We start from the raw sequence: 119,357 nt of genomic DNA on the forward strand, positions 1-119,357 counted from the left end.
TAATTGAAAAAGTTGTTTGGAGTAACTTTTTGAATTTTAGCCTTTTGGAGTTGCAAAAAAGCTAATTAACCAAACATTTATATTGATATTTTAACTAAATCAAACAATTAATAGTGGTTAAATAAGTCAAAATTGGCCTGGAGTATACTATCAAATAATATACAATCAGCACAAATAATATATTTTAATATATTAAAAATATACATTGTATTCAAGGAAGGTACTTTATTTTGTATGATGTACGAATAATGTATTTTTAGTTTATTAAAAATGTACTATTTTTATAGTTCACGCAACACTTTGTAGACCATAGTCCACACAATAATTTGCCCACATGATTAATTCCGGCCTCTTATACCACACAAATTATCATATATTCAATATATTATTTTATTAATAAAAATATCATTTAAATTAACAAATTTAAATGATAAAATATTTATTACTGGTGCATTTAACACCAACAAAAAAAAAAATGTCCACAATGTTTTGCACCAAATCTAAACCAAATGATGAATCTTCACATTTATTAATTACTTTGAAAATTGTCCTATACCAACAAGTTAAAGATTATCTTATTCAGTAAATTATTTTAGTATTCAAAATATTCTTTAAACAAAACTACAAATAAATATATGTAATTTAAAGAAAGATGTAACAAAATTGTTGCTGGAAAATGAATTGGATTCAAAGTTGTTCCTAACTCACGTGTTTAACTAACACTTTATTACATGATAAGAGCATCCACAATGGTTGGGAAGAATAGGGGGATAATGTAAGAGTGATTAAGAGAGAGAATGTGGGAAGGGGAGGAAAAAAAACAAAAAAATCAAAATCAAAAATTAAAAAACAAAAAAAAATTAAAAAAAAAAAGAGTCAGGCGCGCCTGACGCGCCCGTGTAGGCGGGCTGCTGTGCGCGAAACGCGCACAGCAGCCTCCTTTTTCTTCTCTTTCTTTTTCTTCTTTTTCTGCATTCTCCTTGAATTTGCAGGAGAAATATTTCAACCAATAACTCCACTCCACACTTGTTATTATCCCCACCCGCGATAATTCATCTGACATTATCTCCATAATATCCACTGATGTGAATGCTCTAAAGGCACGAGCATGGGATGAAGTCTCCTGGCTGGATGTTAGGTTACCCCTAAAATTTAAGATATTAATTTGGATGAAGTCTACTATCTACTCCTACAAATCCAATCCAATTCATCAATATATTCTCCAACCAAATATATAGTCATTATTGCATTCAAATTGTTTTTTTTTTTTTTAAATGAAAATCAAGTTTACCACACACCCAAAAAAAAAAAAAAAAAACTAGAATATTTGAGGATAAAATTGACAAAAACACGATTAAGTACTCCGTATTTAATAGGGTCAAAACTCCAAAGTATCCAATAAATAATATTAAGAAACAGGGGAGAGACTATTACAATACCGAGACTACTTAAACAAGCTGCTAGAAATAATTAAAGAGAATATAGTGAAATCAAGTGGAGTCTATTGTCCGTAATGATGCGTGAAAGGGACTTGGGACCAGAGTTCTATTATACATATTCTCAAATTCTACACATTTATTTCTACTGTTTAATGTGGTAAACAATGATTGGTTATTTTCATCATATGGATTTACAGAAAAGTTTTTGCATCAATAACTTGTGAGAAAGAGAAAATTAAGATTATAAAATATGAATCTACAGAATATTTGTCATCTATAGTTATGCAGCTCGACTACAAAGTGGTTGACTTATATTTTTATTTAATATTTGTAAACTTATATAAAATTTACCTTCATTAATTTTATTTACTTTAAAATTGATTATACAAGATTATGTCCATAATAATTAAGCAATGAGTTGCAACTCAATTCTCCATAATTGATTGCAGCAATCAATCTGAAATCTGAATCTATCTCCACAAGTTCCCCGTCGTTGTCGCCTTTGATTGATGTTTAATAGCCCTTCCGGATTCGGATTTGTACTGTCATCTCTTTTACTCACCCATTCCATTATTGTACTGTCTTCTGATATCACACTTTTTCACGCAATTAGTCGTTACGGTTTGCCGACACGGACATCATACTCTCTGTCTCTGTCACTCCTCCCAAAGGGAGAGGTAACAAAACACAGATTTTCTCATTTTCCAGTTTGGGTTTGACAGGTTCTCCTATTGGCTATGATCTTGATTGGGTTTTGACTCTGGGAAGTGAAGAAAAGGGTAAAGTTTTTTCAGGTTTTAGAGCAGGGAGAGATGAGGTTTAGAAGGAAGTCAGTGTTGTTCTTGTTGTTGGTGACGGTTCTTGCCCCCATTGTGCTCTACACTGACACTCGATTCAATTCCTCTCCTTGTAATTCCTACTCCCCTCTTTACATTTTTTTTGTTTTTGGGATTCGTATTTGATTTGATGTGGTTTCCGTTTGCAGCTAGAGACGAATTCATTGAAGAAGTATCCGCTTTTGTGAGTCTTGGCTTACTTTATGGCTTTCTTGATTTACAAAGATTCGATTTTTGTTCTGATTTATTCCGATTTTTCTTGGATTGCAGACATTGGGTGGCGAAATCCGGCCATTAAATGTGCTACCGCAGGTGTTTTGTTGGTTTAGTTATTATCTTTTTGTTCATTAATGAAAGATCTGTAGCTTCTTTGGGGATTTCAAGATTACTAGCGTTTTTTCGATTTGTGAATCTAACAGGAGCCAAATACAATCACGAAAGAACCATTGGGCGTAGTGTATTCTGAGAATTCAATATTATCCCATTCCGAAGCCTCGGATGGTCAGAGGAATGAAAGTGCCAGAAAAACCAGACAACTTGCAGAAGGTTCTTGTTTACTGAGTTTCTGTATTTTGATTTCCTTATTTAGAGCTTAGATGTTTCCATATACTATTTGCATTGAATATTAACTATTTGGGTTTATTTACCATAATTAATAGAAAATGAAATGGGCAATGTATCCACTAAGGGCAGGGATCAGGAAACTGGGAGAGCTGTTGATGATGATCCCTTAAGACAGGTGACTGAAGAAGGGAACAATTCAGTGAAATCTGACCACATTTCTGATGATTCCTCTTCAACTGCGGTAAATTTATGTTGTTCTTCACCCTTTTGGTTTTTTGAATGTATCGAAATGGGGACCTTGGGATTTATTCTTTTGTGTTTCGTAATTTCACTGTCATCGTCTTCACAGACTGCATGATATTTTTCTGTGTGAAATGGCCTATAAATTTTCTTCGCAGCCTTTTAGTGTCCTCCTGGAAGTTTCGTGTCCAATAATAGTAGGATTCTGGGAAGTTGCATGTAGATGTGGTGCTTGTTATTCCTTGGTGTTATTGCAATTCTTAGATCAGATGTACTAAAGTTCGAATTTTGTTTCTTTTTATGCGTGCTACTAGGAAAGAATACGTGATCGGAAAAATCTTCAGAACTTTGGTGGCAATGATTCTGGTGAGCGTGTTTTTACAGATGTTCGTGTCCGCCAGCTTAGGGATCAACTCATCAGGGCAAGGGTCTATCTTTCGCTCTCCGCAACAAGAAGTAACCCTCAGTTCATAAGAGAACTCCGCCTTCGGATTAAGGAAGTTGATAAAGCACTCGGAGAATCTACAAAGGATTCTGATCTACCAAGAACGTAAGTTTTCTCATTTCTTGTATTTTAGATTATATTACCATCCAATCATATTTATCCACAATTCGAACTCATGTTTGTTTATTGCCAGTGCAAATGACAAGATGAAAGCAATGGAGCAAACATTGGTTAAAGGGAAACAAATTCAAGATGATTGTGCTGCTTTTGTTAAGAAGTTGCGTGCTATGCTTCACTCAACGGAAGAGCAGCTTCGAGTCCACAAGAAGCAAGCGTTATTTTTAACCCATCTAACGGCCAAAACACTTCCGAAGGGTCTTCATTGTCTCCCTTTACGCCTTTCAACCGAATATTTCAAGTTAAATTCCTCGCAACGGCATTTCCCAAATCAAGAGAAATTGGAAAATCCCGAGCTCTACCACTATGCTATCTTCTCAGATAACATATTAGCAACGGCTGTTGTTGTAAACTCAACTGTGTTCCATGCCAAGGTAAATGGTTCGGTTGCCCTGAAGTCTATGTTCATATTGTGTTAGTAGGAAAGGTGCTCAAAATTAAGTCATTGTTAAGAGTCCCATATTGAAAATATAAGAGAGAATATATGGTTTTATAAGGCCATGTATTAGACTAGCTAATTAGATTGATTCAGTCTTTTAGTGTGGTTTGGCCCATGTGCATTATAGCCCAGATGGTGGCAAATTATGGTCCACACAGTGTTATGTGGACCATAACAAAAAGTACATTTTTAATATACTAAATGTACATTATTTTTGTACTGTATGTACATTATACTGTATATAATGTACATCCCTTGAATACAATGTACATTATTTTTGTACTGAATGTACATTATTTTACAGTATACAAAATATGGTCCACACAATAATAATTGCCAGATGGTATGGTATTAGAGCCTGTTTGGTCCACTTTGTGTCTACCCATGGTATTGGTGGCGAGTGACCTTGGCCCAACCATAGATTATAACAGTCATGAATGATTATTTTTCTTTTCTTCTCTCTTCTTCTGCCATTCTTATTTACTTTGTATCATCCTGGTTATAATGTCTCTAACTTTATATTTTACCGACTCCTATAATTTCCATGCAGGATCCTTCGAAACACGTTTTCCACATAGTCACTGATAGGCTCAACTTTGCTGCAATGAGGATGTGGTTTTTGACAAACCAACCACCGAATGCTACAATAGAAGTTCAGAACGTTGATGATTTCACATGGCTAAATTCCAGTTACAGTCCCGTTCTCAAGCAAATGGGCACTCCTTCCATGATTAGTTATTACTTCAAGGCACGCCATGCGGATACTGATTCAAACATGAAGTTCAGGAATCCAAAGTACCTCTCGATCATGAATCATCTTCGTTTTTACATGCCAGAGATTTTTCCTAAACTGAACAAAGTTCTGTTCTTGGACGATGATATAGTGGTCCAAAAGGATCTTACTGCCCTTTGGTCTCTTAATCTGAAAGGTAAAGTTATTGGTGTGGTCGAGACTTGTGGAGAAAGTTTCCATCGTTTCGATCGGTATCTCAACTTCTCGAATCCTCTTATTTCCAAAAGCTTTGACCCTCGTGCTTGTGGGTGGGCATTTGGAATGAATATCTTAGATTTAAGTGAATGGCGGAGGAGAAATATCACCGAGGTGTATCATTCATGGCAGACCCTGGTAAGAAAATTATTCTTTTAATAGAATTTATTAGACATAATACTGGGATTTTACGTTTTTTGAGTACTACTGACTCTGTTACAATGTAGTATCTGTTCAATTCTCTCGAAGATTCTTTTGTGCCGGTTTTGATACAAATACTAATTGTATGTGCAGAATAACGATAGACAGTTGTGGAAGTTGGGAACCCTCCCACCCGGTTTGATTACCTTTTGGAATCATACATACGCTCTTGATCGATCCTGGCACGTCTTGGGCCTTGGCTACAATCCGAATGTAAGGCAGAAGGATATTGAAAGAGCGGCGGTGATACACTATAATGGTAACTTGAAGCCTTGGCTCGAGATTAGCATCCCAAAGTTCCGAAACTACTGGTCAAGATTTATTGAATATGATCAAGTATTTTTGCGAGAGTGCAACCTTAATTCTTTAAGCGGCAGTTGAAGTTTCTCATTCGTCGTTTCATTCTTAACTGCTGTCACCGTTTACTTTCCAGGTCCATTCTCCTCTCTTCTCTTCTTTCACCTTAGTGCACTACTCCCGGATTTTCCTCTTTTTTGTAAGTCGATTTTTTAGGTATATATTTGGTAAGTGGAGGATTAGAGTTAGCGGGATAATTTGTACTTGCAATATGTTTGTTATGGTCATTGTTTGGCTAGTGCTTAGGTGCCAATGTATTTGTAAATGATTAAGCAGTCCATTCTTTTTCTACTTTTCTTGTTTTATACTGAAAATACATTCATTTGTGCAAATGTGAACTATAGAAGCGATGATTTATACTCGATTTATCAGTACACTTGTGGGCTTCTGAAGTCCGACATCGTCTTCGAGGATTGAAATGTCTTTTTCATTTTCTCTTCTGCTTATGATTGGTAAGTTAGATAAGAACTTGCATTGCTAGTTATTCCAGAAGTTATTTTCCTGGTTTCCAAACACACCCTTAGGTGCGCTGAATTTTGAGCAATCAAACAATATGTTGACCAAGTATTCTTGCTTGCATTTGTTAATCAAACAATAGTTGTAAGTTGTGGAGTTAATCTGTGTAATTTTGCTTTGCTGCATTCTGTCTTATATCTTTTCTTTGTTGCCTTGTTGGAAAATTAGCAAGAAAATGACATGTGAATGGTCAACGCTGAGTGGTTCACTTTCGATTTGGGTCAAGTCAAAGTTGATCTGCATTCTTCTAGTTGATTTGCATCCGTATATTTATACACTCAAAACGAATAATGTATGCATGAGAAATTAATTCTTAAAGTAGTATACTCGTGAAATTGGAAAAATAAAGTTTGTAAGTTTTTAATGAAATTGGAAATAAGGTTTGTAAGTTTTTGTCCACATTTGATTATGTGGGTTTGGATTAATATAGATACATTTTAAGGAAAAAGTATCAATTAGTTACTAAATTTATTGCTTTTGTGCAATTGGGTCACTGTAAACTTAAAATGTGTGTAATTAAATCATTAAACATGTAAAATATATGTAATTGAGACATTTTTTCTAATCATTCTCAGTAGAATTCAATCATATAATTTACATAGTATGTACTAAAAATTGTCCTTTTCTCTGTCATACTAGTTGAAAGATTAAAATGTTTTCAATTTAAATTACATTAAAAATAAATCATAAAATGTCTAATTGTACATATTTTGTTTGTTTTATGATTTAAGGGGGCGTTTGGTTCAGGTTATATTACATAACCAAGGGAATATAATATTCCAGAGCTTACATTCCTATGTTTGGTTTATATTATCTGAGGGAATATAACATTCTCAGGGAATGAAACATTCCCTCCACATAGGATTTTGAAGGGAATGTGATTCCCTTCATTTTCTTAGGTAATGTAAGATAACCTTGGATATTTATAAATTTTGCCATTTTAATTTTAATTATTTAAAAATATATATTGTAATTATATATTTTTTATTTTTATTACGTTATGTTAGCATATAAAATAATTTTGTTGATTATATTACATACTTCAATTTTAACCAAACACAGGAATCTAACATTCCCTAAGGTAATCTAACATTCCCAGCAATCTAACATTCCCTAAGGTAATCTAACATTCCGTGAACCAAACGGCCCCTAATTGTACACTTTTTAAGTTCAATGACGCAATTGCACAAATAATTTCACTGACACTGCCCGCATGGGTAGCTCAATTGGTCATAGAGGTGAAACTTTGGAAGAATGATCAGGGATCGAGTCTTACCAGCGGCAGTGTGGGAGCAACCTCTCAAAGTGAGGGGGGTTCCTTGTGCGCAGTGAGTACCGGTCTAGCCTCTATGGTTCATGTTTGGGCCGGGGTGTGGGGGGGGTCCTTAGGGTTGGGGTTCAGCCTTGGTTCATGTTCAGTTGAGTCACCATGATTTACATCCTCCCAAATGCTCTGTCGGGCCGTGGTGTGGGGGGGTCCTTAGGGTTGGGGTTCAGCCTTGGTTCATGTTCAGTTGAGTCACCATGATTTACATCCTCCCAAATGCTCTGTCAGGCCGGGGTGTGGGGGGGTCCTTAGGGTTGGGGTTCAGCCTTGGTTCATGTTCAGTTGAGTCACCATGATTTACATCCTCCCAAATGCTCTGTCAGGCCGGGGTGTGGGGGGGTCCTTAGGGTTGGGGTTCAGCTTTGGTTCATGTTCAGTTGAGTCACCATGATTTACATCCTCCCAAATGCTCTGTCAGGCCGGGGTATGGGGGGCCCTTAGGGTTGGTGTTCAGCCTTGGTTCATGTGGGTTGGGGTTCAGCCTTGGTTCATGTTCAATTGAGTCACCATGATTTACATCCTCCCAAATGCTCTGTCGGGCCGGGGTGTGGGGGGTCCTTAGGGTTGGGGTTCAGCCTTGGTTCATGTGGGTTGGGGTTCAGCCTTGGTTCATGTTCAGTTGAGTCACCATGATTTACATCCTCCCAAATGCTCTGTTAGGCCGGGGTGTGGGGGGCCCTTAGAGTTGGGGTTCAGCCTTTTGGAAGAATAATAGCCTCTATGGTTCATGTTCAATTGAGTCACCATGATTTACATCCTCCCAAATGCTCTGTCAGGCCGGGGTGTGGGGGGCCCTTACGGTTGGGGTTCAGCCTTTTGGAAGAATAATTTCAGGCCGGGGTAGAAAAGAAAAAAATAAAAACAAAGCTGAAAAAACTCTACCCACAAACTTCATTCTCTCTCTTGGTGGGACCCACATTTATGACAAAATCTACATTCAAGGAGGAGGGACTCACCCCTCTATCTCCCCTCTCCTCTCTCCTCTCTCCTCCACATACCCATTTTTTGCAAAATTCCCTTGTTGGGATGCTCTTACTAGAATGTTCTCTTTGGTGGGAAATGTTTGTCATAGCTTAATATTTTAGTTCTGTCTAGATTCAATTCTAAAAATAGGAAGTTGTATAGTTGGTTGTATTATGTATTATTAGCACCAATTTCGATAATATTGAATGTAACAAAAAATGTATACTTACCCCGCCCATCAAATGTTTGTGACCACTTGCCAAATTTCGTCTCATTAATTTCCAATCTATCATCAATACTTATCTATTCTGTCTATCTCTAACACCATCTATTGATCAAATGTGTAAACGGTGACTTAAAAGCATGTTTAATTGGATGGAAAATATTTTTCAAAAAAATCAATTTCTTAAATTTTGAGAAGAATGCTAATTTTCTTTGTTTGATTTATGAAATTCATTTTCCAAAGAAGGTCAATTTCCTTTGTTTGAAGAAAAAATTTTCTTTGCTAAAGTATTTTGTTTTTGATGAAAAAGTTTCATTATTATCAAATAAAATTATCTTACATTGTCAAACTTCCATCAGTATATTATACATATTAAATGTTAGAATGTACAATATTTTTAGTACAATGTACAACTCAATAAGAATAGAAACACATAAATCATGGCCAATAATATTGGTTCACTCTTGTTAGAAATTATTGTTAAGATAGAATTTAGTATGTTGAGATTTTTATGAGATAGAATTTAGTATGTTGAGATTTTTACTATATTTTTGATTGTTATCCTAATAAGCTTATAAATATAGGTTTTTCATTGTAATGATATAAATTTTTTAGTTTTATATAATTCTACTTGTATGCTATTTTATTATCTATTTTTGCCTTTTCGACGGGTGGTATCATTAGCCACCAGTTGGACCCTATTTAAATTTGTGTCAAGTGTTTTACAAGGGTCAAGTCCGATCGAGAACAAAAAGTGAGACTTGGATTGAAAAAGAGTCTATGGGACACTTGTTCAGGTCGAGAAACGTGCGTGGTCGAGGGGGGAGGTCGATATCGGTCGGACATGATCGGTTTAGACTGGTTCCTCCAGGATACATTTGGTCATATCCGTATATTCCCTATCATTGGTCATTTATATATAATTTTCTAGATATTGGATGAGGAATGACTTCTTAGATTGAAAAACCACAACGCGGACTTAACTATTCCCTTTCACTGTCAAATTATTATAGCTTAGGGAAGATGGTTGAGATGATAGATATATTAGACCTAGCTAGCCTAAGTTTTTAAGCCCAAGAGGCGTGTTGCGAATCCAATTCTAGGCGAAGCATGTGAGCCGAGGGTCAACCTTCTTGTTGGTTGGGAGGTTGGGCCGGCCACGATAAAGGAAGTGGAAGCCATGAAGATGCTCGGTGGGTGAGGTTGGCTCCCATGGTCGACTTTCGAGGTCGGTCGGTGAAGACCGAGTCTTGCGGAGCACCCTATTTGCAGAGAAGTAGTTAGAGAAGCTAGTTTAAATAGTAAAATCATTGTCTTGTTGATGAGACTTTTTGTCATATTCTAACATCACTTCTGGTAATACACAAGCATTTTAACAAGCAATTATACAAACATTCTTGTCATTTCTTTACACTATTTCATTCCTTTATATCACCCTTATTCTTTACCTGAAACTGATTAATTTAAATTTCGTTTTAATTTGTTCCATCATGAGTAATTAATGGATGAATGTGCAAGTAATAAAGTGATGAAAATAATTACATATTAGGTTTTACATTATAAATTTTAATGTGGAAAATATATATATATATATATATATATATATATATATATATATATATATATATATATATATATATATATATATCACTAGTCTATTGATTGAATTAGATTCATAAAGAGTAAAGACCCAATTTATCTCTACTGCTACATTGCCTTAACAAATACATTTGACTAGTCTCGCTTTAGCTTTAATTTGCTCTATTTACCTCTTTTTTTTTTTACCTTTCTCCCTTGCTCACGTTCTTCTATAATTTCTTCTTTATATGAGAGATCAGAGCTAGACTAGATTTTGAACAAAATTTAGCAAATATAGTACTTATTGGTACATCATTTGACTGCTCTCATAATATTACTTCCATTGTAAGGAATTACACCATTAAAACTAACTATTTTGAGATTTAATTTGCATATACTATACATATCGTCCACGTTCTATTTTAATAGGAACAAGTTATTGGTCCATACGTGCTTAACTTAATAGTTCAGTAGGCAATATATAAGAAAAGAGATCAAAATTCGAACTTTAGTGTGACAGTGTAGAGATTATGTCTAAAATATACAGATTCTTTGTGCGCACCGATATTTGACCCTATTATGATGATTTGCATCTTTTCAAATATTTTATTGAGTTAGGGTGCGGATTACCTTTGGAGTTGGGAGATGAGGAAGTTATTGTTTGGACAAAATTTTTAATCAAATATTTTATTAATTGATGTGGTATATGTTATTGCTATCACCCTTTTTTATATTCATTGACTGTTCGTTTATTACCTGACAACATCACACACTAACCAAAAAAGAACTGCGACATGTGATAAATATTTTAATAAAAAATTAATGCATGTAATATTTTTTTTTAATACTATTGAGTCTATTACAAGGTAGTATATGTTCTATACTTAGCTTCTGTTAGAGTTCAAAGAGTCAAGACCCCACCACCGAAATTCGATCATGTGACCTTCCCTCAAAGAAAGTCACAAAGATACCATCTGAGCATAAGGTGCTTGACATTAATGCGCTTAATATTATTATTGGAAATCACAAATTACAGCATTAAGTGCCAAATTTACTTGTCCGCAAAATGCAAAATTCCTTCGCAATCTCTGGAAGAATTTACCATGATGAATGTAACTCTTTCAATGTGGCTGTCATGACTTGATTTTTTATTTGTTTATAATTTACTACTCAAGAACTAATTGAGATGTTGTGCGTGTAACGTCTAAAATTTAGTGTTGAATGGTGGATGAGAAAATAATTTTGTTTAAATGCCCCTTTAGATTTTAGAAGCTGCATTTGTCCTGTAGCGCTAAATAATTTTCCTGCATTCTCAGTTGGCGTAGGTTTTAATTTAACTTCAACAACTTTTGGGGCATTTAGTCAAACGAGTTCTACTATATGAACTCTCAAATCTTACTCTATAAATTTTATTTCAGAACTTAATATTTGAATTTCAGTTTATTAAAATTATGAATAAAAGAAACTGAATCCTGAATCGGCGATTCTGGATCCAGTTTGTGATTTTGAACTGTCTTTATTTTAAAATTTTATTTTTTTATTTTTTAAATAGTTTAAATTCAACAATAAATGTATTTTATTTGTTTCAGTTCGGAACATGAACAAGCCGTCCCAGTTCGCGATTTTAATGAAGTCTAACTATCAGGTTTTGATTCTAAATTGTAATTGGAGTATTTCAGTGTGGTTGTTATAGTGTAAATAAAATATTTATTTTAAGAGTAAATATGTCCATTTAACATTTTAAGAGAAAAACAACCACTTGAATAATTCAAGGGTAAAAAGTGCTATAAGTATATAACTCAGAGGAAAAAGTGTTAGTTATCCTTTACTTTTACTAGTTTTGTTCTAGCTAGAGTCATCTCTTACCTCCCTATAAATACGTACGTCTCTTCATGTACTTTTGTAAACACGATTGATCAATAATAAAAACTAATACCCGTTTAATTAGTTAATACTTAATAGTAAAAAATTTAATCATTTCCGGTTAGAAATTTAAAAGCGATTTTCTACTTTTAACTTACTCCAAAATGGATATTGGTTAAATTTTAGTATAAATACAACATTATTGGTTTTATTTGAAATTAAATAAAAATAGTTATTTATTTAACAATTGATTTTGAATAAATACAATTTATTATCTATATGTCAATATACAATTGATGTGTATTATCACAAATTTAAAGTTGACATTCTCTTTAAATTTAAATAGAACGCCTATATCATATAATAAAATATTTAAAAATTTTAGTATGAGCAATATAAATTCATGCTTCATATCGTCATCAATAATAGTTTAAAAATAATTTTAAAAAATTTCAATGAAATCTAAAGTAATTAAAAACATAATTAAAGACATAGTTTAATTAATTTGGCAAGAAGACAATTTTTTTTAAAAAATAAAAAGAATGTTAGAAAAAAAATCAAAACATTACTCCGTATTTATATAGTACTTGGGCAGTGAGACGATTAAAAATTGTTGCAGTAAGCTGAGAGCAGTAGTTGGGGCAGTTAGTAGTTGTTTTCTGCATTCTTAGTTGGCATGAGTCTTAATTGTAACAACCTTCATCAATCATGACTGATTGTTGTTCTCAAAAGGTTGAAACCTGACGGAACATTTAGGATGATATCAATCATGATAATTCAGTTGAATAGAGATTAAACCTTTGTTTATTGTGTACAAGGAGCTCCTCACTTCGAGAAGTTATTCCCATATTATCGTTGATGAGACTCGATCCTACATTATTGTTCCCAAACTTCATCCCTATGACCAACTGAGTTACCAATACGAGTATCAATCATGAGTCATGACCACATTTGGTACGCAACGTCAGTATAATTGTTTTAGATGGACTCTTCTGTGAGATTGTTTCACGGATTATTATCAAGTGAGACCGATCAGGTCAATATGAAGTTGTAATACTTATACTGACAAATATAATATGAATAAATAATAAAGTGTTGAGATAAATATTTTATTCCTGATTAATTAGTATTATATTTTTAAATTTAAATATTACATCTTTATATTAACCCGATCCATTTTACAAACAAAGATTCGTGGGACGATATTAGACGAATTTTTACCAATTGTTTATGTCGTAATCTCTCCTCAACTTTATTAAATCGCTCACTTCAACCATCTAAAAATTACTTATTCTAAACCCAATGACTTGAGGCAGAGTGTCTTGGACTTACTCACATAGGGACTAAAAAAAGCCACTCCTGAATGACTGAAACATCGTATGACGAAATCTACATTTAAAAATTACTAAAAGACTAAATTTATACTGAAGTTAGAGTTAATTATCAAAATGGTCCTTTGACTATAGCAAAATTATCAATTTGGTCTTTGATTATTTTTTTTGACTAATTAAGTCCCTCAATTTTAAAAATCTTAACCAATTTGGTCCTCCGTTTGTTTGACCGTTAGTCAACCGTTAACTTGGGACCAAATTGGTAATTCGCTATAATCAAGGGACCATTTTGGTAATTAACTTTAAGGGTGGGCAATTCGGTTAATTTTTCTCGAACCGAACTGTACCAAACTAGTTAGATTCGGTAATATACCGAAAAACCGAACGGTAATAGATTCTTGTATACCGAACGGTTCGGTAAAAACTCGAACCGAACGGTAGAGCAAGTAGCAAGGGACTTGGATTTACTTTTTATTTATTTATTTATTTATTTATTTATTATTTATTTTTTTTAAAAAAAATCAAACGGTATTCGGTTCAGTTCAATTTGTTACTGAACAATTCGGATGGGCTCGGATAAGTTTTTTATCGAACCGTTCGATATACAAGAATCCAATACCGTTCGATTGTTCGGTATATTACCGAACCAAACTAGTTCAGTTCGGTTCGGTACGGTTCAATTCGAGAAAACTAAACCGAGTTGCCCACCTCTAAAGTTAATTACCAAAATGGTCTCTTGACTATAGCGAAATTACCAATTTGGTCCCAAGTTAACGGTTGACTAACGATCAAACAAACGGATCGGAGGACCAAATTGGTTAAAGTTTTTAAAGTTGAGGGACTTAATTGGTTAAAAAAAATAGTCAAGGATCAAATTGGTAATTTCGCTATAGTCAAGGGATCATTTTGATAATTAACTCCTAAAATTATAACTTAATAATTTAAAAATGTCAATAATAATAATAATAATAATAATAATAATAATAATAATAATATTAATATCATTATTATTATTTGATACATTATGTATCCCAGTTTATGTTACATTAATCTAAAATCCCCAAAATCCCTACTTAAAAGTCACTGAATAAGGTAAATCGCAAATCGTCAAAACAACCTCTGAAGTAATCCGTGTCGTTGACTTTGCATACAAGTTGTTGGTGGGAGTGAAACCCCACCTTGCCGGTTTGGAACCGCCGGTTCTGGTTCTGTAGATAGCGAAACCGGAACCGAAACCTTATAGTAAGGTTCCGGTTGGAACCGCCGGTTCTAACCGGAATTATTAAAAAAAAAAAAACAATATAATATTTAATTTTTTTCGGTTTGGAACCGGAACCGCCGGTTCCGGTTCCAAGATTTTACAAACCTTAACCGGAATCGGAACCGGAACCGTACGGACTGTTCCGGTTCGGTTCCGGTTTGCACAGTCACGGTTTCGGTTCGAACCTACGATTCGAACCGGAACCGTGGTCATCTCTAGATTCATTAGGATTTTCAGCTTAGACTAGACTAATCCTAAGCCCCTACCCAACAACATTGGAGAAAGTAAACCGTGAGCCCATCAGCCCTCAATTTCAATCCCTGCATGCACACTATCTGTCGTTGAAGTAAAACTTCTAAAGTGACTTTTAAACTACTGAATTAAAATCTGCGGGGCATGACTTTATTATTATTATTATTCCCTCAAAAGGTTAATCTCCAACTCCAAGGGCCACATTACACGCCCAACAAAATATTTGAGAAGATATAAATCACGATGACTCAATGGCTCAGCAGACAGGGCCAAATGATGATGCGCATAGGGGATCTGCCTGGCCACTTTAGACATAATCCTCATACTGTCACTTTCGAAATGCGAACCTTAATTTCTTTTTTCAAATACTGCCTACTAAATCATTTAGTTAAATTCGTGCGGACAACTTTATTATTATTATTATTATTGTTTGGTGGGAGCGGAGAGTGAATAGAGAGAGACATGAGGAGGGAGCAACTTTTTGGAAGTATATGTTGAGAGGGGGCCTACCTGCCAGTCCATAGTAGACCCATTCAACTTTGTAACGGTTAATTATAAATAAAACCATTTGGCGCCTTCCCCTCTGGCCTCTACTAATGCTTTTGTGCTTCAATGCTCTTCTGTTTTTTCTATCTTTTTTGACTCAAAACTCAAAAGCATGAAATCACTATTCAATTATACGCATAAGAGTGCCCACAAATCCACACAACCACCAACTTCATAATTCATGTCAACTTTAAATTTCAAAGCTCCCAAATCTCTCTCTCTCTCTCTCTTCTTTTTCTTTTTCTTTTGTTATTTTTCGATTTGAATATTATGGTAGTCTTTGTACTAATATAAAATGTTGAAATTAATCCCTACACTACTAAATTGATTAGTTGAACACTTACAAAACAAAAATGATTAAGCTGGTCTAAATGATTAGATGTTGTGAATACTAAAATGATTATGTTATTGTTACATTTATTACTGATAAAATGTATTAGTAATATGTGTATTGGAGGTTTCAAATCAAATGATCAATGTACATTAATTAATCTATTCCAATAAGCCAACTAGCAAATTTAAATTTATATGCAAACATAAAATAGTAAATAGTAGAAAAAAAAAAAGCCGAATTAGACAGTTCTGTACAATGAATAGTGCAATTAAGGTCCCTAAGGTCTTGTTTGGTCTGCGGAAAATATTTGAGAAGAAATGAAATTGAAATTTCATGAAAAAAAATTAATAGGAAGATTGATTCCATTATTTGGTTGGTGGAAAAGAAATTATTAGGAATAGTAATTCGGTTGTTTGTTGTGGTTGGATTAGTAAGGAATAATTAATATAACGATTAAAATGTCCCTACATAATGATAATGATAATAAAAGTAATAAGGGCAAAATTGTCCAACTGTGTGAGACTTTCTTCCCAACTTTCTTGGAAAATAACCCCTCCCCTTGGAAAACTTTTTCCTCAAAAATAAGGAAAATATATTCTTGTAAAATTTTTTTTCAGGAACCAAACGGAGGAAAATCCTCAAATTTAGAGAAAACTTTTTCATCCAATCAAACAAGCTCTAAGTGAAAAGTACTCCAATGAATGCTCCCTAAACTAGTAAAATAGTGCAGTTAGACTCTATTATGACCTATTGATTATTGCTAATTTAGCGTTGATTAGATTTAACACATAACATTTTAAACTTAGGTGGATAGATGTTGAGTATATTATTTATTATTTAATTTTTAATAATATAAAAATATTTATTTTTATTTTTATAATAATTTAATAAATATTTATTTTATTTTTATTTTTTTAAAAGAAACAACTACGACGACTATCTTTTTTGATGATCAATAGCCATTTCCTCTTCATAGATAACAATCATGGTTGTCTATCGAGACCTCTTTGAGGTCCTCAACGAAGGCAGCTTGGCCACCTTCGCCCCCTCATCGAAGGAGGGATTCGAAGGCGGCTAGACAACCTATGTTGAGAGGATAGACAATAGTGATTGTTTGTTTGTTTATTTTATTTTATTTTTTATTTTTAAAGTTCAAAACAAATAATATTTTATTAAAAATATTGTTGCAAAATAAAATAACAAATATTTTTAGTTTATTCACAAATTAAAATATTAAAATTCAAGTGTAATAGTTGGGTTATTGGAATAAATGATGTACGTCTGCTTTACATTTTGATATACTTATTTAAATAATATATACATGACTACACTAAATATTTTAAATTACTAAAAAAAGGTAATGTGATTATAAGTCATGATCCACATAAAAATACATAAATTATACTATTAGACTAGTTTTTCAATTTTGAAAAATGTAATTTATGCCCTGAACAAATTAAATATGCCAATTACTAATGTCACTTATGAGTTATTAGTGATGTAAATGTTGCTCCTCAATTTTCAAAACATGACATATATTGCCCATCCTCTAATAGGAAGTATAAACATTGTTGTCGGCGGAAGGAGAACAAACGAAGAAAGAAAAATGGAGGAAAAAACATGGTCTTCGAATAGGAAAAACGACGGGTAACCACAACTACACCACTAATAATTCAGGAGATGGACAATATATGTCACGTTTTGAAAATTGAGGGACAACATTTACACCACTAATAATTCAGGAGTGACATTGATAATTAGCATATTTGTGAAGAGCATAAATTACAATTTTCTCTATCAATTTTTTTTTTTTTTTTTTGAATGCCACTAGCTCTATTACATTGTAGTATCTGTTCATATACTTTCTCAACCTACTGAAACACAAAGAGCTAATAACGACAACCTTCCAAATGGAAGTCCAACCCGGGTACCATTAGACCACGTAGTCCTGGTAATTTTCTCTATCATTTATGTATTAATGTAATGATTATTTTGTGGTGTGAAAATATAGATTGAAAATTTTTATTTATAAATTTATAAATTTTAAAATTTTACTAAAATATTTCAATTAATGAATTAATTTACCAATACACTGAATTTTTTTTCCAGTTATGTTAATTATGAAGTAGGAAGTTTGATTCAACTAATGGTTAAAGCATTTTATAAATTTGTTTCAATTATTAACTGGATAAATACCCATTACCCATATTACAATATGTTCATACAAAAATTTTCCATTTTAAATATAGTAACACTATATCTATAAATACCTATGATTTTTTTATAAATTTTTATAGACTTTTCAAGGGAATATATTTAAATTTTTAAAGAGTCTTTAAAAGTTTAATTGTATTCGATTCATAAGGTAAAAAGTCTTTAAAAATTTAGCAGTATTTGATTCATATTTATACTATTAAATAAATATTTAAAAGTTCATTAGTATTTAATTAAAAGGTCATGAACATTTTTTTGAATGCAAGGTCATGAACATTTATACACTCTTTTATACGTAGTAAGACTTCCTTTTTTTTTTTTTTTTTTTTTTTTTTTTTTTTTTTTTTTTTTTTGTCACAAATATAAATAACTAAATCCATCCATGAATCCAGACTTCTCATATTTCTTTGGACTTAACTCTACAAACATTTTTTTTTCCTAGGTAAACCTCATCATTTTTAATTTGCAAAATGTACTAACTTTTTCTCCTTTGATAAACTCTACTATACAATGCACTCTATAAAACTTTTCTCCTTAAAACTCTACAAATATTCCTTAAATAGTGAGATTGATTTTAAACTTACAATATACCGTATAGTATAATAGATAGTAGATATATGACTGGTTGATCAAACTTATTTTTTCTTTCATTGTCAATTCTTTATATTTCCGTGTGCGTGTGATACTTTATTGGCTCTTATTAGTTATTAGTATAATATAATATAATAGATAAATAGTTGATATATGATTGGTTGATCAAATAATTCTTTTTGATCTCCTTTGGCTGTTTTATACTTTTATTAGTACTACTAGTTGCTTTGGAGTTTTGTCTTCTCTCCCTGCCGTTCTCTAGTAGCTTCGTGTTCCCTTTCTTGTCTACTTCTTTCGTCTTTATCATTTGTACACTTTCCTGCTTTTGCTGTCCAAGCTTGAATAAGGATGGTAATATGCCCCGTCCCCGATGGGGATCCCCAATCCCCGATGGGGATGTAGAAAATTTTCGGGGAACGGGGACGGGGACGGGAAATGTTTGTAATTCCCCGTCGGGGACGGGGACGGGGACGGGGATACCCCTCCCCGCCCCGCCCCGTCCCCGAATAATTATTATTATTAAAAATAAATAAATAAATATAAATAATATAAAGTAATGAAATGCTAAGGCAGTACGTACTATTACATTATATATATATATATATATATATATATATATATATATATATATATAAATAAAATTAAGATTTAACTTTTTAGTTTTTAAAATTAAAAATTACACTAATTTAAAATTTTGATTAAGAATTAATCGGGGACGGGGAATCCCTGTCCCCGCCTAATTCCCCGCGGGGACGGGGATGGGGGTTGTTTTCAATTCCCCGCCGGGGATGGGGACGGGGACGGGGATGGGGTCGGGGTTTCGGGGACGGGGACGGGGAGTATACTCCCCGCCCCCGCCCCGCCCCGTTGCCATCCCTAAGCTTGAATGTGTTTCATTTTAGCTTTTGTGTTTTGAAACTACACATACTTCAATACTAAATTCTTATTATATCTGTCCACATCCATCCAAGTCGAGTTATATTATTGCATATACGCCGTACGAATTTAGCTCACTGGTTCAGTAGGCAATATTTAAGAGAATTAAAGAGATCAAGGTTTGAACTTCAGCAGCGATATATGAGAATTATGTTCAAAGTGGACAGATCATTTGTACGCACCAGCATTTGGCCTTGTTTGCTGAATCATTGAGTCATCGTGATTTACATCCTTCCAAATGTTCTGTCAGGCCAGAGTGTGAGGAGCCGTTGAGTTGGGATTCAACTTTTTGCGCAAATTATGCTGTGCAACCGTGTGCACCATGTATGGTGCACACGGTTGCAAAAACGACGTCGTTTTGACTAAAAACGCGCGTCCCACTTTAAAAAAAATTTTAGGTTCGATTCCCAGCAATAACATTTTTTTTTTGTGCATGATTTGAATTATATATCCACAAATTCATAACTATATATCCACAATGAATGAATAACACAAAATTCAAAATGAATGAACTAAATATCCACAATGAATGAACTAAACATCCACAATGAATGAACTAAATATCCATAAATTCATAACTATATATCCACAAATTCATAACTATATATCCACAAATTCATAACTATATATCCACAATAATTCATAACTATATATCCACAATAATGCTGTTGAGGGGAATCCAAACTGAATGTATTTTTTTTTTTAAAATGGGACGCGCGTTTTTAGTCAAAACGACGTCGTTTTGCAACCGTTGCACAACATAACTATTGCTTTCGGGAGAAGAGTTCTATTACATATTTCTACTCCCTTACTTTTACTTTCTGAAGTAGTAATTGATGATTAATATCTTCATCATGTGAGTCCCAATGAAAATGTCAATATTAAAATTTTATAAGGATAGTATTCTGAATATTTTCCTAATGTTTAACACCCTCTAAAATATTGCATAAACAGTGATAGATCAGATCCCAACATTCCATTTAATTAACTTTCATATAATATATACAAACACATGTGTAATTAAAGCCCCGGGACATACTTCAATGATCGAAATGTTAAGTCTGAATGTAGTGTCCCTGTAAATATTAATCAGATTCAAATTCTTAATGAGAGAATATTTCAGTCTTAATTAAAAAAATGATTAAAAGAAAAAGCACTCAGACCCTACCTAAGAATATATATAATATTAACTTTTATAATCATAATTGCACTCATCTCAGCATCTGTATGTTTTATATAACCTATCATTGTAATTTTAATATAACTAGTATTTCTCCCATGCAATGCATGAACAAAATTTATAAGTATTGTTGTAATGTTATGATACTAATTAAGAAGAATTAGTTTTATTAATAATATAAATATAACTATACAATGTAATATTTAATATTTTTTTGAAGATTAATATTTAATATTTTTAAAAGTTTAATTATGTTATTGTTATGTTGATTTTAAAGTTTATTGTTACTTGTATTATTATTTGAATTGAATTCAAAAAAAAAAGTATTATTATTTGAATTTGAATTTGAAATAACTAATTTAATTACATAGCTAACGTATTTAAATAAAATTTATAAATAAAATAATAAGCAATATTTGTCGAAAATCTCCACAAAAAACTTATTCATTTGAAAATGATTATTTATGTAAGACTCCTTTTTATATATGTGGGATCAAATTAATTATAATTGAGGTTTAAATGAATATACACACAAATTATATATATTAAATATTTAAATATAAAAATTTACTAATAAATGTAAAGACAATAAATGCATTCATATTGCTAATCTCATTTGACGGGAAAATTTTAATATTGCTGAATAGGAATATGAATTTTAATATTGTTGTATTGCATTACGAATATGAATTTTAATGTAGAATTGTAATACAAATATAAAAGTAGGATAAACAATATATTCTATAAGGAATTGTATCACAATATTTTACAATATTAGAATATGAATTTTAATGTAGAATTGTAATACAAATATAAAAGTAGGAAATAATATATTCTATAAGGAATTGTATTACATTATTTTACAATATTAGAATATGAATTTTAATGTAGAATTGTACGAATAAAAAAGTAAGAAACAATATATTCTATTAAAAATTTTATTATACTATTTTAATATTTTTACAATATTAGAATAAGAATTTTAATGTAGAATTGTAGTACAAATAGAAAAGTAGGAAACAACATATTAGAAATTGTATTACACTGTTTTACAATATTACGCAAACATATGACTATTTTTGGCGGAAAGTTAAAATGTAAAATTTTATTTTTATTATTAGTATAGATAGATTTATACGTAATTTTACAACAATATTTCTATGTAAGGAATAATATTAGTAAATTTAAATCAAATCAACTTTTAATAAAATGGAATCATATTTTTATCAACTTTTTTTTTAAAATGTAATTAAAATTATACAAACACATTAAAATTTAATATTGAACTATTTTGAAAGATTTGACTAAAAACTACTCCGTACAAAAATTTTAATTTTTTTTAATTAATGTCAAGATAATAAAATCTTATGAAAATGATCTTCGACCGCACCATTATTGGACAAAGCTATGAAAATAGTGACATGACATTTTTAACATATGTATTTAATTCAGGTAACAAATGTTATTATAGCCACCGGCATATTTGTTTTCTGATGTGACCATTTATTTGTATTTGTTCACAATCTTCAACGTATACATCTTTTGAAAATACTACATTTTACATAAAAATTGAATATATATATATATATATATATATATATATATATATATATATATATATATATATTAGTTTCAATTCATTCTCAAAATATAATACTCCGTATAATAATAATATGATACTAAAAATAATTTTTAATTTTATTTTAAAAAGGGCCATGCAATGTTGACGGTGTCAAATTTATAACGATTTTTCAATTCTTGAAATACGATTAGATTAAAAACGAAAAATTTAAAAATGATGTGAATATGAACTTGTAAGTTTGCAATTCATACACATTGTCTGCGTGTACAGATAGCTTAATAAGTAAGACATGTTTAAATAAATAAAGAAATTGTAACATTTTTATTATTAGACTTAACTTCTATCCTGTGTATTGGTATATACCATGTAACCTACTCGATCGGAATAACTGAATATGATTGAAAATCTTGAACTAACCTGGTATCAGCATTTAGGAATCAGATTCTTCATAGTCGAAGGTAACGACTTCTGATCTACCATTAAAATGCTGTTATTTAAGATTCTCCATTAAAATGCTGTTATTTAAGGTTCTCAGTTCCATTAAAATGCTGTTATTTAAGGTTCCCAGTTCTTTCACTGGCACATTAATTTTTCTTGATCATACATCATCTAGAGAGAGTTGATCAGAAGTGAGAGAAAAACGTCGGAGATACTCACGCTAGAGGTTAGTACATGTACTACAATCATTTAATTATGTTTCTACATGACATATATTAGTTAGAGAAAATGAAATTAAGGTGGCAAAGGAACAAACGCATGCTTTTGAAAAAGAAAAAGGAAAAGGGCAAGTCTTTAATCACAGCCCCCAAAGTTAGATTGTGTAAAACCTGCAAATGTAAAACCCAAACTGACATACTTTCAATAATTGAAGCCAAGGTGAAATAATAAGTGGCAACACCACTTGTACCGTATTCCACTACCGCACTTTATAATTCCCAATTGGTAAAGAAAACCGCCGGAGCAAAACAGTCCCGCCGGCGCCTGGAATGGCTACCGGAGGAGGAGGAGGAGGAGCGTCGTCAAAGCTCAAGAAAGCTGCCAAAAAGATCCTAGTTCAAACCTGTGGCTCCTTCTCCCGGAGACACCGCACCCCTGTTCTTGACTCCGCCGCCGCCGCCGCCGATACTGTAAGCCCTCTTTCCCTCTCCGGCGGAATTTATTCCCCGCCGGTGACTCTGTACATTGACGTTTGCAGTTTTTGTAGATACCCGATTGCGGAATTAAGTTAAAGTTTGAATCTTTGGTGGGTTTGGTGGTGTGGGTCTCCGTTTGGAACTAATGATTTTCGTTTTTCTGAATTCAGGCGTTTCCTGATTCTCCGATCATCGCAGAACTCACAAGCAATTCTTGCCAAATTAAACCGTCGTACCAATTAGATTCCACCGCTAAATCCGCTTCTAATAAGGTAAAATCACCACTGAAATATAATCTGCCTAAAATTCATTATTGTTTATCTTCAATCTTCATATGTGTGTATTCTCTTCCTGCATTCCCATCTTCCCCTATTTTTTTCCAAAGAAATATTTAAATATAAGAAAGGCTGAGATGTGTTTTATATTCCCACTAAAATGCTTCAGAGTTTCTTCCACTCCTACTGCAATCTAGTCCTTGATCTCACTGAGAAAATGTTCTTGAATTCATCAACTTTTGGTATTCTAAAATTCAAAATTTATGGGTCTTTGGGGCTTGGGCAGTTCCACCTTTCAAAGCACACATCCCATTTGGAAAGGGAAATTGCAGACTATATTTCTTTGAGCTGCATTCCTCCATTTATCAATGAAGAACACAGATTACATTACACTTACTAATAGTTTTCCTCGTCTCCTCGAAGCGAGATTTTCCTTCTTCCTCTTGTTTTGTGTCTGGAATCAAGATTCTTTGACTGCTAAGAAATGTATGGAGAGTTCCGTGAATCTGTGGTTAGCGTGGCCTTAGACATTATAATGGTAGAACAAGATGTGTTTAATTTCCTTATAATCTGACTTTACTAGTATGTTACTAATATTTCTTAATTGGTCTTAAGATTCATGATTCATAAGTCACTTATTGCATAGTGTTTTGTTGGTCTTATGCTTGTGTTTTGAATGTATTACAGAATCTTTGCGCTATATGCCTTGATCCATTGAATTACGGCTCGAGCAGCAGCCCGGCCCAGGCTATCTTCACCGCACAGTGTTCTCACGCTTTCCATTTCGATTGCATATCTTCGAACATCCGACATGGCAGTGTTACCTGTCCCATATGCCGTTCGCTTTGGACCCAACTACCTCGCAACCTACACACCCATTGTTCTTTGCATCGGAATCAGGCTGATCCTATACTACAGATCTTGGATGACTCGATTGCCACTTTTAGGGTGCATAGGCGCTCGTTTCTACGCTCTGCTCGCTATGATGATGATGATCCAATTGAACCTGACCGCTCGACAGATCTTCCCAGACTCCATTTCTCTTTAATGCCTGTTCCTTTGGTTCACTCTAGCTATAATCTGTGCTCGAATCAGAAACCGGGGGCTAGGTTGTGCCATGAATCGCAACATTATTCTAGTCCGTCGTTATTGCTAGAATCTCCTGTGGCTGGGCGGAACCTTATGCTGTACAATTCAATCTCCGCTAATCGGGCATATCTTTCCATAACATTAGCTCATCACCCCGCTACGGATTTGGTCTTAGTTGCTAGCCCAAATGGCCCGCACCTAAGGCTTATGAAGCAAGCAATGGCGTTAGTGGTATTTGCTCTACGACCGATGGACCGGTTGGCTATCGTCACGTATTCTTCTGCTGCAGCTCGCATCTTCCCTCTCAAACGCATGACATCTTATGGGAAACGGACAGCATTACAAGTCATTGATCGGCTTTTCTATATGGGGCAAGCGGATCCGGTTGAAGGGCTCAGGAAAGGGGTGAAAATACTTCAAGACCGTACATACCAAAACCCGCACTCTTTTATGCTACATTTGTCCGACAGCCCGACAAGATCTTACCATCCATTTGACGCTGAGCTGCCAATTACAACCCACAAATTTCACGTCGGGTTAGGGTTTGGAACCTCGAACGGGTTCGTCATGCGTGAATTCGAAGGGTTTCTTGCGAGAATCCTTGGTGGTACAGTCAGGGAAGTCCAGCTGAGGATCGGGGAGGACTCGAGGACTGTGAGGCTTGGGGAGCTGAGAGCCGGGGAGGAGAGGAGAGTTCCGTTGATTCTCGGGGAGTCTGGGCAGGTTCATGTAGAGTACAGCTACGAGGATGCCATGTTCGACGATTCTGTTAAAACGGGAGAGGTAGCAGTGGGGATTGACGATAAAAGAGATAGCAGCGAAAGCAGCATTGACAGTGTCCCTGTCCCGAGCATCCTGGGAAGACCTAGCAGCGTCGAAACATGGGAATATCATGACCCTTTCATGGCAAGACGATGGGCAAAACATTTACATGGCTATCGGGGATGAAGCACATGTTGTCTTGTAGTACATAGGCGCATCTTGCTGACCAATTCCTCGATCGGTTTATTCTGAAACGCTATCCTAGGAGATTGTTACAAATTGTAGTGGTTTTTTTTGGCCTAAGGCCATCTGAGTGATCTTGTATAGGACATCTTCATCTGCATGCAATGCCCTTAGTTTCATTCAGATTTTCTTGGAATTTATTTACAGAAGGATCAGATGCTAAAAGTTATTGGCATGATTGTTTTCAGAATAGGAAAAGACCACAAATGTAATTGGAGGTAGCTAGGCTAAATGAGTAATGTGTTGGATCAAATTAATATTGATTGAGTTGTATTAGTTTGTTTTTTTTTCATTCCTTTCTAATGTTTATTTTGTTTGCATTTGTTTACAATTCTATAGTACTACACAGAGTCTAAGTTTGCATTCTGCAGCTGCCTTAACAGTGATGCATTTGCAGTCCTGAAAATGAATTGCAGAATTTTAGTAATGGGTTATTACTTGGGGAGTATTTAAATGCCAACCATGGAATTTGATTTTTGCTGGTTGAAATTTGAATAGTTGCTTTAATTTTCATAGTAAGATGAAGCTAACCAAACAGTGGCACCAACCTAGCTTATCATGGGAACAAGAAAGCGGATGGATTAGGTTGGGCTCTTTGTGTGCAAAATTGTACAGTTTGGTGTTGAGTTTTGAAGTTATATTGGGTTGATTTAAGTTTTCATGGATCTGGTGCGATTTCATTGGATCAGGATATAATCCGACAATTGGGAACTCTCTCTCTTCACTTTCGTAATATGGTATCTGAGCCTTTATGATAAAGCGATTTTTTTTCACTCCACTGCTGTCACCACCTATCTATGAAGCTTCGCCGGCAACCGACGACCTTACCTGTGAAGTTCGACACCGTTCTGGACTGTGCGTGAAGCTCACGCGCCGCCGCAAACTGCCGCCACTCGCCCCATGCACCGGCGCGTGCAGCTTCTCCGATGACCGGAAAATTTTTCCGTCGCCTGTTCCTGGGTCGCCTAAGTCCTCTCTCATCGGTTCTGGACTTAGTTTGGACCATTTGGCTTCCGTGATTTTTTGTTCTACGGTCAGGTTGTTTCATACCCATTTAGGTTCCCTTTTCTGTGTGTTTTCTAATCTGTTTGTGCTTAGTTTTTGGTGGATATGGCTGAAAATAAGTCGGTTGTTGTAACTGATATTGTTCATGTGACTTCTAAAATCACAGACTGTAAGCTTAATGATTTTAATTACTTGGAGTGGATTCAAGTCATTAAGCTTTATCTCACTAGTTTGGGTAAAGGGGAATATCTAACTAAACCTTTGGCTGACCAAGATTAGTCTTGGGTGCGGGATGATGCACGTTTGTTTCTGCAAATCCGGAATTCTATTGATGATAGTATTGTTGGGTTCATTAGTCATTGTGCTTCCGTTAAGGAGTTATGGAGTATTTGGAGTACTTGTACTCTGGGAAGGGGAATATTACTCGTATTTATGATGTGTGTAAGGCTTTTTACCGGGCCGAAAAATAGAATTTGTTATTTTATGGACTTTAAGAGAACAAATGAGTCCCGTAATAAGCTTATGCCATTCAGTGATGATATCAAGGCACAACAAAAGCAACGTGAACAAATGACTGTTATGAGTTTCTTGGCAGGTCTCCCTCCTGAGTTTGACATGGTGAGGTCAACAATTCTTAGTGGCTTTGAGATCCCTACTTTGACTAATATACTTCCACGACTGCTTCGATCAGCGCAATCACAACCAAGTATGCATGAGGTGATGGTCCCACTGACCAGTGCTCTCGTTGGTCAACATCTGCACAATGGAACCAGTCGCAACTCTAGGCATTTAAGCGGTGTTGTGTGTAATTATTGCCATAAGCCTCGACACATGAAGAATGATTGTAGGAAGCTTTTGAATAAGAACGGGGGGAACAATTCTACACATGTTGCATCTGCACTTTATACGTCTGCCAAGACGGTTGGTCCTGATCCATATGACAAGATGGTCTCTATCTGTGCTGATGAGTTTGCTAAGTTTTCTCAATACCAAGAGTCTCTAAAACATTCGTCTGCTCCGGTCACTACGATTGTTGTTGCTGCCTTGGAATCTTGTGACGAAGAGGGTTATTGGTGAGGGGCTTGCGTCTAGGGGTCTTTATGTTCATGACCTCTAGAAGGATGGAGTCCGTTGTGTATTTTAGTGCTGTCTCATTTTGTATTTTGGTGCTGTCTCGTTTTGTGTGTTAGTTTTGTCTCGTTTAGGTCCTATCTCGTTTTGGTGCCTTCTCTCCTTTGTTTAGGTGATGTCTCTCCTTTTTTTATGCTCGTTGTTTGAGCATGCTCCCCTTTTGTTACAAGATACTTCCCTTTTGCTAGTAAAGAATTTGTGTCCTCCAGTTTGGAATTTGTCTTCTTTACTTTGTGTGTCCAAGCTTGTTCAGTCCACTTTAAGTTCACCCGGAGTTGTGGTATTGGTGGTGTTCAAAGCTTTCGTTGGAGGGGGAGTATGAGTATCCAATCTCATGCTTGTTCGGTCACTTTGTGTTCACCCGTTGTTCGCGGGATTCGTGGCGTTCGAGGCTTTCGTTGCAAGGGGAGTATGCGTATCCAATCTCAAGCTTGTTCGGTCACTTTGTGTTCACCCGTTGTTTGTGGGATTGGTGGCGTTCAAGGCTTTCGTTTCAAATGAGTGTCCTAAATAGACTTGAGTTATTTGTTATTTAGTTATTTTGGGTTATCACTCATTTGTGTAACAAGTTGGGCATTATTAAAAAATATGCTCCAACTTGAGGGGAGTGGTAGAATATATATTTGATATATAGAATATCTATATATTAGGCAGTTTAGAGATTTAGGTAGGTAGGACATATGGAAACTTGTTTTCTATTCGTAGTCTTAGCACCTATTTATAGGGCTTTGTATTCTCTTTTCTAAATGACAGTTTGAGACAATATACGACAGCACATTAAAAACTCTCACTCTTCATTTTCATAACAGAGTAAGAAATGGGTAGGGTGGTTGGGATGGGGATAGCCATATTCAATCCTCTCCTCACTTATTTTCGTTTTATTTTAATATTATAACATACTTGAAAATCAAAATGACAATAACAGGAGAGAAGATAGAGGAGGTAAATGTCAAGAGAATAGTATAATAATACATCATTGGCGTAATACATTAGAATTGCGATTGCATATCATGGTACACATTGCAGTGTGTTGTGGCTAATACTATTTGTAGACATATATGCTATGTATATAGTAGTTTTTGTCATGTTTATAAGTATATATACATCTTTAAGTTATACATTCAACGAGGATTTAGTGATGTGATTGTAACCTCATTCTGGGAAGATTTGCAGGTGTACCTGAAGCATATTCCTTGCCAACAAAGAAGCCAAGCTCTTTAGCTTGAGGCAATGCAACATCATTTATCAACATATGAACTACAGAAGACATGTTTGGTCTATCCTCTGGGCGTTGTTGCACACATAGAAGGCCGACATGGATTGACCTTAGAACTTGAGCTACATCATATGAATCAACTATATGCTCGTCAGCTAGCACAATTGATTTTCCTTCTATATAAAGCTTCCATGTCTATGTAATATTTAAAATCATACAAAGAAAAATTATTATCAACATTAAAAAATGAATTAATGGCCTGCAGGAACATATATATATAAAATGGAATACTTACATGTCTGGGAAGAGTCTCATATTGATCTTCATTGATAAACTCACTATTTCTCCTACCGCTAATTATCTCAAGTATTGAAATGCCAAAGCTAAACACATCTGATTTAATTGAAAAGATCCCATGCCCTGCATATTCTGGAGACATATACCCACTACATAATATGGGTGATAACAAATGAGAAGATGACCTTATGAAATAATAAAATGTAATAGTAGTATATGATCTTATTAAGTTGGAAATTCAAATTCTTAATGTGTTCCAGCAACTCGTTTTGTGTTATCTTTGGTTGCAATTCCTCCCATGCTCCTAGCCAAACCAAAGTCTGATATCTTTGGGTTTAAATCAATATCAAGCAAAACATTGCTAGCTTTGAGATCTCTATGGATTAATCTTAATTGAGAATCTTGATGGAGATATAATAATCATCGAGCGATTCCATTAATTATGCTAAAGCGGATTGGCCAATCGAGTAACATTTTCTTTGTTTGATCTACAAAAGGTTTTAGTTAGTTTTGTTCCAAAAACTTTTATACACGATTAGATTATATATGAAAAGATAACCATACCAAATATGAAGAAGTCCTAACTTTTGTTAGGCATATATTCATGAGTAAATACCCAAAATGGTCCCTCGACTATAGCTAAATTTACAAATTGGTCCTCGACTTTCAATTTCAACCAATTAAGTCCTTAACTTTGTAATTTTAACACAATTTGGTCCTCTGTCTATTTGACCGTTTGTTGACTGTGATTTTTAGGATATATATGTAATTTCATGGTCCATCGTCGATTTTGTAAGCCTCTGGTTGCATTTCCAGACCACACTGTTACAATTGAATCCACTGCCGAAAGCAATCTACCAAATACGGTCGCCTTTCTTCATCCTCCCTTTGGATTCAATGTAGTTGAGTTCGTACCAGAGCGAAGAAGACGACGTGTTTCCGAATCAGTGCAACGTCATCTTGGAGGCCTCCACGTGCTCCGACGAGAGCTGAAAGTTCTTCTGGAGATCGTCGATCACGGTCAACAAACGGTCAAATAGATAGAGGACCAAATCGTGTTAAAATTACAAAGTTAAGGACTTAATTGGTTGAAATTGAAAGTCGAGGACCAATTTGTGAATTTAGTTATAGTCGAGGGACCATTTTGGGTATTTACTCTATATTCATAGATCAACATCTTTTCTTTCCCACTAATGCAGCACCCCAGAAGTTTCACAAGATTTCGATGTTGCAATTTGGCTATACTGATGACTTCATTCTTGAATTCCTGTAGTCCTTGTGTAGAATTCTTTGATAGCCTCTTCACAGCTATTTCTTCTCCCCCATCCAGAACACCCTAAGAATTTAAAATTAAGACAATAAAACATTGTACATGCCCATCCAAGAAAACTACAAATATTTTTACCTTGTACACAATTCCGAATTCACCCCAGCCTAACTTGTTCTTCTCTGAGAAGTTATTTGTGACTCTTGATATTGTTGACCAGTCGAATATTGGTAGGTCTAATTCTTCCTTCAACTTTTGTTCTGTGTTTTTTGTTTTGCAAAAATACCACTCCTGCAAGGACTATTACAACTAGCAGCGACAAACAAAGCAAAAGCACTTTTATTTTCCTCCCCTTTGAGCTTGAATGAATTGGTTCTGCTTTTAACCCTGTAGTTCCAAAACACTTTGTCATTTCAACTTTATTATGAGGCTGTCAAAGTGATTATAAACACATTAATATTAGTGAGAAAAAACTCAATTTTAGTTCCTAAATTTAGGCCTGAGCATCGGTTGGGTTCGGACGGATCGGATGGCCAATCCGTCCATCCGATCGGATTTCGGATTGGGGAAAACTACTCCAATCCGTTCGAATTAAGAGGGAAATCCTCTCGGATTTCACCTGTTCGGATACGGTCGGGTTGGGTTCGGATTTCGGTTTGTAGTCGGATTATAAAACATACCAAAATTAAAAAAAAAAAAAAAAAAACTTTAAAAATGTTGAAACTTAATAAGTAATATTGTAATAACCCTAAACTAAATTACCAAAGTTATGTAGGCATTTACATACATAATTACATAATTACATATTGCAGTTCAAAAAGCAAAAATGAAGTTCACAAAATGAGAAAATCAACAACACTAAACTAATAAGTACTAAATACTAATTACTAAAGTACTCAGCAGTCAGCATTCAGCATTCACCAATCAGCCTTTAGCAATCAGCATTCATCCATTCCTCATCTTCCTGCTCAATTATAAAACCATTAAACGATTTAAACTTTAAAGCCAATAAAGACAAAGAGAAGTAGAGAACTAATAATAATTAATAAGATAGGCTCAGATTGCTTTTTTTCATATCATTTTAGAGTTGGGGGGAAATTGCTTCATGAGTTTTGTCTCAGAGCAACATACCAAACACCCAAAGTCCTTTTAATTCAGACAAATGGTGGAAGCATCATCATAGTCATAATAACTAAACAGAAAGGAGAATATGAGAGGAAGGGAAGTGATATACCAGAATTCCAGAGATGTAACTGAGTAAGGGGCTAAGGCCTAAGGGCAGCAACATTTATAAAAAAGTTACCAAGCCACTTAGCAATTAGCAGTTCTGGAATCTTACCTGAGTTGCCTCAAAGAGTCCACACATTTATCAATCAAACTAAACAGAAAGTCAGAAAGCAATGTTATATAAAAGTATTGTTGGGAGTGTTCCAACAGCACTTGGTAAAGAACCAGCAGCTCCAGTGGACAATTCTGCACAAAAAGGATAAACAAAAAAATAGTTTAGAATAAAGGTAACAATTAACAATTTCTAAAGTTGAAACCTAAAAAGTTAGAAAAGGTACCCTTCTCTTGTCTTTCAACATCATCCAAGTTTTCCTCAACAGAGATTGGATGATTGGGTGCCCTCAACCAATCTTGTGCACATACTAGGGCTTCAACAATTTTAGGAGTTAAGGAACTCCTAAAGGGATCTAATACCCTACCACTAGTACTGAATGCACTCTCAGAGGCAACAGTTGAAATGGGAACAGCCAGCACATCCCTTGCCATTCTAGAGAGTATAGGAAATCTATCACTGTTAACCTTCCACCATCTTAGGACATCAAAGTCCACATTTTCTTCATCTTCCACTAATTTTTCACTTAGATAAATCTGGAGTTCAGTTTCTTTACTGCTTCCACCAGTCTCCATTCTCTGTTTTTTAAGCTGGCTTTTCATTCTAGCCTGAGGTTTTCCAACTGAAGTTTGAGAATGGACAGGTTCAGATTGGGTAGGTTGCACAGTAGGGGATGCATACTGCACATGGTAGGTGGCTGTATAATCATTAAACAGCAGAACCATAGAAGATTGAACCTTTTCAAAGCATGATTTTCTTTTTTCATCACCATACAACTGGGCAAATTGGGCAGGCATGTACTCAATCTTATCCCTAGGATCCAAAATATTGGCATAGAATATCAAGAAGTTCATTTTTTCAGGATCTCCCCAATATTTTTCAAATTTTTGTTTCATATGGGACCCCATTTCCTATAAAACAGACATAACACAGAAAAAATTAACAGATGCATACAAACACATTCAGAAAAATGTTAACAGTTTAGTGTTTACCTTTTCAGAGGTTGAAACAGAGTTAACCATGTCATCCAGCATGCAACCTAAGTCAGAAATCTCAGAAAAGAAAGTATTTGAAGTGACATAGAGAGAACTAGATATTCTCACAGTCATCTCATAGAAGCCTTTCAGGAAATGGACTAAGCTTTGCACAGAAAGCCAATCCATAAAATTTGGAATAGAATCAGATAAGTCAGCATTCAATGAGGCATCATTCTCATAAGCTTCAAAGGCCCTCTGGTATTGAAGGGCAGTGTTAAGCATCATGTATGTGCTGTTCCATCTTGTTGGAACATCAAGTTGTAATGCACATTTGGCTTCCACCCCATTAAGCACAGCAATCTCTCTAAACTTCTTAAGTCTGGCAGGAGAACTCCTCACCCATCTCACAACATCTCTAACTTTCTTAACAGAAGGACCTGCATATCTCAACCCATCCTGGACCACTAAGTTCAACACATGGGCTATGCACCTCATGTGCATATATTGAACCCTAACAGAAGACCCACCCCAAGACAGAAGTTTGTTCTTGAAAAACCTCAAAGCTGTGTCATTTGAAGAGGCATTATCAACAGTAACAGTGAAGACATTTTTAATCCCCCAATCAAGAAGACAACTCTCAAGGGCTTTGGCTATATACTCTCCCTTATGAGAAGAAATTGGGACAAAGGAAATGATCTTTTTGTTTAGCTTCCACTGATCATCAATGAAATGTGCAGTAATGCACATGTAATTGATCCTTTGGACAGAGGTCCATGTATCAGTGGTCAAGCTGACCCTTTGGGTGCTCACCTTAAACAACTTTTTTAGGGTTATTCTCTCATCTAGGTAAATCTGATAAATGTCTCTAGAAATGGTCCACCTAGAAGGGATTTGAAACCTAGGACAAGCAACTAAAATGAATTTCCTAAAGCCATTTCCCTCAACAATCCTAAAGGGAAGTTCATCAACAATGATCATCTCACACAATGCCCTCCTAATAGCCTCTTGGTTGAAAACCCAAGTCCCCAAAACCCCCCCAGAAGCTTCTGTTCCAGAGGCATTAAAGGTGAGAAGAGACTGCCTTGTGTCCTTACAATGATGATTTTTTAGGCAGGCCTTCATATGGTTTTTCAAAGAGGAAGTGCCATGCTTTTTACTTTCACATTTATAAATTTTGGCACAATAAAGGCATTTGCCCTCAACTACTGGTCCCTCAGTTTCACCTTCAGCAGGTGGAGCACGGATCTTTTCAAAATGATCCCATACTATAGATCTAGACTCCACCTCTTTCCTCTTCTTTGTAGGAACAACAGGAGGAGAAGGCATAGGATTTGTCTGAGGATTTCTCTCAGTACCTTGAGCTTCTACTCCATGCTCCTCATCAGTTGAGGTTGGAGGGTGTCCAGTTGCACTGATGCTTTCCATCTATAAAGATGGGCATCAGTATCCACATTTTAGGGAGATTACAAATCATACAATCATATTAAAGCTTCCACCATACAATCATACATAGAAGTATTACATATTACACTTCCACATATTGAACAAAATCAGATATTCAGATAGTCACAGAGAACTGAGAGAACTGAGACCACATAAATTACATAATAAACAATTAAACATACAAGGATATCCAGAATCAGACACATGGACATAGTAGTTTGTGTCATCATTTTTCCAGATTTAACAATTACCAATTAAGGGTCATACATCCATAAACTGATAGACATAATAACATATACAATTATACAAACAAATCCAGATTCAGGAACTCAGTCCAGATCATCATTATCTGGATTTGAGTTAAGGGCTTCCACCAATAAATGGAAATTCCCACACTGGAGATTTCACATTTTAGCCTTTAACTCGGATTGTTAGATTACAAATTTGCATGGCATAAAATCCAGATTTCACAAAATCAACACTTAGAAATCAGTTTGTAAAAGGCTTCCACCAACAAATAGCATAATATATGAATATATCACCAAATATTCATCACAGACTCATTGTAAATGAAGATATATAAATTATAAAACTAGGGTTTACGATTTACTTGATTTCTCCCAAATAATCCCGGGAGAACAAGGGCTTCTAATCACCAGTTCACCAGTAATCACCACGGCTTCCACCACTTAGACTCTCAGAGACAGAGAGTAAGAGATTAGAGATTAGAGATTGCAACGCTTCGATTCTGAGAACCCTGAGATTAGACAATAGAGATTAAGAGATTAGAGATTTAGAGATTACAGATTACAGAATAAGACTGTAAGAGATTAGAGCTTAGAGAAATAGAGATTAAGAGATTAGAGATTTACCTTACGGATTTACAGAATCAGAGATGACTGATGCGTGCCGAGTCTTGAGTTCTTGACTCTTGAGAGAACTGAGACTCTGAGAGACTGAGAGTCTGAGAGAGTTGAGAGTCTAAGAGAGTGACTGAGTGAGAGTCTGAGACTCTGAGAGAGTGAGAGACTGAGAGAGTGAGAGAGACAGAGAGTTGAGAGTCGAGAGAATGAGAGATGCGATCTCAGATCTCAAACCCTAGGTCAGCTGCGCGGATGAGAAAATGAAGACCAAGTGGTGGAAGGCATGTATATATACATTGATGGAACGACGCCATATTATACAAGGCCTTAGGGAACCCTAGGATAGTTCGGGTGGTCGGACGGGTCGGTTGGCAAAAATGTACACCCCACCCGAACCTTCTAAACCGACGCCGTATTGAATGGCGGATCGGGTAAGGAGAGTCGGGTACGGGTATCCACTCCGATAGCTAAGCAGTGGGGCGGGTCGGACGGGTTGTTCGGGTTGGACGGGTTTTGCACAGCCCTACCTAAATTGTTCATTGTTAGCGATTTTAGTCCCAAGCTTTTTAGCCTAGCAATATACACTCCCAACTCTTCAAAAAAGTTGCAGTTTTAATCCATAGAGCAACAAAATAAAACTATTAAATTCTATTAAAATTTTACTTAGTACATGTGTATTTTAATACTTTTTAATGTTTCGATCTTCTTTAATTATAATCTTGATTAGTTTCATATTTCATCCATAAAATAAAAAAAAAAAAACAAACATGATTTTAATAGTGCCATGTAGGGAAAATATATAGTGACGATGTGCCACAATTGGAAAGGGAAAATTTAGCAAAGAATGTTGTCAAATCTCTATTTTGCATATGAAATACCAAAATTGACAATGTTATAAAGAACAAAGATAATAAAATTTTAAACTATCCATGTACTAAGTAAAATTTTAATAGAGTTTAATAGTTTTGTTGTTCGGTCGGGGTTAAAAATGCAACTTTTTTGAAGAGTTAGGAGTAGGGGTGTAAATGAGCCAAGCAGCTCGCGAGCCGCTCGATCAAAGCTTGACTCATTTAGTAATCGAGTCGAGCTCCAGCTCAAATTTTTTAGGCTCGTGGCTCGTCGAACCGCTCATGAGCTATATATATATATATATATATATATATATATATATATATATATATATATATATATATATATATATATATATATATATATATATATATATATATATATATATATATATATATATATATATATATATATATATATATATATATATATCCGAGCAACTCGGTAAAAGCTCGGCTCGAGCTCGGTCAACTTCGAGGTCAAGCCGGCTCGTTTCATATATAACTGAATCGAGTTCGAGCTTCAATTTTTGAGCTTGAGCTCGAGCCTACATATTATTTATCGAGCTCGAGCTCGACTTGTTTGTACTACTAGTTAAGCATACATATTGCCATAGTAAAAAGTTAGATCGGGACTAAAATCGCTAACAATGTACAATTGAATGAGTAATACTATACCAGGTATTTCGGTAGAAGCGAGTCTGATGTATATGTCTTGTCCATTCTGTACTGTCATAATATCAACCAAATCTCCAAACCAAATCAAACACCTACTTCATAATATCAACCAAATCTCCAAACCAAATCAAACACCTACTTCCTCCATTGCTTATATTGAGAGTGGAATAAGCCATACAAGAGTAATTCCTCAAGCAAACTTGTTCAGACTCTTGAAGGCTCATAGATTCATCATACCAAGATTGCTTTGTATCTAGCAATTTGACATCTGAATATTTGAGGAATCCATCAGATGAAGACCCATTATTGTGACAATTCAAAGGTTTTCTCCTTTGGCATCCCCGCGACGAACTTTTTGTCGCATTATTAACTGGCGAAAATTTGTCCAAACATCCACAACTATGAAGTTCCATCGCCTGCATCTCTCACCACAAGGTTCTCTGAATCCAACAGCTCTGCAACCGGATTTTGCACCGATCCTGATGATGAATTTGCTGACCAAACAGCCAGACCATTATTGTCTTCCAGGATTGAGAGTTGGCCTCCCTGGGTGACCTTCAAGACTGCTGAAGATGTGTCAGCAAGTGGAGTATCTTTGTTTACAACCCAAACCACCGTCTGAACAGGAACTTGTCTGTACCATATACCTATGTAATGGTTTAAGGAATTGGTCAGGCTAAAAAATCCCATTACAAAGGTTCCACCCTCGGAAATGATGGTTTTCCCATCTTTAAGGAATTGGGTTTTGGTAATTAAATCCTTTCCCATGCATATATTTGATATTGGAAGTAAGAACCACAAAAGCAAAACAAGAAAAAGAGCTTCCATGGCTACTGATAGAATGCTAGATAGAATAGGCGAAAATGAAGATCGAACAACCAAGATGTACTGCGTGTAAATGCCGGACCTTTCCATCAAAACGTGTCTTGACTTCATGATATTCCTAACCAACACGCATTGGGCCATAGCAGCCATTCATCTCCTTGACTTGGAGCTGCCAATCTTGATGATGTCAACAAATACGTCCACCAGAAATCCTTACTGATAGCGTAAATACTATAAAGTGTACGTATATTAATTTGGGTAGTACAGTTGTTCTTACAAATGAGTATCGGTTTGTTGGTTTGTTAATATAAGGGATCAAGCTCAGGACTTAGGTGACAATGGGTGGAAGGTTCCGAGGCATAATTATTATGTAGAATCAGTCAAAAATGTCGCTTCCTCTCTCGCATTTAATGCGATATTTATATCAAGGGGATATAAATATTAAAGTCAAAATGTGGAATGGATCGAGCTTGGGATGAGGTTGGGAGGAGGTTTTTCTAAGGCAAAGCTTGGGAGGAGGTTTGCCTATGGGGAAAAGTTTGGGAGGAGGTTTGCCTATGGGGAAAAGTTTGGGAGGAGGTTTGCCTAAGGGGAAAAGCATGGGGCTAGGTTTGAATAAGACAAATGCCATGGGAGAAGGTTTCTCCTAAGAGAAAAGCATGGGAGGAGGTTTGGGCATAGGTTTTTGCTTGGGGAAAACTTGTAGGAGTAGTTTTCATGCCTTGCAAATCTCTAGGCATTTAATATGGCATTAAATGCTTTGCAAATTTCTAGGCTTTTTTGGTGCTATATAAGCAACATCCCTGCATTCATTTTTATGTAAATACAAAGAGTAAAAATAGAGAATTATATTTGTAATTCCTATTGTAATATCCTTTTGTCAATATAGAAAAAAATCTTCTTCAAATTGTCATATTATGTGTATGATTTATCTTAAATCTTACACTAAAATTTATTCTCAATATTTCCAGTTCAAGTTGTTATTGTAAATTTGGTGTTATGAACCCGTTTCGATCCTAACAGGGGACACATGCCGGAAGCTCCGTATGTGCAACACGTGTGGCTCATGCACTGGGGCAGGTTGGAGGCTTCACTAATTCCTCCAAGTGTACTAAGGTTCCTGACGCCCTCGTTCTTGCCGCAATTGGGTTTGACTAAGGGGAATGAGGATCCGTTTTCTAAGTGGAGAATGTCGGGTGTCTTGCCCCAACCTAAGATGATCGATTATACTCTAAAGGTAGAGAACTATTGTTGCTAATTAAGCCCCTGCTGGGCCCTTTATGATAGTTCGGGTCGGGTTGATCCAAGGTCGATAAATGCTCGAGAATAATGTTGGAAAAAATAACTTAAAATGGCATAAATGGCATGTTAAGTCGCTATTTTGTGGTACAATTATCAGTGGAGTCCACTTTCGAAATGAGTCGGGTCAAAGTGGATTCAAGTTATTCGTTGTGAGACGAAGAGATTGATATATTGTACGCTCAAAACGGATAATGGGTGAATGAGATATTAATTCTCAAAGTAGACCCCATTAAGTTGAAAAAATGAAGGGAAAAAGTGAAGCTTTTGTCTCACATTGGTTTGGGAAGAGGATTTGTCTCACTATTTATACAAGAGCTCTTTTAAGGCTTATTGAATTGTATAGCATAGAGGCTCTCTTTCGCGCGCAGGGGGTGCAATCAAGCTTGACTCAAGCCTAAGCTTGTGTTCGCTGGCACCGTACCGACCTCAGTACATTATACTACGGTAAACATCTACCGTTTCTGGAACAGTTGTTATGGATTTAATTTCATATTAATTCCAATTTTAAATTACAGAATTAATTCTCAGGGTAATGGTGCTGTTACAGGGGTGTTTAAATGTCATTTTTGATTGCTATTGAATTCTTTCAACCCTATATAAGAGAGGGTAGAGCAGCAAATTTTAACAACAACGAAAATAATATTTTCAGCCTCAAAACTCTCGCATTCTCTTAGCCTAACTGTGTTTATCCCGTTGCTCTAGTTCGGCGGATTCTTTGTTTGGGTGCTCAAACACTGAATCGTAGCACGTTTTATCCTGGGAAACCTAAGCTACAACGGTCCTAACACTTGTGAGAGGTAGCAAATAAGGTTTTAAGGAAAGAGTGATCATTTGACTCGTGCTAAAAACCCTACTCCAAACACGAGCCTATCTCTCCATCCTTTCCTTCCCCTTTTTCCTACAGAATATAATAATTCTTATTTTATAGGATTATTATTCGTTTTACCAACGGTTACCCAACAAATAATTCCTCTCAACAGCTCCCCAGATACCGAGCACGTACATACGTAATACTTATAGGTACGGCAAGGAAAAGAGTAGGCATTGGCCCACATTAGGGTCCCCTGGAAATGAAAGAGGAAACTCGAACCGAGGGGCAACAAAGAGGAAAATAGATAGTTATCAACTAATGCTCGGGTAGATTTAAGATAGTCAAAAAAGAAAAAAAAAATTGGAGGCATAAAGAAGAAATCTAGAATGTTCAACGTCCTAAAGGGATAGAAGTAGAAAATCCTTATTTGGTCCACATGTAGAGAATGAGACCTAATAAGCTCCCGCATGTAGAGAAAACGGTAAAAAAATGTCCTAGTTGGGCTTACACGTGGGGAAATTGGCTCAACACGCCCACGTGCAGGGAAGGCAATGCGTCGAAAAAAAAAAAAAGAAAAAAAAAAGGAAAAAAGGAGAATGAAAATGAGCTACTCGAGCCACATGGCCACGCACGCAGGGAAGGCAGTAGAAAATCTCGATTGAGCTCACATGTAGGGAAGGCGGCCCAATGGATTTGCACGTAGGGAAATCGGCTAAAAATCATAGTTGGAATTGAACCGCACATAGAAAGGCTGCAAAAGATCCTGCTTAGGCCAGCACGCAGGGAAAACAACCCAATGGGTCCGCATGTAGGGAAGACAGTAAAAAATTCCTGTTGGAGCTACACGCAACAAAGGTGGTAAAAATTTCTAGTTGGGCCTGCCGCCTGCGCGTAGGAAAAGCGGTGCAATAGGTCTGCATGTAAGGAAGGTGGTGAAAAATCCTAGTTGGCCTGCATGAATGGAAGGCAGTCCAATAGGTTTGCATGTAAGGAAGGTGGTAGAAAATCCTAGTTCGGCTCACACGTAGGGAAGGCAGAAGAAAATCCAAATTGAGTTTGCATGCAAGGAAGGCGGTTCAAGAAGTCCCCATACAAGGAATGCGGTAAAAAGTCCTTAATGGGCTTACATATAGGGGAGACGAAAAATAAATCCATGGTGGGCTCGCATGTAATGAATGCAGCAAATAAAAAAAATCTTTTGAACTACGTGCAAGGAAACTACTGGGACAAAGTCATGGTGAAGAGCCTATTGGCCCAGGGGCCTAGCAAGAGCCATGGTGGACTCCGAGGCTTCACAAGAAAGAGAATTCAAGACGCATGATTGTTATGACTATCTAAAAGAGAAATAGGTAGGCCCATGAAGCTCTAAGCCTCTAATAAGAGTTGGTTGGACTAAGATCTCGCATTGAGCAATTAGAGCATATGATGACTGCAGGGAAATGTGGTATAGAGGAAGGAAAAGGAGATAGAAGGAAGGCATTATTTTGAAGCATCCGACAAGGCGACAACCCAAACAACGGTTGGAAGGAAGATTTTATTTTGAAAAAGAATACATAAGGCTTTATTTTGGAGCATCCTACAACCCGAATAGCCCTGAATAGCGGTTGGAAGGAAGGCTTTATTTTGGAACATTTGACAACCCGAACAACGGTTAGAGCCTATGGAGTCAAAGTCAAGAGCAAAGATTGAGAATGACTGCGAGCAATAGAAAAGTTACAATTCAACTGGATGAGTGCAGAGACCGTGAAATGGAAGACTCGTAATCGAGCTATGGGGTCTAGGACAAATGATTGTGTGGACCATGAATATCAGGTACATTTTTATTAAAAGTACATTACTAAAGGTACATTATATAAAATAATGTACCCTTAGCATATTAAAGATGTACTTTCAAAAAACGTACCTTACATACATAAATAATGTACCTTTAGTATATTAAAAATATACTTTTTATTTATGTTTCATACAATTGTGTAGACCATGATCCATTCAATAATGATTGGGGATCTAGGTCCAAAGACAATTGGGCCAGAGGGTAGAATTTCAAGAGTTAATTGATGTTTGGGGCCTAAAAGGTAGCATGACTCAAGCGAGAGGAACAACAATCGTTATACCGTGCACCAGGGTGCACATAGCAATGTGCGCCCCGAGCCTCCCAAAACGACGTTGTTTTGTGTTCTGTTATAAAATTCTGTATTTTCAGGTATAAAATTCTATACATTCGGAACAAGGGATTTTTATCATTTTAAAAAAGATTATGTGTTTTCAGATATAAAATTATGTGTTTTCAGGTATAAAATTCTGTGTTTTCTAATATATAATTCTATACATTCGAAACATGAGAATTTTCAGTTATGAAATTATGTGTTTTCAGGTATAAAATTCTGTGTTTTTTATTATATAATTCTGTACATTCGAAACATGGAGATTTTCAGTTATAAAAATTCTGTGTTTTCGGGTATAAAATTCTGTATTTTCTATTATACAATTCTGTACATTCGAAACATGAATTTTTTTTTAAGAAGTTAACAGCAGACATTGGACAATGCATTGTGCGCCCTGGTGCACGGTATAATTTGCCAAGGAACAACTATTGGAACTCAAAATCTAGAGCTACAAGACTGGGGTTGTCTTGCTCATTTTTAAGTTTATTATTATGCTTTAGGTTTACTTCTTCAATGTTTACTCGTCTTTGATTTTAAATGTAAGCTCAGTTTTTTATTTATTTTTATCTTTTATTGAATAAAGTTCCTTGTTTTTGAAAGGTTAAAATAAAATATTGAAGGGAAAATTATAATTTATGCCCCTCCATAATATGTTAATTATCAATGTTACTCCTGAATCATTAGTGGTGTAAATGTTGTCCCTCAATTTTCAAAACGGTACATATATTACCCCTCTCATACTGTATGGAGGAAAATTGGGAGGCAGCATTTACGCTACGGAATGGGCAATATATATATCGTTTTGAAAATTGAGGGGCAACATTTACACCACTAATAATTTAGGAGTGATTTTGATAATTGGCATATTATAGAAGACATAAATTACAATTTTCCTAATATTGAAACTATCAGCATTTAAACAAAAAAAAAAAAAAAAAACAAAAAACAAAAAACAAAAAACAAGCAAACAAACAATGTCAAAAAAGACAAAACAAAAACAAAAACAAAAGTAAGATGTGACTTGAGCAGCAAGTCTAATTTGAATGCATATGTGCGGTTTAGGCATGTATAGACACATAAAATTTGAATGCAATAAAGGGCTGATAAAATTATTATTATTATTGGACTTAATTTTGAGATTGATTATTGGACTAATTTAATTAATTAAATTATGATAATTAAATTAATTTAATTAGTTCAGTAAATTTGATTTGGGTTATTGAATTAATTAATTAATTCAAGATAATTATAATTGAATTTAAATATAATTTTATTATATTTGAGTTGGATAATTATAATTATAATTTAATTTGAATTTGAATTAGATAATAGAATATTGAACCTAGACTTGATTTTGACAATGTTCGTTTTCTTGGTTAATTAATTAATTTAATTTAATAAATAATTAGGGAGTTTGTTGAGGGATAGTGATTACATTTTTCACTATAAATAGAGTCTTCAATAGACAGACAAAACACATTTTTGAAGACTTAAGATTTGAGAGCTCATTGAAGGCGTTGAAATCACAACTTGAAGACATTTGAAGACTTGAAGGCATTTTGAAGATCTTGAAGGCATTGGAGGTACTTTGAAGCTCTCTAGAGTTTAATGTCTTGAAGCTTGACGTCTCTGTTGAAGAGCATGCCACTTGAATCCCGGAGGCTATGCAATTTGAATCCTGGAGGCACACGCCATTTGAATCCCGGAGGTTACGCTACTTGAAACCCGGAGACACTTCAGTAGAACACGTTAGTGAAGAATCAGATGACTACATAGAGATTTTGTACCTACACCTTGAATCAAAGGGTACAGATTTTGGCACAGCTAGTGGGATTACTCTACCTCTCATCTCTTCACTGTTGATTCAAGAGCTCTACAAGGAATCCAAATGGCATCAAGCAATCTCGTCTCCAATATGGCATCATCCGTGACCGATTCTAGTGGCAATCGCGAAATGGAATGACCAATGGCTCGGAGCCGAGCGAGGAACCTGGGGGTGCAGCTGGACGAGACCCAGAATATCGTTCGAAGGATTGAAAGCAGCTCTACCACGTCATGGAAAGCTACATATGATAAGGGTTCATCCTCAACAACGGGAACTGTTGGCGATAACAGTCCTATTAGCCCTCTTCCCTCGAAAGGAACTACCAGCAATAAAGTCCTACTCCCTCAAGCGGAACCCCTAGCAATGGAAGCTCGTCTCCGATACCCCAGTCATCACCTATGCGGAAAATAGCACCGAAATGGACTCACATCTACACAGTCATGCCCGCTATGACAACGAATGCCGCTTTGGTGGAGGAACAACTAGCAAACATCACCAAACCTCTAGAGGGAATGACTGCGCTCCTTCACAACCAAGAAAGGAGGATCAATGACCTAAGTGAAAAAGTTGGAAGTGGAAGAAACGGCGAAACAAGTCGAGCTTCTGGGAAGCAACCTCAAACCCTAGAAGAAGAGACTGACGTTGAGTTACTACGTCATCCTAGTAGGCCCATGGCAGGAATGGAAGAAACAATCTCTCGTGCACCGCCCGCTAAAAAGAGTGTTCTAATTTCTAGAGGTATGATACCTGTCGAGCAGTTGAATTATTACATCATGAGAGCAATCAAAAGAATGCTCGAGGGAAGACACCTTCGTACACGTACACTAAGCCCTATACCTAGAGGTTTGAAGAAATGAAGATGCCGCTGGGCTACCAACCTCCCAAGTTCTAACAGTTTGATGGAAAAGGCAATCCAAGGCAACACATCACCCACTTCATGGAAACCTGCAACGATGCTGGAACATATGGAGATCTCCTCGTCAAGCAGTTCGTCCGCTCTTTGAAAGGCACTGCCTTTGATTGGTACACCGACTTGTGCCTGCATTGACAGTTGGAATGACATGGAGTGCGAGTTCTTGACCCGCTTCTACAACACAAGAAGGACCGTCAGCATCTTGGAGCTCACCACCACCCGCCAATGGAAGGGTGAGCGTGCGGGCGCTTACATCGAGAGATGGGGAGAGTTGTGGCTTAACTATAAAGAGAGGATATCCCAAAGCTCTGCAATCGAAATGTGTGTTCAAGGCATGCACTTCGAGCTCTTATACATCCTGTAAGGGATCAAGCCCAAAACATTTGAAGAACTATCCAATCGTGCTCACAACATGGAGTTGAGTATTGAAGCCAATGGGGGACTTAGCATTTCAAGTATGCCTATATCATCCAAGGCACCCACAAAGCAAGAAGTCAAGAAAGGGGGCAAACCATTCCCGAAGCAAGAAAAGAATGAGGCCATGAACGTGAAAGGAGGACCAGTGCGGGTTTTCACCAAAGTGATTGAAAATCCAAGGCCAAGGTCATTCCCCCGCCCATCAAGGGGAACTAGAATTATTGAAGAGTGGCAGTAGAAACAGTATCCGTTCTTGGATTCTGACATTTCTCCTATGTTTGTGAGTTGTTAAAACTCAAGTTAATTGAATTACCAGAGATAAAGCGACCCGAAGGAGCTTCCAGGGTGGACGGCCCCAACTATTGCAAAAATCATCGTCTCCTCGGACACCCGATAGAAAAATGCTTTGTTTTTAAGAATAAGGTGATGACGCTTCCTCATGATGGAAAGATTGAACTTGTTGATGCAACTGCAAGCACAAATCAAATTTCATGTGGAAGGTTTGCTCCATTACTTGTAGAGAGTGATTAAGATGATGGGGACAAGTAATGCAAACACCCGCTCCCATTTATTATGAAATATGTTGCTATGGCGGACTTTGGATGCCGCCTAGCAGCATGTTTCATAATAAATGGAAGCAGATGTTTACATTGCTTATCCCCATCCTCTTCATCACTCTCTACAAGTAATGAAGCAAACCTTCCACGTGAAATTTGATTCGTGCTTGCAGTTGCATCAACAAGTTCAATCTTTCCATCACGAGCCAGCGTCATCACCATATCCTTAAAAACAAAGTATTTTTCAATCGGGTGTCTGAGGAGACGGTCATATTTGCAATAGTTGGCACCCTGGAAGCTTGTTGGGGTCACTTCATCTCTGGTAATTCAATCAACTTGAGTTTTAACAACTTGTTAAACATCAGAGAAACGTCAGAATCCAAGAACAGATACTGCTTATGCTGCCACTCTTCAACAATTCTAATTCCCCTTGATGGGCGGGGGAGTGACCTTGGCCTTGGATTTTCAGTCACTTTGGTAAATACCCGCACTGGTCTTGCTTTCACGTTCATGGCATCCTTCTTTTCTTGCTTTGGGAAGGGTTTGCCCCCTTTCTTGACTTCTTGCTTTGTGGGTACTTTAGATGAACTAGGTATATTTGACATGCTAAGTCCCCCACTGGCTTCAATACTCAACTCCATGTCGTGAGCACGACTGGATAGTTTTTCAAATGTTTTGGGCTTGATCCCTTGCAGGATGTATGAGAGTTCGAAGTGCATGCCTTAAATACACATTTCGATTGCAAAACTTTGGGATATCCTCTCTTTACCGTTAAGACCAACTCCTTCCATCTCTCGATGTAAGTGCTCGCACGCTCACCCTTCCATTGGCGAGTAGTGGTGAGCTCCAAGAAGCTGGCGATCCTTCTTGTGCTGTAGAAGTGGGTCAAGAACTCGTGTTTCATGTCATTCCAATTGTCAATGCAGCCATGTTCCAAGTCGTTGTACCAATGAAAGGCAATGCTCTTCAAAGAGCGAAAGAACTGCTTGACGAGGAGATCTACATATGTTCCAGCATCGTTGCAGGTATTCACGAAGTGGGCGATGTGTTGTCTTGAATTGCCTTTTCTATCAAACTGTTGGAACTTGGGAGGTTAGTAGCCCAGCGGCATCTTCATTTCTTCAATCCTCTAGGTATAGGGCTTAGTGTAAGTATACGAAGTTGTCCTCTCTCGAGCTTTCCTTTGATTGCTCCCATGATGTAATCATTCAACTGCTCGATAGGTATCATGTCCCCAGAAATTGGAACACTCTTTTTAGCGGGCGATGGGCGAGAGATTGTTTCTTCGATCCCTGCCATAGGCCTACTGTGATGACGTGGTGACTCAACGTCAATCTCTTCTTCTTGGGTTTGAGGCTGCTTCCCAGAAACTCGACCTGTTTCTTCCACTTTCAACTTTTTCACTTAGGTCATTGATCTTCCTTTCTTGGTTGTGAAGGAGCGCAGTCATTCCCTCTAGAGGTTTGGTGATGTTTGCTAGTTGTTCCTCCACCAAAGCGGCATTCGTTGTCATAGAGGGCATGTCTGTGTAGACTGAGTCCATTCTGGTGCTGTTTTCCACAGAGGTGATGACTGGGGTATCGGAGACGAGCTTCCACTGCTAGGGGTTCCGCTTGAGGGAGTATGACTCGTAGGATTCTTATTGCTGGTAGTTCCTTTCGAGGGAGGAGGGCTAATAGGACTCTTATCGCCAACAGTTCCCGCTATTGAGGATGAACCCTTGTCATATGTAGCTTTCCGTGACGTGCTGGAGCTGCTTTCAATCCTTCGAACGATGTTCTGGGTCTCGTCCAGCTGCACCCCCAGGTTCCTCGCTCGGCTCCGAGTCATTGGTCATTTCATTTCGCGATTGTCACTGGAACCGGTCACCGATGATGCTTTGGAGCTGGCAGCCTGAGCATAGGTCATATTGGAGACAAGATTTCTTGATGCCATTTGGATTCCTTGTAGAGCTCTTGAATCAAGAGTGAAGAGATGAGAAGTAGAGTAATCCCACTAGATGTGCCAAAATCTGTAAACACAAAATATGAAGTTTGTATATATTCACAAAATCAGTTTACAGTGTGTGTGTAATTCAAGGTGCAGGTACAAAATCTCTGTGTAATCCTCTGATTCTTCACTAATGTGCTCTACTAAAGTGCCTCTGGGATTCAAGTAGCGTAGCCTCCAAGATTCAAATGGCGCGTGCCTCCAGAATTCAAGTGGCGTGATCTTCAATAGAGACGTTAAGCTTAAAGACAGTCAACTCTACAGAGCTTCATAGTACCTCCACTGCCTTCAATGCATTCAAGATCTTCAAAATGTCTTCAAATCTTCAAATGCCTTCAAGTATGCCTTCAACTCCTTCAATGAGCTCTCAAATCTTCAAGTCTTCAAAAATGTGTTGAGATGTCAAATGAGGGCTCTATTTATAGTGAAAAATGTAACCACTATCCCTCAACAAACTCCCTAATTATATTTATTTAATTAAATTAATTAATTAACCAAGAAAATGAACCTTATCAAAATTAAGTCTTGGTTCAATATTATATCATCTAATTCAAATTCAAATTAAATTATAATTATCCAACTCAAATATAATAAACTTATATTTAAATTCAATGATAATTATAATTATAATTCAAATATGAATTGAGCTTGGATCAATTAATTAATTAATTAATTCAATAACCCAAATCAATTTGGCAAATTATTGTGTGGACCATAACAAAAAGTACATTATTTGTGTATTAAATGTACATTATACAAAATAATGTACTTATAGTACTCAAATAATGTACTTTTTCTAAATACAATGTACATTATTAATATTATTAATTATTAATATACTAAAAGTACATTATTTTTGTACTAAATATACATTATTTTATAATGTACAAAATATGGTCCACACAACTTGTGTGAACCATGGTCTACACAATAATGATTGGATCAAATTTACTTAGACTAATTAAATTAATTTAATTATCATAACCAATTAATTAAATTGGCCTAATACCCAATCTTAAAATTAAGCCCAATAATAATTTTATCAACCCATTTATCAAATTCAAATTTTCTATGTCTACAGCATGAACAGAACTTGTGAGGATATTTATTTCTGAGTTTTCTTTTATCTTCATAATAATCTGGTGCTTTTCACTATAAAACCGATCACCTATTGGTAGTGAACTTTTACAAAGCGGTAAGGCACGAGTCAAAGCAGTAAGATTAAATAAATATCTGTTCCCTTGCTCCATTTATGTGTCTGCTTTTCAAGTGCACCAAACACAACCTAAGATTTGGGAATGACTGACTAATAGCCTAATGGGAGCAGCAGTTCAATCTGAACATCTCAAGTCATACAACACTTCTCATTAATTAGTAGGATTAAAAAAAAAAACAAAAAACAAAACAAAACAAAACAAAAAAAAAAAAAAAAACCTGTTATGCTTTTGTGATTTCTTCTAGTTGAAAGCTATTCAGATCCACACAGCTGAAGCAAAGAGTCCCAAAGAAAAGCCTTCTCCGGGCATGCGTTATTCAGCAACGTCTTCAGTCCACTTACTTGTAGCTTCCTTTGAAACTCAATCCCCAGTGACTCCACTTGAATTTGCTTAAGACAAGAAAAAAGAAATCTTTCTGATGAAAAACCCAAAAAAAAAAAAAAGAAAAAATTACAGCAAACTGTAATATAGAATGGAGGCAGTTACCTTCTTAAGCCACATAATATAAGTAGCAGCATAAGTTGCCTGAGCTTGATAGTCATCGAAGTGACTATCAAGTATTGTTGCACAGGAATTGAATAGCTGTAATTCATTATCTATGAACCGGTCAATGTCGCATGTGCTGCTACTTTTCTTACTAGAATGCTGGGGTTTACGGCAATTAGTACTAGCAAAATGTTTTATCCAACATGATGAAAGGAAGCGACGGTGAAGCCACAAAGCCTGGCAGATACAAGCATTACAGTTAATCATGATCATAGAGTGCAGCTAGCTTCTTTTTAAAAGAGTGTTTTTTTCGCTGTCCAGTTGCCATATATTAGCTTCAGTCTATACTTTCACAGTTTCGCGAGCAACTAGACAATATAGTCCTTTACATGACCTATTGCTATCTTACAACATCAAAGTAAATATCTCATAATGTTAAAAGACTGATCAAATCATACCTCTCTACCCACATAAAGCTTTATTAACTTCTCAATCCAGTTAAGCTCATCCTGATAATTTCAAAAGCCAAAGTTAGAATATACAATTTGAAGGTTAAAATGAATTAGCAAGATATTGATCAGAGAATGGTACGTTGCCCAAAAGTATAAAAGGGTCAATCTATGTATCGCACAATGGTTTTAGCATTTATCGAGTATTTGGTTCATTGGATTTTATGATTGGGTCCTAAAGTTAGCAACTAGTGCCTCAATAAGATTGGAAGTCAAAAAGACAAGTTTATTTTCTTTATCAGTCACATTGTGCTTTTAGTTAGTCTTCCTTTTCTTTTCTTTTTTTTTTTTTTTTGAGATAAAAAAGTAGTTAAGAACAAAATGGAGAAAAGACAAGAAAAAGTGAAAAAGGATGCATTTCTTCACAAAATTTTCATCAAAGTTGACAAAAGAGGCAATTTGTTTGAGCAATGCCATTTATATTCAATAGAAATTAGAAAAGATTCTTGTTACAACACTAACCCCTAAGAGAAAAAAGAATGTCCATGGAAGAAAAAGCGTATATAAGCTCTCATTTTCTAGGAAAGCAGTACATAAAACTTTATAGAGAAACTTAATGGTATAGGGTACCTTCCACATCTCATCAAGTTCTTCACCAGAAAATCCATTTTCATCTTTGTTGAGGAAAGCTTCTAAAATACTGAGCATTAACCTCTGCCATTCAGCAAAAACTCTATTACAAGCTTTCAGTACACACACAAACACACCCATACATTTATACAATAACTAAAAAGAGAGTTTTCAGTATATGTTTAACACACCTCAAACAAATTAACAGAAGGCAAATGACCAATAAGGGTTTATTTTATATTTCAGCTTGGCTTGAGGGACTTATGCTGGAGATTATGCTTGAGGAGTTGTTTTCTTTCAGTACATACATTTAACATCAATTGCGATGAGAGAACTGGTATACTGAAGTAGTTCTAGCACAGGAAACAGCTAACGGCGCAGTGGTGATGCAGGAATGAAGGATTTAAATCCTACTTAATTTACCAAAATGACAAAGCAAAAGATGATGAAAGAAGTCGAGGGGATTTCCTTTGATAAATTAAGTTGACACACTCACCTTTCAAGCTAAACACTAGCTCAACTTAATGGAGTCTTACTATTTGTTTGACTAGCAAGTCTATTTGAAGTTTCAAAGTAAAAATTCCCTCTTGGGGGTTGCGCATGCACCCTATGTCATATACCAATAGAATTGAAATAGTATGTGAATCCTTATTAAAAGAGAGATTACTACATGCATAGGATAGCTTAAAACTGCACCAATATCCCAAAATGCATTGCCAATATGCACTCCTATTCAAACTGGCAATATAAATATTAACAGTTCAAAGCAATAATAGATTTTATAATGCACCCCTATTCAAAATGGTATTATAAATTTTCTGTGAACAACATTTTAGAGGCATCTGAGCATATATAATATTTATGTGAAACAAAGGATTCAAAAAGCCACTAAATATATAGCTTATGCTAATATTCTGATGAATGATCAGGAAATACTCACAGCACGATAATGAAAGCAGGAATTATCAGCAACATTAAGTACAGCCCACTCTCGTGACTTGTTCAACTCATCGAACATCTGAGAAAATTATGGGCACTTAATACCTGAATGGTATTACGGAGTATTTGACAAGAAGTATAATTGCCAAATTTCATCTACTACTTTCCAAGAAGTAAAAGGTGAATGGACAAAGTAAAGTATGTCTTCAGGTATATCAACTTTTGACTTACTTGTCCTACTGGCATATAGGATACTAACCAGCAACGATGATTCCATGCACGGTAGTTCATTTTTGATCTCTGAAACAGAACATAGAACATGAGTCACATTCTTCCACAAAAGAACAGAAAGCCAACAAAACTACTAGTATTAGATCAAGGAAGACAAGCATCAAACAGTCCTGAACTAATATGCATTTAAATGCCCCCAGTTTATATGCAACATAAAACCTCAGCTAGTTTTTTCACAAACTCAGATTCTCTGTCCACTATCTCTTGGAGATTTGAACACTTTCCGGCAATCATCTTGATCACCCACCTCCTATCATTAGTTAGCATTTATAAGAATTATAAATTGAAATATTAGAACATAAATTACAGTTACAGATGGGATAGAAACAGAGGCCAGAAGTAAGATGTTTAATCTCAGTACAAAAGAGAAGCATATCAAGAATTAGCAGATCACCAATGTTTTTTTCTTTCTTGTCCTACCTTCTCTATGGAGCAATTTGCATCCTAATATTATCAACTTTCCTTACAAAGATTTAAAGCAATATGTTACCTGTGACTCCATGCTCGTTCACTTTTAGGTGAATATGAGAGAACCAGATCTGACAAAACTAGTTCTCCCATGAACATTGAGTACTCTTGCTGCTCTGAAACGAGTTTCTTCCTGCATGTTTGGAACTTTATAGAGTCGCATAAATGAGGAAAAGAAATGAAGAGAGATAATCTTCAGCATTCTAATTGTAGCAGCAAAGGCGACAAAAGACGGGGAATAAAGCATATCAGTACATCTACAGGATTTGTAAAAACAATATTAATTTTATAAGAGAAGAGGAATAAGAGAGATGCACAATGACAAAAACAGAAATGCCACTTAAACATACAAAGAAACTAACCTAAAATTCCATGCAGTACCAAAATCACAGCTTAGGAGCAAAATTGCTTTGCTATGTTTCATCACTTCTTTTTCAAGAACAGTAAGAGAAGATGAGGGGCATTTGGGCACATTGACCTCATCACATTCATCTCTAACTTCGGTCAGACCAGTATGCATCTTATACTGTCTCAGTGAATCCATGAATGCATGTTTAGCTGCTTTGTACAATGGAAGGAGAGCTGCAGTTGAGATGCCCAACTTATGGTCCCTGCTCCAAAAAACCTTACCATATATATTAGCTTTGTCTGCTGATTGAGATATGGATTCAGCAGACAAGGAAGTACTCCCAATTTCTTCATTCAGTACATCAAATTGAGATGGATGGATAAACCCAACTTCATCACTGGATGCAAGAGAAGAACAAACAAAAAAAAAAAAAAAAAAAAAAAAAAAAAGAAAGACAATTAAGTTAATAAGAAGAAATTTTAGCACTGAATCTGTCATGAAGATTAAGACAACCATGAAATTTACAGAGATGCAGCCGCGGATCACACATTGATACATAACTATAACTATAACTATCTTGCAAATCTTCACCATAGTGCCTCATATACAGCAAAAAAAAAAAAAACAACAAAGGAAAACTAATAACGCTGTCCTACTACCAATCCTTGTAAAAGCTTCAAACTTCACGCAAGAAAAATAAAATATAAGCAAAGATCATTTAAGCTGATAAACTCAGAGCTAAACAATTCATAAAACTCCGATATAAATTCTCTAAAGTAGGTCCTTAATTCTTTGTGAAAAAAGTTAATCTATCATTTTGCTTGAAATGCTTACTCCATCTGAGAGAGGGAAAGTTCTGAAAGCTTACATCAATGGATCGGATTCTAATATATACTCCAGCTGGTTCAATAGATTCCATTGAATGCTTTCGCTCATTGCCTTCAAACACAAACAGCGGAGTCTGGTGAAAGTGGCGCCGTACTGCGTTAAAACTTAAAAGGTGCGGTCACGGCAGAGAAGTGAGGAGAGCTGAAAATCGAGAAAGACGCTTCTATTTTCTAAAAAAAATACTCCGTATTATAGAAAAAGCACAGTTTAGATTTAAGAAGTCCATGGCCCAATTCAATGAGCTTGAACCATGTTATTGGGCCTAGGCGAAACATCTATGACATTTTGCATAGAGCTAGGGATGAAAATGGCAAATTATATCGCAAATTATGCTGTGCATGGTGCACACGGTTGCAAAAATGATGTCGTTTTGACTAAAATGTGTGTCTAATTTTTTTTAAAAAAATCAGGTTCAATTTCCGGCAATAGTATTTTTTTGTGCATAATTTGAATTATATATCCACAAATTCATAACTATATATCCACAGTGAATGAATAACACAAAATCCAGAATGAATAAACTAAATATCCACAATGAATGAACTAAAAATCCACAATGAATGAACAACATAATGTCGTTGAGGGGAATCGAAATTGATTTTTTTTTTTAAATGGGACGCGCGTTTTTAGTCAAAACGGCGTCGTTTTGCAACCGCATGGTGCACACGGTTGCACAGCATAACTATTGAAATTATATCGTGCATCATGGCTTACAATGCATTGTGCGTCCTAATCCAAAACGAAGTCGTTTTGTATCTGTATTTTTTATAGAAATTCTATTTCCTATTTTTCCATTAACTTCTAAAAAAAAATTCTTGTTTCGAATGTACAGAATTGTATAATAGAATACACATAAACTCCTAACATAATACACATAATATAACATAATACATAATACACAAACTCTTAATACACATAAGCTCTTAACATAGTACACATAAACTCCTCTTAACATAATGCACATAAATTCCTCTTAACATAATACACATAAATTCCTCTTAACATAATACACAAACTCTTAACATAATACACATAAACTCTTAATAGAATATACATAAACTCTTAAAAGAATACACATACCCACAAGTGCAAAAAAAAATAATAATAATAATAAATAAATAAATAAAATACTATAACGGAATCATTAAGTAAAACGACGTCGTTTTGGCCAGGGCGCACAATACATCGTGCACCTTGGATGAAAATAGGTGGGGCCGAACTGAGCTTTAAAAAAATAGGCATGGGCCTGCTATAGAAATCTTAGGCCTGGGTCTATAGGGAGGTTTTTTGTTAGGCTTAAAAGCATATTTAATATGGAAAATACTACATGTACTCCCATTTCTTACTCCCAATTTCTACGGCAAATTATATCGTGCACCGCGGTGCATAATGGATTATGCACCGAGCTTCTAAAATGACGTCATTTTGTATAATGAAAAGAAACGGCACCCGTTTCGCTCCGTTCCGCAAAAAGTAACTCTGTTATTCATTTTCATTTTGTATACAATGCAGTTTCATTTCAACACAACTACAGTTTCATTTCGATATAATTACAGTTTCATTCGATATTTATACACTCAAATATGTAAAAATGTTATTTTATTTTATTTTATATACACTATTGATAGGCATATTTTACACTCATATTTTAGGTACATCTTTATAATAATTTTGCATTGATTATTTAATATTATCTAATAATTAGCTCTTTTTATATATAACATATAATATATAATACATAATATATAATATATAATATATAATATATATAATATTTAATACATAAGAATTCATACTAATGTATTACGTATTAGTATATATGTTTATGCATTATATATATATATATATATATATATATATATATATATATATATATATATATATATATATATTATTTAAATAAATTTAAGTAGTCCAAATAAAACTTATCATACATGCAAACCAATTGAAATTGACTATTTCCCTTCATTATGCAGGTGAGGACAATATTGCGCGAGAGTATTGGGGAAGACTATTACATGAGGCACAAAAATAGGAGGATAAGTGGTAGAGGTTCATTAGGTTTAATTTAGAAAGTGTATAAATAGTATAAGTGTTTTATTGTAAAATGTTCATTCTTCCCTCCTCTATAGTATTCGTTGAAGTTGTTATCAATGTCCATTTGTGGCTAATTTCTAGTTGGTTTAGTAAATTGAAGCCCCGGAGTTCATAACGCTGTAAGGTTATTTATTTAACTTTATTATATATATGTTTTTATGCATTTTGAGTATTAAATATTCTTCTAAGTTATTTGAATAGTTGTATCATTTAATTGCTAGGAAGGCCTACTAGTTATTTATTTGATATAATTATTTGCTATATTAGATAATGTTGTGCTACAAATTATTCTAATATTCAGTAGCAACTGAGGTTAATTATTGACGGCTTAGTGATAATTGGTCTCGGGCAGAATATTTTCCTAAATTAAATGCAACCGCTTGTGCTTGTGTTATTTAGGGGGGTGTATTCAATCATGACTTTTGTAGAGTTTTAAAGACTTTTAAAATGATAGATTTTAATAAACTTTGATTGACTTTCGTAGAGTCGTTCAAAACTTTTTAAAACTTTATAAGACTCTCTAAAAGTCTATACAAAAAACATTCATAGACTTTTATCAACTTTTTATTTTAAAAAGTCTACAAAAGTCATTGAAATTCTAAATTGAATACATCCTTACAAACTTTCAATGATTTTTATTTTTATCATTTACAATTTTCTTACAAAACATTAATTCGCTATACGTAGTAACCTGTTGTTAAAAAGAAAAAAAGAAAAATATATATTACGAATATAAACATAAAAATAATAAAAATCAAAAAATATATAAGTATTTATATGAATATTATGAAACATATATTAAAATTTGACGATGAAAAATTTGCTTTGTTCATGTATTTAGGGAGAATTAGAGATAGTTAGGGATAAAAAATTCATAGAAAAAAATAAAAACCAATATAAACAAGCAATAATGAAGCAAAAATAATATTATTTCGAATTTTTAGATGAAGATTTTAAAGTTTAGGAGAGAAAAAAATTGGTAGATGATGCGTAGTATATTTGCAAACAAATAATACCCAGAGTATTCGGGTAGTCGAACCACAGGGAGATGGGGTACTAAATACTAATTACTCGCTTACTTACAAGAGCTAGTCTGATCGAAACTTGATGGTTGATTGGTTGCATAAGATAACGAGCAAGAAATTAAACAAATATTAAGGTTTCGTAAACAATAGAGCAAAATGGGATTCTTGGGATCACAATGTTTAATCACCTAGTGCCAATTAACATTTGTAATACTTGGTTCGGAATTAAGATCTGTGTGGGAATGCAAAGTGGAATCGAATTACTCCCGTAATCTCTATTCCTAGTGAATTTCCACTCCCGTGGCTTAAACACCCGATAAGATCGAAGATAAGCATTCGATTATTCCTAATTACTACCATCTCCCGATGAGTAACAACCTGGAATTAACTTCCCCTAATAAGTTCCCCTTTCCCAAGGTCTAACTATTAGGTGCAATCGTGTGTGCCCTAGTTTATGCCCCAATTCCCATTGGTGACACAAATATGACTATGAAGCCAGTAATTTAGGCCTTTAATTACCAACAACAACAGGTTAAGACAAGACTGCAGCACAAATCATAAATCCAAACATAAATATATTAAGAAACTAACGAGCAAGGCACATAGGTTCATAAACAAATTCACCCAAAAATCCCTAAAGAATCTAGCCACTCATGGCCATAATAACAGTAAATTCAATGCTCAAAGATAAACAAATACCAACGAGGATAAGAGTAAGAGTGAAAGAGTTCTCCCGAATCTTTCTAGCTAATTCTCTATTCCAAAGCTAGTTGTAAATCTTCAAGTTGGTCCCCTTTGTGCTTTGCTCTTGATTGCCTTCAAAACACCCAAATCGCAGAAGAAGAGAGAGCTAGGGTTGATAGAAGATGGTCTTTTTATAGTAGAACCCTGATGGCATCAATTTAGGAGTCCTTTAAGTCAACAACTGCCCGCGACCTCGACGCGTCGAAAGTCTGCTCGACGCGTCGAGCCTCCAGCCTGTGCAATGTTTGAGGCTACTGGAAATTTTCGACGCGTCGAGGCATGGGCTCGACGCGTCGAATTGCTGATGCCTCGGCTTCTTCCTCTTTTGATCATTTCGTGCTTGAAATTCTTCCCTTGCTTTCACGCTCACCCTGTAATGGTGAAGAAAAACACTACCGAACACCGTAAGACATTCAAAACAAGTGTAAAAACATAATCTAACGAGAAAGCAAGGAAAACAAGAAATAAATGGACATGATTCAATAACTTTGTTTCTAAAATGAATCAGAAAAGCTATAAAAACATGCACAGATGTGATAACATCAGTAGAGTTTAGGTATGACGAAAATATAGGATAATGAAGAAAAAATAATTTTATTGAATTTAGATAGGTTTATAGAGTTTAAATAGGGGAAAAATAGAGTTTAAATAGAGAGAGAAAACATTCAAAGTTGTTAGAAAGAAAATTTGAAATCTTGGGGTTGAGGGTTGGATTTCAACTATTTATATTTGACTAGGAAAAGTCTACAAAAGTCTACAAAAGTCTTAAAATTAAAAAGTCTACAAAAGTTCATAACTTTTTGAATACCACATGACTTTTAAAGACTCTTTAAAAGTCTTAATCGAATACCACATGACTTTTAAAGACTCTTTAAAAATCTTGATTGAATACCGCCTAACTTTTAAAGACTCTCTAAAAGTTTGAATTGAATACCTCCAAACTTTTAAAGTTCATAAAAGTCTTTAAAACTCTATGAAAGTTATGATTGAATACACCCCCCTTAGTTTGTCGGTTTTCCTAGTTCCTATTGCTGCTATTAAATTAAATCTATAGCGCTTGTCTTAGATTATTTAGTAGTTAGGGGTAATTAAACCGCTTGTGCTTTATTTACCTACAACTAAGGGAAAACAGAAATGAAATAATTTCACGACAAATATTCAATTGCATATTAATTACTTTATTAATCAATGATCAGTGTTGAATTCCGGTGGTGGATCTTTACTAACCAAGGTTTCTTATTATAAGTGTTTTCGATATATTATTTTCATTGCTTTATTCGTTCAGTTAAATTACTTGTTTGTTTAAATTCTCTTTTAATTTATCTTTATTCTCGATATATTCCAAACCCCCCATTATTTCCTTGAGCACAAAAGTTAAACTAGTTACTCCTCGTGGGATCGATCCTTACTCCCGCTACTACGTTTGTAAGGTTTTAATTTGGGAGCCTACGACAGCTCACCAAATTTTGGCGCCGTTGCCGGGGAGATTTTCTAGCTTATTTTGTGTTTGTTTATTTATTTAATTATTTATTTTGTTATTTGTTTATTTGTTTTTCAATTTGTCCCAAACGAAAATAAAAATAATAATTTTCTTTTCTTTCATTACTTTTACATAATTGCAAATCAAAATATATTTTCTTTTTGTTTATGCCTATAACTCGATCTGCTAATCAAGAACTCTTGCCGTACTATCCGGAAATTGAAAGAACTATACGCAGGTGGAAGAAACACGCTTTGAGAAAATTGGAGTTTAGTGATCTGGCTACCAATTCTACCGATTCTACCAATTCTGATTTAGAAGAGGAACCCATGGCTCAAAATCGGACTTTAAAAGAGCTTGGAGCTCCAAATTTGGATCAGCAACCTTTATGCATTACTTTTTCCGCTCTGGATGCTAATATACAATTTGAACTAAAATCTGGGTTAATTCATCTTTTGCCTTCTTTTCATGGACTTGCAGGTGAAGATCCGCACAAACACTTAAAGGAATTTCATGTGGTGTGTTCGAGTATGAAACCCACAGGGGTTACTGAAGAACAAATCAAGTTGAGAGTCTTTCCCTTTTCGTTGAAAGATTCAGCGAAGGATTGGCTATACTATCTACCTTCTGGGAGCATCACCACATGGAATAACTTAAAGACATCATTCCTTGAAAAATATTTCCCAGCTTCAAGGGCGGCCAACATTAGGAAAGAAATCTGTGGTATAAGGCAAAACAATGGAGAGTCCCTGTATGAATATTGGGAGCGTTTCAAGAAACTATGTGCAAGCTGCCCACACCATCAAATTAGTGATCAATTACTCATTCAATACTTTTATGAAGGACTTTTTCCAGTGGATAGAAGCATGATTGATGCCGCAAGCGGTGGTGCTTTAGTTGACAAGACACCGGACGCTGCAAGAACTCTAATTGCAAACATGGCTGCAAATTCTCAACAGTTTGGCAATAGACTTGTCCAACCGTCTAAGCAAGTGAATGAGGTAAATATTTCTGCTCTTGAACAACAAATTACTGGTTTAACTACTCTTGTTCGTCAATTAGCAGTAGGCGATATGCAAACTGTAAAAGCATGTGGAATTTGCTCGGTAGTTGGGCACCAAACTGATGCCTGCCCAACTCTTCAAGAAGAACCTATTGAACAAGTCAACATGGCTGGAGGTTTTCTTGGACAACCTCAAGGTAAGTATGATCCATTTTCTAATAAATATAATCCTGGATGGAGGGATCACCCGAACCTTAGCTATGGGAACTCACAAGGGAACCAGTTTGTTCAGAATCGTTCCAACTTTCAACAGTATAGACAACAATTTCCTTCCAGCCAACAACCAGCCCAAAGCTCTAGCTCTGGTATGAATCTAGAAGATATTGTTAAATCTCTTGCTACTAACACTTTGCAGTTTCAACAAGAAACACAACTATTCCAACAAGAGACAAGAGCTAGTATTCAAGAAACAAAGGTTAGTATTCAAAACTTAGAAAGGCAAGTGGGCCAACTAGCAACTACGGTAAGTCGGTTGGAAGCACAGAGCTCTTGCAAATTACCCTCTCAAACGATCGTTAATCCTAAAGAGAATGTAAGTGCAATTACTGTGGGAAGTATGTCGCTGGAAAAGAATGTTGATTTAGACAAGGGAATAAGTGCAGGGATCATTGTCAATAATAAAGAGACGTCCGAAGGTAAGCTTTCTTCTTTTTCTGATTATGAACCAGTACCCCCATTTCCTCAAGCTCTTTTAGAACCAATAAGAGGAAAATCGAATAATGATATGTATGAAACATTTCGTGAGTGTGAGGCTAATAAACCATTTTTAGATTCTATGAAAAAAATACCTCGCTATGCAAATTTTCTAAAAGAGTTATGCACTTTGAAAAATAAACGAAATAACGGAGTTGAGGAAATGAAAGTGCATGAGAATGTCTCTATGGCTAGTCAAGACAATCTTCCTGAAAAGTGTAAAGATCCAGGTATGTTTACTATCCCGTGCATGATTAGTGGTGTGAAACTTGAAAATGCTATGTTAGATTTAGGAGCTTCTATTAATGTGATGCCATATTCTGTTTATAATTCGTTAAATCTTGGACCCCTGAGTAAATCTAGTATAGTAATTCAATTGGCTGATGGATCTACTACATATCCTAGGGGTGTGATTGAGGATTTGCTTGTTGAAGTTAATAACTTGGTTTTTCCTGCTGATTTTTATGTACTGGATATGGAAAATGATAATAAAATTTCTCATATTTTGTTAGGAAGACCATTCTTAAAAACTGCAAAAACTAAAATCGATATTCATAGTGGTATGCTTACAATGGAGTGTAATGGTAAACTTGTGGCTTTTAATATATATGATACCATGAAATCCCCTAGTGATGATAATTTTGCAATTTTTGTTGATTCTTTGAAGTTTGTTACATTTGATGAAATTGCTTCTAATGAAAATAAAGAAGAAAAAAATAATAAATCATCTTTGAGTCTTAATCTGCATGAAGGGGCTATTTCTTTGAATAATCATAATCATCGAAGGTACTCAAAAAGGCGATGGAAATTTAAAGAAATATCATAAGTCGAGCCAACGACGATAAACAAAGGCGCTGCTTGGGAGGCAACCTAAGGTGTGTTTGTTCCATTTTTATTTTATTTTATTTTATTCCCTTTTTCTGCATGTTTTTATTCAACATTGGGGACAATGTTGGTAATAAGTGTGGGGGAGGAGATTTAGTTTTATTATTTGTTTGCTTAATTTAGTTTTATTGTTTGTTTGCTTAATTTAGTTTTATTGTTTGTTTGCTTAATTTAGTTTTATTGTTTGTTTGCTTATGTCAAAAAAAAAATTTATTTATTTTCTTATTTCATAATTTTCAAAAAAATATTTTACTATTATTTTATGCAAAATAAGTATTATTTTGAAAAATAATATTTTTTTCTTTCTTGGAATGCATAACATGATTGAATAAATATTTTGGCAAGTTGTGATTAGTTTGTTAGCATCTCTTGTTTGATATGTAGTGGCTATATTAAGTAAGCAATAAACCTGTGAGATTTTGAGCCATTGACCGACACTTCGGTCGTAATTTCTTTCTATTTTGCGCTTTCTTCCATAATTTTGTTTCTCTAGAACTTGCCTTGATTCTCTTTTAAAGCTAATTTGACCATGCATGATTCAAATGTGATTAAGGCCATTATTTGACTTTGAGCCTCACTAGCCAAATAACCGGTTTGTCCTACGATTTATTTCCCTTTGTCAACCACTTTGAGCTTTATGGTCATTCCTTTCTTTATTTTGAACCACATTACAAGCCTTTTATATCTAAAATAATGCCTTCACCCAGCTGAATAACTAGTGGAGCAAATTTTGGATTATTTTTGTAATCTACGTGAGGTTGGGAAGGATTAGTGTGGGGGAGATCACTTACTCTTATTAATATGATTGAGAGTGAGGTGAATTGTATCTTCGTTGTCAATATGTCGTTGGTCTTCTATGGAAAAGAAAAGATGAAGCAGTTCTCGATTCAAAAAAAAAAAAAAAAGGCATGAAAAATTGAAAAAATGAAAAAGGAAAAATGGAGAATATATGTTTGAAAAAGAAAAATATTGCTGAAATAAATGAGGAAGAATCAACAATTGATTTTGAGTTGAAGTTACTTCTAAATAAATGAAGTAAAGGGAAATTCTTGTAATATTGAGGAAGAATTCTATATTTCTGAGAATGACAATTGGGTTGAAATGTCAATAGGAAATGCATGCAAACCAATTGAAATTGACTATTTCCCTTCATTATGCAGGTGAGGACAATATTGCGCGAGAGTATTGGGGAAGACTATTACATGAGGCACAAAAATAGGAGGATAAGTGGTAGAGGTTCATTAGGTTTAATTTAGAAAGTATATAAATAGTGTAAGTGTTTTATTGTAAAATGTTCATTCTTCCCTCCTCTATAGTATTCGTTGAAGTTGTTATCAATGTCCATTTGTGGCTAATTTCTAGTTGGTTTAGTAAATTGAAGCCCCGGAGTTCATAACGCTGTAAGGTTATTTATTTAACTTTATTATATATATGTTTTTATGCATTTTGAGTATTAAATATTCTTCTAAGTTATTTGAATAGTTGTATCATTTAATTGCTAGGAAGGCCTACTAGTTATTTATTTGATATAATTATTTGCTATATTAGATAATGATGTGCTACAAATTATTCTAATATTTAGTAGCAACTGAGGTTAATTATTGACGGCTTAGTGATAATTGGTCTCGGGCAGAATATTTTTCCTAAATTAAATGCAACTGCTTGTGCTTGTGTTATTTAGTTTGTCGGTTTTCCTAGTTCCTATTGCTGCTATTAAATTAAATCTATAGCGCTTGTCTTAGATTATTTAGTAGTTAGGGGTAATTAAACCGCTTGTGCTTTATTTACCTACAACTAAGGGAAAACAGAAATGAAATAATTTCACGACAAATATTCAATTGCATATTAATTACTTTATTAATCAATGATCAGTGTTGAATTCCGGTGGTGGATCTTTACTAACCAAGGTTTCTTATTATAAGTGTTTTCGATATATTATTTTCATTGCTTTATTCGTTCAGTTAAATTACTTGTTTGTTTAAATTCTCTTTTAATTTATCTTTATTCTCGATATATTCCAAACCCCCCATTATTTCCTTGAGCACAAAAGTTAAACTAGTTACTCATCGTGGGATCGATCCTTACTCCCGCTACTACGTTTGTAAGGTTTTAATTTGGGAGCCTACGACAGCTCACCAACTATAGTTTCATTAAAACACAACTACATTATCATTTCGATATAACTACAGTTTCATTGCACAATATACACTCAAAGATGTGAAATGTTATTCAATTTCATTTTATATACACTGCAGTTTCATTTCAACACAACTACAGTTTCATTTCAATTCAATTGCAGTTTCATTTGATAATATGAAAATAATATGTGAGGTAGTGTTAGTTTAGATACACTGTAGTGTCAGTTTAGATACAGTGTAGTTTCAGTTGGTAATTAATACACCAAACATGCGCGCTCCATTAAATGTAACGGTGGTGTTTTTGGACCGCGGTCCACAGTATAATTGCTGAATTTCTACTCCCTTTCACAAATTCTTGATGTAGACACCTTTCCTGAGACCCACATGATGAAAATATCCAATCATTGTTTGTCATGTCATGGAGTAAAAGTGAGGGAGTAGAATTTGAGAGTACATATAGTAGAACTCATTTAATATGTAGTAAAAGTGAGTGAATAGAATTTGAGAGTACATGTAGTAGAACTCATTTAATATATAGGCTTTAAAAAAAGCTTCAGGCTTTGAGCCTATTTAAGGCCTACATAACATGTTATAGGCTTTAAGCCTTTTTTTTAAATATGTACATGAGTAAATAACCAAAATGGTCCCTCGACTATAGCTAAATTCACAAATTGATCATCGACTTTCAATTTCAACCAATTAAGTCCTTAACTTTGCAATTTTGACACGATTTGGTCCTCCATCTATTTGACCGTTTGTTGACCGCGATCTTTAAAGATATATATGTAGTTTCACGTGCAAAGCTCAAGAGAATGCTCTTGGATGTAACATCGTTGTTTCAGAGGGGGGAGTGCTCCTCCGCTTGCTGCTTGGGGATCACGAGCCGGTTCAGCTTAGAGAACGCTCTTAGAGGTGACAACGCCGTTTCGGAGGGGGGGAAGTGCTTCTCCGCTTGCTGCTTGGGCATCCCGAGCCGGTTCAGCTTGCCTACATCGCTTGGAGTCACAGCTTTCTCGAAGAGCCACTCTAGGGACTTCGGTGATCTATCTATCAAAAGCTATAATCTCTCCGGCATGGGGTGCAGCACCGGCAGTGGATTCAAATGTAATAGTGTGGTCTAGAAATGCAACCGGAACCTTAAAAAACCGACGATGGACCATGAAATTACATATATATCCTAAAAAAGCGCAGTCAACAAACGGTCAAACAGACAAAGGACCAAATTGTGTTAAAATTGCAAAGTTAAGAACTTAATTGGTTGAAATTAAAAGTCGATGACCAATTTGTGAATTTAGCTATAGTCGAGGGACCATTTTGGATATTTACTCTATGTACATACATGTTGAGGCAAAAACTCGTAGGAGGAAATTGTAAATAATAATTTTATTTCAAAAACTTGATAGAAGGATGATTTCATTAAAAATTATTTTGGGGTATCACACCTCCCTCCATATCCTTGATAATCTCTTGATAGCCATTATCATGCTCAATAAAAGAAAGACATTTCGCATCCTCATGATTTCCTCCACAATTGTTAGTTGCAACACAAGGACAATGACATATACATGGTGAAGTTGTGGACGTTTGGGTGGATTTTTGCAACAATAACTCCTTTATCGTGGAAGAGAGCTTTTGAAACATGGCCTCCATTCGAATGCCCATGGTTTCGACCTCACTAACTTCATACCTTCCAGGTTGAACTTGCCAAGATGACTCCATTGTATTATACCAAAGTGAAGCGTGGCAGGTAATCTTCTCTATTTGAGTTTCGGCCTTCATGGAATTCAACTTAAGGAATGCTCCCTTTGAAGAGAAATCAAACACCATATTTGACTCATCCCCCAAACCTATATAAAGGGAATTAACTGCATACCATTAAGGCAACTTAAGGTGTGAGTTTGTGATAGATAGGTGTTTTTCTTGGTGGGAAGTGAGGTGATTGAGGGGTCGTTGGTTAAAAGTTGGACGTTGATGGTCCATGAACAATAATAGTGATACTTGGTTCTCTAGTTGATGAAAGTTGAGCTTATGCGATGAAAACAAAACTTTGCATTGAAGGGTGGAAAGCAGATTACAGAAGATGAAGGAATGAACAGACTAACTGCTCAAGTTTGTTCAGAAGAACTAATATACAACAACTAAAGAAAGGCGCCAAAGGACGTTGCAACTGATAGGGATGGACAAAGACGGTTGAGCCCTTCTTGATATCACTTTGTGTTGTCTAATACCGCCCCCCCCCCCCCCCCCCCCCCCCCCGTAAGCTGGGGCATACAAGTCTTGTATCCCTAGCTTAGACACAAACTGCCAGAATGGAGGAATGGCCAGAGGTTTAGTAAATCCATCTGCCACCTGATTTGTAGATGAGATTGGCAGCAGCTTGATGAGCTTTTGATTCAATTTCTCTCGAACAACATGACAGTCGATGTCTATGTGTTTGGTGCGCTCGTGGAACACGTGGTTCTCGGCAATAGCAATTGCGGATTTACTATCGCAAAACAGTGTGGCTGGTTTGTGAAGGGTGATGCCCAGATCATGCAGGAGATAAGCTAGCCATTGTACTTCACAAGCTGTAGCTGCCAGGGCTCTATATTCGGCCTCGGATGAAGACCTCGAAACTGTTAGCTGCTTCTTAGCCTTCCATGAAATCAGTGCTTCTCCCAGAAAAACACAATATCCAGTAATGGACCTTCTTGTTTCGTTGCATGCTGCCCAGTCTGAGTCGGAGAAGACTTTTAAATTGAGTTGTGTGTTAGCTGGATAGAACAATCCTTGCCCTGGGGAGCTTTTAATATATCGCAACACCCGGTGTGCCGCCAACAAGTGATTCTCTGTAGGGGAGTCGACATATTGGCTTAATTGTTGAACGGAATAGGTAATGTCAGGTCGAGTGGCTGTGAGATAAAGCATTCTGCCAACCAATCTTCTGTAGCAACTTAGATCAGCTAATGGAATTCCATCACCATGTGAGAGTTTTGATCCTTGAGCCATGGGAGTGCTTGCCGGCTTGCAATCTAGGAATCCTGCATCTTCCAGAATGTCCAGCGCATATTTACGATGGCAGAGATTTAATCCATCACTTGATCTGCAAGCTTCAATCCCCAAAAAATAGCCAAGAGGTCCTAGATCTTTGATTTTAAATTTGTTGTCCAGAAATTGCTTGACTGAATTGATGGCTGATAAGTTGGCACTGGCTACAATTATATCATCAACATATATTAATAGAGCAACAAAATCATCATGAGCTCCTTTTGTGAACAATGAAGGTTCGGATTTAGACTGATGAAAACCAATCTTGATGAGTGCAGCAGTGAGCTTCTCATTCCATTGGCGGCTAGCTTGCTTAAGACCGTATAAAGATCTTAATAACCTGCAAACTTGATTTGGCTTTTCGCTTTGAAATCCGGGTGGTAGAACCATGTATACTTCTTCATTAAGATCCCCATGTAGGAATGCGTTATTAACGTCCATTTGATGTATATTCCAGGCCTTAGATACTGCCACTGCTATGAAGGTGCGGATTGTGGTCAACCTGGCCACTGGTGAAAACGCCTCGATGTAGTCCACACCAAATTGTTTGGTGTAGCCTTTCGCTACTAATCTGGCTTTGTGCCTCTCTATTGTGCCATCCGCATTAAGCTTAGTCTTGAAAATCCATTTACATCCAATCGGTGTCTTCCCTTGTGGCAAATCTGTCAACTCCCATGTATTGTTGTTTTGGAGGGCTATGATTTCCTCATTCATGGCCTTTTTCCAGCAGTCATGAAGGACTGCTTGACCATAAGTTCTTGGCTCTTTAACAGATGAGACGTCCATGGAGAATATCTTATGCGAAGATGAGAGATTAGCATAGGATATTACCTTGGACATGGAGTGGGGTGATGTCTTGGTAGCCACTGTAGCATCACAATAGTAGTCATGCAATTTTGTTGGAAAGTTTCGTGGTCTACTGGATCTCCTTGGTTGATCTGAGGGATCGGGAGACACTATTTGTTCTGCTGCCTCACTAGCTTCATCATTGGCTTCATGTAGTGATGGCTCATTGCAGATGTTTGGGGGGCTGCCATAAGGACTGCTGTCCACATTCGTGTTGCTTCCTGCATTGTGTGATGGACTCAAGTTGCTGCTGTCAGGAGTGCTTAGGTTGAGCCCAAGAGGGAGTTCATGATTAACATGACGATTTGGGAGCATAAGCTCTGCAGTGTCATTAATGGACACATTTGGCAAAGATGGCTTGAATACTTGCTTGCTTTCTGCCATCTTACTCTGCTCGGCTAAGGGAAAGTAGTCTTCGTAGAAGATAACGTCCCTTGATATAAACGTTGAGTTGTCCTGCACGTCATGCACCAAATAACCTTTGACATGTGCAGGTATACCAACAAAGACACAACGTCTGCTGCGTTGAGCCATCTTGTGTCTCGAATTAGGCAGTGTGGCTGCGTAGCAAGGCATCCGAATGTCTTGATGTTCTCAAGAGTAGGCTTCTCTCCATAGAGTTTTTGATAGGGACTAATCCACTCAGTCACCGAAGAAGGAAGCCGATTGATGATGAATGCGGCATACATTACACATAATCCCCAGAAATCCAGTGGCAATTTGGCTTCAAATCGAAGGGCTCTTGCCACACTCATGATATGTTGATGTTTTCGTTCGACCACCGCGTTTTGTTGGGGTGTATGGACGCATGAATTTTGATGAATGATGCCATGTTCAGCAAAGAAATCTACCATGTTGAACTCCATGCCATTGTCACTGCGCAGAGTTTTAATAGCTAGGCCATGGTGAGTATGTATCTGCTTGTGAAAATTTTTCAACTTTTCTCGGGTTTCAGACTTGTTTCTCATGAGATGAATCCAAGTGTATCTTGAGTAGTCATCTACTATAGTTAAGAAATACCTCTCCCCTCCCATAGACTTCACCGGAAAAGGCCCCCAAATATCAACATGAATTAGATCAAAGCTAGCTTTTGATGATGTGCTGCTCAAGGAAAATGGGAGGCGTTTTTGTTTAGCATAGTGGCATACATCACAAGGATCCATTTTTGACTGAGAATTGGGAACATCACAAAGGAGGTGAATTTTATTAAAGGGAAAATGCCCTAAACGTTTGTGCCACAACTCAATGGTAGCACTGTTACATTGCACAATAGAGTTGCTATGTAAGCTGGTTTTTGGTGGTTGAAGCAGCAGATACAGGCCTCTTTCCTCTTTAGCAAAACCAGTTGTTCTCTCATGGCTCCGAATCAGGCACTGTCCAGAATCAAATACTAAAGTGTGAGAGGAATCTTTGATGAGCTTGCTCACTGAGACTATATTGAACTTAAACTGCGGGATGTGCAAAGCATTTCGTAGCCATAGCTCCTTTCCCAGTTTGATATCTCCCATATGTTGTACTATGATTGTTTCTCCATTGGGTAGATTTACCCTTGCTCCTTCAACAACATGACAAACATCAAAGAATTCTCGAGAGCAAACTATATGATCGGTTGCTCCCGAATCTAGGATCCAAGTAGTTGAATCAAGATTAACAAAATTGACAGCATAAGAAACAGTATAGGACTTGCCTGCATTTTGTGTCTCCGGTTTGTCAAATTTTGGGACCAATGATACAGCTGCACTCATTGGTGGTTGGTTGTGTCCCATCTGCATTTGTAAAAGGGAGATCAGCTTTTGCATTTGCTCAGAAGCATTGTTGCTCTCAAAGTTAGAGCAGGCAGTATCCTGGTTGGAACAGGCAGTGGGAGCGGCCATGGCAGATTGCTTTCCCTTCGATTTATAGCCCGGCACCCATCCCGGTGGGTAGCCGTGCTTTTTGTAACACTTCTCGACGGTGTGCCCCGTCATACCACAATACGTGCACTTTGCACTCTTGTTTCCACCGGCATTCATGTTTCTTTTGCCATAATATTGATTCACTGCTACAACAACTTCTTCTGGTGCGTTTTGACTGCTTTGAATGGAGTTGGCATGGCTGGTATCCAGGTTCAGACTGTTAATGTTGAGTTGCCTTTCAAACTTCTCCGCCATCACATACACTTTGTGAATCTCGGGCAGAGGATCCAGAACCAAGACGCTGGACTTCAAAGGATTATAGTCATCGTTTATGCAAGAAACGGGTTATTTGATCTATTTCACGATCCTTTCGAACTTCATTGATTAGAGCACCTGAGCATGAGCAATGAGGATTGCATTTGCAGATTGGGAGAGGTCTCATCTCGTTCATCTCCTCCCAAAGAGATCTGCACTTTGTGTAATAGTCATTGATCGACAAGTTTCCTTGTCTCAATCCATAGATTTCGCACTGCAAAGTCGATATGCGATGAGGATCGCGCTGCGAGAATCTCCTCTTCAAATCGTTGCAGACTTCCTCTGCGTCATCCATATATATTATGCTTTGAGCAATCGACGGATGCACCGCCTTGAGAATCCATGACTTGATCATGAGATTGCATCTTCTCCAAGACGCGTAGTGTCCCTGGCTTCTATCCGGTTTCTCGATGCTTCCATCGACAAGAGACCATTTGTTTTTCACTTCCAACGTAACCTGCATTGAAATGCTCCACGAGCCATAATTGGAACTTCCTGTGAGAGGAGGACTCACCAATATGTTGTTTGGATTTTCGTTAGTGCTGAGATGCAGGGGATTCTCTATATCTTCAGCTGCGTTCCTCTGCGGAACGACTTGAGGCATGGAAGTTTGCGGCGTAGCTTGAATCGGAGGCTAATTCATCACCGGTGTGCGAGACGGCTGGCCGGTCTCACCGGTGCCGGAAACAGCAGCTGCGTAACTGATCTTCCATGGCTCTGATACCATGATGAAAGTTGAGCTTATGCGATGAAAACAAAACTTTGCATTGAAGGGTGGAAAGCAGATTACAGAAGATGAAGGAATGAACAGACTAACTGCTCAAGTTTGTTCAGAAGAACTAATATACAGCAACTAAAGAAAGGCGCCAAAGGACGTTGCAACTGATAGGGATGGACAAAGACGGTTGAGCCCTTCTTGATATCACTTTGTGTTGTCTAATACTAGTGTCTATGGATTGGGATGATGTATCTTTGACATTCTTTCTTGTCCTCCTTGGTACGTAGTACACAAGTGAAACCAAGCTCTTAATTCCATTTGCTCTTACACTGCATGCATAACAAGAAAGAAACCAAATTAGACAATAAAGTTTAACAAGCGCAAAATTAAAACTAAACATAAAAAAAAAATGGGTAAGCTCTCCTAGAAGAAATTTTCCCTATGTTGATAAAATCACAAAAACTCAAACACTGCTACCAATCCTCGGCAACAACGCCATTTGATGGAAGAGTATTTTTGTGTGGTGAGATTTGTGTGAGAGGATATCCTCACACCGGATATGTTCTCAAAGGATTGACAATAAGAGTCAAGCTATTGTCTCGCAAGCACAAGGTATATATTAAATCTTCTTAAGGAAATCTAGTCCAAACAAAGATTGATGATAACAAGTAACAAAACAAGTAGCAAATGAAATGACTAACAGTAATAGGAAAGATGAGGGGGAATAGGAACTTGGATTAAGTCTAGGAAGTGTAACCAACCGGGATCAAGAGTGAGATTCAATTGACTTGATGATGGATGACATTTAACCAGGAGGAAGCCTTTCTCAAGGTCATTGCACACTCTTAGAATACGCAAAGGCATTCTCATGACTCATGAGTGTACGTCTAAGAGGCATTTCATCAAACACATTGGTCTTGACATCCCAAACTTCCCTTTTCTCAAAGGTGAAGTAAGGTTACTCCAAATCTATCTCTTCTCTCAAAGGTCATGGTGATTAACATCATCAAAGTCAAGTCTCATCACTCATAATCAACCAATTCAAAGTCACATCTCTATGAACCTAATCTACATTCCTATCTCCATCTATCCAAGGAAAACTAATCACACATAATCATAATACAAATAGAAATAGATTCAATGTCAAACAAATAATCCATAACAAGCACAAGATAATAGATCACAGTGAACAATCACAAAAGTAAAATTGCAATAAAAGGAAATTGGAAGTGATTATATTTAGCTAATGGAGATTAAATTGAATTATCAAGTCTTCAATGTTTGCTTCAAAGGCATCGTGTTCTACAGGACAACTAGTAAAGTTAATATATCTCTACAAGGGAATGTTCAAAAGGTAATATCTACCTATCCTATGCAAGAATTGCCCGTTGAATACTATTGTGTCTTTTTTCAGTCCCAAAAAATCAATTTCATTCATGTGGTGAATTGTTGAAAAATTAGCTAAATTGGTATTCAAAGTGGCCATTTTGTTGTATAATTATCAGTGGAGTTCACTTCTGATTTGTGTCCGTTCAAAGTGAATTCATTTTTTTTTTAAGTGAAAGATTTAATTTGATATATTATACACAAAAAAAAAATTATAAATAAGAAATTAATTTTCAAAATATAGTCATCTAAGTTGGGAATGCTTTGTACTGTAGCCTTTGTCATTATTTTGAAAATTTAAATCCCATTATATTTTTATTTATTTATTCGGACTTAGTCTATGTCTTCAAACAAATTTCACCAACAAATTGTTCAACCAAGGTTGTGTTATTAAATTAACTTTTAAATCGCTCCTAGCAGGTACACACGACTCTAATTTTCTCTTTTCTTTCGTTGGGTTTATTTTCTAACAATTAAACCCCTATATATATATATATATATATATATATATATATATATATATATATATTTATTTATTTATTTATTTATTTATTTATTTATTTATATAATTTTGTGCATCGACTTATTCAACAACCAATAATAAATTGAGTTAACCTTAGCTTGCTAGTTTTGATTCAAGCTTATTTTTTATCGAGTTAAATTCTTTTATTTTAACCTTGAAACATCATGCTATTGAGTAAGGCCAACTAAAATTTTTACATTTTAAAATTAACATTTTAAACTTTTAATTTTAACAAGCTACCACATATACATTAATAAATATGAAAAAATGTTTAAATTAGTCACTGAGCTACATACAAAAGTGCAATTAGATCATCCAACTAAAAAATGCAATTAGATTCTTGAACTGTCAAAAAGTGCAATTAGGTTCCTTCATCCTTAGTTGCATAGTCATTACTGGATCCTAAGGAACATGTCAAATTTAGTCGAATTGCACAATTTTAGACAATTCAGGGATCTAATTACACATTTTTTAGTTGAATGGTCCAATTACACTTTTATATGTAGTTCTTTTAAAAAAAAAAACTTTTATATGTAGTTCAGTTGCTATTTTAAACATTTCTCCTAATAAATATAAATATAAATATAAACTTAAATATCATTGGATGACCCAATAGATCCTTGTCCACGATATAAATTGCTTTTTTAGTCTTATTGGGCTAACATGTCGATTTTGGGTTACAATTAACATCTTTTTGCATAATTCTAAATTTTACTTTGCTTACAATCAGTGTTGCAAAAATCGCGCCTAGGCGCTAGGCGGTGGGAGGCCGCCGCGAGGAATGGCCTCGGCGGCCTCCTCCGCGGCCGGCTGGCTAGGCGGTTCGTGGATTTTTTTTTTTTTTTTTTTTTTTGTTGAAAATGTGGAAAAAGTTCCGGAAGGCATAACTTTTGACTCGGTTGTCCGATTTGGACAAATTTCTCAAAAAAATGCTTCTTTAACTCTTAATTTTAGTTCTTTTATGTATTTAGATGGTTTAAACAATCTTTTGAACAATTTTACAACCACTTTCGTAAATAGTTTCTAAGAAATAACTATGAAAACCTTATGTTTTATTACTAAATTTTGAAAATTTTTAATTTTTAATTAAAAAAATTTAAAAAAGGCGCCTAATGTTTTTTGCAACATTGCTTACAATTGAATGATATATGCATGATTTGAATCCTAACAGTGCAAAAAAAAAAAATCATTATACCCTGCACCACGGCGCACATAGCACTGTGCGTCTCGCGCCTCCCAAAACGATGTCGTTTTGGTAAATTATGTAGGGAGTTGACGTGATTATGTATATTTGTTTATACAATTTTGTGTATTTGTTTATACAATTATGTACATTTTTTATACAATTATGTACATTTTTTTTATACAATTATGTACATCCGAAACAGGAAATTTATGTGTATTATGTTAAGAGTTTATGTGTATTATGTTAAAAGTTTATGTATATTATGTATTATGTTAGATTATGTTTATTATCTTTTTTAAAAAAAGATTGTGAAAGTAAAGAGATGCCAATATTAAAATTACTGAATTGTCTATTTATTTAACACCAAATGGACAGAATAACAAATGAGGGACTAAATTGAGCAAAAACACAAAAGTCTGGGACTAAATTGAGCGAAACACAAAAGTCTGGGACGATATTAGGTCACCAAAGTCGTTTAGGACGAAATTGAGAAAAACCACTATAGTCGAGGACGATTTTGGGTATTAACTCGTGTATTTTGTTATACAATTATGTACATTCATGTATACAATTATGTATGTGTATTCTAGTATAAAATGATGTACATTATTGAACATGAGATTTTTTTTTAAAAAGAAAATTAACCGCCAACATAGGGTAGCGAAATATCAAAAAAAAAAAAAAAAAAAATCTAAAACGAAGTCGTTTTGCATCAGGGCGCACAATGCAATGCACGTCCTGGTGCACGATATAAATTGCCGCAAAAAAAAAAGGGTAAGTTTGGGATAAAGCTAAACCTTACCTGGCCAATAATATTAAGGCCAGGGAGTGTTTGGTTCAAACGTTGAAATCATAATAGTAATGGGAATCAAATACTTGTTAATAGTAATGAGTTTAAGTAAAATTAGTCAATTTGTTTGGTAGTAAATATGTATTGCAAACAAAATAAATAATTAATTAATTATTTAATAAAAATAAAAATAAATAAATAGAAAAAATTACACTTTTGGTCCTATAACTATTGGGGTCTTGTTAATTTCAATACTTAACATTAAAAACTAACAATTTAGTCTGGTAACTATGCAATTTTTAACACATTTGGTTCACACGGCCAAATCACCAGCCAAATGTCGCTAGAAAAATGTAAACTGATGGATATATTGGACCCGGAACGAACCGACCCGGAGAGACGGACCCGAGACGCCTCAGCCCAAAGCATCTCGGCCTTGGGCCGAGCCCGGCCACGGACGAGCTCGGTACACCCGAGCTCGCCACCATGGACTCGGCCACTACCGAGCCGGTCCATGGTGGACTCTGCTAGGCCGAGCTCGGCACGTGTCCACTCGGCCATGCCGAGTTGGCCCGCCTTGGACCCTGTCCCGGAGGGGACGCGGTCAAAGCGGGCCAATCTAACCACCCCCGGTCCTAGGGGTGCGGTTGGGGGTTTGAGCTGATATAAAAAGCCTCCATATTGTCCTAAACAGGGACACAACATATTCTTGAACTACTATCTTCTAGCATTATTGTCCTAATCAAGTCTTGTAATAGCTCATTAGCGATAACTAATACAATATACGGTCCCTGCGAGCTTATGACATCTCTGCGTTATATTATTTATTCCATACACATTCTTATCCGGATTCATTGATTCGGGTCTACCCCGGGTCAATTAATTCCATCATATACTAGTTTTAATTATTTAATCATGGGACTAATCTGTCATTTCAAATCCCTTTCTTCTTCTTCTTCCTTCACCTACTGACCGGATTCTCAATCTGGTGATAATTTGCGCAAGGCGTTGAGCCCGTTGGCGGTGGTAGTGCTCGACCACAAAGATGCCAGAAGTTGGTGGGACCACGTCAATGACTCTTCTCTCTGGCAAGACCGTATCTTCCACGTCCTCGCTATTCTCTATGGATTCGTCGCCGCCATTGCTCTTGTATGTAATTCATTAATCCATTTTTGTTAATCTGGTACCATTTCTTTTCTTATTATATTCAGATTGTACAATCGGCGCAGAAAATGACGCCAGGGCAGGCGAGTTCCAGAGCGATCTTGACGCGGATGGCCACATCGAAGCTGTCGCCAGGTTGATGCCAGCGTCGCGCTCGACCTTGTTGAAAGTGGTAGAGGAGATGAGCATGGAGGCATTGCAGTCGCCGACGAAGCAGTCAGGGAAGAAGAGGCGAAAGGTGGCGACGATGGTGGTGGGGGGAAACGATCTGCTTGTTGGTGGTGGTCTTGCATTATCGGGTCAAATCGCATGCATCAGGATAAGAACAAACTCCGGCAGAGATAACAACACAAGAATCAACTTTGCAAATGGCATTGATCGACAAACTCAGCTCCGACTAGCAGGTGAAGGAAGAAGAAGAAAGCGATTTGAAATGACAGATTTGCCCCTATGATTAAATAATTAAAAATAGTTTACATTTTTTCGGCGACATTATTTGGTCGATGATTTGGCGCGGTGGACCAAATGTGTTAAAAATTACATAGTTACACGACTAAATTGTTAGTTGAGTAAATACCCAAAATGGTCCCTCGACTATAGCTAAATTCACAAATTGGTCCTCAACTTTCAATTTCACCCAATTAAGTCCTTAACTTTGTAGTTTTAACACAATTTGGTCCTCTGTCTATTTGATCGTTTGTTGACTGTGATTTTTGAGGATATATATGTAATTTCATGGTTCATCGTCGGTTTTTTAAGGTTCCAGTTGTATTTCAGACCGCACTATTACATTTGAATCCACTGTCGAAAGCAATCTACCAAACCCGGTCACCTTCTTCATCCTCCCTTTGGATTCAATGTAGTTGAATTCGTACCAGAGCGAAGAAGACGACGTGTTTCCGAACCGGTGCAAAGTCATCCTGGAGGCCTCCACGTGCTCCGACGAGAGCTGAAGGTTCTTCTGGAGATCGTCGATCACGGTCAACAAACGGTCAATTAGATGGAGGACCAAATCGTGTCAAAATTGCACAGTTAAGGACTAAATTGGGTGAAATTGAAAGTTGAGGACCAATTTGTGAATTTAGCTATAGTCGAGGGACCATTTTGGGTATTTACTCTTGTTAGTTTTTAAAGTCAAGTACTGAAATTAACAAGACCCCTATAGTCATAGGACAAAAAATGTAATTTTCTCTAAATAAATATGGATAAAATGTGTTAAAAATTACATAGTTACGTGACTAAATTGTTAGTTTTTAAAGTCAAGTACTGAAATTAACAAGACCTGTATAGTCATAGGACCAAAAATGTAATTTTCTCTAAATAAATAAATGTGTGTATGTGTGTGTGTGAGAGAGAGAGTAATAATAGATTTTGTAATTAGTAAATGATTTTATTCCAATAATATGATAACAAAAGTAGACAAACAAATATAATAATAAGTATCAAAACTCACAGTGAGATGCAAAAGTCTTCAATCAAACACATCCTAAATTTTTGGTCTCAGAAAACCTATTGCTATTGAATTTTTGTTATATTAATATTATCTCTAGTTAATTTTTTATTTTTTCGTATTATGCAAATTGCAAATCAATAGTTATGCTGTGCAACCGTGTGCATCATGCATGGTGCACACGGTTGTAAAACGACGTCGTTTTGACTAAAAACGGTCGTCCCATTTTAAAAAAAAAAAAAAAAAAATCAGTTCGATTCTCCTCAACAGCATTATTGTGGATATATAGTTATGAATTTATGTATATTTAGTTCATTCATCCTGGATTTTGTGTTATTCATTCACTGTGGATATATAGATATGAATTTGTGGATATATAGTTATGAATGTGTGGATATATAATTCAAATTATTCAAAAAAAAATGCTATTGCCGGGAATCGAACTTGAATTTTTTTTAAAAAGTGGGACACGCGTTTTTACATTTTAGTCAAAACGACGTCGTTTTTGTAACCGTGTGCACAGCATAATTTGCGATTGCCAAGTTGTTTTGTTCGATGTACGCAAGTGGTGATTGATCAAATTAAAAGTTTACTTTGACTCCACAAAAAGAACTTTCCGGCTATTGCTTGCTTGTTTTTCATACAAGAGGGGACCTATTGGAGAGACACAAATCTAAAAAGAGATTTGATCCAATAATGATTACACAAGTAAATCCAACATAAATATAAGATGGTTTCGTACGGAACGCCAAAGTCCAACATTAATACTAACTTTAATCTAAAGCATTCTTTAACCTGAACCCATGATATTCTGATGGTAACCTCAATTATATCTTTTCATATTAAAATGCATATCAAATCTCTCTCAATCTTAACATTTGTACTTTTCCCATTTTGTCACCAATGGGATGCCCTATTTACTTTTTATGAAGTTTTGTTTGCTTAATTAGCATTAGTGGAATATTATATTTTATTTGTAGAATTTTTTATTTGTAATCTTTTAAATACTATGATTAGAGAGTCTTTCACTTCAATATATACGAGTAAGGACATCTCGTAGTACTTGTTTTCTTTAAGATGTTTAAAAGAAATCAAGGTTGCGTTTGGTTTAAACATTGAAATCGGAATAGTAATGAAAACCAAATATATATATATATATATATATATATATATATATATATATGTGTGTGTGTGTGTGTGTGTGTGTGTGTGTGTGTGTGTGTGTGTGTGTGTGTGTGTGCAGGGACGGAGCTAAAGGGGGGGCAGCTGCCCCCCTCACCCACTCCCACCCCATATATAGGCTTTGTATGTATATATGTATATATAGTACATGTTTTATTATTAGTATAAAAAAATTATTAAATGTTAACAAAAAGTGAGTTGGAGTAGTTGGTAAAGCAAATGTTTTGTAATAGTATAGGTTAAGGGTTCAAATCCTAGCAACAATACAATTTTTTTATACTTTTTTAATATTTAATACAAACACACACACACATACATATATATATATATATATATATATATATATATATATATATATATATATATATTATAACATTCTTTTATATTAATAATGAGATGTGTAATTTATAATGTGTTTTCTATTCAAATTATTTTATAAAGTTTTGATATGTTTTATTTTACGTCCATATCCAACAATATTTACAACTATATTTCTTATGTAATTTATTTATTTATTTTTAAACTATCTCTTTTGTTTTAATGTTTCACATTTACTGGAAAAATTTTCTAAATCCGTCTGTACTTAGCTTTTTCGCTCCCCTCAACCAAATTTCTGGCTCCGTCCCTATATGTGTGTGTGTTAAAGTTCCATATTTAATGCATGGACAATGACTTATATTTCTTTTCCTCATTTTTATTCTATTTTTCAAAAGTATAGGAGAAAAATGGTATAATCTCTGCTCAAAGGATTCAAAGTGTAGTTTGTTGAGAAAGAGGAAAGGAAAACTTTATCATTTTCATATTTTCTTTATGTTATCCAAATTAAATACTTGAGAATTAATATAATATAGATAGATTCTCTGATAAACATCTTAAGATATCATATGATCTAGTTTTTGTTCCCTCACTTTTCATTTTCATAGTATGTATTGCTAAAATTTTTCTAACATAGTTTTTAAATTTTGAGTAACAAGGCCGGGAAACCCGCAGTCACTATTTGAGAATGTGAACTGATGGGTATCATAAACCCTATCCCGGTGTAATAGCCCGCAAACCACACATGAGAGTTAAACCGTATTAAAAAAATCTTGTGCATGTGACAAGCTTAATTGAGAAGGTATTGTCAAAAATGAAACTTGTGATCTTCTAGTACGAGAATCATGCTTTATCACTCGCCCACCCCTTTTCCCTTTTGATAACATAGTTTTTGAAATAAGGATGGTCCAAGTGTTGCATGCACCGATACCATAACAAAGCTTCTGGCATCCAGATGAACTTATCCCAAAAAGTTAAACCAATCCAAATGGTCAATTGGGTTAGACCAAAAAAAAAAATGCACCGAAAAAAAAGGAAATGGGCAGATACAATGACTAGGCAGGGAGAAAATTAAAATGGGAAGAATATATATAGTAATAAAAAGGGAAGATTATACTTATCTCAAGTGCTTACTTTAAAGATGTGGTGATGTTAAACTATCTAAAAACTATGTGTAAAGATGGATTAGTTTAATGACATTATTGGTAAAGATAGCATCTAAACATCAGCTTCCCCTTTCACCTGTCGGCCACTTGCTTCACCTTCATAAACCCCTCTTCACTCACTGCCACGCACCCTTTTGCACTTCCCATTTTTTATTTCCACATTTTCTCTATTTAATTAATTAATTTGTTCCCAAAAGGTTAAATCCTCAACCTAAAAATCAGTCAGAGCATCTGGTTAGATGTAAATCATAGTAACTCAGCTGAATATGGGGAGCTTTTACATTGTCACTGTTAAGACTCAATCTCGGATTATTGTTTTCAAGCTTCACATTATAACCAACTGAGGTGTACAATTTAGAAAAGTAAATATTGTTTGATGCAAATTTAAAAAGGAAAGTAAGATAAATAAAGTGAGACGAAAGAAATGTCATATTGAATATATAATTTTATATGATATCTCTGTAAACAGTCATTTTGCACCCATTCAAATTTATTTGAAGATTATTCTCACCACACTTAGTGTAATTAGTGATAATGGCGATGCCGGCCCATAACTTTTATTATTTTGGCTATTCGTGATCTTATAATATTTTGAACTAATTAAATAAATGCAATATGCTAATTTTAAAAAGAATGACTAAATACTACTAATGCATGTATTATATATACATGTCAAATGCAATAATCAATCTAACCTCATAACGGAAATAATGAGATCAAGTCTATTCCAACCGTAGTTGATATCTTCATTGTAGGATTACCTCAATAACATCAATGGGTTAAACATTTTTTGTTTGTCACTTAATCTCATATGCAAGTAGCTAGATGATGTACTACCCGTGTTTTCTAAAAAAAAAAAAAAGAAAAAAAAAAAAGAAGAAGATGGTGTACTATGTACTATATCAAGAACGATGGTGGATCGTACTTAAATAACATAATGTAATCATTATAAGCTATTGTAACAGAAATTGTTACAATAAACGATAGAATAAATTTGGTACATTTCTAGTCGCTCGGAAAAAAGAATCCTACATACCCTAGACGTGATTTATATAATTTCCTTGATATTATTGAATTATATTATCATTGACTTAAATTTTCATAAGTTAAAGATTGTATCAAACACAAGAATAATTTTCCCACGTTTTAATTTTATTGAAAAGCTTGAACTTTCTTGATTACCAAACACTCTCTAAAGTTTTAGTCTAAATTACTTTGTTAAATTAAGAAATGGCAATATTGAGAGTAAACATAAAATATAGTAGTCCACTAATCGTAGTAACATTTCAATTCAATTCTAACATGTCTTATAAATGACAAAATAAAAAATCAAAATATGCAATAAAAAAGATGTGTATTTTTCCCGGGGCTTAGCATAATGGTTCGGATTTGATGCCACGACTGAAAGTGTCATTGTGGGGTTTCAAATCCCACTGAAAACATGAATGAGAAAAATGTAAGAATGATGGAAGGTGTGGATTTGATCCCTTGTACACGCATGCATGAAGTCTGACCAGTGAACTGATTGCACCACTTAAGTATTAAAAAAAGATGTGTATTTGTTTTGAACCCTAAATTATTACTAATATAATCTAATAAAAAAGTTACAATCATCAAAACAATTACAATTAATTAAACTAATTTTGTAAAATCTTAAAGGATATGCATAAACATAGTAGCAGCATTATTGATTAAATAATACTTATATTAGAATTTGGAATTTAACATACATACAAGTGATATAACATTACTCACGTTTGTACTTTGAGCCAATAATTAAAGATGGCTAACAGTGATGTGCAATATGGTAGCAGATGGCATATTTATGAGATGGACAAACAACCCAAGTGATGAAGACATAACATTGAGGCCAGGTGTGAACACATAACACAAATACATGTATTAAGGAACAACTCAAGTTGTCATATACCTTTCCTGGTACTGTCAACACCTGGAAATTATTATTATTATTATTATATTATTTAATATTTAGGTGATCCCAGTTTCCTCAGATTAATCTTAAGCCCACAGGAAACTGTTCTTAAAACCACTGCAGAGATAAATTATGAGTCACATAATCAGTCCACCAGTCAGACCCTAACCCTAGTCTTCATGATCCACACACTGCTACCTTCAGTTGTGCAGTGACATCAAGTCAGGCGACGAACCACTACGCTAAGTCCTGGGGTTTGGGAATTAATTTTTATAACATAAAGCTAGCTTATAATATATATTACCCCCCACCCCCACTCCCTTTACCCCACTCTTTCTTTCTTTCTATCATATCACTAGTATCCAAAGCAGTGCTTTCATATGCAGCAAGTCAATAAGCCTCTCCCCTTTCATCAAACAACTTGTTCAAACTAGTTTGCACAGCAAAAAGGAAACCAAAACAGATTCTTCATATCTCTGTCTTCCCAAGAGATGCCAGAGGGTGGTGCTGTGGTCGTTGTTGAAGATATATCGTCGCAAAACTCGAACGATGGAGATGACAATGAAGAACATGATATGAAGCCATCTTGTGATGATGATGGTTCCCCAGAGCTGAACCTTCTTGATTCATTGGAGACCACTGGGGGATCATCAGAGGATAATAATCAGAGCCCAAGAGTCTTCTCCTGCAACTATTGCCAAAGAAAATTCTATAGCTCCCAGGCACTTGGTGGCCACCAGAATGCCCACAAGAGGGAGAGGACTCTAGCCAAGAAGGGGCAGAGATTAGGGCCATACTTCATGGCTGCAGCCATGGCTTTTGGCCACTCCTCCACCCATCATCACCACTATTCCACCATGGCTTCTAGATCTCTCCCTCTCCACAACCCTCTTGGAATTCACCCACACTCCATGATTCTTAAGCCCTCTACTATCCATTCTCTACACGAAAGGCGGTCATCGAGGCCAATTATCAGCCAACAGCCAGCAGTGGGGAAGCTCTCTGCGCCAGCAAACTTCCATATTAGCCCACCAACAAACATAGAAAGATCATCATCAACAACACTTCTTTCCCCTCAAGAAAGCGCAACTGGTGGCGGGTTTTGGGCAGCTAGTTCATCAAGCAATCATTTGAAGAATAATAGTAGAGGAGACTTGCCAAATCTTGACTTGTCTCTTAGACTCTAAGTTCTTCATCCCTTAGCAAAATATAATCCCCCTTTATAAGTTTTCCCCCCTATTGTTGCTTCATCCATCAATCTGAACTGTTAAATATTTTGTCATATTTTTCTTGATATTACTTACTATATATCTTTGGTTACAGAAGAAAAGAGAAGAAATTGTCCTCCTAGATTTGCCAAACCTAGCTACATCTTCCTCCATAGATTGTTAGTTGATAAAAAAATGGTGAAAGTAGAATAAGAACATGTCTATATGTATATAATATACTTCTCTATTTGCAGTACTATGGCTGCTCACCTACTTAGGCATCCCAAAGTTTAAGTTCCATTAAGAAAAAAACTAAAGCACACACACATATGTAACATTATTTCTGTTTTTCTGCCTGTACATTAATTATATTCTCAAGAGTCTAATATTAATGCACCTATCTCAATTGAATCAAGAAAATAGCCTTGGTGGTGCCCAGGGTAACTCAGTTGGTTCCTAGATGGTAGATTGTGGGTAAGGGCGCAGGATCAAACCCTGTCAGTAGCAGTATGGGAGTTACACCCAATACGGTGGACTCCTAGCTTGTGGGCACAAGGCGACAGGTGTGATTTACTCCATCCACAAATCTTGTCGAGCCGGAGTGTGGGGCTAGGGTCAAGAATTTTGCCTTTGTGGGGCAAGAAAATAGCCATGGTTGTGCCTGCACAGGTAGCTCAGATGAGTTGGTTTCTGGGTGACAGATTATGGGCAAAGATGCAGGATTGAACCCAACCAGCCACAACTTGAGAGTCACAGTACACCATATGTGGTGAGCACCTTGTGGACGACGGACACTGTCCTTCCACAAATTAGGCTGTCCTTCCACAAATTAGGCTGTCGTTGTGAAGAATTTTGCCTTTTGTGGGCAAGAAAATAGCCATAGCATCATATTCCAAAAGCCCAAACTGGAAACCACTAATTCAAATAAAATATAATAAATTATTATCTGCATAGAGAGAGAGAGAGAGGGGGGGGGGGATCGGATCTGAATACTAAAACAGTTTTGTGTGACAAAGTCGTATTTAGAACTAACCCTGCAACTGCAAAATCAACACAAAGTCAAATAGAGCTTGTAATGGGCCCCTGAGAGTTTCCCTATCCACATCAACCCTCATGCAGAAAGACAAAAGGACCAGATTTTCAGCTGATTCTGATCTATCATTAAAGAAGTTTCTAGGTTTTGTCAAATGAAACAACAACATCTCAAGACAATTATTGGGTCGTGTTCTGGTTGCTTCCACCATTGATCAACATAATGAAAAAACTCATAATCTGATCTGACTCAGAGAAATGCAAGCTAAGAGTCAGCTTGCAATTATATAAACCATCCAAATTGTGCACATGGTTTAAATAACATTTCAACTGTTGTTTTAGTTACAGAAAGAGACTGCCATTTTGTCCGCATATATGGACAAGTTTTCAAACAGTACTGCCCTGTTGAAGAGATTGTTTATTAATGATAATCTTTGTCATCTTTCATAAGCATATATGTACGATGTAACGTTAATTAGTGATTGCTGGATCTTGAGAGATTTTGTTGTGCTGTGAAATTTTTATTTAATGCTCCTCACACAATTTTTTATTAGTTGCTTACTAAGCAGGCATTCACATTTGATAGCACGCACTTCACCCAACCCTAGGGGTGAGAAAAAACCGGACCGACAGAAAAACGAACCGTCTGAATATTTAAGTTTCGGTTATATGTTAAGGTAAAAGAAAAAACTGGTTATTTCGGTTTGTCGATATCGATTTTTTAAGAAGAAATCGAAATAAAATTAATAAAAAAATGGAAGATTAATTTAAAGAAAAAAATAAATCTAACCCCATCCCATTTACATTTTACAAGTTGATAGTCTATCACATTAATTTTAATTACTTATTGGATTGCACGGTATTTGTTAGTCATATAATGTATATCTCACTAAATTACTATTGTACTTGAGGACATTAATTTTAATTGATTATAAATATTAAGATATTATTTTTTTCCTTTAATAATTTAGTCTTTTACCATTAGTCAAATAAATAAAATAAATTAAGCTATTTTACTAAAAAAAAAAATAGTTATATTTAACCGACCGAAACCGACCAAATACTGTCGGTTTCGGTTATATTGGGTAGGAAGGTTGGTCGGTCGGTTTTCGATCGGTTATGAAAATTTGGTTAAAATTTTGGTTATTAATCAAAAATTGGTCGAAACCGACCGATGTTCAACCCTGCTCAACCCTTGCCTGACTTGATGGTGTTGCCTCTTCTCCCTTCTCTTCTTGCAAGTGCTTTACTTCCTGGATACATGTGTTGTACTGTTTTACTCTACTTTGTGTAATGAAATCTGATTTGTTAGGTGTGCTTTACTGCTTTACTGTGTATTAATATTGAAATCTGATTTGATTTGCAGAAAATATAATATTAAATAGTGAGTTCATTCTTAAGTTAAAACATGGAGGATTTTTTAGAAAAAGGTGAAAACTCTAAGTATTTGGGAGGAGCAACTAAAATGTTCAATAACATGGAAGTAGATGAATGGGGATTGATAACACTTCTTGATAAAATGAAAGAATTGGGATATATATGTGTAGACATTGTTAAGTTTTTTATGTAAACTTTTGGGGGGTTTAGTGGAGTTAGTGGCAGAAAGGGGTAGCTTGGAATACATTTAATGAGCTGGGCTTGTTTGATGTGGTTGAGGTTTGGGCAGTTGGTGGTGAATTGAATGAGTCGTTTGGAGAAGAAGACAGTAGTTATAAAGGGGGAATAGATGAAAATGAATGTGAAGGGGAAGATGATTTAAATTATGACATTAACATAGATCCAAGTGTAGAGTATTGTGGTACTAAAAATCAGGAGGCAGCAGCCAATATTCCAAAAAAGCAAACTAATCTTAATTTGGAAATTACTTACTCTGATGAGGATAGTGCAAGGGATATCAATTCAGATAATGAGGGCAAATTATGCTGTGCAACCGTGTGCACCATATGTTCATAATTACTGAACTATATGTTCATAATTATAAAGCTATATATTCATAATTTTTGAATATCATATTCATAATTATTGAACTCTATATTCACAATTACAGAACTCTATGTTCATAATTTTCGATGTTCATATTCCCAATTGTTGAACTTGTATTCACAAATCACAGAACTATATGTTCATAATTTGATAACTATATAGTTTAGAAAGAGGAAATTTCAATTTTGGTCATATGACTATAGGGGTTTTGTTAATTTTAGTCCCTGACTTTTAAAAGTGTCAATTTAGTACCTTAACTATGCAATTTTTGTCAATTTTGGTCACTCCGGCAAAATTATTGGCCAAATTTCATCGGAAAATTTTAATAATTAAAATAATGAGGATATTTTGATCGTATCACGTCTCTTTTCTTCTTCTCCGTCGAGTCCATCCCTTTCTCTCCCGTTTCCGGCGTTCTTTCTCCCTGTAAACCCTATCTTTAATATCATCAAGCCTCTTTTTCCCATCATCTTAGTTCATTGCATTCACCAGAAACAGGAAAGGAAGGGATGGACTCGCCTGGGAAGAAGAAAAGAGACATGAAATGATCAAAATACCCTCATTATTTTAACAATTAAAATTTTCCGGCAGAATTTGACCGGCGATTTGGCCGGAGTGACCAAAATTGACAAAAATTGCATAGTTAAGGTACTAAATTGACAGTTTTAAAAGTCAGGGACTAAAATTAATAAGACCCCTATAGTCATATGACCAAAATTGAAATTTCCTCGTTTAGAAATTATGAATCTACAATACAGAAATTATGAATCTACAGTACAGATATTATGAATTTGTAGTATAGAAATTATGAATCTACTGTATTTAAATTATGAATCTACGGTTTAGAAATTATGAATCTACAGTATAGAAATTATGAATCTACAGTATAGAAATTATGAATCTATAGTATAGAAATTATAAATTGGAACCGTGTGCACCTTGCATGGTGCACACGGTTGCACAGCATAACGTTCCGATAATGAGAGGCCAAAACTACCCCAATTTAGGCCTCATAGTGAGATGAAGTCACTAAAATTCTGTATTGGATTAACTTTAAGTCAAAGGAGCAATATAATTTAAAAAAGCTGCATGTAAAAATTCATTGTACTTTATGCAAGAAAGAAGGCAGTAATCGTAGAAAGTGTGCATTGAATCCAACAATGAACAACAGACAAAATGATGACGAATCCATGCAACGGTTGTACCAGCTAGTGTAAACACGTAGCCACTCGTAGACTTAGAGTCCTTAATGTCTTATATCCAGTTTGCGTCAATATACCCTTCAAGTACAGCAGGATATCTCTCATAGTGCAGTCCAAAGTCACGAGTATACCTCAAGTATCTCATAACCTTTACTATTGCCTTCCAGTGCATAGCACTGGGTTACTCGTATATATATCTACTGAGTTTACTAAACGCAAAGGTAATATCCGGCCTAGTACAACTCATAAGATACATCAAACTACCAATAACCCGAGCATATTCTACTTGAGAAAATACACTCTTCGTGGTTCTTGGTTAGATGAACGTTTGTATCAAACGGTGTCATAGTCGCTTGATCATCATCCTTGTTAAATTTTGCAAGGATTTTATCAATATAATGTGATTGGCTCAACACAAGACCATCGGGTCTTCTAATGATTTTAATCTCGAGGATTAAATAAGCCAAACTCATATCCTTCATGTCAAATTTCGCATTTAACATGTTTTTGGTAGATATGATCATCTGATTGTTACTACCAACGATGAGTATATCATCTACGTATAAACAAAGAATGACATACCCGTCTATCGTTTCCTTAACGTAGACACATTTGTCACTTTCGTTTATTTTAAACTCATTGGTTAACATCGTGTGGTCAAACTTCTTGTGCCATTGCTTAGGCGCTTGTTTTAAACCATATAGCGATTTAACTAACCTACACACTTTCTTTTCTTGGCCCGGAACCACGAATCCTTTAGGTTGTTCCATATAGATTTCTTAATCTAACTCGCCATTTAAGAAAGCGATTTCCACATCCATTATTTGATGAACTTCCGAATTTCGCAATGCGGCTATGGCAAGTATCATCCTAATGGAATTTATTCTCGTCACGGGAGAATACGTGTCGAAGTAATCAAGGCCCTCGTGTTGCCTGTAACCCTTAATTACAAGCCTAGCCTTATACTTCTCGATGGAACCATCCAGTTTCACCTTCCTTTTAAAGACCCATTTGGATCCTAAGGGTTTACTACCCGGAGGAAGATCAACAAGTTCCCAAGTGTGATTCTGTAGGATACAATCCACTTCACTCTTTATGGTCTCTTTCCACATTGGTCCTTTCGTAGAAGTCACGGCTTCTACATACGTTCGAGGCTCATTTTCTATCAAACAAGATAGAAAATCGGGTTCATTTTCTAATAAACAAGTTAGAGTACTAGACTCATACTCTAACAAGTAAGTTAGAAAATCATGACCAAATGACTTTTCAACTCTTGCCTACTTACTGCGTCTCGGCTCGAACTTGGGTTCTTTCTCCGATTCCCCATTATCATTATCCATAGCTTCGTCAAACGTCTGTTTTGACGTACTCGGTCCCTCGTTGGACCTACAAGGAAATACATTTTCAAAGAAAGATGCATTCCTTGATTCTATATCGTGTTCTTATGTACGTCCGAATTATGGGAGTCGTGTACTAAGAACCGATAAGCACTACTGTTATGTGCAAAGCCAATAAAGATACAGTCCACCGTCTTAGAACATATCTTTATTTTCTTAGGTGTTGGCACCAAAACTTTGGCTAGAGACCCCCACACTTTCAGGTACTAGTAGGAAGGTTCCCTACCATTTCACAACTCATAAGGAGTCTTATCGAGCTTCTTGCGGGGTACCTTATTCAAAAGGTACTTACTAGTCAAAATCACCTCACCCCACATACTTTGAGGTAAGCGCAAACTTATAAGCATTGCATTCATCATATCTTTCAATGTACGATTCTTACGTTCGGCAACACCATTCGATTGACGTGCATAAGGTGTTGTACGCTCGTGTATAATACCTACACTTGCGCAGAAGTCACCGATTGGTGTTTCGTACTCACCACCTCTATCGCTTCTAACCTTCTTAATCTTATGATTAAGTCTTAATATTTGCTTTTAAGCAAATACATATAGCAAAAACGTGTGCTATCATCGATAAACGTAATAAAATATTTATTACCACCTCTCGTTTGTATCGATTTAAAACCGCACAAATCACTATGGATTAATTCCAGTGGTTCAGTTTGCCTTTCAACCGATTTGAAAGGTGCCTTAGTTAGTTTTTCCTCAACACAAATTTCACATTTGTTATTTGTGTTAATTTGAAAATTAGGAATATGGTGCATGTTAATTAATCTACGTATACAATTGAAATTAACATGACCTAGTCTATTTGGAAGAGATGAGATAATCATAATTCCAAGGAGCAAATTTCTTTTAAGAACTTAGCAACTCTTTGGTAAAGTGGGGATCCAAACTCAAAAAAATAGACTAGTCTCCTAGAATAAAGATTTCACTAATGTTAATACTAGAAACGTCACTTCCCCGGCAACGGCGCCAATTTGATGCGTAGTATATTTGCAAACAAATAATTCTCGGAGTACGAGTTATCGATTCCACTTTGCATTCCCACACAAATCTTAATTCCAAACTAAATATTGCAAACGATAATTGGCACTAGGTGATTAAATACTTGAATCCCATGAATCTCAACTTCTCTCTAATTGTTTTCAAAATCCTGAACCTCTGTTTTATTTTATTTATTTTATGCCAATCAATCATCTAAGTAATTGTTAGGATTAGCTCTAATGAATAAGTTAGTAACTAGTGCTTGATACAACCACTTCCCTGTGGATCGATAACTCGTACTCCGAGAATTATTTGTTTGCAAATATACTATGCATCAAATTGGCGCCGTTGCCGGGGAAGTTGCATTTCTAGTATTAACATTAGTGAAATCTTTATTCTAGGAGACTAGTCTATTTATTTTATTTTATTTTATTTTATTTTGCTAACCCATAACAAGTTCCTTGTTTTGAGTTTGATTTAGTTTATGGATAGATATGAATTCCAAGGAACCATGCCACCGTTTTACCCTCCTCCTCAGGGTTATGAGATGAGTTGGAATACGAATCGGGAATATGGAGGAATGGAACAACAATTTCCTTTCTCAAATTTTGCCAACTCTAGACAAGGATATTTTCAAGAAAATTCATATCAAACATTACAACCCCAATGGTGCTCATTTTGTGGTGGGAATCACTTTGTGGAAAATTGTTACATGCTCAACCCCACCAACCATATCCCTCAACAACCTACTCAAGGATTTTGTGCCAACATGAGTCAAGCCAGTTATCAAAGATGAACACCACCTACTCCACAACCCTCATGGTGCATGATATGTGGTGGACCTCATGAGGCAGAAAATTGCTTCATCCTGGATCCCAATTACAAGTATCAAGGGCGAGCTCAAGAGTTGCCGTACCAAGAGTTTCAACAAGAATACCAACCACCTGCCCCAACAACTGAGATTAAGTCCATAGAGTTAAAGCAATTGTACTCTCAATTTCTGGAACAACGAGAATGCCAACCACTTGACTCAACAATTGATATGGAACCCATACAGACTAACAAGGTAATGCAAATACTTCTGGAGATACAAGCTCAAAATGATCACATGAATGCTCAACTTGATCGCATGAATGCTCGACTCGATCACATGATGGCTCGACAGCAAGATTTGACAATTCAAGAGCCACTTCAAGATTCATTTAATGGAGAGGTTCTAGAAGAGTTGCTCTTGCCAAATGAAGGTCATGAAGTTGAGAGAAATAAAAAGGATGATGAGGATCATAGAGAGGGAGATGAAGAAATATTTGATAAATGCATTGAGATGGAGACACCAAGCTGGGAGGAAAATGTAGAGTTGCAAGGTAATGATGGCAAGGAACATATAGAGAGTTGCCCATTAGATGAGGAAGTTCTTAATGGAGCACATGATTTGAATGAGGATGTCTCACCAATGGAGAACACTTCCCTTGGAGAGAACTTCAGAGAAATTTTGAATTTGGGAGGCGTTGGAGTTCTTAAGGATAATGGCACACATTTGCCTATCTATATATCCAATGATTCCCAATACTTGCTGGTTCATGTGAATGATCCGAGACTCTCATTACTTGTTGAACAAAAGAGTGTTGAAAAAGAAGGAAAAGAGAATGGAGGCATAATTCTTGATTCGGGCAAATGTGGTTCCTTACATGATGACGTGAAGGGTTCGAGCTTAAGAGAGTTTATAAATGGACACCACTTGAAGAAATACTTGGAAGAGAAAGTTGATGGAAAGAAGGGGATTTTTCTTCTCCAATCACTTGATGACTAGAGAGGTAACGTCGAGCTAACAACGTTAAATTTAGCGCTTCATGGGAGGCACCCCATGTTATCTTTTATTTATTTCATATTTATTGCTTTCTAGATTCGTTTTATTAAGTTTTATTGCTTTCTAGTTCGTGATTATTAGTTTTCTCTTTTCTCTTGCTCTACTTTACTTTTATGTTGCATCAGGGACGATGCAAAGTTTTAAGTGTGAGGGGGAGGAATCATTAATTTGGGGATATTTCTAAATTTTTAAAATTTTTGCTTTTGCTTGGATGACTCATATGCTATTTTTGGTGAATAAGTTACTTGTCTTAGCATGCAGTTACAATTATTCTCTCTTGTTGGTTTGTGGTTTGTTTTAGTGGTGCTTGCTGCATCTCGATTTGTGATGGATGATTTGAGGTGTAACACATATTTGATCTATTCCCTTGCCAATAGCTTTGTTAACCACTTAATAATTGGATTAATTCTTGATCTTGTGTTATGCATTGCTAGTGAAGGCTTTTGTGAGATTCTGGTCATGGGTGTTTTGCTAGAACTTGCCTCATTACTCCCTAAGTGATGTCTAAGTTTTGCATGTTTTGAAGTGATTTAGGCCATTTTTGTTTAGCCATAGCCTTTAAACCTGCCCCTATATATATTTTTATCCTTCGTATCCCCATTGTGCCTTTTGTTTGTTCAAATAAGTGCTAAGCACTTATCCCCTCTTTGTGATTGTTTTTGATTTACCCCATTATTATAACCCTTAGCCCGTGGCCAAATATTTCCCTTCCACCCTTGAGAGAATGAAACTTTTATCTTCATCTTTTCCGTAAGAAGAGTTTTATGGAGTTGTGCTACGAAAAAAAAACAGCTAGTGTTACAAATGTTCAGGTGTGGAGGTCATGAAAGTTTGGATTAAAATTATCTTGCTATATCCAAAAGAAGTCCAAAGACAAAGAAAAGAATGAGAAAAAAAAAAAGATTGAAAGTTTTTGAGTTTGGATCCCCACTTTACCAAAGAGTTGCTAAGTTCTTAAAAGAAATTTGCTCCTTGGAATTATGATTATCTCATCTCTTCCAAAATTTGAAAAGTTTAGATAAATTGTGACATTCTCTCTTTTTGATTAATTTTTCCATACCACTTCTTTGCTAGCTATCACCCGTAGCCCCATTACAAGCTAAATAAAGTCCTATTTGATCTTAGCATGAATTCTTAGATTTGATCTAGGGGAGTATGAAGGGCAAGCCTATGGGATCTCATTCATGAGCCGTGTCTTGCATAATCTCAACTGAGTATTTGTCCACACTTGATCCTCACATACTTTAAATTCTTGGTGCTTGGTCATTGGCTTGGAAATGGGTCTCTTATGTGCCAAACTAATTTGATTCTTGAAGCTTGTTGTTTTGTAGCAAGTTGGTTGGTGGTTTGAAAGGTTGTGCAAGAGAGAGCATGAGTAATTTGTATGTTTTGACTTGTGATTTTATTCCTTAGTTTTGCTTGAGGACAAGCAAAAGCTTAAGTGTGAGGGGGGTGATGTTATCACATCTTTGCTTGTTTTTATAGTTATTTTGAATCATCTCAGTATTTAAGTTCTTTAATTTTGCTTATTTAATACATATTTTCCTTGCTATTATCATTTAATTATGGTTCACACTTGTTTTGAATGTTTTACGGTGTTTGTTAGTGTTTTTGAACCATTGTAGGTCAATTCTATGAGCAAGGGAAGTTCAAGGATGAGTTTGGAGCAATTTTGGACAAGTTCGGGGCTTAGAGTACTCGACGCGTCGAAAATTTCCAGAAAATTTGGTGATCGGGACCTGCTGGTCTCGACGCGTCGAGCGAGGGCGCTGGAATCAACAACAGTGAAGGGCGCTGATTACCATATTCAATTCAATTCTCAAACCCCAATTCACACTTCAATTCCAAATTCCAATTCCAACTTCAATTTTAAATTAATTACGGCAATTTCTTTATTTAAATATAGGAATTATAATTTGAGTCCAATTTTGTACAAGATTCCTATTTCATCTCAACTTTGTACCCACTATAAAATCCCTCCTTCCTCAACCCTAATAGAGACCGAGAGAATTCAGAGATTCTGGGAGACAAGAAGGAGAGAAATCAAGAGCCACAAGTTGTCTTGGAAAGCAAGAAGAAGACTAGGGAGATTTGGGAAAATCGTCTGGTTAATTCTTGTACTCTTTTGATGATTTGTAATTCTTTATTTATATTTGCTATGTATAATTTAGTCATGCTTGGCTAAATTCTTTAGAGATTCTTGGGTAAAAGTGTTTATGAACCTATGTGCCTGAGCTCTCAGTTTCTTTAATATATTATTATTTGGGTTTAATACTTGTGTTGCAATCGTGATAATATTGTTTGATGCTTGTAATTAATGTCCATAGTTACTAGCTTCATAGCCATGTTTGTGTCACCAATGGGAGTTGGGGCATAAATTAGGGTACACACAATTGCACCTAATGGTTGGACCTTGGGAAAGGGGAACTTATTAGGGGAAGTTTATTCTAGATTGTTGCCAATCGGGAGATGGTAGTAATTAGGAATAATTGAATGCTGATCTTCGATCTTATTGGGTGTTTAAGCCACGGGAGTGGACATTCACTAGGAATAGAGATTACGGGAGTAATTCGATTCCACTTTGCATTCCCACACAAATCTTAATTCCAAACTAAATATTGCAAACGATAATTGGCACTAGGTGATTAAATACTTGAATCCCATGAATCTCAACTTCTCTCTAATTGTTTTCAAAATCCTGAACCTCTGTTTTATTTTATTTATTTTATGCCAATCAATCATCTAAGTAATTGTTAGGATTAGCTCTAATGAATAAGTTAGTAACTAGTTCTTCATACAACCACTTCCCTGTGGATCGATAACTCGTACTCCGAGAATTATTTGTTTGCAATATTTAGTTTGCAATATTTAGTTTGGAATTAAGATTTGTGTGGGAATGCAAAGTGGAATCGAATTACTCCCGTAATCTCTATTCCTAGTGAATTTCCACTCCCGTGGCTTAAACACCCAATAAGATCGAAGATTAGCATTCAATTATTCCTAATTACTACCATCTCCCGATTGGCAACAATCTAGAATAAACTTCCCCTAATAAGTTCCCCTTTCTCAAGGTCCAACCATTAGGTGCAATTGTGTGTACCCTAATTTATGCCCCAACTCCCATTGGTGACACAAACATGGCTATGAAGCTAGTAACTATGGCCATTAATTACAAGCATCAAACAATATTATCACGATTGCAACACAAGTATTAAACCCAAATAATAATATATTAAAGAAACTGAGAGCTCAGGCACATAGGTTCATAAACACTTTTACCCAAGAATCTCTAAAGAATTTAGCCAAGCATGACTAAATTATACATAGCAAATATAAATAAAGAATTACAAATCATCAAAAGAGTACAAGAATTAACCAGACGATTTTCCCAAATCTCCCTAGTCTTCTTCTTGCTTTCCAAGACAACTTGTGGCTCTTGATTTCTCTCCTTCTTGTCTCCCAGAATCTCTGAATTCTCTCGGTCTCTATTAGGGTTGAGGAAGGAGGGATTTTATAGTGGGTACAAAGTTGAGATGAAATAGGAATCTTGTACAAAATTGGACTCAAATTATAATTCCTATATTTAAATAAAGAAATTGCCGTAATTAATTTAAAATTGAAGTTGGAATTGGAATTTGGAATTGAAGTGTGAATTGGGGTTTGAGAATTGAATTGAATATGGTAATCAGTGCCCTTCACTGTTGTTGATTCCAGCGCCCTCGCTCGACGCGTCGAGACCAGCAGGTCCCGATCACCAAACTTTCTGAAAATTTTCGACGCGTCGAGTACTCTGAGCCCCGAACTTGTCCAAAATTGCTCCAAACTCATCCTTGAACTTCACTTGCTCATAGAATTGACCTACAATGGTTCAAAAACACTAACAAACACCGTAAAACATTCAAAACAAGTGTGAACCATAATTAAATGATAATAGCAAGGAAAATATGTATTAAATAAGCAAAATTAAAGAACTTAAATACTGAGATGATTCAAAATAACTATAAAAACAAGCAAAGATGTGATAACATCATCTACCATGCTACAAATTGGAAGACTTAAGCAAGTAAAAGGAATTAACTTTGCTTTTATTGATAACAGGCATTACACTGAGCTTGAAAAGCCCATCAGTTACATAACATTTACCAACAAACATTTCTAACTTAGACAAAACTACTTTGTCTGACTCAAACACCAAGCGGAACGCATGCTTGTTCAGCAGCGAGCCAGACACAAGATTCTTCCTCAGCTCCGGAACATACAGCACGTTGTTCAACGTTAGTTCCTTCCCGGAAGTCATCTTCAGAACCACCTTGCTCATGCCTTCCACAGCAAACTGAGCAGAGTTTCCCATCCACACATTCCCGCCCTTAACGGTCTCAAAGGTGTTGTCGGTTGCAACAAAAATGCCTTGTTGCATCGGTGTCAATGAACCACTTGCGCTAGTTCGAACCCACGAGGTTCACCATAGCTGAAAGGATAATCTCGACCTCCTTCTGACTGATTTCTCCAACAACGTTGGCTTCAAAACTCTTGTTCTTCTTCCTTGGAATCTTGCATTCAGAAGACTTGTGGCCAAACTTGCCACAATTGAAGCATTTACCATGAAACTTAGTCTTGGTAACGCCTCCCTTCGGACTAAGCTTCTGCTTGTCATTCTTGTTCCTCTTGGAGCTTTTACCGTGCTCGACAACGTTGGCCTTAGCGCCATCAATGACATGACATCTCTCATCATTCTTCATGTTCCCCTCCTCAATTCTGAGTAACTGGATCATGTCCTCCAGGTTCATCTCCTTTCGCTTGTGCTTAAGGTAGTTCTTGAAGTCCTTCCAACCTGGAGGCAACAAGTAGTGGATCACAAATCCCACTTGGAAGTCTTCACTCAGCACACAAGACCCTTATACTCAGAGGACCATTGGAGGTATTAACTATATATATATATATATATATATATATATATATATATATATATATATATATAGAAGAAAGTTCAAATGCAGCGGGGTCTTCCCGTGCGGCGGTGCGGTGAAATTTCAGAATACACCAACAGTATTAACAACATGCACCAACAGTGTAAGGGAAACACACCATAATGAAATGCAACAAAAATACAAAAAATACACAACATATAAAAAAAATACACCATATAACTCACCGCACCCCAATGGTGTATTTCCGAACACTGTATGGTGTTTTTACTCACACCTAATGGTGTGTTTTTGGTGATGCGTACCTAATTTGTGTGTGTTTTGTGGTGCATTTTCCTAACGTTGATGGTGTATATTTGTTGAACTATTGGTGACGCCGGACCTAAGGACATCGCCGCATCTGAACCTTCCCCTCTCTCTCTATATATATATATATATATATATATATATATATATATATATATATGAGTAATGCTACCCACCCCTCTTATTCTCCCTCTTGATGACATGACACTTTTCATTGGATGATTTAGTCTTGATAACAAGTTAGTGGGGTCTTAATTCATGACACCCAATTGTTATAAGCCATGTAAGGATAGATGTCGGGGAAATTTTTCAGGGAATTTTGCCCATTCTCTATCACTTCTTTTGGCATATTTTCAGAATTCAATTCGTGCAAATAATACATACCCATTCTTTTAACACTATTCATGTTTGCAACTCATACAACCAAGCCAATACTTTTAAATCCAATATAATTATGAAACTGAAACAACAATCACTCAAAAATAACAATGATATTGTTGACTCATTTTAGATTCAAATTTGTTCTTTGTGCAAACTAGCACCAGTAAATCAATTACACATGAGACACTACCAACAAAAAAGAAGCGGGCAAGCAATGAAGATGAAGACAATGTCAAACTTATCCAAAAGTGAATTAACAAAACTTAGAGCAATTCCAACCAAAAGTAGTACATACTACCTAATACCATACCAATAATTACAATAAATATTTAGATAATTGTTTTTAGAAAAGTGCAAGTATTAATTTTAATGTCAACTATAATGAACTTTTCATATATAATCTTACATTGATATACTTTAAATTATTTATTTTAAATACAAACATTAAACATTAAATCAGTCACACAATACGTGTGTAAAGGCTAGTATACTTTTGAAAAAATAAACATATATTATATTAAAAATGTATCGTATGTAAATAATACGGTGGATGGTACAATGATTTAATAGAAATAGAAATGCCTTACACCAATAAAATTTGTAATTTTGTATTCCGAAGAGAAAAAAGCGGTTCATCAAATCATTTAATAGCCAATCCGACGATCCAAACTCCTTCCTATATATGTTCATTCTCTGGGACTCCCAAGATTCCTGTCTCTCCTCGGAAAAGGTGACAAGGAGAGCGGGAAATGCCGAGCAAAAAGAAGAAGAAGGGGGCAGTTCCTGTGTACCTTAATGTCTATGATCTTACCCCCTTCAATGGCTATGCTTACTGGTTCGGCCTCGGCATTTACCACTCCGGCGTTCAAGGTGCTATTTCCCCTTTTTTTTTTTTTTTTTTTTCCTCTCTCTCTTCAATCTATTTCTATCGTTACCTTTTTGTGTGTAAAACTTCTCTTTTTCTTGCCCAAAATATGGCGATATTGAAAGAAAAGAATTCCAGAAAACCATGCTTTTAGTTTTGCATTTTTCAGATCAAATACAATACCAAATTCTCCCCCGTAGAGAGACAGGGTGTTGGAACCTGCCTCTAATTAATACTACTTATTAGAATTAAGGGTGTGTTTGGTTGGTGGGTTTTGCCCATAGGAATGGGTATGAAAGTGATTGTTGTCGTTTGGTTGATAGGTTTTTAGAACACTACTATGGGTTTCGAATACCCCATCAATTGAAAAACCCATATCCAAATAAAATAAGGGTTTCATTCCCTTATTCATTTTCAAGCACTACTATTAGTAACCATTCCCATTCCACCTTACTACCAAATATGTTAAGTACTTCCACCAAAACCCATTACCATTATCAAGTATTTGATACCCATTCCGATTCCGATTCCTATGTGCGAACCAAACACACCCTAAGTGTTTACGGCTAATAGCGAAGACACAACTTTATTCCTTATATTGTCACATTTTCTAGAGGTAAGGTAATGAACCTTAGTCTTTAAGCTCGCGCCCAACAATCCTCTACCCACCGAGGGCTGGACTTGGACCTTCGCGGGTCGGCCCCAACACTTTTAATTTTGCATCGTTCAAATCAATCAAATGCAATACCAAATAATCCTCCCCTATATATAGTAGAAGCAGGGTGTTGGACTAGACCCCAATAATTCCAGCTTTAGGACTTGAACCTGGTCTCTGCCCAACAACAATTCCAGCATCTATCAACTTTAAGTTTTTAAACTTGTTGGGACTCAAACCCCTACTACGTTAACGGGGCGATTGGTTGGAAGGAAGGAATTAGGGGGGGAAAGGAATTGTAATTCGGTGGGAAAAGAATAAGGTGGAATAAAGTATGAATTCAAATTACGTTGTTTGATAGGGAGAAATAGAATTATTGGAATTGGGAAGGAAATAAGTGGTATAAAGACTAAAATACCCATTGTATAATAATAATAGAATTAACAACCAAAGGTAGTAATGTCATTTCATATGTTTTTCCTTTCTCAAATTCATTGAATTGCAATTCATGGGGTACCCCGTGAATTGCAATTCAACAAAAGGCATCCACTGAATTGCAATGTAATTGAGGCATCCACTGAATTACAATTCAACTACAGCTAAATTACAGTAAACCAAATGCCCTGTAAAAGTTATAGTCAACGGCAAATGTCTGACTTTATTTCTTTATATCACCACATTTTCGGAAGGAGAGTGTTAGACTCGACCCTTCAAGCCGGCCTCCGTCCAACAATCCCCTAACCATTAGGTGCTAGATTTGATCTTTCACCCGGCCTCTGCCCAACATTTGGTCTCTTCGTTTGTTTATGATTATTAGAATTATTTTGGGCACATACATTGGAAGCCATTGCTTTATGTTTCTTCCCATCCAGTGCACCATGGCCCTCCATGCATGTTTGTTTGATTGCAGCTTAGAATTGAATGCGAAACATATATATATTCAAGAATTTGTATACTCATTAATACTATGTTGAACAATATATAATATACTGCATTTTGATAGTACAGTACATGATGTTGAATATGGATTTGGTGCCCACGAGCGTGCTCTTTCGGGCATATTTGAAGTAGAACCGAAGCAGTGCCCTGGGTTCAGATTCCGAAGATCCATCCTCATAGGGACAACCGATTTGTGCCCAGAACAAGTGAGGGCATTCATCGACAAACTATCTAAAACCTATACTGGCAACTCTTATAAGCTCATCACCAACAACTGTAACCATTTCTGCAATGATGTCTGTACCCACTTGACAGGGAATTCAATTCCTCGATGGGTCAATCGACTAGCTCATGTTGGTAAGTAATATACTTTTATTTTGCATCAACCCTTAATTAGCTTGCTCTACTTCTGCTTTCAAAAAAAAAAAAAAAAAAGCTTGCTCTACTTCTTGATTTGGGTGGATGGTTTTCCTTATTTAGGATGTTTGGTAAATAACTGTTAGTTGATTGGGTTACTAGTTGATAACATTAGCTGATTGTAGAACAGTATTTGGTAAATTAGCTTTAGCTGATAGCTGATTACATGCAAAATGACTTTCTTAAAAAACTTATCGAAATTTTGAATTTTAGCATTTTGGAGTAATAAGTTGTTACAAAAAGCTAATTAATCAAACACGATTGTTTAACCAAGTCAAACAGCTAATAGTAGCCAAATAAACTAAAATTGACTGATAAGCTAATTATGTTACCAAACAGGGTTTTAGTCTACAACAAATAATTTTGTGCATATTTTGATTTTTTTTTTAACTTTCATGGTTTTACCTCTCCAGACTCCAATCATTGCCCTTAACTCAAAGCACAAATATGTAAATTTTAAATGTCATCTCTTAGAGCATCCTTATCGGTGGGGATATTAGCTAGAGGGGAGAATGTAAGAGTGATTAGGAAAGAGAATGTGGGAGGAGAGAGGAAAAAAAAAACAAAAATTGAATTTTTTAAATTAAAAAAAAAAGTGTGGCAGGCGCGCCCGGATGTGGACTTGCTGTGCGCCAAACGCGCACAACAAGTCACTTTTTTTTTTTTTTTTTTTTTTTTTTTTTGCAGTCCAATTATCCCTTCATTTGCATGAGAATTCTCTTCTCTATTTATTTCTTCTCCACATTGGCTTTGCTCATTGTCTTGGGAGAAAGCATTCTGAAAAAAACTTAGAATAATCCACTATAGTGGATGCTCTTATATTTAACAAAAAATCGTCGCCGACCCTATTCAGTAGTGATGATTAGACGTCAGAATTTGAATACGATAGTAATAATAAGTGGAAATTAAACATTTACGATACGGTACAAAATTAAGGCTATGGTCTACCTTGTAGGGTGAACTAGACATAAAATACATTTTTAATATACTAAAGTTTTGTTTTTAATATATTAAATGTTCACTTTTTTAAGGTTCATTTTTTGTGTACAGAAAGTTCAATACAATACACAAATAAGCTATGTTAATTATATTAAAAATGAACATTTATTCATGGTTCACAATATAATTTGGTCTGATTAATGTACTTATGGACATATATATATATACATGCTTTATATATTGTTTTTGTGGTGATTAGATTAATGTTTGTTAAGTTAGTGTTGTTTTGATGAGTGAAGGTTTTTGGTTCAATTGTGTCCTCCCACCTGGTTTGCATGAGAAAAAAGTTGAGCGTCCTAGAAACAATGAAGATAGAAAAGAAGCTGCAGCGATACAACCAGTTTTGTCTCTTCCAATCAAACCCGTTTTGAGGTGATCTGCAACAATTCCCAGTCTGCATCATCGCCTACTTCACTTCATTCTGCTTCAACTTTTTGTACAATGACAATTTAGTCACCTTTTTTTTTTTAAAGACAATTTTATTTGTACTATTTTTTTTTTTGAGAAGTTTGTACTAATTTTTTATCACTTATAAGAGAGTCAAAAGACATTTTTGATCCTAGACTTATAATGGCACGGACAATTTTGGTCCTTCATAACAAAAAAAAATCAAACAATTTATGGACACTCTTATTGTGACGAAGACAATTTTGATCATCCATCACTCTTTCCGTTAAATGCCCCGTTTGAGATGGGTGTTTGTGTCTTTTCATCATACCTCCTTGCACTACGTACGGCTATGGAAAGGGAGAGATTGGGCAACTCTGATTGACGCCAACATAAAAGTTGGAGTAAAAGACATTTTTGGTCCTAGACTTATAGTGGTTTGGACAATTTTAGTCCTTTATAAAAAAATTTGCCATTTTATGGACAAAGTTATTGTGGCGAGGACATTTTTGGTCCTCCGTCTATATTTTTGTTAGATAACCGTCTGAGAGAGGAGTAATTACGTCAATTTAGGCTATCTCCTTCTATCTATTATATCTATGTGTGTTTTGTTTTCTTCTCGGTCATAATTCGAAGGAGTCGGAGAGTCCAAGTTGCAGTAAAGGCATGGTTGTGGGCAGAGCATTTCGTAGTGCAAAACTACAAATAAATGAGGGTCAGAGTAAAGGCATGGTTGTGGGACCAAAATCGCCCATCTCACAATAAAAAGATAGCCTAAATTGACGTAATTGCCCCTCTCTCATACGATTATCTAACAGAAATATAGACGGAGGACCAAAAATGTCCTCGCCACAATAACTCTGTCCATAAAATGACAAATTTTTTTATAAAGGACTAAAATTGTCCAAGCCACTATAAGTCTAGGACCAAAAATGTTTTTTACTCTAAAAGTTGCAAAGATAAAACACAAAGGTGAACATTGAACCCAGTGATGCAATCTGATCCATATAAAATAAAAAATATCTTAGCCCCAAGCTAATAACCAAACAATAAAAAGAAATATAATGCAGAATCATGCCAAATATATGCAATAAAAGAGGGTAAATGGTAAAAACATGGTTGTGGGAGAACATGGTGATGATTTTGACTCCCTTTTTGCTGGAGCTAAAAAAGATCGAACACCTTATTGAAGATCAAAATCAAATGCCTTCCCCAAATCCTCAAGTTTCTAAGCCCAAACTACCTCACCAGACTCCATTTTCTTCTGCGTCTTTCAAGATCTTGAAATGTTATGGTAGGTTTTTCAAGGATCGGAGCAGTCTAAACCGGAAAACCGATCGCCTCGATGTCAACGGCGCCGGCGGTAAACTGTCGGTGGCTGAAATTTTGAGTCTTGCCGGAGAAAGGTACATCCAATTCTTCACCCAAAAGGCCCACGGATCTTCCGCGTTCTTCCATCCTTACGCCTCCAGAACTTCTGTTGACGACATCAGTGACGTGGAGCTCGTTCACCTTCTTCTGGCCGCTGGAGAGGAAGTAAGCCGCCGACAATTCCATCTCGCGACCTGCTTTATCTCTCACTGCCTGTGGACTGCGTCCGATTCCAACACACCGGGAGAAGATTGAAGAGTGTGCGGCAAGAGATTGCAGATTGAATCCGATTGCCTCAACACCAGCCACGAACTCCGATTGCCCATGCAGTCATGCAGAGGCCCCATTGACGACGGAGCGACCAAATCGCCATCGAAGTTGTGGGTGAGGAAGGTGAATCTGGAGGGTTTTGGTAGCAGATTGAATTTGAGAAACTACCATGGTAGCAGGTGAATCTGGAGGGTTCAGCGTGCGTGAATTTGGAGGAAGGCGAAATTGTTCGTTGTTTATGTCACTTCTGCCAAACAGTGTCGTTTATCCCCTGGGATCAACTAACGAGATAAGTGACAAAGGATTAAAATCCTCCTCATCACAATAAGAGTGTCTACAAATTGTCTGATTGTTTTATGGAGGACGAAAATTGTCCGTGCCATTATAAGTTTAGGACAAAATTATTTCATTGATAATATAGATCATGAAGCTACATGATGAAAGTATAGTTGAGGGGGGAGGGGGGGGGGGGGTGAATGGGTGTGTTTTGCACGTACTTCTAATCTCTTGGAAATTGAGATTTACGGTACAAATTGAATTTTGCAATAATCAAGTAACTAGACACGAAGTCTAGAAAATGGGCAAAAAACTACTCAAATCATAATGAGTAGCATTCAAGCAAGGATAAAGTATAAGTGAACAAGTAAAAAAAGGCAATAAAAACGAGATTAAAGCAATTAAGAAATAAAAGTAATGATTCTAACAAGATAGGGTAATCTTCTAGATGCAAATAAACCTATATAATTGGGGTAAAATGCCAAACAACAAAATTGACGGAAATTCACAGAAGAATCATGGTTTATAAGTCACTTTCGTGATCAATTATCAACAAGGATTATGACATCTAAGAATTGCTCAACTTTTATGATGCAAGAATTTCAAATCTTTCAAGCACACGAAATAATTAAATCCCCCAATTTCTCCTATTCTTATAAAGAGAGAGTGCGGTTGAGAGAGAGAAGTAACAAGAAGAAGGCACGACGACGTTGAGAGGAAAAAAGAACTAAGATGAGAAGGGTGTTTTGTCTCTAGGATTTTACTTGAAAAGAGTTTAAATTTCTTTTTATTTTAATATACAATACACGTCTTTAATATTTTACCTACGCATTAAAGACTCATATTATACGCGATCATAAGATTAAATAATCAAATTTTAAATACGATATAACACACTTTTTACTTCAGGAGTAAAGACGTGTATAATATTTGAACTTATAAAATAACACGGTGCGTCCTTAACTCAATGGCAAAGACGTGTATTCTCTTACTTTAGGCATCTTTAGTCGCATTGTTGCATTTTTTAGTCCATTCTCAACTAGTGCCCATCTATATCTATATATATATAAAAGTAAAATCCTCCTAACAAATTTTTCCCCCAAAACTTTTGTAGTAAAGTTTATTTGGTAAGTAAATGTCAAATGGAAATTAAATAAATCTATTAATTGTTATATTATGTATGGTATTATATTCTATAATATAATTGAAAATATTATTGTTCAAATACAATAAAAATCTTATGAAATAATGTAACCATAATAATATAAAAATAATAATCTATCTATCATCTATATATATATAAAAGTAAAATCCTCCTAACAAATTTTCCCCCCAAAACTTTTGTAGTAAAACTTATTTGGTAAGTAAATGTCAAATGGAAATTAAATAAATAATAATAATAATAATAATAATAATAATAATAATAATAATAATAATAATAATAATAATAATAATAATGTTATTACCTTAAATAAATAAATTATTATACTTTCCCTTAAATAAATAAATTATTATACTTTCCTTTTGAATTAGTATTTTCTATCTATAAATACAAGAGCTTCTTCAATCAAAGAATCTCAGACTCATCTTTCTGCTTTCTTTTTGTATGAATTTTCTACATTTTTCTAACTATATTCTCACGTACTTCAATATGTTTTGCAGTTTGGACATCATGAATAGCTTCATCAACGAGAGGTGACTCGCTTGGCCCACTACAACAAGAAGCCGATAATCACTTCCCGCGAGATCCAGGCTGGCATGAGATTGGTTCTTCCTGGCGAATTGGTAAAGCACGTTGTCTCTCTAAAAACACTAAAGCAGTCACCATATTTACAAGCTCTTAGATGAAATCATTTAAATCTATGTTTTGTTTTATATAATCTCAATTAGGGATTAATAGATGTAAAGTAACTTGGATTTGAGTTTAATTTCATATTATTCTTCCAAAATGGTTAATTTCATATTATAAGTATTGTTATCTATCTTCAACTATCAGTGAATCGATTAGCATTCTCAAAAAAAAAAAAAATGAATGTCTATATCTACGTGCATTTAAGATGCAACATGTGTATGATTCATTAGGCTTTGAGGCAGGAGAACACATCTGGGTACATTGGTAGATCTGTATCTCATTGCAAAAAAATATCCATACAATTAATTAATTAATATAATTACAATTATCATTATTCTAATTCAAAAAAAAAAACTAAAGAATTAATTGTAATAATGAAATTTGTTATTAATATTCTATTACTAATTGACATAGAAATCAGACTAAAAGAAAAATGAAATTAATATTAAAAATGGACTCGAATTAAAAAAATGTGTTTAATAAGTAAATAACTAATTTGCTATACAGAAAATTAAGGTAAAGGAAAAAGAAAATGATTATTAAACATTGTACCAGATTGTTTTTATGATTGAAACTGAATATTACAAACGTACCAGATTGTTTTTATAACCAGGAATAAGAATGAATTTTACACACAAGAATCTATTATTAATATTCTGTTATACTAATAGGCATGGGAATCATGCCAAATGAAAAAAGGATTTAATATTAAAAATTTATTAGAAATATAACACAGTTTTCCCTACGAAAATATTAGTAACCACCAAATGAAATATTAGGAAAAAATTATGAAGAAAAAAGAAATGGAAACAAATATTAACTCTTTCTATGAATGTAAAAAGGAAATGAATATATCCATATTTCACTTAAAATATAATCAGTAATTATATTATATTATTATAATTATATTAATTATTTATGAAGAAAAAAGGAAATGAATATGAAAGGAAAAAAATAAAATTTAGACACGAAAATCTATTATTAATATTCTGTTATACTAATAAACACGGGAATTAGGCCAAATGAAAAAAAAAAGATTTAATATTAAAAATTTATTGAAAATATAACACCGCTTTCCCTACGAAAAAATTAGTAACCACCACGTGAAATATTAGAAAAAATTATTAGGGAAAAAGAAATGGAAATGAATATTAACTCTTTCTATGAGTGAAAAAGGAAATGAATATATTCATATTTCACTTAAAATATAATCAGCAATTATATGATTACAAATATTATAATTATATTAATTATTTATGAAGAAAAAATGAAATGAATATATTAATAGTTTACTGGAAATATAATCAGTAATTATATTTTTTATAATTATATTACTTTTTAATTATGTGAAAATGAATATTAATTCTTTTTATGAACGAGAAAGGAAATGAATAAAAGCTAGGGCGAAAGAGGAATATCATAATTGGTTTCTTTCCCAACCAAATGCCATTTCACAAAGAAATCTATTATTAATATCATGTTACTAATCGACATGGAAATCAGGCCAGTTAATCGACAATTATTAAAAAAAATGAATAAAAATCAATATTAATTCTTTTTATGAAGGAAAAAAAAAAAGAAATATATATATTCAAAAGGAAATGAAATATGAAGAAAAACGAATGAATATGTTTATATTTCACTAAAAATATAACACAGCTTTTGGCACAGAAATCAGACCAAAAGAAAAAAGAAATTAATATTAAAAATGGACTCGAATTAAAAAAAAATGTGCTTAATAAGTAAATAACTAATTTGCTACACAGAAAATTAGGGTAAAGGAAAAAGGAAATGATTATTAAACACGTACCAAATTGTTTTTGTGATTGAAAATGAATATTACAAACGTACCAGATTGTTTTTATGACCAGAAATAGGAATGAATTTTACATACGAAAATCTATTATTAATATTATGTTACTAATAGGCATGGAAATCATGACAAATGAAAAAAGGATTTAATATTAAAAATTTATTGGAAATATAACACAATTTTCCCTACAAAAAAAAATAAATAAATAAATAGTAACCACGAAATGAAATATTAAGAAAAAATTATGAAGGAAAAAGAAATGGAAACAAATATTAACTCTTTCGAAAAAAGGAAATGAATATATATCCATATTTCACTTAAAATATAATCAGTAATTATATTATTATATTTACATTAATTATTTATGAAGGAAAAAGGAAATGAATATGAACAGAAAAAAATGAATTTTACACACGAGAATCTATTATTAATATTTTGTTACTAATAGACACAGGAATCAGGCCAAATGAAAAAAAGATTTAATATTAAAAATTTATTAAAAATATAACACCGTTTTCCCTACGAAAAAATTAGTAACCACCACACATGAAATATTAGGAAAACATTATGAAGGAAAAAGAAATGGAAATGAATATTAACTCTTTCTATGAGTGAAAAAGAAAATGAATATTACTCATAATGAATAAATATATGAATTATTATACATAGTAGCATGGAATTAATTAGTAGGACAATTATATTAGGTAATCTAATTAATAATTTACTTTTTTTTTTTAAATTATATTCTCTTTTTAATAATGAATATTTTTTTAAAGTATATACACAGATTATGCTTATCAATATAGAATTAAAAGTGTATAGATGTATAATATTATTAGTACAAAATCAATTATACTTGCCTTAATAATTAATTATTAATATTATTGCCTAATAATTATGTGTTGTCACCTTTTTCGGGGTAATTATTATGGTAATTTATATACATATATATTTTTATACTTAATGTATAATATTATTGGGCACAAAATAAATATACTTACCTTAATATATATATAGATTATTTTTAATATAATTTCCTAATTTATTAAAGGTAATTATTCTCATAATTTTTCTTTCATTCTTTTGTGTAATTATTATGGTAATGTATTTAAATATTAGAAGAGAAAAAATGTTATAATTAATATAATTAATGAAATTATTATTGTAATTGCCACAATATTTGTTAATTATAAATAATATAATTAAGAAATTTGAGAAATATAAAGTTTCTTCCGTAGAACCATTTGTGACAATTTCATTAAATTATAATTAATAAAATATGAAATATAATTAAAGAAATGAAATTATAAAATTAACAAAACATGAATATTTATAATTTTTTTTTAAAATATACATACATACACTTTTTAAATTTCTAAATATAATTTTTTAAGTATAAATCTATCAATATAAATTAAAATTAATGAAATTATATTATAATTTTCCTATATACATATTAATAAATATTATGTGTATATACAATGTATTATACAATCATATAAGGATATGCGTCCGATTAGAGTTTATATTTGTTCATACAAAATTTAGAATTTACATTTTTATTGATTTCTAAGTACAATTCTCTTAGTTATTATTATTCATATTTTTAGAATTAATAATATATATATATATATATATATATATATATATATATATATATATATATATATATATATATATATATATATATATATATATAATACAATTTGGAATAAATCAACTTAATTATATGAATTTTTTTCTATAAATTTATCTAAATATGTACATGATTAGAGATTATATTAACCATACAAAATTTAAATTTAAATTTTGTATGTTATGAAAATAGATACTTGACCAAATATATAAAAGTCCAACTATATTATTATATTGTACATTTTAACATTTTTTTATTTTAATTTTAAATTCATAAAAACAAAAAAAAAAAAAAACAAAAAAAAAAATCTGTGCAACACACGGGTAAAATACTACATTTTAAAAAATACAATTTCATAAATATCATAAATTAATTAGTACAATATCATTTATATTTATAACAATTAAATAAAAAAATAATTAATTTCAAATATATGAACCAATGATTTCAAAATGAAACTAATATACAGTTACAAATAAATATAGCATGATTTGATTTACTTTAATTAGTTTTAATTCCCTTAATGATATGACTTTTCTTTATCAGTTTTTTGTGGGAGACTAAGGGAGTGTTTGAGTTGCTGGAAATTATTATTATTTTTTGAATACTTACTAATAAAAAAAAATTAAAATATTTTTTACCCCCCTCCCCTTCCCCCAATAACATGTGTAAATCTTATATTTTTTAAATTACAATTTGATAAATATTATAAATTAATTAGTAGAATATCATTTATGTTTATAAATTATAATAATTAAAAAAAAAATCCATATATGTGAACCAATGATTTCAAAATGAAATTAATATACAGTTACAAATAAATATAGTATGATTTGATTTACTTTAATTAATTTTAATTTCTTTCATGAAATGACTTTTCTTTTATCAGTTTTTTATGGGAGACTAATGGAGTGTTTGGATTGCTATAAAATACTTTAAAATAAAAATTCATACTAATAAAAATCATTTTAAAATATTTTTTTAACCCCTCATAACATGTGTAAATCTTATATTTTTAAAAAATACAATTTGATAAATATCATAAATTAATTAGTACAATATCGTTTCTGTTTATAATAATTAAAGAAAAAAATAAATAATTGAAATATGTGAACCAATTATATCACAATAAATCTTTCAAAATTTAAAACAAAAGAACGGAAATTAAAAATAGAACGAAAATATTTCAATAATAATATTCTACATCATCAAGTAAAAGTAAATTAAAAATGAAAAGATAATATTTCAATAATAATATTCTACATCATCAATAGTAAAGGCATATTTTAAACAATAGTAAAGGTAAATTAAAAATGGAACAGAAATATTTCAATAATAATATTCTACATCACCAATTAAAAATAAAACTAAAATTAGGTTAAAATACCATTGCATATGATATTCTAATTGATTAATTGACGGAAAATAAAAAGAATAATTGGTTGAAAATGAATATGATATTACTAATTGACTGATATTTTACGATGATATATTTTCACCCGAGTCACCCATTCTAATGGACTGAAGATGTTAGCTATAGACGATGACGGACAAGATTATGCTGTTACTACCAATGTCGTCTACAATATGAGGTTTTAATAATGTGTAAATACAATTGGTGATATTATGTTTTTTTTTTTTTAATGACAAAATTGCTATATATCTACACACAAAAAAAAAAATAAAAATTTTTAAAGCAATTTAGACAAAAAAAATAAAAAATAAAAAAATTCATACAAATGAATTAGGATAGCAATTCATTCCTATAACTGAGTTCCTAAATAACGAGCACGTTTGCCTAATTTATAAAAATACTAAACAATGATAAATAAAAGCTTCAAAGTTACAACACTGCATGCGTATATCTACACATTAGCTATTAATTTGAGCAATTATTTGTTTAAATTCAAGCAACGATAACATCAAAACATATAAACGATCCAAACTATATCTTCAATTGCACTATATAATATTTAATGTTCTAATTTAAATAATTATATATCAATCCAGATATTCTTAATATATTACAACAAATTCACGGGCGAAACCATATCTTTAATTGCACTATATAATATTTGAGTTATTACTGAAAAAATCAGTCTTTAATCACGGTTAATTGTATGTTACTTTTTTCCGAGTCACCCATCCTGATAGTCTGATAGTTTTAACTTTAGACGATGATGGATAAAATTCCGTTACTACTACCAATGTCGTCTAGCTATAAAGAGATTTTCAATAATGTATAATTTAAGCCATTGATATTATGTTTTTTTTTTATATACAAAAATGACAAAATTGCTATATAGCTGATCTACATAGAAAATATATCTTCCGTATAAATAATTTATATAACTGAGTTGCTAGACAACGAGCTAATTAGCCCAATTAATACAAATTATAAACACTGATATATAAAATCTCTAAAGTCACAACACCGAATGCGTATATCTACACGTTAGTTATTAATTGGGCAATTATTTATTCGAATTCAAGCATTGATAACATCAGAAAACATAATCGGTGCAACTCAATTCTTCAATTATATTATATAATATTCGATTTTATAATTTATACAATTGTATATCGATATAAATATTTTTAAAATTTTATAACAAATTCATTCCGTGCAACGCACAGGCGCAAATACTAGTAATAATAATAAAATTATTATTATTATAATTATTATTATTATTATATTAAAAAGAAATATGGGACGAGACGAGTATCCTCGTCCTCATTGGGACAAGGATCAGGGATCTTTGTAGAGGATGGATGAAATTTATTTCCATCCTTAAACTTAATAAATTTATAATATAAAAACTTATAATACTAACTTTACGAACATGTAGTAATGAATTTATAACTTGCAATACCGTCTTCAAGAAGCTATAAATTCTCTAAAAAAATTTGAAATAAAAATGTATATCAATATAGGTGTCATTTAAATATCTCAATTAGAGATTTTCAATGATATAATATTCTCTATACATAAATTTTATTTATAGGAAAGAAAATAAGAAAAATAAATTAAAATGAAAAAAGAATTTAGGCATAGAAGTTTTGGATTGTTTGATATATTTGGATTATTATTTGGTTGATGTTATTCAATAGTTATGGTCTGCATGGTGCACACGGTTGCAAAACGACGTCGTTTTGACTAAAAACGCGCGTCCCATTTTAAAAAAAAAAAATTCAGTTTCGATTCCCCTCAACAATATTATTGTGGATATATAGTTATGAATTATTGTGGATATATAGTTATAAATTTGTAGATATATAGTTATGAATTTGTGGATATATAGTTATGAATTTATGGATATTTAGTTCATTCATTGTGGATATTTAGTTCATTCATTTTGGGTTTTGTGTTATTCATTCACTTTGGATATATAGTTATGAATTTGTGGATATATAATTCAAATTATGCACAAAAAAAATGTTATTGCCGGGAATCGAACCTGTTTTTTTTTTTTTTTTAAGTGGGACGCGCGTTTTTAGTCAAAACGACGTCGTTTTTCCAAGATCGCAAATTATGCTGTGGACTCGTGTCCACAATGCATTGTGGATACGAGTCCAAAACGACGTCGTTTTAAGGGAAAACACGGCCTTACAGTTAAAAAAAAAAATTGATTTTGTCTCGCCGTTAACGGCGTTATTCGTTTGTGGCATTATGAATGTACAGTTATGGAAGTATGAATGTACAATTATTGAATTATGAACACAGAGCTCTAACATTATGAACTTACAATTATGAACATATAATGATAAAATTATGAACATATACTCCTATAACAAAGTGGTCTGAAATTTTATTTTATTTTTTTTAAAAAGAAAAAAAGTGGAAGGGAACGGTGCCACTAACGACACCGTTACCGTGTCCAGGATGCATGCTGGACACGGATCCATAGTATAACGATTCGTCCAAGATATAACTGGCCTGGGCTTAAACATTGGTCTTGGGCTAAGTCCTGGTACAATGATAGCTTGTGCTAGGCCTTTGTTCAATCTTTCTGGATCTTCGACTGGTGGGTTCAAAATTAAAAAGCCATGAACATTAACGCCCAATTTGATCTTTTTTGAAAAGGGGATTCACATGTGAATCCCCTTAGTAAAACAAACTCTAGCAACTCCTGCAAAAAAAAAAAATAAATAAATAAATAAATAAATGACAAATTATATCCTACATCCTGAAATCTATATGGTAAAATAGACTAAGTACGGGTTCATTTTTAACATATTACAGATTTATTTTTAGTATGTTACGGGGTGCTTGGTAAATAACTGTTAGCTGATTGGGTTAGTGGTAGTTACGTTGATAGCATTAGCTGATTGTAGAAAGATGTTTGGTAAATTAGCTGATCGTTGATAGCTTATTACATACAAAATGACTTTCTTGAAAAGCTGATCGAAAAAGCTACTTAGAGCAACTTTTTGAATTTTAGTGTTTTGGACCAATAAGCTGTTACAAAAAGCTAATTAATCAAACACTCATATTGGTTGTTTAACCAAGTCAAACAGCTAATAATGATCAAACAATTCAAAATTGACTGTTAAGCTAACTATTTTACCAAACAAAGCCTACATGTTATTTTTAATCTGTACAATGTACATTATATTTTATATAAATTCATTTTTATTATATTTTCAGTCAAATTAAATTTGTAACACACTAAAAATAAATCTCAGCATAATATAAATGAATATATATCAAGAGTTCACATTGCATTATGGAGTGTGGTTTACGTATAATAATTGTACAAAAATTATGAAAGTTCTATGAATTGTTTTAAAATCTCATCAACGACTAATATAGGGAGGACAAATGAACAATCAAGGGGGTTTGGTGGGACTCCACAATATTCCGCCATGATGTCATCAGTATTCATTTAATGGACCGGAATAATAAATAAATAAAAACTATAGTTTAGTGTTGCATTAACAATAGCAAACGGGAAGAATCCTAAACCAGTATTTTTTTATACCGCGGCACAGATTTAATTTAATAGTTTAGTAGGCATTATTTGAGAGAAGAGTTTAAGATTTGAATATCGGCAGTGGCAGTATAGAGATTATGTCGGTCCAAAGTGAAGAGATCTCTTGTGTGCACCGGCATTTGATCATATCTACTGAGCCATTGAGTCATCGTGATTTATATCCTCCCAAATGTTCTGTTGGGCGGGATGAATTTAACCTTTTGGGAGAAGTACTTCTTGATACCAGGCTAATAATGAATACTGATGACATCATAAAATGAGGAGAACCCCAAAAAATTGTTATATATCTAGACAAAAAAATATATGTTACTTTCATACAAATGAATAAGGATAGCAATTCATTTCTATAACTGATTTGTTAGAGAACGAGCACATTTGCCTAATTTATGAAAATACTAAACAATGATAAATAAAATCTTTAAAATTATAGGACCGCATGCGTACATCTACACATTAGCTATTAATTTGAGCAATTATTTGCACAAATTCAAGTAATGATAACATCAAAATATATAAACAATTCAAATCATATCTTTAATTGCATTATATAATATTTGATGTTCTAATTTAAATAATTATATATCGATTCATATATTCTTAATATATTACAACAAATTCATTCCGTGCATCGCACGAGTGCAAATACTAGTTACAATTAAAAAAAAAAAAAGTCACTTAACCACACCTGAAGAATGAAGATATAATTGAGTCATCTAGTTTTCAAAACTGCAATTAGTCTGAGGAATTTGATTTGTTAAGGGAGTAAATTGTACATTTTTTTTAGTTGGATGGACTATTACATTGTATTTTTGCATGTAATTAAGTGGTTTATTTTACAGGGGCAACCATAGTCAAGTAATCAAGTTGGTCGAATGATTGATGTTATATATAACCACAAGATTCTAAGTTTGACTTATCGTGAAAGTTGTCTATTGGCCTTCTAAGTTTGAGCTGGTCAAGTTTGGACAAGTATACTTTCGGATAACAGCAGCACACTTTTTTGTAAATTAAATCAAAATGACTTATTTTACCCTTATTCTTTTAAAAAAAAAATACATAAAAAAGGGATTTATTATGTTTTTTGTCATCAACTTGCAAGTTATGATATTTTTATTTATTTACTTTAAAAGATCATGATTGTTTAGAATCATGTGGAATTAGCATGCACATATTAAGCTCCATTCCTCTTCCTATGTGAGGCACACCATGGCAAAAGAAATACAGTTGTACTATACAATTTAATATGTAAATAGACATTCAATATACTTTAAAATTAATTATAAATGCATTTAGCTAGTGACTTGTAGTCAGTTAATACACATTTATGATTGACATCCTCTATCAATCTCTAGAGTAAGAACGGTAAAGAACCTTAAAATAAATTACATATTAAAATTATAACTTTATCTATTAAGTTATCTGTATCTCTAAAATACTTTCTCATTTTTAAAAAGTAGTCCTCACTTATTAAAGTGAATCCTACATTATTATCATATTTACCTTACATCATTAGATTATCACATAATCTTCTTCAGAATCGTTTATAATAATGTTCAAACTTATAAATAAATATTATGACTTCAAAATTCCTACTATTTCTTGGGAAAAACTTTGAGATTCTATTTACTTACTATTACCAATGTTTGCTCTAATTTAGTTACACTACTCCAATAATTATTATGAAGGAATACCAGTACGACAGTTGATTTGACATTCAAATTATAATTTTAATCTATATAGAATAATAATATCATAAAATCGACTATATTACTAGTGGTAGTGTTAGTTAGGTCTCATGCGCATGTGTATAATATATACTATATTGAAATTAAAGTGTAATGGCTTTTCAGAGAGTAGGCCACGAACCTTTTATTCCTTTGGATTTTTGCATGACTCGCTTATTAATCAATTCATATCCAATGACTTTCATATATAGAGAGAGTTGCTGAAAAAATGAAGAGAAAGTGGTGGGATTAATTTTGTAAATTTTGCAATAATTAAACAATTGTAGATAAATCATGTTGGATAGTTGTGATCAGTTATCACTTTTTATAGAAGGGGGTTTCTCTTATTTGAACCATATGTTATTTAGTGTATTTTTACGTACATGTTATAAGATGTACTTTGTGATTTTGCGTGGTACATGACTACATAGTTTAAAACATGCATGGTTGTACTTGATTTAAACTCTTTGGTGCTTCATATTTTAATGTCTCTTTTCTAAAATGAAAATAGTTGAGATATTTTGACTATTAAGTGGTTGAAAAAATAAAAATGATTTTCTTCAGAATTGTCTTTTATATTTCTTTTTTGTGCATAACGATATCAGAGTAATTAGGAGCTGAGGCGGCATTGAAGTCTTACATACATTATAATTGTACAATATTAATCTTTAATTATTTTGGTGTGTAGCATGTAGTAGAGAGGGGAGGAAAAGGAGAAATGATAGCAATGCTTTAGTGTGTGTAATAATCTAATAGTGGTACGAAAAGATATAAAAAAGGGGAATTTTAGGTGTGAGTGTGATATAATTTGTCTCTCATCTTACAATTTTCTCATGAGATTCTATCCACCATAATTGGCTACAAAATCATTGGCTTTGACCACCTTTTGTGTTTGAGGAACAAAAATCCCATCTATCTTTGATTCATCACACTTCACCTCCTTCTAATCGATCTAATCTTTATGCAACATGCAAACCATATATATATATAGTTGGTCAGGTTCCCCGTGTCATACGGTCACTACACGCCCATTAGATAGGTATAAATGCATCATAAAATGTCCGACACGCCCATTAGATAGGTATAAATGCATCATGAAGTGTCCGACATGCCCATTAGATAGGTATAAGCATCATTAGGTGTTTTTTTTTTTTTTTTTTTTTTTGATATTACTGGCCCTATTACATTGTAGTATCGGTTCATATACTTTCTCAACCTACTAAAACACAAAGAACCAATAACACCTTCACTGAGGCTCGAACTTGTAACCTTCCAAATGGAAGTCTAACTCGGGTACCATTAGACCACATAGTCTTGGTGCATCATTAGGTGTTGGTGTGATGCATTTGTGCATTTCATTCTGGTGCATTTTTGAACACTGTGTGGTGCATTTATGATTATCTAATCTGCACCGACCTCACGAGAAGCTCAATCATCATTTGAACCAGTATCTATATATAGTATGATTGATTAAGTCATATACTAAGGGTTATAGTTTTTAATCAATAATTAAAAAAGAGTATCTTTATCAAATTTCTTTTGTTGATACAATCCATATAATTATTTAATTACAATATTTTAAACTAATAACTATACTACGGTCAATTATAATATAATACTACTAATAAGTAGTTATTGAATATTTTCAGATGAAAAGATAAATATATCTTACAAAAGATTAATCTTGATATAATTTGATCTAGAAGTTAGGGCCTTCAACCCTCACTTCGTCTAGCCACTAGGAAAACTGATTTTTTGCAACAAAATTTATATTATGCAATATGACTTGTAAGTTGTAACGTGTATCATTACCTTTCATATTTAATTAGTGACTCCTCTGAATTAATCAATACCACAATAAATTAATCAAATGAAAATACATTAAATGATACCAAATTTAGTAAAAGTTTTAAACATATAGCAATATCCCAATAGGGTTTTCATACTCATAATTTACTTGAGGTAAAAGCTAAGACGGTAAATCTGCATGGAATCTCTCATACCCTCACTCCAAGATTCCAAGGTTTATCCTTTTTTATTTTTCCTATATATATTGTTTTATATATTCATTTAATAAATTTTTTTTCCATTTTTATTTAAATAATATATAATAATAATAAATCCAAATTATTATAGGGACAAAACTCAGTATACCCCATCACTACAAGAGTCCATACCAATTCAAATTTGGCTAAAATCGCATCATTTATAAGAATCAAACTTCTAACCTTATAGTTACATTAATAATTTGTTTATCAATTGTTTAAAACACTTAAGTTAAACTCTAGTATATATTTAAAAATACAAGTCTACAACTAATTATGATTATATAAACATTTACAATTCTAAAATCCTAACCATTAATTACCACTAAACTCAATAAATTCATTAATCTATCAAATTAACTTGTATTGGATATTTTAACACCAATATTTAACCTATTACAATGGAAAATGATAAAAGCTCAGCTTGAATAAAGAATTTTAAATGTTAATTATTCAATCACATGAGTTGAATGTTCAAATATTTATCTAATTAAGTAAAAAAATTGGAAATAATTTTAAATTTCATAAATTAATTATTAGATGTGGCCTATTTCAGCAAGGATAATGTTATTTTTCTCTCCTAATTTCCCCTACTAATGTTTACCTATGAATTAAAATTAGTCTTATATATTCTTTAAATGTCAATAATTGACCAACTTCACTTTTGCCAAAAAAAAAAAAAACATATTAATCAAATTAAATTTAAAAAGAATTAATCAATTATTATCAAGTAAATAGGTAAAAGTTAAAGGATAAAATTAAGAGGAAAATTTAACATTTCTTCTATGACAAATCCACATCTTATCTTTGAAAAGTGCATGGATTATTTTGACAAAAATAAAAAAGAATATTATATATCCATGAAAATCTCTTGGAAGATGTGTGAAGAAAAAAATTGCAATCCAGCTAGCTACCAACAGGCCACTCCATAGATCAAGAACGATTTGGAGTTTAATACTTTATTTTAATTACCAATTCAACCCACTTACTCCACCAATTTATGTTTATTCATATAAACTAAGATTATAATACACCGTTAATCTATATTCCATAATTTAGTTTTGAGTTATTTAATTATTATGAGTTACTTTTACTCCTCAAAAAATAAAGATAATCTTATTTAACACAAACTTTAAGAAAACATATAAAATGTAATTTTCTTTTTAATTTTTCTTTCGAACACACCCATTCTAAGTATTTAAAAGGTTAAAAGATATAAATATATATACAGAATCATATGAACATAATATTTCATATAAAAAATGTAAACTACTCTCACCTGTTCAATCCGAGTTGATTAATAATGGAAAGTAAAGAAAAAATATAGTCCCATTTTAAAAATATATTATTACAAATTATTTTAACACTTTTTTCTTTATTTTCTAGATGTTGAACAACTCAATACCACGGAAGAGACTATTTCACATTTTTTACAAGGAGCATTATTTTTACTTGTGTGTGTGTGTGTGTGTTGAAGATTGATGAGAAATGCAAATTGCAATAATTATAAAATTTACCCTGTGTTTTATTCTTACTAAAATTCTAAATCAATGAATTTTGATAGGCAGCTAAAATCAATCATCATTTCTTACTAGGTCTGGTTCACATGCGGACTAACCTATCATGCTGAACGGATTTGCACCACTAGGGTGTGGTGCATTTTTATGGTGTAATTATGCATTTCACCTGGTGCATTTCATAACACGTGGTGGCGCATTCTTGCATACACGGTGATATAGATCCGCACATCCACACGGGAAGGTCAGTCCACATTTGATCCATCATGTATATATATGCATGGTGTATGCCAAGTGTATTACTTCCACCACATACCGTGATACTATTATTTCAAGAAGTTACTCTCGGCACATGTTTGATTTCACTGATGGAAAAAATAAAAAGAAAAAAAATTTGCGAATAAGTGTAGTATTATTGCTAATTCAATTACACATTATATATATATATATATATATATATATATATATATATATATATATATATATATATATATATATATAGTGTCCATGCTCTATAAAATTAGTAAAGATTATACTTTTAAAAATTGGTAACATAATATATATAACCATGAATTTGGGTAGATTCTTATAAAATATTAATTACAAAAAACAATAAGAATGATATGCAGTAGTATATATGAGAACTGTTTCTTGAGATTGGTGAGGTTGGTTGGTCAGGTGAAACTTCATGTTCCTCCACTTCACTCCAAAGGACACACAAAATTCAAACAAGGTAATGATGGAAAACTCACTAGCATGCCATCATATCTTATTAATCCAACTTTAGTGAATGGAAAGTGAAAGAACAAAATTATT

The 119,357-nt window shown here is 34.4% G+C and overlaps 7 protein-coding genes and 1 long non-coding RNA gene across 10 annotated transcripts; 4 read left to right on the top strand and 4 right to left on the bottom strand.

The window, feature by feature from the left end:
* The first annotated feature begins 1,897 nt into the window (after positions 1–1,897).
* LOC109172335 (probable galacturonosyltransferase 4) lies at positions 1,898–6,118 on the top strand. The gene is made up of 9 exons (XM_019321524.1): positions 1,898–2,348; positions 2,425–2,459; positions 2,546–2,587; positions 2,695–2,821; positions 2,935–3,080; positions 3,394–3,629; positions 3,718–4,075; positions 4,691–5,266; positions 5,423–6,118. The coding sequence occupies exons 1-9, from the start codon at positions 2,252–2,254 to the stop codon at positions 5,708–5,710; spliced, it is 1,905 nt and encodes a 634-aa protein (XP_019177069.1). The 5' UTR covers positions 1,898–2,251; the 3' UTR covers positions 5,711–6,118.
* A 17,027-nt stretch (positions 6,119–23,145) lies between these two features.
* LOC109172130 lies at positions 23,146–26,184 on the top strand. The gene is made up of 3 exons (XM_019321275.1): positions 23,146–23,510; positions 23,687–23,788; positions 24,479–26,184. Exons 1-3 carry the CDS (start codon positions 23,370–23,372, stop codon positions 25,826–25,828), a joined length of 1,593 nt encoding a protein of 530 aa, XP_019176820.1. The 5' UTR covers positions 23,146–23,369; the 3' UTR covers positions 25,829–26,184.
* Positions 26,185–29,015: 2,831 nt separating this feature from the next.
* Positions 29,016–30,140, bottom strand: LOC109172357 (G-type lectin S-receptor-like serine/threonine-protein kinase At4g27290). Its single transcript, XM_019321549.1, has 4 exons — positions 30,099–30,140; positions 29,785–30,022; positions 29,533–29,683; positions 29,016–29,432 (listed from the first exon to the last, which is right to left on the bottom strand). The coding sequence occupies exons 2-4, from the start codon at positions 29,832–29,834 to the stop codon at positions 29,154–29,156; spliced, it is 480 nt and encodes a 159-aa protein (XP_019177094.1). The 5' UTR covers positions 29,835–30,022; positions 30,099–30,140; the 3' UTR covers positions 29,016–29,153.
* Positions 30,141–30,698: 558 nt separating this feature from the next.
* Positions 30,699–37,355, bottom strand: LOC109172358. Its single transcript, XR_002052743.1, has 4 exons — positions 37,085–37,355; positions 36,950–37,041; positions 30,940–31,188; positions 30,699–30,870 (listed from the first exon to the last, which is right to left on the bottom strand). It is a non-coding gene; the product is annotated as an uncharacterized LOC109172358 (long non-coding RNA).
* Positions 37,356–42,391: 5,036 nt separating this feature from the next.
* Positions 42,392–53,633, bottom strand: LOC109172355. Of its 3 annotated transcripts, none has more exons than XM_019321546.1 (11): positions 53,451–53,633; positions 52,596–52,979; positions 52,256–52,366; positions 51,925–52,015; positions 51,706–51,774; positions 51,476–51,553; positions 50,536–50,619; positions 49,915–49,965; positions 49,457–49,693; positions 49,188–49,359; positions 48,862–49,038 (listed from the first exon to the last, which is right to left on the bottom strand). In XM_019321546.1, the coding sequence occupies exons 1-10, from the start codon at positions 53,516–53,518 to the stop codon at positions 49,222–49,224; spliced, it is 1,311 nt and encodes a 436-aa protein (XP_019177091.1). In that variant the 5' UTR covers positions 53,519–53,633; the 3' UTR covers positions 48,862–49,038; positions 49,188–49,221. The 3 variants fall into 3 exon arrangements, with proteins under 3 accessions (XP_019177093.1, XP_019177091.1, XP_019177092.1); XM_019321547.1 differs by having other exon boundaries at positions 48,862–49,135; positions 49,175–49,359; XM_019321548.1 differs by lacking the exons at positions 48,862–49,038; positions 49,188–49,359 and adding an exon at positions 42,392–42,408 and having other exon boundaries at positions 49,422–49,693.
* A 16,052-nt stretch (positions 53,634–69,685) lies between these two features.
* On the bottom strand, positions 69,686–70,282 carry LOC109172197. The gene has a single exon (XM_019321345.1). It carries the CDS (start codon positions 70,280–70,282, stop codon positions 69,686–69,688), a length of 597 nt encoding a protein of 198 aa, XP_019176890.1.
* An 11,533-nt stretch (positions 70,283–81,815) lies between these two features.
* LOC109172126 (zinc finger protein 1-like) lies at positions 81,816–82,972 on the top strand. Its single transcript, XM_019321272.1, has one exon. The coding sequence runs from the start codon at positions 81,983–81,985 to the stop codon at positions 82,676–82,678; it is 696 nt and encodes a 231-aa protein (XP_019176817.1). The 5' UTR covers positions 81,816–81,982; the 3' UTR covers positions 82,679–82,972.
* Positions 82,973–97,425: 14,453 nt separating this feature from the next.
* Positions 97,426–101,219, top strand: LOC109172228 (deSI-like protein At4g17486). Its single transcript, XM_019321375.1, has 3 exons — positions 97,426–97,651; positions 99,310–99,597; positions 100,896–101,219. Exons 1-3 carry the CDS (start codon positions 97,531–97,533, stop codon positions 101,030–101,032), a joined length of 546 nt encoding a protein of 181 aa, XP_019176920.1. The 5' UTR covers positions 97,426–97,530; the 3' UTR covers positions 101,033–101,219.
* The last annotated feature ends 18,138 nt before the right edge of the window (positions 101,220–119,357 follow it).

Source organism: Ipomoea nil, unplaced genomic scaffold, assembly GCF_001879475.1.
Source record: "Ipomoea nil cultivar Tokyo-kokei standard unplaced genomic scaffold, Asagao_1.1 scaffold0415, whole genome shotgun sequence".
Taxonomy (NCBI): Eukaryota; Viridiplantae; Streptophyta; class Magnoliopsida; order Solanales; family Convolvulaceae; genus Ipomoea; species Ipomoea nil.

Bases quoted from the DNA above. Each gene is read 5' to 3' on its own strand.
- LOC109172335 (XM_019321524.1), top strand. From the start codon at position 2,252: ATGAGGTTTAGAAGGAAGTCAGTGTTGTTCTTGTTGTTGGTGACGGTT. The intron at 2,822-2,934 runs GTTCTTGTTTAC...CATAATTAATAG, and splicing joins AACCAGACAACTTGCAGAAG to AAAATGAAATGGGCAATGTA. The intron at 4,076-4,690 runs GTAAATGGTTCG...ATTTCCATGCAG, and splicing joins CAACTGTGTTCCATGCCAAG to GATCCTTCGAAACACGTTTT.
- LOC109172130 (XM_019321275.1), top strand. From the start codon at position 23,370: ATGGCTACCGGAGGAGGAGGAGGAGGAGCGTCGTCAAAGCTCAAGAAA. The intron at 23,511-23,686 runs GTAAGCCCTCTT...TTCTGAATTCAG, and splicing joins CCGCCGCCGCCGCCGATACT to GCGTTTCCTGATTCTCCGAT. The intron at 23,789-24,478 runs GTAAAATCACCA...AATGTATTACAG, and splicing joins CTAAATCCGCTTCTAATAAG to AATCTTTGCGCTATATGCCT.
- LOC109172357 (XM_019321549.1), bottom strand. From the start codon at position 29,834: ATGGGAGGAATTGCAACCAAAGATAACACAAAACGAGTTGCTGGAACA. The intron at 29,684-29,784 runs TTAAGAATTTGA...CATATTATGTAG, and splicing joins AAACGAGTTGCTGGAACACA to TGGGTATATGTCTCCAGAAT. The intron at 29,433-29,532 runs GTAAGTATTCCA...AATATTACATAG, and splicing joins ATGAGACTCTTCCCAGACAT to ACATGGAAGCTTTATATAGA.
- LOC109172355 (XM_019321546.1), bottom strand. From the start codon at position 53,518: ATGAGCGAAAGCATTCAATGGAATCTATTGAACCAGCTGGAGTATATA. The intron at 52,016-52,255 runs GTAACATATTGC...AACTAATGATAG, and splicing joins GAACGAGCATGGAGTCACAG to GAGGTGGGTGATCAAGATGA. The intron at 49,694-49,914 runs GTATGATTTGAT...TGTATCTGCCAG, and splicing joins AGCTTTATGTGGGTAGAGAG to GCTTTGTGGCTTCACCGTCG.
- LOC109172197 (XM_019321345.1), bottom strand. From the start codon at position 70,282: ATGCCTCAAGTCGTTCCGCAGAGGAACGCAGCTGAAGATATAGAGAAT.
- LOC109172126 (XM_019321272.1), top strand. From the start codon at position 81,983: ATGCCAGAGGGTGGTGCTGTGGTCGTTGTTGAAGATATATCGTCGCAA.
- LOC109172228 (XM_019321375.1), top strand. From the start codon at position 97,531: ATGCCGAGCAAAAAGAAGAAGAAGGGGGCAGTTCCTGTGTACCTTAAT. The intron at 97,652-99,309 runs GTGCTATTTCCC...TTGATAGTACAG, and splicing joins TTACCACTCCGGCGTTCAAG to TACATGATGTTGAATATGGA. The intron at 99,598-100,895 runs GTAAGTAATATA...TGATGAGTGAAG, and splicing joins CAATCGACTAGCTCATGTTG to GTTTTTGGTTCAATTGTGTC.